The sequence below is a fragment of the Malaclemys terrapin genome, chromosome 7 (assembly GCF_027887155.1).
Source record: "Malaclemys terrapin pileata isolate rMalTer1 chromosome 7, rMalTer1.hap1, whole genome shotgun sequence".
Classification (NCBI taxonomy): domain Eukaryota; kingdom Metazoa; phylum Chordata; order Testudines; family Emydidae; genus Malaclemys; species Malaclemys terrapin.
Window position 1 is genome coordinate 94,350,115 of NC_071511.1, and position 144,179 is coordinate 94,494,293.

Genomic DNA, 144,179 nt, shown 5'->3' on the forward strand with positions numbered 1-144,179 from the left:
ATTTCATCTGCCATTTTGTTGCCCAGTCACCCAGTTTTAGACAGTTTATGTCAATCTAATTATGTCAGTATCTTATTACATGGGTGGTGGATGAAACTTCCCCTGGGGGAGGCTAACTCCTTGTCCCACGTCTTCTGCCACAGCCCCGCCCATACTCCACCCCTGGACCCACTGCTCACCTCTTCACCCCTCCCCCCCCGTGAGGTCCTCGCATTGCTTACCTCCTCCCCCACCCCCTTGCTGCTTGCTCATCTGCTGCTCGCCTCCTCACCACCTGCCAGACCTCCCGCCCGCCACAAGACCCCCTCCACATGCCATGCAGCTGGCTCACTGCTTGCCTCCTCCTCCTGCTGCTGTCCCCCCCCTCCCCATGAGACTCTCCCCCCTTTTCATCTTAAAGCACTAGTAATATTCCCCTACGGGAACTGAACAGCTATAGATCAATTGCCAGAAGGATTCTCCTCAGCGTGGCGGGGAGTTCGGTGTATACTGTCTAGAGAGAAACGAAAAGCCAGGCTACCTGCAGGAAATTGAAGCCTAATCTCTCCTTTTGAAAAGTGCTTGTCATTGACAGCCTGTATTAAGGCAGTAATTTAATAACCTTCCTTATACAGAATGCCCTGCCAGACTCGCTTACTTAAACTGCGTTTGAATAAAACGACTAGATCAAGAAATAAACTCACTGACTATGTGAGCTCCTCCTTGAGCGAACTTAGTTAAAAATACTTCTGCTGGGTACAGAGAATAACTGACGGGTCATTTGGAAACTGTTTTTAACCCCAATAATACAGTTTCCTACAGTATAAAAGCCAGCTGAATGGGGCCAAAGGCTTCCTGGGTATTGGCACAGGTGTGTTAAATGGCTTCATTACCACTTTAATGGCCCCTTAACAGTTTCAGTGATCTGCTACTAAGGGCTTGTCTACACTGGCACTGTACAGCGCTGCAACTTTCTCGCTCAGGGTGTGAAAAACACCCTCCTCCCCACCCCGAGTGCTGCAAGTTTCCAGCGCTGTAAAGTGCCAGTGTAGACAGTGCACCAGCACTGGGAGCCACACTCCCAGCGCTGGTAGCTATTCCCCTCTGGGAGGTGTTTTTTTTATAGCCGCGACTACACAAGCCATGTTAAAGTGCTGCCGCAGCAGTGCTTTAACATGGCTGTGTAGTCGCAGCACCAGCTCTGGGAGAGAGCTCTCCCAGCGCTGTAAAAAACCCACCCCGATGAGGGGAGTAGCTCCCAGTGCTGGTGCACTGTCTACACTGCCACCTTACAGCGCTGAAACTTGCATTGCTCAGGGGGGTGTTTTTTCACACCCCTGAGTGAGAAAGTTTCAGCGCTGTAACGTGGCAGTGTAGACAAGGCCTAGGTCTCTGGTCTGGACGACTTTTTCACTGTGTAAAGTTACTCAGGGATCCCCTCCCCTCCTCACTCCCCCCCCTGCCGCTCACATCCTCACACACACACACACATGCACATGCCCCGCCCCACAGGGATGAGGGGTGGGGATGTGCCGGCAGCTGCAGGGACCTCTGAAGGGAGAGGAGGCTGGAGTGGAGGAGAGGAGGAAGACTGACACCAGGCAGCAGCAGCAGGCTGTCGGCGCCTCCAGGAAGGGTCAGAGCAGGGAGGGGAAGAGGCAGGCAGTGGGGTGGGGGCACCACAGCCCAGGAGTCGGGCGGCAGGGACAGATGTGCTAGGGGAGGCACCATTGCCCCTTCCACCCACCGATGTAAGTGCCCTCCTACACCAACACCTCCACGAGAGGCATAAAACTTATGTCTGCATAGTTAGGGTGACACAATGTCTGTGGAGACTGTTGCCTCCCATACATCCGCTGACTTGTCAATTTCGTGGCAGGAACTGTGAAACTGACAAGAAAGCCCCACTCCCCTGGAAAGCTAAGCCACTGGATACAGCTCCTGGCTGGGAGCTGGGGCGAGAAGCCCGAGGGGCCCCCTGCCAGCTCCCTGCAGGCGGGGAACAGGGGGCGAGAAAGCCCTGGGCAACTTCCTCTGGGTGTCTTCCCCCCACTCCTTACAGGGAACGAGAGGGGAGGGGAAAGAAAGCCTTGGGTGACTTCCCCCCACTCCCAGCTGGGAACGGGTAGAAGAGAAGCCCCAGGGAGCTTCCCCTGCTCCCTGCTGGGAAGGCGGGAGGGAGGGAGGAGAGGAGCCTGCTGGGAGCTTGTGGGGTAGCCAGGCTCCTGGCAGGGAGCTGCCAGTCGAGTTGAGAGATGGGGCTCTCAGTTCTCCACACTGCCCCTTTTAGGTTGGTAGAAGCGCTCCTGGTGACTACTGACCCAAGGACGGTAGTGTAGACATGCAGCACCGCAGTAATTATATGGAGCAGGGAGAGAACCCTAACTACTGGCCTATGGGGGATGCTGGTGTGGGTCTCTTTCAGTCTCTCCTCTTGGAGCTGCTCCATTGTGTATAAATAATTAAATATGCATTGAAGCAAGGAGCTTGGACTCTGGGTCTCCCACCTTCGAGGGAGCCCACTAATCACTGGGCTCTGGAGTCATTCTCACACACCCTCTAGACCAGTGCACATTTAAGTATTTATACACCATCATCATCTGCAATCCCTTGATTTGAGGATGATCTCTACCACAGATTGACATATGGGTCCTGAGATAACGCAGGAGTCTGATCCTGGAACCATAGATCCGCCCGCAGTAGGTACAGACATTTCCTGGCAGGTCAGCTGCTTGCTGGGAGAAAGTTCTTTCTTTTTCCTTCCTTCCCTCTCTCTCTTTTCAGCTTTGAGGGCAAGGTGCTTAACATCCCCTGGAAGATAAGAGTGAAAGAGATGTGTCCCACTGCAAGTGGAACTAATCTGCCCTTCTTCAGTCGGCTATGTGGGCTGTAGCACAGGTTGGTCCATATGCTGAAGAAGGTTGGGCTGAGACATAGTAGTACTAAAACTGGGTCCTGACTGAGAACCATGTGATGAGTAGCCAGGGTATGCCTCCTCCTCAGGCATTTTCTGCTCACTCGGATAGAATTATCCACAACTTTTGTGGCTCCTGCCTGCCAGGAGTAACAAGTGCAACTCCTAATACAAGGAACATAATTTTGAAGGGGAGGAAGAAGTGTTTGGCGGTGCACTCCAGTCAGCAGGTCTTGTCTTACCTGATGAATAAAAATAGTTCCATAAGCTGTGGTGATTTGGAAAAAATAGGAAATCAAATTTCAGCCAATTATTTGCTTTCGTGATTGTGGCAGCAGTTCATTTCATTTTAAGGGGCTGCCTCTAAAACAAACCATTTAAGAGAAACATCTTGGTAAAAAGCTACAAAGATTATTTGAGTATGGAATTTTGTCACCTCTCACTCAGCAGGATGGTTTAATTCCAATGGCTTAATCTTTCCTTTTTCATCATTTCTAGTATGAAAACACTAGGAGCATTTGGTACACTTTTAGTTTGCTTTTAGGCATCTGTCCTTTGAGAGCACAGTACTTTCTATGACTGAACTTACTACTTCTATGCCCTTTATTTTTAACAAAGTTTGAGCTTTTGTTATGCCATAGTTGATCCCGATGCTGCCTGTTGTAAGTGAGAAAGGGTGTCAGTATTTTCCCTTAATTTCACAAGTATAATACCTTGCTCATACAAAAAACAATTTTATTTGAGACATAAGCTTGCTAGACCAGATCCCTGCCAGGCATAATTTTCTGCAAGATGTAAACTTCATCTTTTTTGACAACAGTCTGGAAAATAGTCTGAGGCCTCTTCAGCGCTTAAAATGTCGGTTGATATAGCTGTCTGTCAGGGGTGTGAAAAATCCACACCCCTGATCGACATAGTTATGCTGTCTGAATGGTCAGTGTAGGTGCAACTAGGCTGATGGAGGAATGCTTCTGTTGACATAGCTATCATTATTCAGGGAGGTAGTGTTCTTACAGTGACGGAAACACCCTTCTGTTGGCACAGACTGTGTCTGCACTGCAGGGTTATGCTGACATAGTACCCATAGTGTAAACATGCCCTGAGATGAACCTCAGAGTTTTCCTCCCCTCAGTGATGTTTCAATAGGAGGTGATTCCTTCCACTCTATGATAGGCTTTCTCTGACCATGTCTTGACATGCAAAAATGATGTAATTTTGAATTATTTTTGCAGGACTGAAAAGCCTTCTGAACCCTCAGTGAAACACTAGCTCACACGGCCAGATGTAACTGGCAGCTTCAGAATGTTAACCTGCATATTAATGAGCATTAAGAGGGTTTTTCAGTACTCTGAAGCAAATCCAATTCAAAACCACACCTTCTCTACCCATCGTAAGTGAGACCGTGTCTTGAAGTGGTCTGCATAAAACAAAATTTGCAGACCCACTGATCCCAAAATCTGAGAGATAACAGGTTACATTTCCTTATTGATGTGGTTTAACTTCTATTTTACTTTATTTAAGAGGGACATCTAAATTTTAAAGACACTTCTATTCAAGACAGCAAACACAAACAACTCTAAAATCTAGGATCTAGATCAGGGGTGGGCCAACTTTTTGGCCCGAGGGCCACATCGGGGAATAGAAATTCTATGGCGGGCCATGAAGGCTCATAAAATTGGGGTTGGGGTGCAGGAGGGTGCTCCAAGGTGAGATTGAGGGGTTTGGAGGGCAGAAGGGGGATCAGGGCTGGGGCAGGGGGCTGGGGCGTGGGGGAAGGCTCAGGGGTGCAGGTTTTGAGCAGCGCTTACCTCAAGCGGCTCCCAGAAGCAGTGGCATGTCCCTTCTCTGGCTCCTACATGGAGGCACAGCCAGGCGGCTCTGCACATTGCCCCATCTGCAAGCACCACCCCTGTAGCTCCCATTGGAGCACGTAGGAGCTGGAGCGGGGCTGAGCTGCTGGTGCGGCCCCCAACCCAGCGCCCCGGCTGGAGCGGGGCCGAGCCACCCACCTGTCACTAGAACACACACACACACACACCAGTTTCAAACACCAAACCAACAGTTTGCAACAAAATGCTTTTCAATAAACCCACATGCATTTAAAAGCCAATTGCAGAAAGTTACCTTCTACCACAGTATAAAGGATTGCAGGCACATGGTTATTCTGTTTCCCCCCATGTGTGTTTGGGCCTTTGGGTTAAAGAACAAGCAAAAATGTATTAGTATTACCCCCAAATCCCTATGCAACCTGTGTAATACCTGAAGTTTTTTTTTTTTTAATTTAACAGTATTAAGCACAACTATAGTTAAAAATGGTTTTTACCTTGGCCTAGTGGTGAAATGCATCTTAAAGTTATTGGTGCCATGCTAAACAGATCACACTGCAGTAAAGATAGGTACCATTATTTAGTAAGGACAGCATGGCCAACGAGTGACATTATATAATGTATATTTTCAGAGTTAAAAACACGGAGCATACCCATAGACGCCGACTCCGTGGGTGCTCCAGGGCTGGAGCACCCATGGAAAAAAATTGGTGGGTGCTCAGCACCCACTGGCAGCTCCCCACCCTGCCTCCCCACTCCTGCTTACCTCCGCCTCCTCCACGAGCACGCTGCCGCGTCCTGCTTCTCCCCCCCCCCTCCCAGCGCTTGTGCCGCAAAACAGCTGATTCGTGGGGCAGGGAGGGAGGGGAGAGGAGGAACGCGGCGTGCTGGGGAAAGAAGCAGGGCCGGGGTGGGGATTTGGGGAAGGGATCCAATAGGGGCAGGGAGGGGGCAGAGCTAAGGCGGGGACTTTGGGGATGGGGTTGGAATGGGGGCGGGGCTGGGGCGGGGAAAGGGTGGAGTCGGGGCAGGGCTAGGGGGCGTGGGCACCCACCAGTGCCGGAGAAAGTTGGCACCTATGAGCATACCTCCTCTTGCTGTACGGGGAGATTTTAGCAAACCAGTAAAGTGCCTTAAACCACTATGGCTTATTGTTAAAAGCAGCCTATTCAGCAGTCTCAGCTTGACCAAGGGAGGAGGGGAGGGGGTTTTTTGGATGTCACAGAAAGGGCAGCTTGACCCCGCATCCTTCCTGATAAGAATTGTGTTGAAGTTGCTGATACATGCATTTTAGGAGAGCAGGATGTGCCCCAGGAATGTCTATTGGGGTTTCAAGGCTACAAACTCTGGAAAAAGCCACACCTGGTTAATCAATAATCAGAAGGAACCTCTTGCTTGACCATTGAAACTGCTTACATAACAAGTTTTCTTTAAGGGATATGTCATTCTATTACTAATGTATAAATAAGGGGGGAAAGTTTGAGATAGTTGGACTCTTTTTAGACTCTCACTCTGGATACATCTTGCGGTCCCCACCGGCAGACGGAAGATTTGGCCATCGGAAGCCTGCCGCTGTGTCACTCAAGAGCCACACTCAGCTTTGGTAATTATCAAGGGTTGGGGGTGTTTTACTAATCTTGTTGCGGACGTGTGTAAGTGCTTGAGACTAAGTAAAGTTTAGCTTTAAGTGAAAGCACTCTTGTGTTGTCCTGTTTGTTCCAGCCATTTATCGGTCGGACGGCCTTGTCTCCCTTGATTTATTTCCTGACACCACCTCGCACAGAGAAAAAGTTACCAAAAGCTTTGGGTTAAAAGAACTCCAGGTAACATTGGAGTCCAGCAGCAATTTAAGACAGTTTCTGTTGAAAGAGGACAGTCTCCAAAATACATGAGGTTTTTATATCATCCTAACTCTTTGTTTCAAACAGACTTCAAAAGTCTGTAGTTAGCAGGTTGATTCGATCACAACTCTAAAATAATAGATACTTAAGGACTTTAGGCACCCCTCCCCTAACATTCCCTTTTCTGATTTGGGGTGGGGGAATTAAGTTGTCTGCACAACTGGGCTGCTTTTGGCTAATTTTTTTTTCTTTTAGTTAAAATACATTTTTCTGTAGGGCCTTCTTACAGTATTAAATGGTAAATCACCATTCCTTAATGTAACTGTACCCATTTCCAAGTGGGGGCCCTTTGCAGATATCAGTGAATGTATTGTGGCTTGTTTTTTAAACATGTTTCTTTCATGCTTAAAGTTTGGGGGTTGTTTTTGAAATAAAATGGGCAACCATAATAAGCACCCACAGCTTTTAAATGTTTGTCTTTAGAGCAAATGCTTGTTCTAAAGTATGGTGGAGGTTTGTGAACCCTTCAAACATTTCAGTTTTGGGTTAGACCCTTGTTTATTTTTCTGTAAATATATTATTTTAAACTTTTAATGACTTTGAGTTGCTAGAAAGAGTGACCCATAGCGTTCAACCAACTCCTGGATTATATTTAAACTGTCCAACAGTGTTCAACCAAATCCTGGGGTCATATTTAAACTGCCCAATAGAGTTCTATGAACTCCAGGGGTTATATTTAAACTGTACAATAGCATCTGTGAATTCCTGAGATTTTTATTTCATTTCATATTAATCAGAACTCACCATCCTCACCCACCCACCTCCCTTACTGTGGGTGCACACTCACCAAATTTAATAACTGATCAATAATACATTAACACTGATGGCAAAAAGAGTGAGTAATCTCAGTCACCCTGGCTATTCAGTGGGGGTGTGGTTAAAACCATTCAGTTCAACAGGATGAGTCAGCATTATTGTACTCAAACACGTCTGAACCATCCCTGGGTTTTTGTTTTTTAATTGTAAACACATTTTTAGGATTTTTCCCCTCCCACAAGATTCTACAACATACATTTCAGCTTTTTGCTGTAAATGGGTCTCTTTTACGCAAAGACACAAGAGCTAGGTTCTCACAAACATTTTTTATTTATTTAAAAGACATACAGCTCCTTGAAAACAAGCCAAGATGCTCCATTAAAACTTTTAGCTCACTTAAGGGCTACAGAAACACAGATAGTCACAAAGCCCTTTTCAATATATATTTTTTTATTTACAGCTATCAAGTTTTATATTGCTTGTTTGTCCCCTCACGATTCTCTAAATTAATTATTTTAGATTTCTTACAAATAGTCTTTTTCTTAAGCAGGGTTCTGTAACATTTTGTGCGGACCAGACGGCCACTATAACGCTGTAAACCGGCATCATCCGGTTGGGTCATTTTCTTTAAAACACGGTCAGGGTCTCCACTGAATTGCACAGCATTTATCAAGGTCACCCCTTGCGCTAAATGTTAGGCACAGACATTGCATAGCATAACCTATGGCAATAACAGTGTTTAATAAGCTTTCCAAACACAGTTCAGCACACGGGCCCTGGAGCTTGCAGTTTATATCCATTGAAGTCCAAGTCACATAGTCATGGTGCCGTTAGGCTGGTGCGTCTATGACACAGCCCTCACAATCTTCTAAAAGCTTTTCCCTAAGACAGTGATTAAGGACAGCATAAACAGCAACACATACAATTGTCTGCATTACTTTTTTATGCTCATGACGTGGCACTGGCTCAGTTAGTTCCATGCCAAGCCTCCTCCTAAACTCCTCATAGCTGTCACCCTCGGAGTCCTCTACAACAATTTGTATCCGCGTTGAGCAAAAACAAGGCAGGCCCGGTTCAGCTTCACTATCTGATGCAACACTGTGCAGGGCCTCCAGGTCTTCTGGAAAGGCATCGTTGAGCTGTTGAGAGAATTTCAGAAAAGAAAAAAGTAAGTTCCCACTGCTTATTTTTAGATTTATACAACCCTGGTTCCTAACCCCATTACACCCCATCATCGACCGTCACTTCTTAATCATTCATTTACCTGAACAATGTCTTTTCCATTCACCTTGTCCGCCGGTGACTCCCCCGAGCTGCGTTCGCCTTCCTCCTCCAGGGGGGTGGACGATGAGAGGCCACCATGCTCATCGGGGTGTCTCATGAGCAGTTGGGTTTCGGATTCGGGTTCTATCAACGACTGGGCCAAAGGGCTCCCCTTGGCCACTCCCCCCTCCTCCTCGGAACTGTCACGATGAAGCGCTTTCTCCGTGGATGGTCGAAGGCTCTTGGGGCTAAAACAAAGTTTGAAGTTCTCACAGAGGTGGTGAATGAGTCCATGTTTCCTCTCAGCCTTTCCACGATTTCTAAAACACCTGTTCTTGGTAAGAGATGGCCTCTTCTGTCTGGTGCTGGGACTTATGGGGTGATGGTGCTGTGCTCTGATTGGCAGAGGGCAGTGGGAGGAGTTCTAAGAGGGGTCACATGAACCTCTTCTGGGCAGTTCATCCCATCCCAGAATCTGCCCTATTTTGGTCAAATCTGCTCTCGGGTTGGTCCTCTGTGGCCGAAACCCATCGCGATTGGTAGAGGGCGGTGGGAGGAGTTCTTAGAGGTGTCACATGAATCACTTCCAGACGGGTCACCCCGCCCCAGAATTCCCCCCAATTGGTCAAATCTCCTCTTGGGTGGTCCTACGGGGGTTAAACCCATCCTGATTGGTAGAGGGCAGTGGGAGGAGTTCTTAGAGGGGTCATATGATACACCTTGTCATGTGTCTGGCTTGACCCTGGAAGTAATACTCCCATGGGACGGGACTTCTGGTGACAGGTGCGCGGTGCTTAAGGGGTCAAGGGGCAGGGTTAATGTTTGATTGATGGTAGGGCCCTTATACTACTTATGAGGCAAGATTGAAATTCTGAGTTCTAATACCAACTCAAGAACTGGACTCACTCTGTGGATGTGGGCAAGTCACTTAACCTCTTCCTCTTTTCACCATATGTATGTGATTAATCTCTGAGCAAAAGTATTGCCAAGCTTAAAATGAACAAAGATATTGTCAGTGTTAGGCCTCAAACTTCTGCTTTGCATAGGTGAAAAGGGCAAGCTTTGCAGAAGTAAGCTAAGACTTGTGGTCAAAACGCGCTGCAACCAGATAACACATTCTAAGCAAGATAAGTTGTGCCCCCAGGCATAGCTTGACTAACCCACAATGAAAACAACTGGCTACAAGAAAATCAGTAAGTATAAATTATACAGTCAAAGCGACACAAGAAGATAAGCAAGCATAAATTATACAGTCAAGGCAACAATGCTAACCACAATAAAGATTTGGCTGACCCTAACTGGTCGGTCTGTTTTAAAACATGGCTGACAGATCAGATAAAAAGTACAAAGGCACGGGATTGTGTGTGTGTTTTGGTCATAAGGGAAACCTGACCCACACCCCCTGAACCGAAGAGATGTGCACTTCGCGACCGTCTGTACCTGGCCAGTGCAGAAAACGGCTGACTGAAGGGTAACATTTTCGGGCAAATGCAGGGTAAGGTTATGGAGTAAAAAAGTCTGGTTGCTCTGGCAGAATTGATCTCAAGTTGTATTGATACTATAGTGTTAAGATCGTAGTAAATAGCTAATGAATAATAATTTTACATGTACTCTATAGGGTTAAGAATAGTAGTAAATAGCTAATTAATAATAACTTTATATGTACTTGTGCTTGTCTTCAGTATAACTTGCCATTTATATTAATCCTTATTCAGTGCTGGTCTTGCATTTCTTATTTTGTCTGTGTTGCCTTTATAGTCGAAAGTCATTAAAAACCTTTTTTGAGGAATAATTAGTCGTTTTAATTTTTCTTATACAGGCACTACTCAACCTCATTACATCTGTGTTGGGAAGTAGTGATCACCCAGGGCCCAATTAGGGTCCTAACTGTGCCTCCCTCTTCCTTTATCTCTGCAATGTAAACAGTGATTATAATCATATCTATCTCACAAGAATGTAGTTAATATTATTTTATTTATGCCCTGATTTTGCAAACATTTTTACATTTGCTTAACTGCAAACATGTGAGTAGTACCACTGAAGAACTCACAAATTAAGCATTATATACTTCAGGATTGGGGCCTTGATATTTATATGCTTTTCTAAATGTAAATATAACTAACATTTGAGCACCTCAGAAACATTCATAAGTTTTCCTCACAATATTCTATTGGGTTATTATGGCTATTATCCCAGTTTCACAGATGAGGAACTGAGGCAGAGAAAGAATAAATAACTTATATTTTTTCTACTCATCAAAACATGTAAGAAAGGAGGAGGAGGAGGATCACATTATAAAGATCTGCAAAATCTACAGTGACTAACAGCTCATTTTGGCACAACATGTGAACGGGCTAGAGAGAGCAATGCCACATCCCTTCTCAATCAAGAAAATCCAAGACCAAGGAGCTAAGTAGAGCCCACAGGTGTATTCAGACCCCCCAGAGGGTACAAGGAGCCTAGAAAACATGTGATCATATATGCCAGCAGTTCTCAAATTGTGGGTCAGGATCCCAAAGTGGTTAGAGACCCCCCTGTAATGGGGTCACCAGGGCTGACATTAGATTTGCTGGGGTCCAGGGACAAAGCCAAAGTTCCAATCCCACTGCCTGGGGCCAAAGCCCAAGGGCTCCAGCCCTGGGTGACGGGATCAGGTTTTGGCTTTGGTCCCCCTGCCTGGGGCAGAGGGGCTCAGGCAGACTCAGGCTTTGGTCCCCCCTCCTGGAGTATTTTTGTTGTCAGGAGGGGGTCGGGTGCAGTGAAGTTTGAGAACCCCGATATATGCTTAACATCTGTACAATCTACTGCGTAGCATCTCATGTGAGCAGAGCTTATTTTGTGGGTCAGCATTTGGAAGTGTACCACCACCACACTTTTTTCCCCTAATCTGACCCGTGTTCACAGTTTCATTTGAACTGCTTATTGACACTGCACAGGCTTATTTTAAGCCCTGATAAAGAACTGGCAGAAATAACCTGATCAGCAAATTAGCTGGTACATCCTGAGAAGCCAATGTAGCTTTGGGCTTGCCCTGTGGCGGCTGTTCTGTAGCAACATACCGCTTCCCACGTGTGGCTTGTAACGACACAAACAGCTCCCACTCCCAATTCCTGACTTTGGGTGGGTGCACTGAGCATTGGCCTAGGCCAGTGGTTCCCAAACTTTAACAGCCCGCGAACCCCTTTCACTAAATTGTGACATCTTGTGAACCCCCTCCTAAAAATGAATATTTCCAGGGATTTAAGTTTAAATTTCCTCAGTGTGATGGGATTCGCTTGCTTTGTTCTGCATAGCTCTTGGAAGTCTGAAACCATTGGAGAAAGATAAAGTCTCAGGTCTGGTTCGGCATCAAGTCTGTTTCTGTATTTGGTTTTCAGATGTGCATACAAGGAAAATGCTTTCTCGCATAAGTATGTTGTTGAAAATGGTAACAAAACTGCAGCAGCTTTTTCTGCCAGAAAGGGGTACTTGTTTCTTAAACTCAGCCAAACGTTGATCAATGATAGATTTCTGAAACTCCTTTTCAGTTCGTAATTACCCAGGAGATCTCAATCAATTTCTCTTTTTCCTGGTGTTTAATATCTGTGTTGAGAAAGTGGTATCATCAAAACGGTTGCGAATTCAGGCATTATTGCCTGACATAGCCGGAAAGTATTCCCTGAAACTTGTGCAAAGTCCTTTTAGGTGTGCAATTATATTGGTTTTAGTGCACTGATCCAACTGAAGTGTATGTTCTGCCAGGAAGTCATGAAGATTACTGAAACACTTAGTTTGATTGGTTTCAGAGTAGCAGCCGTGTTAGTCTGTATCCGCAAAAAGAAGAACAGGAGTACTTGTGGCACCTTAGAGACTAACAAATTTATTAGAGCATAAACTTTCGTGGACTACAGCCCACTTCTTCGGATGCATATAGAACAACTTCCCCAGAACTGCAACTTCTTTATCAGAGATTCAACTTGCTCTTGCACATTGAAAACTGTTATATTGAGGCCTTGAAGAGATAAATTTAGGTCATTAATTCTTGAGAAAATATCTGCTAAATAAGTTAGGCTCTGGAGCCAGACATTATTTTCCATACAGCTGGCAAGGTGGAAAGGGTGGCTGTTGAAAAAAACTAAGATTTCCGTTCTAACCTCAAACAAGCGCACAAGGATTTTACCCTTTGAGAGCCATCAAACTTCAGTATGGGTCAACACACAGTCATGTATACTACCCATTTCTTCACAAAGTACATGAAATATTCTGGAATTTGTTGGCCATGATTTTATGAAATTCACCATTTTCACTGCATTGTCCAGCACTTCCTTCAGTCCCTCTGGCATGCTGTTAGGGCTGTATTCCCACTTTGAACTTTAGGGTACAAATGTAGGGGCCTGCATGAAAACTTCTAAGCTTAACTACCAGCTTAGCTCTGGTCCGCTGCCACCATCCCAAGAATTCCCATGCCTGGGAAGCCTTGAGAAACCTTCACCAATTTCCTGGTGAATACAGATCCAACCCCCTTGGATCTTAAAACAAGGAGAAATTAATCATCCCCCCTCCTTCCTCCCACCAACTCCTGGTGAATACCGATCCAACCCCCTTGGATCTTAAGACAAGGAAAAATCAATCAGGTTCTTAAAAATAAGGCTTTTAATTAAAGAAAAAGGTAAAAATAATTTCTGTCAAATCAGTATGGAAATTAACCTTACAGGGTAATCAAACTTAAAGAGCTTAGAGGACTCCCCTCTAGGCTTAGGTTCAAAGTACAGCAAACAAAGATAAACACTCTAGTAAAAGGTACATTTACAAGTTGAGAAAACAAAGGACAACTAACACGCCTTGCCTGGCTATTTACTTACAAGTTTGAAATAGGAGAGACTTGTTTAGAAAGATGTGGAGAACCTGGATTGATGTGTGGTCCCTCTCAGTCCCGAGCGCGACCGCACTTCCAAACAAAGAACACAAACAAAAGCCTTCCCCCCCCGCAAGATTTGAAAGTATTTTGTCCCCTTATTGGTTCTTTGGTCAGATGCCAGCCAGGTTACCTGAGCTTCTTAACCCTTTACAGGGAAAAGGATTTTGGAGTCTTTGGCCAGGAGGGATTTTATAGTACTGTACACAGGACAGCTGTTACCTTTCCCTTTATAGTTATGACACATGCGTTTTGTTGCAAGGGCTTGTCTATGGATGCTGCAATGAGTCCAAGAGACTTTTGATGCAACCTTTTTTGTTTGAGCTGCAAATCCAGTATACTTCCCCATCATTGATGTGGCCCCATCAGTGCAAATGCCTAGGCAACGAGACCAATCTATTTCCTTTTCTTGAAAATCTGCATTAGTCAGATTGAAGATATCTTCTCCAGTTGTACGTTCTTCCAATGGTCGGCAAAACAATAAGTCTTCTTCAACCATACCTTCATTCACATAACGTACAAACAGTAGCAAAATAGCTAGATTAGCTACATCAGTTGATTCATCCAACTGTATAGCATAATATGGACTATTTTTCACTCTATGTACAATTGTGGTATCTATATTATTTGACATGTCATTAATTCGTGACAATGTATTATTGGACAAAGGTACCATGCTATGGTATGGGCTTCTGATGCTTTTGCTACTCGGTAGCTCACGCAGTATGACGCTTTAAGTGCATTTTCATTATCAGTACTTGCTTTGGATATAAAACTGGTAATGTCATTTTTCTTCTCAGCTAATTTTCGCTTGAAAAAATCAACAGGCTTGTCGAGTTGTGCAGGATGCCTAGTTTCTAAATGGCGCCAAAGTAGAGGTTTGAGGCTGCTGTTTGCTAGAACATCACCACAAATCACACACAGTGGTTTTGGATGTTCTTGATCACCAATGCATGTAAAGCCATATTTTATATAATCATCATCATATTTTCTTTTCTTTGTAAGTGACTTTCCAGGACCATCACGATCATTAGACTTAGATTTTCCACAGTTTGGACTTGAGGCAACACTAGCTGATTCCAGCGTCTTTACACTTTCCTTTTTCAGCCACTTATCCATTGAACTTGTGTACAAAAGTTCTAATAAAAATAACAGAGAGAGACTGCTAACAACCAACAAACTAGAAACTGAGAAGATTCACTCACTGAAGCAAATCAGCACTCCAGAGAGAAGGACAATTACTGAGACACCTTAACACTCCTACACTGGCCACAACGTGCTTCTGGCTGGTTTGGCTCGCAAACAGCTTTTCTTCCGCGGAGGAAGGTGCCCTGGGAGGGACAAATTAGCTTGGACCACCCCCCACATTCAGCGTGGCCCCCTGCTGACTGCCCTGGATGCAAACTTCCCCTGCCTGACAAGGACAGGGATCCGAGCTGCCACCTGCACCCGACATCGAGTGCTGGGGTTCGGGGCTGCTGGCTCCCCCGCTGACAGGGGAGGGCTGGGGCTGCCGGCTCAATCTGCCCAGCCCCACTCCCCACGAGGCTCGGGCTGTCTGCCCTGCAACTGGGTCCCAGCAGAGGCCGCTATTAATGAAATTTTTCTTGCGAACCCCCAAGGGTTTGCAAACCCCACTTTGGGAACCACTGGCCTAAGCGGTCCCAAGTCGCGAGCAGCAGCCAAGCGGGTCCCGTTTGCGTGTCGGACAGGGCAATGTTGCTATTTGTGTCGTCACACCGGCCCCGGCACATCACATCCAGGCCGCATGCGCCTCCCCACGCACCAGTCCCAGCCTGCGCTGGGTGGAGCCGTTCCGCTTCCCCTGGGCGTGACGTTGGCTCCCAGCCCGCCCCTCGCCTCCCATGGTGCTGTGCGGCACAGCGCGCCGCCATTGGCTGGATTTGAAAAGGGACCGCGGCGAGTCTGACGGTGTTGCCGGCAGAGAGGTGTCGCGTCCCCCGCAGGTGAGCGCGGGCTGAGGGGCTGCCGCTCTCCGGGCCAGAGCTGCGCTCCGAGAGGTCACTTCCTGGCTTCCCCTCCCCTCCCTCCTTCCCTGCCTGGAGGCTGCCTCGGCTTTCCCTGTCGGTGCGCTGGGGAGCGAGTCGTGCCCCGGCATAGGCAGCCTGGGGCCGCCTGCCCTGGCTCCCAGCGCCCTTGTGGCTCCGGCATGCCGGGCTCGGGAGCGGCCCGTCTGAGGCGCTGCGGTGTCCCGAGCCCAGGGGTGACTGCTCGGGCTGAGGCTGGGGGCGCTGCTCCTGCAGGAGGAATATAGGGAGTTGCGGCGGTGATAGCCCAGCTTAGCTACACGCGGCTCATCTAGGGCCGAGTTCTTGTTATTGGTTGAGCGAGTGACATAACCACGGTGATTTTTAAAATCTTCTGGTAAAGGATGGGTGACTTTGACGTCTCTTCGTGTGTGCCTGGGCTGGTTATTGCCATGGGAACTTAGGAAAGTGGTAGTAGGAAAACCCACTTGTCCATAGCAAGTGGGAATCTACAGGCTTAGTGCCATACCTTCTGCAGGCTTCAAGCTGGTATTTGCAAAAAGTAACCATCATAATTACTAAGGACAACTTCCAACTGAGTGTGACAAGGGAGAGGGAGAGAAAGCATAGGCCTCTTCTATAGTGGGGCTTAGGCCTGGTTTCAGTTATTAGTGAGGCTGCTCTGTTGGAAACCCTTGTGTCAATGAGAAAAATAGCAGTGCACCAGAGGTTATTACTAGGGTGAAATAGGGGGAAAGGTCACTGGTGCAAATTCTAAGTTTCCTTGTCTATGCAAGGGACTTGCACTTCATGGGTTGTTGTCATTGACTTCACATCTTTAACTGATTTGCCTTAAGTCTCTTGAGTGTCCCCTATAGCATCGGTTCTCAACTAGGGGTTTGTGGCTCCCTGGAGGGCCGTGAGGAGGTTTCAGAGGGGTCTGTGAAGCAGAGCTGGCATTAAACTCACTGGGGCCCAGGACAGAAAGCCAAAGCCTGAGGCTAGCTGTGGCAGGCTGAAGCCCAACCAACAGTTTTGCAGGGATCCCTGTGGCATGGGGCCACAGGCAATTGCCCTGCTTGCTACCCCGTAATGCTGGCCCTGGATTTTATATGCAGAAAAACAGCTGTTTGTTTGATGGGGGTTGGTGTGGAGTTTTTTCAGCCTGGGAAGGACTTTGAAAGAAAAAGGTTGAGAACCCCTGCTCTATGGTCATGCCCACAGAGAGTTCCTATCTTGACCTATTAATTTAATTTAAGGCACACTTGTTTGTGTCCTAATTAACAAATGTAGGGGATGTGAGAGCATATTCTGAGCCATCTAAAGCTCTTCTAAAATTTAACATTTAAATCAAATAAGATAACTGGTCAATAGGTATTACTGATGGATAACTACCAATTAAATAGAATACTTGAATAAAACACTTGTGCACTCTTTATCCTTATAATTGAAGTGGACCTGGCTTTGAGACTATCACAGCACAGGTATATTTCACTCCAATAGTACGTTTTAGTTTTCAGGTTAGTAGGTGTTGTGTATGTTGTTGAAGCACTGATAATACTTTGGGCCAAATTCTGCCCAGACTTTCATTCCATGCAACTCCATCCCCACATAGGTGGGACTGACTAGAGTAGAAATTGGGGCAGAAGTTGACTGTTACTCTTGCATAGCTCACCTCTGTAGCTCTTGAAATGCTTTATAAAGCTGGCCAAATATCTGTATTTTACAGGCTGGTGGATGCGGAAGACTGAGGCTTGGTCTACACTACAGAGTTAGGTCCATGTAAAGCAGCTTACATCAACCTGATTATGTCAATGTCTATGCTATAGCCTTGCTCTCGCTGATGTAGGTGCCCTACTACACCGACATAAAACATGAGAGGCGTAGCACTTATGTCCGTTTAGTTAGGGCAACGCAGTGTCCATGTAGACCAGTGGTACTCAACCGTTGAGCCGCATGGGGACCAATTAGAGCTGTGTGGTAAAGGCTGCTCAGCTCACCCGGTGGGGTCTGCTTCTGGCCTCACTGCGTGCTGGGCTTAGAGGGTCTGAGGAGGGTTGCGGGGCAGGGGGGAGAGGGGAATCTGTGGTTCTTTACCTGCGGCCCAGCTAATGACCCACGATGATAAATAGGTTGAGAACCACTGATGTAGACACTGCATTACTGACGTTGGCTGTCATTCTTGGCAGTTTCATAGCTCTGCTTTGCCAGGCTAGGCTCACAACTGGGCTGTGAAATTGATAAGAAAGACTGGTAGGCTCCCTACTATGAAATTGAGGCCAGCATCTGGCTCACAGCTGCACATCCCCTCCCTTCCCCCCCCCAGCTCTCATCTGGGCATAGGGCTCACAGCTGGAACTCCTGCTCCCCACTCTGGGGTGACAGCCCCAGCTCTGACCCCATGGCAGGGAGCCTACCAGCCTTTCTTGTCAATTTCACAGATTCAGCTGTGAGCCCTCTCTTGAGCCTGAAATTGACAAGAAAGGCTGGTAGACTCCATCCTGTGAACCCTGCACCAGGCTCACAGCTCAGGTTGTCAACCCAGGGCAGAGGGGGTCTCACATCTGGGCTCTCAGTTCCACGCTGGGAGCCCAGCTGCCGCCTGGGCTCTCAGCCCCTCACTCTGCCCTTCTTAAATCAGTGCAAGCACTCCTGGTAAGGATGTGCACCACTGACAGGAGGGTCATGTGAACATGAAATACCACAGTAAATACTGGAACAGTGCAGGGAAGGGTTGCTAGGATGATCTAAGGAATGGAGAACCTGCATTGCAAAAGGGAACTTAAGGAGCTTGACTTGTTTAGCCTGACCAAATGAAGGCTGAGGAGAGAGATGATTGCTCTCTATAAATACATCAGTGGGATAAACACCATTGAGGGAGAGGAATTGTTTAAGTGAAGCACCAGTGTTGGCATGAGAACAAATAGATACAAACTGGTCATCAACAAGTTTAGGCTTGAAATTAGATGAGTTTCTAACCATCAGAAGAGTGACGTTCTGGGACAGCCTTTCAAGGAGAGCAGTGTGGGCAAAAAACCTAGCTGGTTTCAAGACTGAGTTTGATAAGTTTATGAAGGGGGTGGTGTGATGAGAGGCCACCTACCATTGTAGGAAATACCTGTGACTGCTAATAGCAAATATCCCCAATGGATGGAGATGACACTAGATGGGGAGGGCTCTGAGTTACTACAGAGAATTCTTTCCCAGGTGTATGGTTGGTGGGTCTCAATCCTGATCATGTGGGTAACTTTTCATATTTGGGGCCAAGAGGGAATTTCCCCCTGGGTCAGATTGGTAGAGACTCTCTGGGTTTTTTGCTTTCCTCTGCGGAGTGAGACATGAAAATTTGAATTAGAGAAAATGGTGGATTTTCTGTAAGTTGAAGTCTTTAACTCAAGATCTGAGGACTTTAGTAACTCGGTCAGAGATTATGGGCCTATTGCAGAAGTGGGTGGGTGAGGTTCTGTGGCCTGTGATGTGCAGGAGGTCAGACTAAGTGATCATGATGGTTCCTTCCGGCCTTAAAGTCTGAGTCTCTTAGGTGAACAGACTGATGAATCACATGCTATGTCAATGCTACGAGCAATACAGTTGCAGTGCTGCAGCTATGCCACTGTAGTGCCATAATGCAGATGCTTCCTACGTGGATGGAAGGGTTTTTTCCTCTCAATGTAGATAATCCATCTCTCTGAAGTCACACCCTACACACTATTGTACAAAGATTATTACAGAATATGCCTTGTGAGGTATCATTTAAAAACGAACTCACTGATCATTAATATTTTTGTATGATTTATGTACATTGTAGGTATTGAGTTATGGATATGCTAGAATTATGACTAAAGTGTGTTTAAACCAGGCATGTCAGATGGAGTTGTTAAACAGGTTTAGCCTCAATAAAGTAGTTGTTTACCTTTATTTACATATAAGCTGTAAACAGGACCATCAAGACAGCAGTGGGAGGTGAAGGCAGGAAACAGAACAATTTGCATTTCAGCAAACACCAGATAAGGAAAAAAGAGCACATGGAGCTTCCTTCATACCCAGACTTCATGTTGCCTTTCTCTCAGGTTCAGTAAACTTAACCCTCAGAAGAACACATTTTAAAGGTTTACTGATCTACAAAGACAGGGGGATGAACCTTAAGTGATTTGAATCGGTATTCAATATTACTGTATCTTGAAAGTGCATAAAGTCAGGTCTTTTCTGAAAGCACACTGTTTTGGGGGAAAAATCAGGACTTGAAGTGTCGACTAGGCCAAAGTTGTGTCCACTTGATTCCACAATTGACTATAGAGTTTAGTGTACACCAGGGTTAAAACTGCTCTGATTTGAACTTGGTGGTTGACCTCTGAAGTGGCAGAAACATCTTGAAGGGACACTTGTCTGGATTTTCGGCAGTGTTATTCTGAGATTCTGGAAGTGTTAAAGGGCATATGTAGAAACTACTAAATATTCCACAATATTAGAACAGCTTTCTCACCGCTGCGTTCTCTAATCATTTCATTTGGGATACGATATAGAAGGGAAATTCCCAACATAGCTCGTTCCATTGCCCTTTCAGCTACCGACAGCCGCTGTTCTTCTCTCTTCGTCAGTGCCCGGGTTTCACTGCCTTACAGCATGGCTGGCAGCAATGTTGAATTGAAGATATTTGTACGTGTGGTCTTGTCGATTTTTGCCTTTGAGGATGTCCTTGATGGAATTAAATGCACACCATCCTGCCCGAATCCTTCGCGAGAGTCTGTTCATGTCTAGGCGCATATTAACTTCTTGGCCCAAATATATGTACTGTTCCACTTCTTCAATTTCTTCTCTGGTTACCGTTATTCTGGCTTTTCGTAAGATGTCTGATCGCAATTATTTCATTTTGCAATGGTTCATTTTCAGCCCAACCTGACTGCTTTTCTTGTCGAGTCTTCATAGCATGAAAGATATTGTGGAAAGCGGGCCACATAGCACAGTTCACGGACAATAGGTGGACTGCAATCATTACTGAGTGGTACCTGCGAGAACAGAAAAGACCATCTGGTCGGCCTCCAAGAAGATGGGAAGATGACATTGTTAAACATTTCGGATGAACGTGGAGAAGAAAGGCAGACGTGTTGTGATCGGCACAGTCTTAACGACAGCTGAAGACCGATCGATCCAGGTGATTAGAACAGCTATACTTTGTCAGACCAATAGTCCATCTAGCCCAGTATTCTGTCTTCTGACAGTGGCCAATATGAGGTTCTTCGGCAGAAATGAACAGAACAGGGCAATTATCAAGTGATCCATTCCCAGCTTCTGGCAGTTAGTGGCTTAAAACACCCAGAGCATGGGTTTGCATCTCTGATCATCTTGGCTAATAGCCATCAATGGACCTTTTTCTCCATGATTTTACCTAATTCTTCTTTTGAACCCAATTATACTTTTCGCCTTCACAGCATCCCTGGAAATGAGTTCTACAGGTTGACTGTATGTGTGAAGTACCTTTTTTGTGTTTTTAAACCTGCTGCCTGTTAATTTCATTGGGTGACCCCTGGTTCTTGTGTTATGTGAAGAATAAGGAAGTGTTATCTACCCCACTTTGTCCACACCATTCTGATTTCATAGACCTCTATATCCTTCTGATGCCATTCTGCGCCAAAAAAAATTCTGTGCACAATATTTTAAAATTCTGCAAATTGTATTTGTTAAATAAATGAGGCTCCAGCATGGCATTGGGGAGCACAGGCCACTGGCTGCATAAAAGTGGGAGATCACTGTGCAGCTCCCCCTGGGACATGGACTCAGCGGTGAGGTCGAGCCTGCCCCTCTCTGCCAGGTGTGTGCAGGCAGGCTCAGCAAGGATCCAAGTGTGGAGGGGCATAGTGTGGGGTGAAACAGGTGTAGGTTGAGAGGGTTCTGTGTGGGGCAGTCTGGATGCAGGTGGCTAAGTGGGGGATCTGGGTATGGGGGGAGATCTGGATGCACAGGGCTTGTTGGGGGGATTCTGGGTGCAACAGTAACTAGATTCTACAGGGGTGTCCAGATGAAGGTGGTTGAGGCTCAGCAGGGGGTGGGGGTCAGAACTCAGCAGGGGGGTATACAGGGGTGTGTGGGCTCAGTGGGGGTCCAGATGCATCTGGGTGGGGATCTGGGTGTGAGTGGCTTCTCAGGGTGGCTGAGGTGCAGGGGGAGTGCGGCTCATTGGGGGGAGGAGTTTCTGAGTGTGGGTGGGGGGGTTAGAGTGTCTGGATGCACAGGGATTGGGCAGATGGAGGAGCAGCTCCCTGTACAGGGATCCCTCCCCCTGCAGCTGCGATGGGTGCAGGAAGTGGGGGAGTGGGAGGGGGAGTTTGCAGAGCTTCCTTCAGCTGAAGGAGAAATCTGGAAGTGGGTCTGATCTGGCCCCAGATGCTGTGCAAGGGAAGAGGAAGTCCCAGCCTCCTCAGCCCACCCGGGACTAGCAGTTGAGCCCACTGCAGGGTAGGAGCCACCAGCCGGGTCTTCCCAGTCCCACCTCCTTGCCCACAGTGATTTACTTCTCTGCTGGCTGCCCTGAGCCTCCAAAACATACTGCTGAGGAGGGTCAGAAAGTCTTTTTTTTTTTTTTTTTTTTTTTTTTTTTTGCGAGGAAGCAAAGAAATCTGCAGGGGAAATAAATTCTGCGCATGCAGAGTAGCAAAAAATATCTTCCCTTGCAAATGTGATGACTAAGCTTAATAGTCCCAGTCTTTTTAATCTCTCCTCATCTGGAATCTGTTCCATACCCCTAATCATTTTTGTTGACCGTCTCTGTACCTTTTCCAATTGGGAATGGGAGACAGGGAATGGATCACTTGATTACCTGTTCATTCCCTTTGGGGCACTTGGCATTGGCCACTGTCAGAAGACAGGATTACTGGGCTAGATGGACCATTAGTCTGACGCAGTATGGCCGTTCTTATGTTCTAATTCTAATATCTTTTTTGAGATGGGGTAATCTGAACTGCACACCATATTAAAGGTGCTGGCATACCATGAATTTATATAGTGGCATTATGATATTTACTGTCTTTATATCTATCCCTTTCCTAATTGTTCCTAACATTAACTTTTTTCTTTTACTGCCACTGCACATTGAGCAGATGTTTTCAGAGAACTTGCCACGATGACTCCAAGATCTTTTTTGAGTGATAACAGCTCATTTAGACCCCATCATTTTGTATGTATAGTTGGGGTTATGTTTTCCAGTGTGCGTTACTTTGCATTTATCAACATTGAATTTAATCTGCCATTTGCCCAGTCACCAGTTTTATGAGATTTTTTTGGTAACTCTTCACCATCAGTTTTGGACTTAACTATCTTGAGTAATTTTGTGTCATCTGCAAATTTTGCCACCTCACTGTTTGCCCCTTTCTCCAGATCATTTATGAATATGTTGAACTGCACTGGTCCTACTATAGATCCCTGTGGGCCCCTGCTATTTACCTGTCTCCATCCTGAAAACTGACCATTTATTCCTTCCCTTTGTTTATTATTTTTTAACCAGTCACTAATCCAGCAGAGGATCTTCCTTCTTATCCCATGAGTGCTTACCTTGCTTAAGTGCCTTTTTTGAGGGACAAGTCAAAGGCTTTGTGAAAGTCCAGGTACACTATCCATTGGATCACCTTTGTCCACATGTTTGTTTGCCCCCTCCTCGAAGAATTCTGATTAGTGAGGCACGATTTTCCTTTACGAAAGCTATGTTGATTCTTTCCTCCCACAAATCGTGTTCATTTATGTGTCTGGTAATTCTGTTCTTTACTGTAGCTTCAGCCAATTTGCCTGGTACTGAAGTTAGGTTTACTGGCTTGTAATTGCAAGGATCACCTCTGGAGAGTGTTCTTGGTTGTTGGTTTTTGATTATTTAAATTGGTGTTACATTAGCTATTCTCCAGTCATCTGGTACAGAAGGTGATTTAAGTGATGGGTTACATACCATAGCTAGTAGTTCTGCAATCTTATTTTGAATTCCTTCAGAACTCTTGGATGAGTCCCATCTGGTACTGTGCCTTATTACTGTTTAATTTATCAATTTGTTCCAAAATCACCTCTATTGATGCCTCAGTCTGGGACAGTTCCTCAGATTTATCATCTAAAAAGAATGTCTCAGATGTGGGAATCTCCCTCATCCTCAGCAGTGAACAGTGATGCAAAGAATTAATTTAGCTTCTTCACAATAGCCTTATCTTCCTTGAGTGCTCCTTTAGATGTGTGTGTGTTTGGTTTTTTTTTTTTTTTTTTTTTCTTTTTCTCCTTTTGCCCCAGCCTGTTGTTGGAAACTGTATTTATGTGTAAGGTTTGAAAATAAATAAAACACATATAGAAATATAAACTTGTATTATGATGGCTTCTCATGACTTCAGGCATGCCATGCTACTTAAACAGTTGGCTTTATTTTTGCAGAATGGAACCAGTTTTGGATAAAGCAACAATTATAAGACCATCCTATATTGCTAGTATTGAGCTACCGCCAAGAATTGGGCCAGTAAATGTTGAGGACCTTAAAGCAGACCTCTCGGATGAATTTTCTCTGGTTTCTTCAAACTTGGATATAAGCCAGGTGAGAATGTTTAACAGTCTGCTTTGTTAATTTTAAAAAATGAAATTACTTAAATTGTGAAGCATTTATATATCCTGTTGCTTTTAATGATAAAGCAACAAGCATATCTATATTTCTGTATAAATAAAAGGGAAACATTTAAAATTAGATGCTATAGTAATGAATTCCTGTATTTGAGCCTTGATAGTCCTGTCGTTGTGTAGTTTGTGTTTTGTGTTAATCAAAAAAAGATACTCTAATTATAAGAGCTAACTTCTGTCATCAGAGGCAGAGAAATTCAGAGACATTATTTGTACATGTTTTCATTGTATTTTGAAGTTCATCTTTCTGCTGGGTACTTCTGATACCAACACAAAGTGATAATTATCAACAATAACTTGCAGGAAATGTTGGTAAAATCTATAGTTGCCTCCTGTTCTGCTCTAGTAATGCAGAAATTAATTACCAGATACAAAGGATAATATGGGGTATGCTCGTGGCTTTTATTTTCAATTACTACTTGGCCTAAACTGCATAGCATATCTTTGTAATCCACAAGAAGTCATTTTAAATATTTTATAAGGTTATTAAGGTGAATTTCTAGAAGGCCCAAAGTACTTTCATTTATTGCTGCATGAATTGTGGGGGGAGGTGGGGGGAAGGGACCTGAAATAACTAGTATTTAATATCTTGCCATGCTAATTGTCAAACTAGACATTCAAACTAAATAGCAATGCTATTAATTGAAGGTAATCTCTCTCTTTTTAGAGGAACAGTTTGGATTCCAAGGAACATATACAAGTTTGCCTTCGTATTAGGCCTTTCACAGCAACTGAAAAAGAAAATGAATCTCAGGTGTGGCTCTTTTTACATAACTTGTTCTTTTTTTACAAAACTTTTTTTTTAGCTAAGATGCAAATGTACAATTTTTCCCCTGAGCTTAAAAATCTATTTTTTTTTTTTTTTTTTTTCCTTTTACAGGACTGTGTTTCTATTCAAGACTCAACTAGCATTATATTGAAAGGCCCTAAGAATTCCATGATCTGTCGGCTGAGTGAAAAAAATGTAGGGCAGATGGTGCAGAAATTCACTTTTTCACAAGTAAGCAGATAATACTTGAGACAAACTTCATTTTGCAATGTGGAAACTTGTTGAATCTTGCCCTAAACAAGTTTTTATGTTGTAGTTTTAATTCTTTTAAAACTGGGAACATTTTATATACATTTAACTGATGAAAAGTGCCTAGATGTAAACTGCTTTTTCTTCCCCACCCCCTCCAAATGGTCCTTTTAAAACAACTGAAGGTCATAAATTGCCTCTTGCTAATGCTTAGGTATTTGGACCTGAAACAACTCAAGAAGAGTTCTTTGATGGTACTGTGAAACAACCAGTGCAAGACTTCTTGGAGGGACACAATCGTCTTATTTTCACTTATGGTGTGACAAATGCTGGAAAAACCTACACATTCCAAGGTACTATTAACATTTTCTTAAACCATGAAATTACAAAAATCTGTGTGTGCAGGCTTCTGAATTAGGCAAATATTATTCAAGTGCCTGAAGTTTTTTATTTATTTGGCCTGTATATAAGCTTACCTCCATTACACATTTATTTGGACTTTACAACTCTCCCTGAACGTACAATAAAACAACTAAAAACTGGTAATACCAACAAAAACACCTCTTTGTAATGGAGAAAGCACGTGTGTGTATATAATTCAAAATATAAACAGACTATACACAAGTTAAACTGTGAGTGGTGTACCTCCTCCTAAGGTCAAGTAGCAACTATCTATCTGCTGAAAGAGAACGTTGACTTCAAATAGAGAGTAGTTGAAATTGATCATAATGGGCAGAAAACCGACTTTTTCTGAAATTTGTTTGCACACCTGCTTTGGGTGTGTGTATAAAATTCAAATTGTCACAAGCTGCTAAGGTTATAATTGGCAATAATATCCTCCAAAACAGAATGGATGAAGGTAGATTTAAAAAAAAAAAATTAGATTGGATTTTTTTTTATTTTGTTCCTTCAATGATAGGTTTCTTTTTAGAAAGAAAAAGCTTCTTTAAAAATCTGAATTTGTAATAAATTTGAGCCTTTACATATTTTGTATTAATTTCTTAATGCATTTTAAATAAAAAAATAAATATGCTGAATCCATGAGACTATCAAAATTTTGAATTAAAGACTGCTTTTATATATATAATATATATAAGAGAGAGAGAGAGCAAAGACTTTCTCTCTTTTTTCCCTCTTGCCCCTCCCACTCCCCCCTTCGATTCTAACTTTTGAGGTGAATTTTTATAAATCTGGCGCAATACGGCATAGGTGCTGGAACTACGGTTGTTTGGAGGTGCTGCTGCACCCTGGCTTGAAGTAATTTCCATCGTATACATGGTTTGCAGTTTGGTTCAGCACCCCCACTATACAAATTGTTCCAGCACCCCTGCAGTATGTCAGCCTATGTATTAATGGCTTGATCCTGTGGGGTCCCAGGGCTACGGGGTGCAAGAGACTGGCAAAGTCATCACAAGCATTGGGACCAGGCTTCTGACTCCAAGAGACACCATCTATCTCATAAGGATCCTCCACTGAGCCCACCTGGGTGGTACTCCTACTTTATAGGAAGATCTCCTTACCTGAGCTCTGACTCGAATATGAATATTTATGATTTCAGCCCAACATGGAAACTTACTCTCCCGCTCATGAAAAACGTTGTTCTGCCAGTAACTACCAGCCCATGGTTCTGGGTACTTCAAGAAATGTCCTTGCTCTGTCTCTTTGCATGTGCTCTCAGACAGATACAAACAAACAGAAATCCATTAATTTTTCAAATGCCTGCCTCTGTTTCTAAAGAAATAAAATGCTGCAGTGCAAAAGTGGGTTATACCAGCTGAAGTCATGGATTGGGGCGGGGGGGGGGGGTGTCTTTTTTTTGGGGATGGGGTGGTGCAGGGAGTAATGTAACAAGGGAGAATGAGCAGTGTGTGCAACCAGAAAGGAGCAACACTAACGTCAAAGCAGGATATTGTGGGAAGAAGGGACAAGATTCTTCAGAGTGCAGCCTATAGTGTTGATTTCAGCACCCAGGAACTGGAGGAGGAAAAACTGCCATGGCTGCAGTTCATTAAAAAAGACGGTTTTCGGATTATTCTCAAGAAATTCCTGTACTGTTGGATTAAAAAAGGAACTTGTGCCAAATGTAAATAGTGCAGCAAAGAGATGCAGAGCCTGATTATCAGAATGAAACAACATTATGAAAATGCTCCTATGAAAGAAGGCAATGACTTTGAAGAGGATGGTGTAGATGTATCTGGATCAATTGGTTAGTAAACATATTTTTGCACCATTTTTATGAACTGTTTACCATGTCTTACTGTGCTAGTAAATGATAAGCACAAATGTATGAAAATGTAAATTTAGGTGGATTACTTATGAATGTCAAAATGTTTGTGTTCAAAATATAATGGGTGTGTCTATCAATTTAAAAAAAGGTAAACTGTTACTGCTGGACTCCTGAAACGATTTTTTTTAATTGCTCAATATAATCAAACATCCTAAGTAAAGATTTCCTATTTAAAAGTGAAGTTTTATTAGGCATTTATGAATTTTTAGCATTTAAAATAAAATTTTCAAGCAGTTTGGCATGTTACTACAGATAAGGTTTTAAATAGATTTAGATAATCCTTATTTATTTTGCTATAAAATTGGGTTTAAAATAAATTGTGATACAAACAGCTTTGAGGAGGAATCTTTCACTTACAATATTAATAAAGCAGTGCATTGAGTAGTACTCAGTGAGTGAGTAACTTTTTTCTTTATCATTTTGTTTCAGGGTCCAGTTTATTCATAAGGGGTTATGAACATCCATTATCTGTAATGACTACAACTTCAGAGTCCTCTACTGGTACCACCAGCAGTGCTGCAACTAAACATACACGAGACAGTAACTACCTGTATTTATTTATTTATTCTTTAAAAATAAATAAAAAAAGCTTTCTTCATCAAGTAAAACCATGGATGAGTATATAATAAAGACAGCAAGATTCCATAGATGAAAAGATTGCTTAGTTCATGTATACAACAAATTCTCCCTTTCATCTTGTTCAGAACAACTATTTCATTGACATGGTTCAATCACTACGACCAGGCTACACTCCACCCAGAAAACCAGACCTCTCTAAAAGGTTGCTGGATACAGTGTATGAGAAGGAAATCTGAACAGTGTGCAGAAAACATTGATGGAAGTTTAGCTAATCCGAGTCTTGACGGGTATAGCAATGTATACAATGATCCAGTAATATGTGATTGTGTGACAACAAGATGGGGTTGTCCATATTACAGAAATGATTAATACATCAGGAAATGCCCATACAGCAGAATACTTAGAAGAAGTAGCAGTAAAAGCTATAACAAAAACTGAAAATCTAGTGTGTAGCTTGGTTGCAGATAATGCTGCAAATGTAACAAAGATGAGGAAAAAAATCTAGGAAGAGACAATGAAGGGAACCTGAAATGTATTACATGAGTGCAGTGCTTATTTGATGAGGTGGTTTTCTTTGCCAAAGACTTCAGTACTACTCAGGAAAAAAGGAAAATGTTGTTATGGAAATATCGTGAGGTTTCAACAATCACTTTGCTTCAGCTTCTCTGACCAGAGAAGGAGAATCCAAACTAATTTTTTCCCCCAAGATGTATGATGGAATTCAGTGGCTGACTGTTTTGAGCTGCATATTAAGAACTGGCTTATTCTGACTACTATTTTGTCACGATTTTCTTCACAAATTGATGGAACTCTCATAGGCCTTGTCTTCACTTACCGGAGGGTCCGGTGGCACGCAGTCGATGTTCTGGGATCGATTTATCGCGTCTGGTTAAGACGCGATGGATCGATCCCGGAAGTGCTCGTCGTCGACGCCGGTACTCCAGCTTGCCGAGAGGAGTACGTGGCATCGACGGGGGAGCCTTCCTGCCGCGTCTGGACCGCGGTAAGTTCGGACTAAGGTACTTCGAATTCAGCTACGTTATTAACGTAGCTGAATTTGCGTACCTTAGTCCGAAGTAGGGACTTAGTGGGGACCAGGCCATAGTCAACATCAGACTAAAGAGAATTGTGGAAGATAGATTTCAGTATATTTCCTTAGCTTTGGGCAAACTGCAGAAAGACGACTGCTGTATCACTGATGCAGTTGAAATTTGGAAGGAACTAAAGGAGACCCTGAAGAAAGGAAATTGCAGGCAGTAAAGAAGCAGATGTATCAAGCACTTGCTCTACCTCATTTTCTTGCTAATAGTCTCAACCCAATATACTAGGGTAGAAGCCTAACTGCTGAAGAAGATGCTGCTGCTATGACATGGGTATCTAATAATCATGCATCGGTCATGCCAACCATAACAAATTTCAGGACTGGAGGTGAACCTTCAAGCAGTACATGCTTGCAAAGCCACACCACAGAATTGAAAGGAAGTCCCAGCTAAGCCCCTGGAACCAGAGTTTAATTGCTAATCCAGCTTTTGAAAACAGTAGCCTCTTCTGGAGGCACAGGGAATATGTTCATTATTTGGACTAATTTTATTCAAAGTTGAGTTATTGATGGGGAGCTGAAAAAGCAGGAAAACTTGTCTTGTTTTTCCAGTCCATGAATGAAAACAAGAAGGGAGGGGATGAGCTGTATTAGTTTTTAAAAATTTGAAAGATAGCCTCAGTAACTTAGATGGGTCATTTTCAAGAGACCTAGACCAGTAGGAACTTTAGCTCCAGTCACTGTCACTTAGGCATATTTGAAAAATTTCCCAGGCTGACCTGACACTCTAGTTTAGTTTAATTCACTGACTACAGTTAATCCCTGTACTGATTAAATCTTCAATACATCATTTAGTCATAAATGTAGAACATGTCTTGATAAGAGAAGTTTGTATGTAAAACATTTCAGGTTTTGTTTAATAAAAATGTATATGTTGTTTTGTTTGATTACTTAATTCTATTTGCCATCCTAATCTGGCTTGACACAAATGAGTAAAACATTAATTATTAGGTAAATAAGCAATATATCATTCACTATTTTCTAACATACTAAAATATACAATTAATAAGAATTTGAAAATATTAGGCTTTATAATTACTTAAATGTGTATATAGTTTACCAGCCTATGTAGCAAAAAGATGTACCAAATCTCATGTAAAGACATAATTTACTTGTGAATCAACATGTTTTAATGGTTATAATAACCAACAAGAGTGCACTTTTTTTTTTTAGAAAATAACTGAAGTACAAATGGAAAAGCTGATTACAATTGATTATTTAAATTGAGGCTTTCCACTTGATTTAAATCAATCTATGCTGCTCCAATGGTGCAATATTTTTGTGCTGTTAGCAATCATAATCATTGCAGACCAGCAGATGTCATCCTTCCTTTAGTTCCAGAAATTTTTCTGTAAAAGGAAGGAAAATAGGGCATACCTAGTCTTGTGTGAATTCAATCCTAGATCATAATTAACAAAAACAACTGTGGCTGCTGTATTAGGTGTTAATTATCCAGAAATACCAGGTAGAATGACAGCACTATTCTGATTGATCATCTTGTGCTATGTGAAATTGATTTTTATTGAAACAATTAACCAATTGCTTTATTAGCAGTAATAACCTTTTTACTGATAACTTATCATCTGTTCTTCAGGAAGTAATGGTTAATGAGCACTGGCAACTCTTCCAGATGGTCATTAATCTCAGGAATTGCTCTTGCTCAAACATGTAACAATTGATTTCAGGATTTCTGATCTCAAATGGATTACCTGAAAGTTGCAAAAAGTTTAGCAGTGTTAACTTCTGTAAAGTGTTATCTTGTGGTGTTTCCAAAAAGCTGCGGAATATAGCAAAGATCTCAATTCAAAGCAGTAAAGTGTATGAGACTGGCAGACAATATGAAAAGTACACCAAATTTAATTTATTTAAATCACTTTTTTTTAACTTTAGTTTTCTCCGATTCTTCTGTTACTTGTAATACTAGGAAGTAAAGCCTTTTTCATTTTGAACTGTGTACTTAATGCGTTTGATAGTACTTTCTGTATAGTCCACGTAATGGCTTCTCTCAATGTAGTTAGCCAGCTTCTAGTGGTGTTTGTGAGGGTCTTTCCAACAGCAACAGGGGACAATTGTATCTTTTTAAAAAAAAAAAAAAAACCTGTAAAAACACAATACTGGAGGTGGGGTGGAGAATGGGGGCAGGTATGACATTGAAATTCTTTTAAACTGGCTAGATTTCAAGTTAATGATATCCCTATAGGTAACAACTCGCTTACAATATTGCAATGAGCAGTAGCCCCCTTGGTATCCCCACTACTTCTTCATATTTAGTTTGACTGCCAGCATTAGAGACACAGTTGCTAGGGTAATGCTGCACTGTATGCTTTTTTTTAAAAAAAGTATATTTAAAATGGACAGTGTGATCTCCTATACCTTGGGGGAGCGTCTTGTAACCCCCATATTCCTCATTTTTATATAATCGTAATCTTACCTTACAAGGCCTGCTTTTATATGCATCCGGGGTAAGGTTATGATCTGCTGAAGGTAATTTCTCTATCCATATATGTATATTATTAATGCATATGAAGTTATGAGAATTGTGTTGTATGGCTGTCACTAAAACATGCTGTAAGTTGGGGAATCAGCCAGATATTGGCTCCCCAGAGGCAACAGCAAGGAAACTAACCAATACCCAGATGGGGGTTTCAAACAACTTATCAACAACAATTGTCCAGCAAGGGAGCTACAATTCAATGACTCCCCTGCATGAGGCCACACCAGGGGAGTTGCTCAACCTTGCCTGGAGACTCAGCAGTGCCCTCCCCTCCCCACAACATGCCTGGACTTGTATTTTTCCAAGCACAAAAAACACAGTAGACACCTATTGGGCCCTTCTCCTGCCCCTACCTATGCTGCAAACAACTAAGGACTTGTCTACACTGGCAATTTGCAGCGCTGCAACTTTCTCGCTCAGGGGTGTGAAAAAGCACCCCCGCACCCTCCCCCGAGCACAGCAAGTTTCAGTGCAGTAAAGTGGCAGTATAGACAGTGCACCAGCCACACCCCTTGTGGAGGTGTGGTTTTTTTAAATCTGCACTGCCCATCTTGAGCGGTGCAAGAAGGTATATTCCTGAAGTACAATGCTGGGAGCTGGGGGGATTTGGCTTTAGTGCCTTTCTCTGTGTGATTCCAGAGTGACTCTGGGAGCATTCATGCAATCTAGCTGGGTGTGTGGGGCTCCACATGCTGTTGCGCTGAGTGACCACAGCGCCTGGAAGGGCTTGCTGCTGGTCACTAGTAAGGCACTGTGAGAGACAGCCCAGGCTGGAGAGAGTTAAGCGATCCCACAGTCCCAGTCTGCACCCTGGAGATCCCGTCAGTTGGTTAAAAGAATTCTAACACTACAAAGTGTCTTTTAGTCACTGGTCATGAATGCAAGGTGCTCGTGGAAGAGAGGGTGCAAAAACCATAGTGCAGGTAAGTGGAGTAAAATGTCTTCCAGGTTGCTTTGCCCGCACACATGTATTCTTGCATTCTGCTCTAGTCAGACTCTCCTGAGCAAAGACTCCTTGTTAATAACACTGACACAGTGTTACGGTTTTGAGACTTAGGCAAATTGCCACCAGAGAGATAAATAAGATCACTTGTTTAAGTTATGTATCTTCCTGTTTGGAGGCAGGACACTCCATCTTTTACATGTTACACTTACCAAATGTATTTGGAGAGAGGTTGTAGTGGGTAAGCCTCCTTGGTCAAGTAAGAAAATAAAAGGTACTGTGACCTGAGCTGTCCTTCTGAGTTTGATAGTTAATGCCATGGTCTTATTTTCCCCCATCAAGTATTATCAATATAATTTCCCACTTTTGGTCTACGTCTGCTAATTGGCTTACATGAGCATTCCCTCTAATCACTGAATGCTCATTCCAAAGGGCATATGTGGAGAACAAGAGAAATCTGTATTGATATATAATTTGGTTTACCTGCTTGATTCTGTCTGACTAAACAGTGAATTAAAAGGCCTGGTTAGGAAGAGCAAGCAAGAAACAAAATAGTTAGAAGATCTCTCAGGGTAAACAATTTCTAGGGAATAATGGGTGGGCAACCAAGTGGGAAGAGGTTCTTTTCAGGCACCAACAAAAAGTCGCACAGTTGTATTATCTGTGCCAGAGTCTAGAGATCAAAAGGACCATAAACAGTTAATTCAGCTGTTGGAACTTAGGGCTTGTCTGTACTTACGCGCTGGTTCGGCAGCTGGCAATCGAACTTCTGGATTCGATTTATCGCATCTTGTCTGGACACGATAAATCGAACCCAGAAGTGCTCCCCGTCGACTCCGGTAATCCTGCTCACCGCGAGGAGTATGCAGAGTCGACGGGGGAGTCTGCCTGCCGCATCTGGACCACGGTAAGTTCGAACTAAGGTACGTCGACTTCAGCTATGTTATTCACGTAGCTGAAGTTGCATACCTTAGTTCGAATTGGGGGGTTAGTGTAGACCAGGCCTTAGATGCTGCTAGTGAGAGACACAGGCAGAGAATGCAGGAGGGCAGTCTGTCTCCGCCTGAGGCGAAGGATGGGATTGCAGGTAGGAGGGAGAGAATCTGGGTTAAGTGTAACCTTCATAAACTTGCAGGGAACGGATAAAGTGTAGGTAAGAGCAGATGTGTAATAGGTTTTGTTGTCTTAACCCATTTCTCTTTGGTTGGATAAACATACATGAAGCTGTTTGAGTTGTTTTAATCAGTCACCGGTCAGAGTCTACTGGACAGAAGTTGCTTGCAGGTGCCAAATACAATTGGACCTGTTGGGTTAACACAGTTGGAAACAAGGGGGGCAGCAACCCAGTCAGTCCAACCAAGATTGAACTGTGGGCTTCTACCCTTGAGAGAAGTGAAGCCTGTGCCTGAGGGGTGCACTTGAGGGACTACAAAGGTATTTAAGGTGCAGCTTGCCTTGTAACTATGATGGCATATGGGGGGGGGGGGAGAATGACCCCTACTTCCTTTTTACTGCCTGAAGAGAACGATGAATTCTAACTTCTTCACCAATGTCTTGCTTTCCAAGAGCATACAGGGCCTTGATATAGCTCTTGTATTTTGATTACAGGGACAGAAGCTGACATTGGTATTCTGCCAAGAACTATGGATATGTTGTTTAAAAGCATTCGTGGCAAACTGTATCCAGATATGGATTTCAAACCCCTTCGATGCAGAGATTATATAAGGCTGACTAAAGAACAAGTGAGAGAAGAAATTGCTGTTAAAAATTCAATACTTCGTCTAATGAAAGAGGTATGGCAGAATTTTTTGTATAGCGCGCGTGCACATAGAGCATATGTGTATACACACTTTAAAAAAAATACTGACTTACTGAGTTGGTAAGGTTGATCTTTTCATGAAAATAAGGTGAGGCAGCAGTCAAACATGGATGTGGCTAAATGTTTGTTTGGATGGATATGGAAACTTGTAGAAAGGAAAAGGAAGACTTGGAACAGGAAGATGGGATTTAGGTAAACTGGGGTAAAGTATAAGGAGTGGATTTAAATGGGTTTTCTGATGGAGCTTCATCTAATTATTCCTATCTTTGCTGCTGTTCTGCCCTGGAGTATAGTGACGCAGCACTAGATTCTTGGGTTGTGGTTTTAAAAAAAATAATAATAATAATAATAATTTATCTGGAATGCTGACGTTCCAAAGAGGCCTAGTCTTCTGTTAAATAAACATCAAATAGCTGAGTGACTTGAAATGTAAATGGCATCTATCGTGATCTAGAAACAAAATTCTAAAGTGCATGGAACATCACAAATAAAAATGAACAGGAGGTGGGAAGTTGGGACTACCCAGAGAGGGTTGCCCTTTCTTTATAAAGGCAGGTTGAAAATTAACCCAAATAAATGCCAGGCTGTCTCTGGATATTCTAGTGGTGGTACTTTTGGTGAGGTGGAGCACATTTATTGAGTGATATTTAACCTGCGTTAAAAGCAAAGTTTTCCAAAGGGAGGAAAGATGATAGTAAAATCTCTTAAACGTGATTACAAACTTGTGTAAAGAGAGCACAGAAAATAATCAAATATGTTTAAACTAAAACATTGATTAGGAGATTACAGGCAAGAATCTTAAGTTAAAAGAAAGTTCCAACATATGGATTTTCAGAAGCTTGTTTTGGTTACATGATTCTAATAGTACAAGGCTGCTACCCTGTTTTGGACAGCTCTTCGATGGAGAGTAGTTGGCAATTTACGTAGTGGCAGGCAGACTGGAGTCTCAACAACACTGCATTGACCGTTATGGCTACAGTTATCACATACTGGGACCAAAGGATTTACAGTCTCAGCGTTGGATCACCTTGATCCTGACAGATACCCTGGCCAAACCAGATACGGGGGAAAAGAGAATCAAACAATGATCCAGCTTCCATAAGTGTGTTCCAAGATGTGTAGAGCCTGCGCAGATACCAATTTTGTATCCGCATCTGATCCACAAACGTGTTCTCCTCATATCCGCAGATTTGCAGGGCTATAAAGATGTGAATGAAAGGTTCCTGTTCCCTCCATAATTCTTCTTATCTTAGGGCTTGTCTATACTTACGCGCTAGTTCGGCGGCTGGCAATCTAACTTCTGGGTTTGATTTATCGCGTCTTGTCTGGACGCGATAAATCGAACCCAGAAGTGCTCCCCGTCGACTCCGGTAATCCTGCTCGCCGCGAGGAGTACGCGGAGTCACCGGGGGAGCCTGCCTGCCGCGTCTGGACCGCGGTAAGTTCAAACTAAAGTACATCGACTTCAGCTACGTTATTCACGTAGCTGAAGTTGCGTACCTTAGTTCGAATTGGGGGGTTAGTGTAGACCAGGCCTTAGACAGGAGGCAAAAAGATCCACAAGAATTTGGTTTAGCGCAGGCAGGGCAAATCTAACCTTGCATCTTCTGCTATGACCAGCTTTGGCAAACCAACAAGCAGTACCATTTAGGTGCAGAGTTTTTCTCCTGCTGACAGCAATAAGTAAAACTTAGCCAGATATCTTTCCAAAGCCACAAAAGTAAAATCAGGAATGGCTAACTGAACTATGTGCCGTAAGTTGCAGTTTAATTCCTGAATCCACAGATGGAGCATTCCCGCTCCCTCGCCACCGCCGCCCCCCCCCTCCTTTCAGTGTGCCTTTCCCTTACGAGATTGGATTAGATTTTTAACAGGACCTAAAACTGACTTCCTCAGCCATGATATTTGAGACTGTCAAGCAAGCGTTTTCTCTTTGAAACTATACCACCCAAGGGATTCAGGGAGGAATCTTCTGAGGACTAGCAATCAAGGAAACTTGATGCAAATGTAGGGGGTGGGAAGGGGTTTCCTCCACTAGGCTTCTGGGTTGGCCAGTATGGTGTCTGTCTATGGATAGCAAACAGTTTGGCTCTGGCAGTGGATTTAATTTCCCAGGTTTAATTAAACAACTTTTTTTCCACCCCATGTATGATTACTGAGCCTTTGTGAAATGAGCAGCAATATCTGATATATTGTAAAGTTCCCGTGTAATAGCAGAGTAGAGGTAGACATAAAATTTCATCTATTAAGTTCTCTGGAGTGTAGCCATTACAATTTGAGACAGTATTTGTCTAGATCATAGAATCATAGAATATCAGAGTTGGAAGGGACCTCAAGAGGTCATCTAGTCCAACCCCCTGCTCAAAGCAGGACCAATTCCCAGCTAAATCATCCCAGCCAGGGCTTTGTCAAGCCGGGCCTTAAAAACCTCCAAGGAAGGAGACTCCTCCACCTCCCTAGGTAATGCATTCCAGTGTTTCACCACCCTCCTAGTGAAATAGTTTTTCCTGATATCTAACCTGGACCTCCCCCACTGCAACTTGAGACCATTGCTCCTTGTTCTGTCATCTGCCACCACTGAGAACAGCCGAGCTCCATCCTCTTTGGAACCCCCCTTCAGGTAGTTGAAGGCTGCTATCAAATCCCCCCCTCATTCTTCTCTTCTGGAGACTAAACAATCCCAGTTCCCTCAGTCTCTCCTCATAAGTCATGTGCTCCAGACCCCTAATCATTTTTGTTGCCCTCCGCTGGACTCTTTCCAATTTTTCCACATCCTTCTTGTAGTGTGGGGCCCAAAACTGGACACAGTATTCCAGATGAGGCCTCACCAATGTCGAATAAAGGGGAACGATCACGTTCCTCGATCTGCTGGGAATGCCCCTACTTATACAGCCCAAAATTCCGTAAGCCTTCTTGGCAACAAGAGCACACTGTTGACTCATATCTAGCTTCTCGTCCACTGTGACCCCTAGGTCCTTTTCTGCAGAACTGCTACCTAGCCATTCGGTCCCTAGTCTGTAGCAGTGCATGGGATTCTTCCGTCCTAAGTGCAGGACTCTGCACTTGTCCTTGTTGAACCTCATCAGGTTTTTTTCGGCCCAATCCTCTAATTTGTCTAGGTCCCTCTGTATCCGATCCCTACCCTCTAGTGTATCTACCACGCCTCCCAGTTTAGTGTCATCTGCAAACTTGCTGAGAGTGCAGTCCACACCATCCTCCAGATCATTAATAAAGATATTAAACAAAACCGGCCCCAGGACCGACCCTTGGGGCACTCCGCTTGAAACCGGCTTCCAACTAGACATGGAGCCATTGATCACTACCCGTTGAGCCCGACGATCTAGCCAGCTTTCTATCCACCTTACAGTCCATTCATCCAGCCCATACTTCTTTAACTTGGCGGCAAGAATACTGTGGGAGACCGTATCAAAAGCTTTGCTAAAGTCAAGGAATAACACATCCACTGCTTTCCCCTCATCCACAGAGCCAGTTATCTCATCATAGAAGGCAATTAGGTTAGTGAGGCATGACTTTCCCTTGGTGAATCCATGCTGACTGTTCCTGATCACTTCCCTCTCCTCTAAATGTTTCATAATTGATTCCTTGAGGACCTGCTCCATGATTTTTCCAGGGACTGAGGTGAGGCTGACTGGCCTGTAGTTCCCCGGATCCTCCTTCTTCCCTTTTTTAAAGATGGGCACTACATTAGCCTTTTTCCAGTCATCTGGGACCTCCCCCGATCGCCATGAGTTTTCAAAAATAATGGCTAATGGCTCTGCAATCTCAACCGCCAACTCCTTTAGCACCCTCGGATGCAGCGCATCTGGCCCCATGGACTTGTGCACGTCCAGTTTTTCTAAATAGTCCCGAACCACTTCTTTCTCCACAGAGGGCTGGTCACCTTCTCCCCATGCTGTACTGCCCAGTGCAGCAATCTGGGAGCTGACCTTGTGCGTGAAGACAGAGGCAAAAAAATCATTGAGTACATTAGCTTTTTCCACATCCTCGGTCACTAGGTTGCCTCCCTCATTCAGTAAGGGGCCCACACTTTCCTTGATTTTCTTCTTGTTGCTAACATACCTGAAGAAACCCTTCTTGTTACTCTTAACATCTCTTGCTAACTGCAACTCCAAGTGTGATTTGGCCTTCCTGATTTCACTCCTGCACGCCTGAGCAATATTTTTATACTCTTCCCTGGTCATTTGTCCAATCTTCCACTTCTTGTAAGCTTCTTTTTTGCGTTTAAGATCAGCAAGGATTTTACTGTTTAGCCAAGCTGGTCGCCTGCCATATTTACTATTCTTTCTACACATCGGGATGGTTTGTTCCTGCAACCTCAATAAGGATTCTTTAAAATACAGCCAGCTCTCCTGGACCCCTTTGCCCTACATGTTATTCTTCCAGGGGATCCTACCCATCTGTTCCCTGAGGGAGTCAAAGTCTGCTTTTCTGAAGTCCAGGGTCCATATTCTGCTGCTCTCCTTTCTTCCTTGTGTCAGGATCCTGAACTCGACCATCTCATGGTCACTGCCTCCCAGGTTCCCATCCACTTTTGCTTCCCCTACTAGTTCTTCCCTGTTTGTGAGTAGCAGGTCAAGAAAAGCTTGGCCCCTAGTTGGTTCCTCCAGCACTTGCATCAGGAAATTGTCCCCTACACTTTCCAAAAATTTCCTGGATTGCCTGTGCACTGCTGTATTGCTCTCCCAGCAGATATCAGGGTGATTAAAGTCTCCCATGAGAACCAGGGCCTGCGATCTAGCAACTTCTGCTAGTTGCCAGAAGAAAGCCTCATCCCCCTGGTCTGGTGGTCTATAGCAGACTCCAACCACGACATCACCCTTGTTGCTCACACTTCTCAACTTTATCCAGAGACTCTCAGGTTTTTCTGCAGTTTCATACCGGAGCTCTGAGCAGTCATACTCCTCTCTTACATACAACGCAACTCCCCCACCTTTTCTGCCCTGCCTGTCCTTCCTGAACAGTTTATATCCATCCATGACAGTACTCCAGTCATGTGAGTTATCCCACCAAGTCTCTGTTATTCCAATCACATCATAGTTCCCTGACTGTGCCAGGACTTCCAGTTCTCCCTGCTTGTTTCCCAGACTTCTTGCATTTGTGTATAGGCACTTAAGATAACTCATCGATCGTCCCTCTTTCTCAGCATGAGACAGGAGTCCTCCCCTCTTGCACTCTCCTGCTTGTGCTTCCTCCCAGGATCCCATTTCCCCACTTACCTCAGGGCTTTGGTCTCCTTCCCCCGGTGAACCTAGTTTAAAGCCCTCCTCACTAGGTTAGCCAGCCTGCTGGCGAAGATGCTCTTCCCTCTCTTCGTTAGGTGGAGCCCGTCTCTGCCTAGCACTCCTTCTTGGAACCCCATCCCATGGTCGAAGAATCCAAAGCCTTCTCTCCGACACCACCTGCGTAGCCATTCGTTGACTTCCACGATTCGACGGTCTCTACCTCGGCCTTTTCCTTGCACAGGGAGGATGGACAAGAACACCACTTGCGTCTCAAACTCCTTTATCCTTCTTCCAAGAGCCACGTAGTCTGCAGTGATCCGTTCAAGGTCATTCTTGGCAGTATCGTTAGTGCCCACGTGGAGAAGCAGGAAGGGGTAGCGATCCGAGAGCTTGATGAGTCTCGGCAGTCTCTCCGTCACATCGTGTATCCTAGCTCCTGGCAAGCAGCAGACCTCTCTGTTTTCCCGGTCGGGGCGGCAGATAGATGACTCAGTCCCCCTGAGGAGGGAGTCCCCGACCACCACCACCCTCCTCCTCCTCTTGGGAGTGGTGGTCGTGGAACCCCCATCTCTAGGACAGTGCATCTTTTGCCTTCCAATCGGTGGAGTCTCCTTCTTCTGCTCCCTTCCCTCAGATGGGTCATCTAGTCCACTCTCCGCATTAGTACCTGTAGAGAGAACATGGAAACGATTGCTCACCTGTATCTCCATTGCTGGTGCATGGACGCTCCTCTTTCTCCTTCTGGAGGTCACATGCTGCCAAACCTCCTCACAATCCTTCTGTCCCTGCTGCGCCTGCTCTGAATCTTCAGAACATTGTGGCTGTAGAAGCATCTCCTGACGTCTGTCTAGGAAATCTTCATTTTCCCTTATGCAACGCAGAGTCGACACTCGTTTCTCCAGCCCTCGAACCTTCTCTTCCCACATGGAGACCAGCTTGTACTTTGTACAGACAAAGTCGCTTCTGTCCTGTGGAAGAAAGACAAACATGGCACAACCTGTGCAGGTTATTTATTTCTAATAAACTAAGACAGTTTATACAATACACCATCTATAGAGTAAGTGAAAAATCTACATAATTTAAACAATCTACTGCTTCAGTGCTGTTAATGAGACAATGGGTACTCTCAAGATACCAGGTAAATTTATAATGCATAGAAGCCTGTAATTGAATTTTAAAGAAATAGGTGCTGACTGAAATATAAGCACCAACAAATTTTAAAGATGTCAGAAAAGTACATGTATGTCTTTGCTTACGTTTTTGAATCTGGGTGGGGGAGCAGTTAATAGGGTAGAGGAAAGTACCAGACACAGGCTGGTGAAGGAGAGAAAGTAGAATAGACTGGGGAGAGATGGCTTGTAACCCATGCTTGGTGGTTGAAATTGTGACTCCACTGAAGTCAGTGGAAAAACTGCCATTTATGTCAGTGGGGTTTTGCCTGTGTGTATAAAGTTAAAGATCCTCTTTGAGGTTTTAGTGATCTAACCACTTGGCTTTTGTGGCTGTTGCATGAATCAGTTGATGGGATCTCCGCTTATCATGGGCATATAAAGAACCTCACTTTTAATCCATGTTGTTTTCTTTTGAAGGTACGCTGTACTTGCATTTATAATTCTTGGTAGGAGAATTCAATTTCTGCTATTTGCAGCCATACTATGTGTTACCTCTACAAAACTGGATATTGGAGGTATACATAAACTTAAAAGTATTAGCAGTAGGAATTCCTCTTCCTTTGACTTACAAGTATAAGTTTAGCAAAAAATGGTACCCCATAGTCTTCGGAATCCTAAATTTTTTTTATTTCAGCTTGAAACAGACTTTAGCATGGTCTCTTAACAGCATATGTGGTGATACAATCATTTAGCTAAGCTCTTTAAGTGACCATTCTAGTTTTGTTGATGTTCTAAGCTTGTTAGTTTCACATGCAGCCCATTAGAAATTTGGAGATGCTGTTCTCTAGTCTTGTGACATTAATAGCCACTGGAAACTTCATGTGGCCAGTAAACTTATGTTGGCGTATTGTTGCAACAATTGATTGGCCTTTAGTGGAGCAGTAGTACTATGTTACAAAATTGATCCATTTCAATACCTAATATTATCTTGACCATGGCATAATAAGGACGATGCGTTTTAAAATCAAACTTTGTTCCTCCTTTTGTCCTTGTTTTATAGGTGGACTCTCAAAACAGCATAAACAACCACAGCAAAACTTCAGAATCATCTGAAGGTGTGTTCTATGTTAAAACCATTTAATCTCCCCACCCCCTTTCTTTTATTTAAGAGGTTTGAGGGCCATTCTCAAGATTAGTGACTCAGTTCAAGTCCAGTTTTCTAGTAGTTGAAAGTGTTGGTCATTTGACAGCAGTTGGGCTGTGTGAAACAAATTGGTTCGTATAGAATTTCTTGTGGATGGGTCTCATGACACAAAACGCTCCAATTGTTAGACTTGGCAGAGAGGCCAAAGATAAAGTTGGTATGAAGACTGCAGTACTCATCTAGGTCTGAATTAAGGCAGACTGCAGAGTAGGATGCTACTGTGGTAGGGGGAACTTGTCCTGCTGGTGATGGTGGTATTTCTAGTGCTATCATCCTAGCAACTCTTATGAGCACTTAGTTATAATTAAATAAACTTATTCTATTAGGGGGGAAATCCAAAATAAGCCCCATAGATATGTCAAATAATATTCTCAATTTTTTTTTAAAGGGAAGATTTAAAAGTAGTGTTAAATTGACAAGTATGTTCTAAAGATGTTAATCTTTGAGAGTTCAAGTATATAATAAAGCTTGTTTAAAACTTGGTTTTAAACCAATTATTGCCGCTGAATAAGAGCAGGTGAGCTTCAGTGATTCTCATGATAGATGTAATGTAGGTAGGTAGAGATTTCCAGTTGACCAAAAAATGTCATTTGATTATTGATCACAATAGCTTCTTACTGTTGTAAAGTAGTCTGATCTGAATCCAAGTTCATATTTTGTAATATCTAATTTGTCAATTCTGTGCTGAGATATGATAACTTGAGTTAATTATCATATTGCTTTAAAGGCTTCATTTGAGCAGGGCATTTGTGTAACTGAATAAATGTTTTGGCAGACTTAGAAGAACCCATAAAAGAACCTGAACAACCTACCATGAGCATGGCAAGCTACGTGAAATTTTCTGTTTGGGTTTCCTTTTGTGAGATTTACAATGAGTGCATTTATGACTTACTACTCCCAGTGTCAAATGACAAGAAAAGAAGGGTGCTACGTCTTGCTCAAGACATCAAAGGCTGCTCTTATGTAAAAGGTAACTAACATACCACTTATTATGCTGGTTATGATAACTTGTTTGAATTTCAAGTGTATTCATCCTGGTGCCAGCATTGAAGAATGTGAACTAACTTTGTAGTAGAATAAGGAATGTCTTTACCTTGTGTATCAAGTGTGAGTGCCATTTTCAGAATGGATTAATGTTTCCAAGTTTTCATTCACCCTAGCACTTTAAATTTGGGGATGTGTACATATATGCATGCACTTTATTAGGAGGTCTTCCACAATGTTCCCCTAATTTCCAGAGTGCACATCGTAGAGTCCTGTATCCCATTCCCTAATTTTCTCTGTAGAAAATTCTTTTCCCCAAGTCCTATTTTTTCCTAATACCATGAATGTTGGAAACAAAACTGAAGAAAGCTGTTTGGTTTTACGTAGTGTCTTTTGTTAAAAACAAAAGAATTCCAGAGACCGTTCTGCTTTTTGATAAGTATAGGAAGAGTCTCTTGCCATGTAATATCTCTCTATCTGGTGGAAGCTCAGCCTCACAATTATGATAGGCTTCTCTCAAGAAGGGAGCTATGTCTTCAGATCTCTCAGGCTACACTGGTCACAATTAGGCTGAATTATTAATGGAAATTCTATAAGGGCTGACTTGCCTGCTTCCACCCCAGCGTAAGTTTTGTGACCTCATACAGGCAAATAGACCTAACCAGGTCCAGTTTAGAAGGCCCAATAAGGTTTTATTTGTGGTTGTTGGGCATGGTGGTGGTGTGAGCTTTTTTCACCCCCTTTGCAAAGTGTAGTTTCAGACCCTAACAGTATGTCTATTCTGCAATTAAAAACCCATGGGTAGTCCATGTCAACTGACTCAGGCTAAGGGGCTGTTTAACTGCAGTGTAGATGTTTGGGCTTGGGCTGGAACCTGGGCTGTAGGTCCCTCCAAGGTAGGAGGGTCTGCCCAAACGTCTACACTGCAGTTAAACAGCCTCTTAGCCCAAGCCCAAATCAGCTGGCCTGTGCAAGCTGCAGGTGTCTTAATTGCAGTGTAGACCTACCCTAAAAAGTTAAACTGGTGTACATGCTACTTCCTATCTACAGAGATTCTAAACATGCATTTTCTACAGGATCAGAAAGTCTTACAGACATGTCTTAGTACATACCATTACACTGAGGACTACATAATCTCAAGAATACAAGGCTGCATAAACTAAACAAACAAAATTTGATCTAACTTTTGATTTTTGTCACAGTCCAGCATTACTTTGAGAGCTATTGCTGGGTAATTTTATTGTATTTTTTCCATGTTTTTAGTTAACAGAAGTTACCATCTTAACATTGCTTGAAGTTCTCTTGTGGTGATTTCACAAAGACTGTTGCATTTATCAATATGGGTTTCATTATTTTGTAGACTCAAAATACTGATCAATGACTCTTTTTCAGTAAGATTGATTCCATTGATTGCGAAGAGTTGTCAAGTGTGATTGCCATTTTCACAAGAGGGCCTGCTAAAGCAGAAACGCAGTCTAAATGAAAGTATTATTCTAGTGCTAATCAAAATATATGTATTAAATAATGTATGGCCCATTAAATATGAAGTCTTGGTATTTCCTTTCAAGATCTGCAGTGGATTCAGGTTTCTGATTCCAAAGAAGCTTTTAAACTTCTGAAGCTCGGGTTGAAGCACCAGAGTATTGCTTGCACAAAACTGAATACTTACTCCAGCAGAAGGTGAGAGAACTGTTATTGATATTGTTCAATATAGGGTAGTAGAACACAAAAACCACGCAGGCCAATTTTTTAAAATCTCTGTGGAGCTTGTGTTGATGGGAGAGTCCAGACTTTTAGCTTCTGGATTTGACCTACTTTAATAGTGAACAAAAACTGCAATTTTCGCTCAACTCTTGCAATAAGATTGACCTACGTAAGAATTAAACACCTTTTGCTGAAATGCCTTCCTTGAAGGTAAGGCATTTAGCTGTTAAGTTTGTTGGCCTTTATATTCCAGTCTCATTTGGGGTTTGAAAAGTCCTCGGGCTTCTAATAATAAATAGAATGTTAGGTGTGGGGATAGTCTGCTCCTTTGCCTGTTTGAACAATTAAAAAAAAGACTGCATTTAGGTCTCAAGTGTATTTTCTCATAAACACACATTCAGGGTGTTAAGGTAATTTTTCATGTTACAGTATATCTTCAATCATGAAATTCTCCCCACACAGGCATAGAGACTAAAAGTTTTTGAATTTAAGTAGCATTGAAATTAGTCCCGTTTTTTAAAAATTGTATCTATATCTTTTAGTCACAGCATATTCACTGTTAAAATGTTAAAGATTGAAGATTCCGAAGCACCTAATGTAACACGAGTCAGTGAGTAAGTGATTGTGTTTATTTCAAAGCTAACACTAATTTTGCTGACTTCAAAACGCCTGAAAAGCAAAATAACTATTAATCTGTATTTTCAGATTGGCGCTCTGTGATCTTGCTGGCTCAGAGAGATGTACCAAGACACGCAATGAAGGTGATAGATTGAAAGAGAGTGGAAATATTAACACCTCTTTACTGATTCTAGGCAAATGCATCAATGCACTCAAGAACAGTCAACAGTCAAAGTAGGTGCTACTATAACTGTTACCTTTAGCTGTTCTATAAAGCCACAAATTATCTATCTTTCTACATGTAGCACAAATGTTAACTGTAGTTATGGTAGAAAAAGCAGTTTGATAAATTTCCCACTCTTCAGCCCAAATGTGCAAGATTTCTGGGAAGTCTGATTAAACACACTAAGGATTAGTTTTTGAAAATGTACCAGTTAATACACTTTTCAGACATTTTGCTGTTCATTCTGATTATTCAAAATATGTAGGAATTTGAATAAACTTGCTTAGTCTTCCATGACTACTGACTGATTTTATTTGTAAACCAAGCTTTGTGGCAGGAAACCCCTGCACTCTTCCCGAGCTGTACACTTGTCTGCTGGTGCTTGGATATTGGAAGTTAGGACCAGCATTAAGGTACAGGCCAGGCTGGTGAAGCACCAGACATTCTCAGCAGAGAAAGTGGATTGGGGGGAGGACTGCATCTAGCAGTAGGTCAAATTCTAAATATAGAAAGGAATCTTCAACCTTAGGACAGTGCAGAGAGCAGCTGCCCTTGGACAACTGTGGCTATAATTAATAGATATCTCTGGACACCATACCACATCGCAGTGGTTTTACCTCAATCCATTACTCTTTATCTAAAGGGCTAGCATAAAGCTTGTGTACCACTTAAGTTCCTCATACGCCCTCAAACTAGGGAGTAAGTGGTGCATAGGCCTCATGTTGGCTCTGCACTAGGGAGACACCATCAATTAGAAATCTAGCCATTTTTTTAAATGACCCCCCCCCCCCAAAAAAAAAGCTTCAGATGATACACCTGCTCCTGAGCATCCTGCACTCTTGTGATTCTACAACCTTTTTTTTTTTTTTTTTTTTTTTTCTCCGCACGCTCCTCCTCATTACTGTGTGGGAGATCCACACAACCAGACTACACAGGAGAAACCGTGAAACTGGCTAAATACAAAGTGCTGTCCAGTACATGCAGCAAACCAAGTATCCTTCTCTAATTTTACAGTAATGAGAGAGGTACTAAAAATACCTGTATGAAGTAGAATCTTTAAAAGTGTGATAGCTTACTATCATTCTAACACCTTTTTAATGCTTAAAATTTCTAAGACCTAATGTGGTCTGTTTTATACTGTTAAAGAATCCAGGAATTACAGATTGAAATGTTATGACTGAGGCTTTTTTTTTCCCCTACTGAACTGGAATGTATTTAACTTTGGTATTATTTTTAGGCTGCAGCTGCACATACCATTTCGGGAAAGTAAACTAACTCACTTCCTTCAAGGCTTTTTCAGTGGAAAAGGGAAGGTATATATGATAGTAAACATCAGCCAGTGTGCTGGTGCATATGACGAAACCCTCAATGTGCTAAAGTTCTCAGCAATTGCCCAAAAAGTAAGTGCACTATAACTTTGTAGCTTTATTTTTAAAATCTTCAAAGTTACATTATGGAGATAATTTAGTAGTTCCATATCTGTACAATTTAGACTTGCAAGTCTCTAAAATCCGTCCCACATCATACTTCAGTGGGTTTTTTGAATTTTGTCTCTAAATTTGTCTTCTCATGATCAAATTAAATGTTCTGTAATCTTTCCTGGTTGAAATACTTCATAGTTTTGGGAAGGAAACACTTAAAAAAATGAATCTTTACAAAAAGCTGTTGTGATTATAATGCTTTCTTGGGCTCTGTCAGCTAGAGAACCATAATCCCTAGAAATTCCAAACTTCACACACATGGCTCGTCCTATCTCTGACCTGATACAGAAATTTTAAACATTCATATTTGTAATGCAAACCTCTCACCCTGTTCTTATTGATTATAAGCTATTTGTTCTCAGCAGGCATGTGGTGAGAAGTACATCAGGTTTTTTTCTCCCCCTCTAATTCCTCCAATCTCTGGGGGGAGTTACTTACTTACTCTCCAGCACTAACTGCAGTCTGACTCTGCAAAAGGGACAAGCTGCCTTTGGCTCCTGAGACAGTCTCCCACTGTTCTGGACAAAATAACATAGCAGCAGTTCTTCTATGTCAAAGGAATTAGCAACCCCACTCCTGAAGTAGTTTTGTCCTCTATCCAGTCTCCAGTGCTTCATTCTAGGAGAATCCTGGGTCTCAAAACAGTGCAGTTTCTGCATGATTCCTGCTCTTCTCTGCACTTCAAAAGTACTCCTGTTTTGTAGTGTGGCAGAAAATTTCAGGTGTGGTAACTGCAAGTGGGCCTTGCCAACAGAGTGAAGTACAGCCCCCAGTTGCATGCTAACTGATAGCCATGGCTGCAGGCTACCTCCATAAGTGCTTAGTATTCTCTAAACCAGTGTCTAACAAAGAATTGACAACTCTTTCCCTCAACAGATTTGTGTTCTAGACACTTCTAATGCTCCCCAAGAGCAGCCATTTGTCCAGAAGTCTGCAAGAGAAGTGTCTCTCATAAATAATGCTGACACTAAAATGCAAGTAGTAAGAAAAAGAGCCACTGTACTTTGGGACAGGAGCCTGGAAGACGTGATAGAAGATGACGATGATGATTTAACTGTGGATAACAATGAGACACATGAGGAGCATGATATGGTAAAAGAAATGCCGGAGGAGGAGGAGGAGAATGATATGGCAAAAGAGATGCCAAATGAGGAGGAGGAGGAAAATAAAGTAATTATTGGAAAAGAAGAGTATCTGGTATGTACCTGGAATGCTTTCAGAGTCATTACAATATAACTTTTGATGGGTAGGTGGCATCCTTAGTATAATATATTTGTGGGGGACTGAAGCATGCTGCCTGTTGCGGAAAACTGTGTAAAAATGGCTTTTTAAGTTCAGATTTGGGCATGATTTAGTTTGGTTGCACCCATTACTGAAAGTCTGTGTAAATGGACCTCATGTATTTACAGCATGGGCAAGCTGTGGACTTCAGTAATATAAAAAATCCTTTATGCCTATATTCTATGCATGCAAGATCTCTGGAAGCAAACTTTCTTCTATGCTTCAGCATGCTCATCAGTTTAATCTGGGACAATACTAGATTTGGAAACCACTCTTGCTTTGGGTTGTATTGTGCTGTGATATATTCTCCAACTAATGCTCCTTGAGAAACAATGTCTATTTTAAAAATCTACTGTTTAAAACTCTGGATTTTAATCTTGTTTTGAACAGATAAATCATTCCAATCTTTCTTAGAAAAATTTTCTAACAGTTGATATAATACATTATAATGTTCTTTGGATTCTTGAACATGCTTGTTCTGTGTACATACGTATACAATATTGATGGTTAGCACTGATACAGCAATTTACCAACATTTAATCTATCTATCAATCCTCCTGTTTTTCCGATAATGGGTAGCAGAATTGGACACAATAGTTGCTCACATTTCAAAAAGAAATCTGAACAAATATTCTCATCTTTGAAGAACCTTTTATTCTTGAAGCAGTGATTAAGAAATAATCTTTCTGAAAACTTTCCTTTATAAAAGCATTAAGAGTATTTGTGATCATTGTAGAGACTACTAAATATAATAGAAGACTTGAAAAGCAAGTTGATCAATGAGAGAAAAGATAAGTTACTCCTGGAATTAAAAATTCGTGAAGAAGTCACACAAGAATTTACTCAGTATTTTGCTCAACGGGAAACAGATTTCAGGTAAGTTATCAGTTGCTTAGGTTTCTTTATAGTCTTTTAGTTGTACATAGTTAACACTGGTTGTGTTAACTCAGTCTTTTAATCTTAGCCTGTAGGTTGTAAATATTTGTATCTTTTACAGTTGCAGGTAAAATGAAATAATAAAATAAAAGCCAAATACTTAGTGTTGGGGAAGTTTAACATAGCTGCCCCTTCCCGCATCTCCACCCTGTGCGGACACTCTTATTCCAGTGTCCAATATAAGTGACTCTTTGTTTTAGCTTAAACCCATTCTCAGAAAACATGTCAAACTGGATTTGCTCAAATAAAATTGAGTTCTCCTCCCCACACCTCCCTTAAAAATTACATTGGTTAAGATTCTTTGTAAAAGGAAAGAATTACAAATTCTTTTTGACTGCTCTGATCTTTCCCCTCCGCTTTCTTACTTTGAAGTCCTTTTACCTGCCAAAGCTAGGTAAAATCCCATACCCAAGTTGACATTAACCACTTGCTGTGAAAGCAACATGTATTGTATCTAAACTTTATATGAAACAAAAATAAAAAACCCAGTGTTCTGTATTGACTGATTTAAACCACTGAAAGGTGAGAACAATGAAAGACAAATGACAATTCTGAAGTCCTAAGATCTCTCACGCTATCTAGGCAAAAAATGAATGTCCTCTAACTGGGAAGATGATGAATGTTTTCAGTGGCTTTAGATGTAACGTTCTAGCTATATAGCTGCCTGTTGCACTGTCTGCTAAAATTACAAGAACTGTTTCTGAATGCAAGGCTAATATACACTTGTGATGTTTGTTAGAAAGAGCAGCTGTAACTTAAAATTAACCTAGCTCACAAAAATGAACAAGCATGGGAGAATACCCAGGTTCTGACAGTCAAAGTGTAGTGTCAGACTCATTAACATTCTTTGTTTATTATAATAATTAAAAAAGTAATTTCTAGTATTAGAACTCTTTAAATACAGGCAATGCCTTTCTCATGAACGAGAGTTGCTAGAAGAAGCTTCTGAACAACGCTTGGAAATCTACAAGGATTTGGTAAATGAATGTGCCAAAAACCTGGATGAAGAACAGGAGATAAAAGATTCCCATTGTAATGAAAGAGCTGGAATGCTGGTAATTCCCTCCCCCCACCCCCCCATATTGTTGAAGAATCTGGCTTTGTACTTGTACCTAACCTACTGTTAAGGGATGAGCACTTCTCATGGTTGGGTATTAATGTAAACTGACTCCAGTTGCCAAGGAATGGATGTAGTGGTGACTTGAAGAATTCTTGTTCCAAATAGGGTATACCTTATTTCTTATATTAGAGGTCGGTACCTTTTAGCTTGTCATTAAAGAACTCTCAGGATCTATTTTGGGGATTTTTCAAGGGATGAAAATTTAGAGATGTGCACTATAAGATGAAAAGTAAGGAGTTCAGGTTCTAAAATTTGGGCTTTCTGTGCTAAAAAGTTGGATGCATTTATAGCTTATAGTAGAAACTAATATGAATTTAACTTTGTTTAACTTCAGTCACATACCTATTTCAGGTGACTTTAGGCTACTCACACTGAATGTTTATGAAGAACCTAAAAATCTTTTCAAAAAAAATTTGTGTGCACATTTCAAGCAATGGGAGTAGCATATGTGTCTAAGGTATAATTAGGCCCCGGTGCTTGTTTTTTGGCACAAGACAGGATATTGAAGTTTTTTGTCATCCTATTATTCTAACCTCTACTTCCCCTTGTTTTTCACCTTAATTTTAAAAAAAGCTGTATCTTTAACTCTTCTATTTTTACCTGTTTACAAAAATATATTAAGATTTCCAGACACTAGTTAATAACAATTCAGAAATTGAAAGACTGTTCACTTGGTGTGTTATATTCCACATTCTCCCAACTCAAGATACAATACTTCTTTGTGATTTATGGGCAAAATTCTCCTGTTACTTGGATTTATATCAGTATAACAGAAAATTTTACCCTTGCTTTTAAGTGCTGTAAAAAGAGGAAGGCAGATATTATCCCCAAAGTGCAAGATGGCATCAGTCGGGATTAAAATCTGGGAATTCCTAGGTTTTATCTTTTTCCTTTCATGAACAACTTCATGAGTTTATCCAACTGTCCATAGGAAGGATGGCTATACTAAGACTTGCCCAAGAGAACCTAGGGTTCTATTATATCAGTTACAAGCTGATTTAGCAATTTTAGGCCATTGCTAAATAACCATAAAGCACTTTTCACTTCCTTTCTAGGAAGGAGGCAATAATGTAGCTCCTGAGAACTGCATTGATCTCGAGGGCATTATTAATTTTCTGCAAGATGATGTCACTGATATTAAGAAGCAGGCAGAAGAAGCTCACAGGTATATTCTATCCCTAGAAGACCCACAAGAAGCTATTGCTTGGCTTGAACAAAAACTGGGAAAAGTTACTGTAGAGCTAACTAAAATCAAAGAAGAGCTGACACAGAAAACTAAAGGTGAGTGGGGTAAAATAAGAGTGATTCTAAACTAATGCAGACTTGGAAAATATGTTAAGTCCTAACGAATTAAGTGGACTGGATATCTTAACCTGCTTAAGTTTAATATTTACACTTTAATACAAACTAGTTACCATCTGCTCATACTGTGATCTTTCTAGTTGATCAAATTTGATATTACCTTTATTTTTATTACATTAATTTAAGCTCAACCAAACCACCAAACTATTAGTTTTAAGAAAACAATTATTTAAAAATTATAGAACAGTTCAGTTATTACTTAATTTGAAAAGATGCAGCCTTATTCAAGTTAAAATGTCTTCTAACTGTAGGATGAATTTTTTAATACGACTTTTATTGATTTCACATTTTTAAGAGCATGCACAGCATACATTCTAATTACCTATAAAATACAGTAATATCTGTTACCTTTCAATGAGGAATAATCTCACGAGAGAACTATTACCTTGCAATATGAGTATAGTAGAATTCTCAGAGTATGAATCCAGTTTATGAAACTTTTTTTTTATTCCAGAAAATCTAGTGGCTTTAAAATTTTTTATCATGTTTAGTTTTTTCAACTTGTCATTGAAGTAATTACTTGACCACAATCTCTATTTGAGGGGATTTTTGTCTTATCTACTTTTAGCCTGAATGGAAAAAAATTAACGCCCCTCCCCCACTTCTCTTCTTCCCACAAAAAAAAAAAAAAAAAAAAAAAAAATTGAGTACATGCCTGCCATCGGGAAACAAAACTGTCTAAAGTTCTAGAGGAAAAATAGTAATGAGTGGAGTGACTGGCTAGTGGATGGAATCAACTCACTGAATGCTGAAGATGGGGAGTTTATAAACAGTTAGGGGGAATTGATTTGCTAAATTCTAGAAGCTTCTGGAATGTATGTAGGGCATATATTAATGATAAATCTAGTTAGCTTATCTTCTCAGTTCTTGGTGTGAATTCACTACTTCCTCATTCTAACTAGTAAATATGAAAGCTGTTGATTATATACTGGAAACCAATTATTAATATTTAATGATTACTAGTTATCAGTGTGTGAACTACTAATTCACCAGGTCTAAAGTTGAATGTGATTGGAAACACGTGATTACGTAGCCACAAACAATGCAAATAGAATTCTTCAAAATAAAACATTGAAACAAATAGTTGTTAGCCAAAAGGATACAAATCCTCTGAACAAAATACAGAAAAAGAGATTACTTTGGATTAAAGATCAATATGCCCTTTACTGAAACTTGGTAGAGATTTTCTCATTGCCACAATTTATCATTGAAACGTTGATGTAGTGTCTGATTTTTTTTCCGTCCCAATTCTGGGCTTTTCACCAGCATTCAACATAGCTCTGTTGAGAAGCAGTATCTGATTCTCTTTGCTCCCAAAATGGCAAGAGCAATCAAGAATTGCCAGAAAGTTGGGAAATTGTAATCTTTTTGTTTGTTTTTATGCTATCACCTGCAGTGTGGCACATCATGAGAAATTTAGAGCATTTCACCCCAAATATGCCAAAGCAGACATATTTGAGCTTGCAGGTCTATTGCTGACTGCTGCAAAGGGAAGCAATAAATGAAAATTTTAAAGGAAGAACGAAAATGAGGAATATAATTACTCCTGGGGGAATTCTATGCCAAAAAAATTAAATTCTGCGCATGATATTTGAAAATTCTGCATTTTTTTTTTTAAAGTTGTCGAAATAACATTTTTGGTCATTTATTTCAAAATACCTGTCAGCAAGTATGTCTGTAACAATACAGACAACAAAAAAGATTCAGGAAATTTTTTTTGACAAATAGATCCCTTACTAGGCATATTAATACAGAACTCATGAGTAGTAATTCCATTTAAACTAGAATACAGAACCGTATTTTCCCACACCCCTCAGAAGCAGGTCAAAGTCTTGGGGGGAGTCGGGGTTAATGGAGGAGCTGAAGGAGAGGGAAGTAAATTGCTGGGAAGGAGTCTGGGTGTGAACTTGATGGGTTGTTGGGTATGGGTGGGAAAAGTATGGAACGTGGTTTTTTGTTTGTTTGTTTGTTTTTTCCGGGGGGGGGAAAGGGGGAGGGCGGGGAGGGATTTTTAGGGAACGTCTCCATGCAGACTCCTAGCCTCTCCCATTCAGTCAGGCATATCTGCCCCTGTCCCCGTGTGTTCCTGTAACCCCATATGTCCTTGCACCCCCTGTCGATGTGTCCCTCCACCCCCACTCTCACACCCCTACCCATCCCTATGTGGCTCTGTATCCCATCCCGATGTGTCTCTGTGCCCTCACCCAGCCACTCCCCTGTCCCTATGTAGCTCTGCACCTCCTCCCCCATTACCATGTAGCCCTATACCTCCCTCCCCCCTGTGGCCCTGTGTCTGCACTCCCATTTCAGCAGAAAGATTTTTTTTTTTCTGCACAAAACATTAAAAGTATGCATGGCTCATTAATTATGCACGCGCAGTAGTGCAGAATTCTCCCAGGAGTACAATAATGGCTAGAAGCATAACACAAAAAGAACTAAGTACACTATACCTTATTAATTCTGTGTCTGAAAAGAAAACCATAGAATATTGTGTCCAAGTTGCTGAAGATGCTATCCATGATGAAGAGAAAGTACTTAGTACTCTGCCACTTGCTCAGACAGCTAAAATGAAAAATCAGAACAGGTGCAATCATCCTAAACTGATGACCGAGGACAGTTCAGCACCATATCTAAAACTTGCTAAAGTAACACTTAACACAGTCCTAAAGCATCTTGTGGAACTTCAGTTTTTTTCTTTTATGCAACGATCAGTTTCTTGGTTGGTTGGCTTGAGGTTGTTTACGTATGGACCCCCAGTCCAGCATCCTACCTGATGTAGTGGGGTTTCACTGAGCTTGCCCGCTCCACTAGCCTGGGCTCCCTCTCCCTGATTTGCTGAATCAGGCTCTTCGACCTCTAGCAGCACACACACAGGTAGGGACGCACCAGCTGTAGAATTGCACGCAGTCTTTGAGCAGCTCTCTAATGGGAAGATTTAGTTAGAAAATCGCTCAGCACTCTAGTGCAGCTCACCGCTAGAAAGTACACCCAAAAAATATTGTCTTGTGCTGTAGAGACAGCTATACAACATAAGCTCATAAATGTCCCCCCTCCCTCAATGTGAAGAAATATATGCACAACTTCTTGCATCCCCCCACGCTCCACCCATTATAAATTTCACAAACTGGATTTTATAACAAACAAAAACAAGTTTATTAATTATAAAAGGTAGATTTTAAGTGATTATAAGTGATAACAAACATAACAAAGCAGATTACTGAGCAAATAAAACAAAACAGGCAAACTAGGCTTAATACACTCAAGAAACCAGTTACAAAACATAATTTCTCACCCTAAATGTTTTTAGGCAAGTTGCAAAGTTTTTGTAGCTTAGAGTTCCAGTTACTTCTCTTTACAAACTACACTCCTGTCTTAGCCTGGACTCAGCCTTTGCCTTTCCCTCAGCTCAGTTCTTTTGTTTCTTCAGGTACTTTCAACTGTCTGTCTTCTTGGGCAGGAAGGCAATGGAGAAGAGTCCTGTTTGCCTTACTCTTCAGCCTTAAATAGAATTTACATAAGGCGGGAAGCCTTTGTTTCTAGTGGAAAAGTACAAGCAGTGTTCAAGGTGGTACTTTTTACCAGGTGACATTATCACCTGACCTTGCAGTGTTAAAGCAACCATGAAACCAGGTTTATTTGCAGTGTCCACAGGAAGTAAGTCCTGGAAGATGGGGGATCCACATCTTTGAAGACTCATTGTCTTTTTCCTAATGGCCTATTAAGGCTCTTTGCTTACTGTCTGGTGGGCGTCTCCAAGTATAACCACAGTTGTAATTGTTACATAGTCAATATTCCTAACTCCAGATACAGAAATGATACATGCAGACAAATAGGAGAATCACATCCAGTAAATCGTAACCTTTCCAACGATACCTTATATTTTATGGAAGACGGCTCATGTATCTTAATTATGCCATATTTATACAATCTGTATATGTCTATAAAGAATACGGAGCGTCACATCCGTTCTTACATATGACTCACCTTCCCGGTAACACTCAGCACTTTCAGGAGGACTTTCTACATTTACATCCAACTACTGTAAATTCTAAATCTTGCAATGAGCACCAAGAGGACTCTGATCAACACAGAATAGCATTTTTTTCCCAATAGGCTCACTCTGCAGAGGCACTAAACATTAAAAACCAAAAAGACAACGTTTTAAACTTAATAAAGAAATGGAACCACTCTAAGGAGGGAAGAGATTGGAGAAGTTTTATAAAAACCTTTCCATTGTTTAGTCAACCTGAATAATCAAGACAGAAAAGCTGAACTGTGAGGAAGAGGGTGAAAAGATGTTGGTTTTAATATTGAGGTGGTTCTTTCCTTACAACATTTTAAAATTGTGGATTCAGAGATCTACCCTAAAATCTCTGCTTTTGAAGGAGCTTGTGCTCCTGTTGGTTGCATCAAAATAGAGGAAATCTGTGGAAATTTATAACTTTGTCCTTTTTTTTTTTTTTTTTTTTAAAGGGGGGGGGGGGACAAAAACCTTCATTCCTGTCTAGCTTGCATCAGCATTAGTCATGTATTTTCAGCACACTTGGTATTATTGAAACTTTCCTAACAGGTTAGAGGCCGGAAAAACAAATAAGCAAGCGAATCAGTATCTCAGGACACAAGTGGGCTTATCTAAGCTGACTCCACACTCTATTATTGGGTCCTATTTCCAGAACTGAAAGGCGTGTGTGTGAGAGAGACACATACATCTGGATTTCATTCACTTACCCACTTGTGGGTTTTGTGGCCTTTTTCATGGCGGAGGGGTAGCTTTCCTATATTGGAGAGTGGAAAAAATTACAATCCTCATTAATGTATTAAGGTCTCTGATATTAAAGTTATTGCTTTGAGTAGGGCTCGGTGAGCAGGCTTACAGGAAGAAGCCACCCTTTTGCTTAAAGTGCAATTATTGGATCGTTTTGGTTGAAATATATGCATTTATTTTTCCAAACTATTTAAATTATTCATTTGAAAATCAAAAAATATTTTTGATTGCTAAATCAAACTGGGGGGAATAGTCTCAGTGTATCTCAATTATTGGCAAATGACTAAAACCTTATTATAGAAAGACTTTTCCAACTTACTGAATGAACTACTAGTTTGCAGTCTATGTAATGCAAACCAGTTTCTCTATTTGATTACAGAGCTTGAAATGCAAGTGATTAAATTAAGTGAATCTGCTCAACAACTTGAAGAAGCTACTGAGGTAACTTTTTTTTTTTTTTCTTTTAAGAGAAATAAATTCACTGAAACTAACATCTGCTTTAATTATTCATACAAAATTACAATAGCTTAATGTCTGATTTCAGTTAAGCACACTATGAATAGACCTAGCACTATTATGGTTTGTTTCTCATTGCATGTTTTGGGTGCAAAAGATTTGGAGTCATGTTACAATTAGGGCTATCAAGCAATTAAAAAAATTAATTGCACCGTAGACAATAGAATACTACTTATATAAATATTTTTGGATGTTTTCTATATTTTCAAATATATTGATTTCAATTACAATATAGAATACAAAGTGTACAGTGCTCACTTTATATTTTTGATTACAAGTATTTGCACTGTAAAAAACAAAGTTTTGTATTTTTCAATTCACCTAATACAAGTACTGTAGTGCAATCTCTTTATCATGAAAGTTGAACTTACAAATGTAGAATTATGTACAAAACTGCATAAAATTTTTTTAGAGTCTACAGGGCCACTCAGTCCTACTTTTTGTTCAGTCAATCGCTCAGACAAACAAATTTGTTTACGTTTTCAAGAGATAATGCTGCTCGCTTTTTGTTTATAATGTCACCTGAAAATGAGAGCAAGCGTTCTCATGGCACTATTGTAGCTAGCATCACAAGATATTGATGTGCCAGATGCGCTAAAGATTCATATGTCCCTTCAGTCTTCAACCACCATTCCGGGGGACATGCGTCCATGCTGATAACTGGTTCTGCTCAATAACAATCCAAAGCAATGCGGATTGACGCATGTTCTTCTTCGAGTGATTGCTCCTGTGTATTCCACAGTAGGTATACGAGCTGTATATCGCACTATAAGGGGATTCACAGGCTCCCCCCACACTCAGTTCCTTCTTGCCACCAATGAAGGTAGTCGGAACTTTGTGCTCCAGCTTTGCTGCAGCCCTTCTTCTTGATCTTGGTGGTACCGTTCGTGGATCATTCTTCAGTTGTTAGAGTGGGCTCGGGGCATGCCCCGTGCCCCAGGCTTCAAGTAGTGTGACTCTTGTCACCGTTCTATGCCCAGGAGCGACCCTCACGCTGAGTGTGTTCGCTGCCTGGGTGAGACTCGCATTAGTGACCGTTGCAGGAGCTGCAGGTCATTCAAGCCAAGGACCAAGGAGAGGAGAGACTTTAGACTTCGAGCTCTCCTGATGGAGTCGGTGCTGGCCCCAAGGCCGGTACGCAGATCGGACTCAGCACCGGCCGCTGCATTGTTGGTACGTAGCGAGGCCCCTTCGACCAGTCGGCGCCGCTCTCCCTCCAAAAAGCAAGGGAAGGGCCCGGCCTTGCAACGACACCACGATAAGGATAAGAGGGAGGTTGGTCCCGCGCTGGGCAGCCCTCGATCCCTGGGCTCAAGAGCTCTGACTCACGTGGAGCAGAGCAGCCCAGTACTGTCAGCCCAGGCATCCCCACCGGTATGGATGCCGTCGACGCCTTTGGGTGCCCACCAGACCTCTCCGGGCAGCTGCAGTTCCCGCTCCGAGGATCGCTCCCTGCGCTGCTTGGCGTGCAGCGGCCGCTCTTCTGACAGCTCCTGGCCATCCTTGATGCCAGACGGACCGTCCGAGCTGCCATCGGGACGGGAGTCGCGGGGACCCTCTACGCCGCCTGCCAGCGAGCTTAGGCACCGAGAGAGGCACCAGGAACACTCACCTGCGAGGCGTGGGTACGGAGCCGCTCTCAATGGGACAGATGTCGGTGTTCCCGTTCCAGTTCCCGCTCGACTAGACATCAGGCCAGAGGCTCCACGCGGGGTACCTCGGCATCAGGGCACCGGGCTTCGCGTTGCCGTCACAGGTACCAAAGCAGTTCGTCGCATGGATACCACTCCTCGACGTCGAGATCCCCGTCCCGAGGGAGACGACGTCACAGGCACTGCTCCTACCACTCTCGGGGCACCAAGCGTTCTTTGGCAACCTCGGCACCCGTCCACCCATCCTCGGTCCACACCGTTCTGGCGGGACACATACTGCTATCGCGCACTCAGCCGAGCCAATGGCAGGGGACCCCGTGGCAAGGACAGTGGTGCCAGTGGGCACCTCGGCCATCGGTGCCAGCCCAAATGGAGGCCCGTTCAAGTCGGCAGGTCACGAGTTGGCGGACCCACGCCAGGACTCCGATCTCTGTCTCGATGCCCTGGCACCAACCGAGGCGCCCGGCTCCGTGCGGGCCCTCTCCCTGGCACCAGACGACACCATAGTGGTGCCTCCGCCATCGATCCTGCAGGAGGACTTCAAGGCGCACCAGGACCTGCTAAAGCAGGTGGCATCCAACCTCCAGCTGCAGGCCGAAGAGATGGAGGGTCCTTCTGATTCCCTCTTTAATGTCCTGTCTCCCTCGGCACTGGGCCGCATGGCCCTGCCTCTGCACCAAGATATTGCCAACATTTCGAACTCACTGTGGCAAACTCCCGCCCCCTTGGCCCCAATCTCCAAGAAGGCCAAGAGGAAATACTTTGTGCCGGCGAAGGACCACGAATATCTTTATTCCCACCCAGCACCCAACTCGCTTGTAGTGGAATCGGTAAACCACAGAGAGCGTCAGGGCCAACCCACGCCCACCCCCAAAAACCGACACCGGGAGACTGGACTCCTTTGGCAGAAAATTTTATTCGTCTGCTAGTTTCCAGCTTCGGGTAGCCAACTATCAGGCCTTACTGAGCAGGTAAGACTTCAACCTGTGGGAGTCACTACCTAAATTTGAGCCACTCCTCCCAGGCCGGGACAGGAAGGACTTCAAGGCTTTGGTGGAAGAGAGGTCGTCGGCGGCTAAAGCGGCCCTGTAAGCGGTGTCAGATGCTGCTGACATGGCGGCTAGCTCCATGGCTTCCGCAATCGCCATGCGCAGGGCGTCGTGGCTCCTGTTGTCCGGGCTGTCGACGGAGGCCCAATCTCTGATGGAGGAACTCTCATTCAATGGCAAGGCACTCTTTGCGGCGCAGACTGACGTCAGGCTGCATGGGATGAAAGCTTCCCATACCACCTTGCAGACCTTGGGCCTCTGTCCTTCCGGCTAAGGACAAGGCCAAATCACTTCTGGCGGCTCAACCTGCGAGGAGCAGAGATGAGCCCCCGTACAAAAGACCCAGAGACCAGAAGCGTCTATCTCAGCGGCAGTCCGGCTCTGCCCCTCAGCCTGGACCCTCTAAGGGCAAGAGGCAGGGAAAGAGGCGGTTTTGACTATTTGCAGGGGGGCACCGGGCCTGTTGCCAGGGAGACCTCCCCCAATTAATAAAGTTTTGTGTTCTGCAACCGATTGTCTGCCTTCCTCAGGGCGTGGTCCCACATAACTTTGGACCAGTGGTTCCTCAGTACCATTTCCAAGGGCTACGTGTTGCAGTTCACCTCACCCCCGCCAAATCACTCGCCCTCCGTGATGGCCCTGGGGAACCCGGACGATGTCCGCCTCCTGTGTCCTGAGGGCGGTGGAAAGGGTACCAGTTCAGTTCCAGGGCAAAGGGTTCTACTCCTGATACTTCCTGATCCCGAAGGCGAAAGGGGGTCTCGGGGCCATTCTGGACCTACGCAACCTGATCAGGTTCCTAACCCGTTCCAAGTTCCACATGGTGTCCCTGGCTCCTATTATCCCCTCCCTGGACCCGGGGGACTGGTACGTGGCCCTAGACCTTCAGGATGTGTATTTTCAAGTCCATATTTTCGAGGGGCACAGTTGCTTCCTCCGATTCATGGTAGGGATGGACCATTACCAATTTGCGGTCCTCCCCTTTTGGCCTATCTACGGCTCCCAGAGTTTTCACAAAATGTATGTCCGTGGTGGCGGCCTACCTCAGGCGGGAGGGGGTACAAATCTTCCCGTACCCGGATGACTGGCTCCTCAAGGGAGAGTCTCGTTTCAAAATGGAGTCCCACATGGAGCTGCTCCTGTTGACATGCACTGATCTAGGCCTTGTCGTGAACGAGACCAAATCAATATTGGTGCCCATTCAGTGCATAGAGTTCATTGCGGCCCTGCTGGACTCCTCGAGGGCCACAGCTTCTCTTCCCTGGACAGATTCAAGACCCTAAGGGATCTCATCGCCTCGGTCACGGCCTTCCCAGTGACCATGGTGAGGGCGTGTCTTCGGATTCTGGGACACATGGCGGTGTGCACTTACGTGATCTGCCATACCAGACTCCATATGAGGCCTCTCCAGATATGGCTGGCCTCCCAATTCTCCCAAGGTCCTCATGGTTCTGTCCCCGATACCGGGTTCCCTCCTATGGTCGTCCTGCCCGAGCAATATGCTGCAAAGGGTTCCCTTCAGGGAAGCCAACCCGTCCATAGACCTGATGGCTGATGCTTCGGCCCTCAGCTGGGGAGCCCACACAGGGGACTCGCAAACCCAGGGAACGTGGTGGACCCTGGACTTGATCCTTCACATAAATGTCAAGGAGCTCAGGGCAGTACCATTGGCATGCATGGCTTTCCTCACGCACTTCCGCGGCAGGGTGGTCAGAGTCCTCACAGACAACTCCGCTGCCATGTACTAGATCAACAGGCAAGGCGGGACTTGCTCCCTAGCCCTCTTCAGGGCTTCCTGGCACCTATGGGAGTTCTGTATAGCCCACAATATCTCCCTGAGGGCGGCTCCCCTCCCAGGCATCCGCAATATGCAAGCGGATTGCCTCCGCAGGGTCTTCTCCCCTGAGTATGAGTGGTCGCTCCACTCGGAGTTCACTCACCGGCTCTTCCAAGAGTGGGGAGCTCCCCAGATCGACCTGTTTGCAACCCGCCAGAACTGGCATTGCCCCCGGTTCTGCTCCAGGGGAGGGGTGGGGGAATGCGCGATCTCCTACGTGTTCCTCCTGAGCTGGTTGGGCCAGCTCCTCTATGCCTTTTCCCCCGTTCCCCCTCATCGCCAAGGTCCTTTAGAAAGAGAAAGCAGACAAGGCAAGAGTCATTCTCATAGCCCTGGCGTGGGCCCGCCAGCACTGGTACAGGCTCCTCCTATGCCTCTTGGCAGCCCCCCCGAGGGCGCTACTGCTCCGCCCAGACCTTCTCTCCCAAGACAGGGGGCGCCTCCACTATCCCAATCTGGCCGCACTTCACCTAACCATGGCTGCTCCGTGGCTGAATGAGGAGAATAGGTGTTCGGAGCAGGTAAGGCGAGTCCTCCTGGAAAGCAGGAAGCCGTCCACGCGTCAGACGTACGTGGCAAAGTGGTCCAGGTTCACCAGGTAGGTGAGTGAGCGGGGAGTCTCCCCCTCCGCCACACCTCTCCAGTTTATCCTGGACTACCTCTTATCCCTTAGGGCCCAGGGACTGGCACCTGCCTCAGTCAGGGGGCACCTGGCGGCAATATCGTCCTTTCACCCGCCGGGTGCAAGGCCACTCGGTCTTCTCCCACTAGATGACTTCCCGTTTCCTGAAGGGCCTTGACCGTTTGTTCCCATACACTAGGCTCCCCGTGCCGCAATGGGACCTCAACCTGCTCTTGTCCCTTCTCAGGGCCCCCCCCCCTTTGAATCCCTGGCCATGTGTTCCTGGTTGCACCTCTCGTAGAAGGTGGCCTTCCTCGTGGCGATCACATCGGCCCAACGTGTCTCGGAGCTCAGGGCCTTAACCTTAGAACCTCCCTATATGGTTTTTTATAGGGGTAAAGTCCAGCTCCGCCCACACCCGGCATTCCTCCCGAAGGTGGTCTCCTGCTTCCATATGGAGCAGAGCATCTTTCTCCCCATGCTCTGCCCTAAGCCCCACTTCTCCTCTAATGAGGAACGCCGCCTCCACACACTCGCTGTGCGTAGGGCGTTGGCTTTTTAAGTGGATCAGACTAAAGCAGTTTTGGAAATCCTCAACTCTTTATTGCCTCGGCCGAGCGGGCAAAGGGGCAGCTTATCTCCATCCAGCGACTTTCCCGCTAGGTCACCTCGTGCATACGCACGTGCTATGATCTGGCAGGGATTTCCCCGCCACTGATAGTCAGGGCACACTCTACGAGAGCTCAGATCTCATCAGCTGCCTACGTCGCCCATGTCCCCACTCAGGACATTTTGTGGGGCGGCCACTTGGGCCTCAGTTCTCACATTTACTTCGCATTACGCGATCATCTCCCAGTCTAGGGATGACACCGGGTTCGGCAGGGCGGTACTTCGTCCAGAATCATCGTGAACTCCTACCCACCTCCAACAGATATTGCTTGGAATTACCTACTGTAGAATACACAGGAGCAATCACTCGAAGAAAGGACAGTTACTTGTTCCGTAACTGGCGTGCTTAGAGATGTGTTGCTCCTGTCTATTCCACACCCTGCCCTCCTTCTCTTCTGTCGGAGTTGTCCGGCAAGAAGGAACCGAGGGTGGCGGGAGCCCGTGGCTCCCCTTATAGCGCAATATACAGGTGCCACTCCAGGGGTCGCCGTGGTGCTCCCCAGTATGGGTACTGCTAAGGGAAAAACTTCTGGCACCAGTGCATGTGGTGAGCACGCACACCTACTGTGGAATAGACAGGAGCAACACATCTCGAAGAATGCCAGTTACGGAACAGGAAACTGTCCTTTAATTTTCATTATTTGAGTCAGATGCCACCAGCAGAATGTTGATTTTCTTTTTTGGTGGTTCAGGTTCTGTAGTTTCCACATCAGAGTGTTGCTCTTTTAAGACTTCTGAAAGCATGCTTTACACCTCGTCCCTCTCAGATTTTGGAAGGCAGTTCAGATTCTTAAACCTTGGGTCAAGTACTCTAGCTATCCTTTAGAAATCATACATTGGTACCTTCTTTGCATTTTTGTCAAATCTGCAGTGAAAGAGTTCTTAAACTGAACAACATGTTCTGGGTCATTCTCCGAGACTGCGAGAACATGAAATATATGGCAGAAGGCGGGAAAAACAGAGCTGGAGACCTATAATTCTCCCCCAAGGAGTTGTCACAAATTTAATTAATGCATTATATTTTTAACGAGCATCAGGAAGCATGTCCTCTGGAATGGTGGCTGAAGCATGAAGGAGCATATGAATGTTTAGCGTATCTGACACACAAATACCTTGCAATACCAGCTACAAAAGTGCCATGTAAATGCCTGTTCTCAGTTTCTGGCGACATTGTAAATAAGAAGAGGGCAGCATTATCTCCTGTAAATTTTAAACAAACTTGTTTGTCTTAGCAATTGGCTGAAGAAGTAGGGCTGAGTGAACTTGTAGGCTCTGAAGTTTTACATTGTATAGTTTTAGAGTGCAGTTATGTAACACAAATCTACATTTGTAAGTTGCACTTTCACGACAAAGATGGTACTTGTTTGAAGTGAATTGAAAAATGCTATCTAACAGAGCAAATATTTGTAATATATACTTTGTATTCTGCGTAGTAACTGAAATCAATATATATGAAAACGTAGAAAAACATCCAAAATCTTTAATAAATTTCAATTGGTATTCTATTGTTTAATGGTGTGATTAAAAAAACTGCAATTAATCACAATTAATTTTGAATTAATCACGTGAGTTAACTGTGATTAATCAATAGCCCTAGTTGCAATGGATTCCTGTTATCTAAAACCTAGTAAAAAAATGTAACTTTTCTCTTGAAGAAAATGACGACACAGAATAAACGGATTCAAGAGCTAATGCACATTGTGGAGCAAAAAGATGATGTTATAAGTAGACTACAGGACTTAATATCCCATTTAGAAACTACAGTAAAGGACTATGTAAGTTTTCGGCTCTTCATTTCTTAAAATGTACAAAACTTAATTTGACTTTTTAATGCTTGTAATAACTGGTTAAAAGATGGGAAACTGTGTAGGAATAAATGATTAGCTCTCAGAATGGAGAGGGATATGATAGAGGTCTATAAAATCACACATGGTTTGGAGAAAGTGCATAGTGAAGTTATTTACCCCTTCACATCACACACAAACCAATGAAAGTGATAAGTTTAGAACAAAAGGAAGTACTTCTTCACACAACGTACAGTTAACTTGTGGAACTTGTTGCCAGGGGATGTTATGAAGGCTAAAAGTATAACTGGCTTCAAAAAAGAATGACACAAATTCATGGAGGTTAGGTCCATCGATGGCTATTAACCAAGATGGCCGAGGGATAGGTCTGCGGAGTGGCCATTTTGTTTAGGAGAATGAATCTACAGTTGAAGATGGAAAGAAGCGGTGGGCAGGAAGCTAGAGTTATGACCTCATCAAAGTCAGACTAAATAGGAGACTGAAATGAAGAAGAAATAAAGCTTTGGGAGGAGGGGGAGCAATAGATGATTTAAAGGAGACTTTTTGGTGAGTAATTCAGAGGAAAAAGCACATAGCAAGAAATGAGTTAGAGATGGAGGGAAAGCAGCAGCCCCCAGCACCATCACTGTCGTTCTTTTTTGATTACGGTGTGGGAGAGAAGGAGCAGTAATAGAGACATTGTTGCACTGAGAGCCAAGCTTCAGTGGGGGCATGTAGGTAGAGGAAGCAGGAGAAGAGGTCAGAAATGTTTGGAGATGAAGCAGATATTCCAGAGGTATCCTGATCACCATCCCTCCACTCAGATACAGAATGAGATTGGTCCTGGCTACCCATTCTACACCACCATTCTTTTCTTCCCTGCCTTTGAAATGGTTGACTGACTTAGTAGTGATGTACAATGGCTGTAACCACTGAATACCTTTGGGATGGTATGGGCCTATAAGTACATTGGTGGTAGTGACTTACTGGACTTTGATGCACACACTAATTGTCAACTAGCCTGAAACAATCTTCCAGAGAAATACAATGTGCATGTTAAAATGAGCTTATGTTTGCAGCTATATTATGTATAAGCATCCACTTTTTCTACAAGTTCCACACTTTGATTTATTCCATAAAGTACATTAGGGGATGCGAATTAACACTGACTCATCTTATTCCTGCACTTCAGCTTTTCAGTAGTGAGACCACTTTTGAGGGTTATACCTAAACTTCAAAACTTCTTAGGATTACAAAAGATATGGCTCCTGTCATTTTCTCATTCTGCAATTAATTTCCCCAAAGCGAACTGTCCATACCATGCTTTCACACCCGACCGATCTACAGGTATAGAATTATTTAAAAAAAAAAAAAAAAAAAACCCTTAACTCTGTCCACTAGTCTTATTTAATGACATGATAGTGTGAAGATGAAGTGCTATAACCACATGGAGTTTTTAGATAAGACTGCAACATATCTACTCTCTGGCCAGCCTGGTCTTAATATTTGGTCAAATTTATAGTACATAGCAGAAATCAAAGCATTTGCCAAACTATCCTTTGGACTTAATATTTATCATGGGCACTTCTAACCTAATTAGAAAGTACATAGAGTACTGTTGATTGGAGGACGGGTTAAGACTGTTGCTAAGAACTTTCACTTTTGAGAAGATGACAGAAAGTGTAAATTTTTTGTAAAAGTCACCCAAATGCTTTCTGAAGGAATAAACGGTTTCTGTAGCTTTTGACACATATTACTGTTCTCTTAATGGAATACATAATCCCTCTGATTCATGTGTATTATCTGTTAGTGCTTTTTCTTTTCTTCCCCTTTGTGCTGTGTTCTGTACTCCAAAACATTGTACACCTCTTTATTGCCCACAGAAAAGGCAACCCATAGCTGACTTTTTTTCAACAAAAATCCTTATAGGAAGATGTTCTATGGCTTTGTCTCATTTTTTGTTTTCATATTGAGATTATTTATTGCTTGTAACATGGCTGCTTGTTTTGTATAATGGCAGGTGGTAACTAATTTTATTTAAACATAGGACAACACTGTAACTACCATTAAAAGACAAATGGCAAAGGACAACAGCAATGGGACAATAGAAGGCACTCAGTCTAGTGAAAGTGTGAAGCATGTGTTGGATGTAGGAAGAAAACGCTGTTTTGAAAGTAAGCCTACCCAAGAGGAAGAGCCACCTACAAAGAAAGGTACCATTTCTACCACAGCCGAACAGGGAGCCTTCCGAAAAAATCTGATTCCAATGCCAGAACAAAAGCAAAAATTTGCAATTCGTAAACTTTATCGTCTGAGGAGAAGAAAGTCAGCAACAGTAAATGCTAAATGGAAGTAACTGTTTATTTTCATTGTCTTGTGTGTTGCTTCTAAAATCTTAAAATAAAAACTGCTTTTAGATGTCTTGCTTCCCCTTTGCTATGTCTGCTAATACATTTGCAAATTCTGATGTAGTCAAGATATTTCTGTTAGAGTGGACTTTACCTACAACTGGCATGTTTACCTGTTGTTTTTCTGCCAAGCTTGCTGTTAACCTTCTTAAACCTTAGCATTTTCCTGCCTAAGCTCTTTTTAAAACTGTCTGAAGTGTCAATGCGGTCTATGATCTATTCTGTCATATAGTATGTAGGTGCTGTACACACTTCTGTGCAAGGTGTTTCATTAGGTCAGTGTATAGAGACATGTAAAAATCTATATACAATATGTAAAGCTGATAACAGTAAAACTCAAATTCATTTTGGGATCTGGTGTTTATGAGAAACATCTCTTTACTGCTGGAAACTGCATTAAGTAGGCATTCAACTCATGTATGGCAAATATCTACATAGCTGTTCAGTAGCTGCAGCTTTAAAGTCCCCCTGTTCCCTAAGCTTGCTTGGACTCTGACTGTCAAGAATCATGTAGATGCCTCTCTACAAGCTAAGGGGCCTCAAATAATCGGTGCAGCATCTACGCAGCCTGAGTGGGGATTGCAGATAGGAATATGTTGACCCCAAACAAGAATCAAGGAAAAGAGGCAATGGGGTAGCCTAGAGGCTTTTCCTCTTTCCTTCCCTCAAGTAAGGATCTAAAGGCTTCCCCAGTTAACATGTGGAGATAGATTTAGAGCTACCTAGCCTCTGCTATCTGGTGGTAAAATGGGAAGCAAAACATGGAGGTGCAGGTAGCCCCGCCCCACCATGGGATTGAGAAGTAACAGCTGTTGAAGGACACTCCCTTCAGGGCCATGTTGAACAAAGGAGGAGTGGTAATAGCAAGTTCCATAGGTCTAGTGCATAGGAGGTGAGCAAGCTGCTGATCTGCTTTCTCTGACAAGAGAAGGAACTGATATGCCTGTGAAGACCTTCACACATGTTGGTTAGGGCCAACCTTGGCTCTGCATGGAACCACCTTATGGAGCAACCCATGTAAATGCCAAGAGGGGAGAAGGTGATGACAAAATTAAGTGAACATTAAGCCCCTTGCTATAGCAAACTGTATCTGATACCTGCTTTAATCTTGGTATTCATGCCTGATGACAGTTTTATAAATACTAATTTTTAGCACTGAACAGGAAACCAGATAGAATGCAAAGTGGTACATTAATGCTACTGTTACAGTTGTACAGTCAGGAAATGCAAACTTTTCAAAACACAAAACTTAGTCTTGGGTACTCTCTTTAAAGAGCATTCAGTCAAATCTTAAAGGTCAGTTCACGGACTGTCTCAAAAAAGTGTTTGGAGCATTTTTGCTTCTCCTTAAGTACATAACTCAAAAATGGCCAACTGTATCTTCCTCAAACTTTGCTTAAAAAATCACCTTTTCACAGAGAGAGAATGTAAATTTTAGCAATAAAGACTTAAGGTGAAAAACAAATTTTAGTTTTAACTATCCTGCAGCCTTTCCTATAATAAATGAGAAATTCTTAAGAAATTCTCTTCATGCAGGTTGGCTGTCTAGGTTGGAAGTCATGTACCCTGTTACAGCAATATAAACAAAGTTCCCCCAAATGATCTTAGCTGTCAATTATAAAGCACCTAAAATATTTGAAATTGATTCTAGGGTTTTCTCTAACATACAAAGCGGTCACAGTAATACTGTGGGTGTCGGACTATGCCTTTTCTTTTATCCATTCCATTCAGAGAACATAAGCCACATACACCTTTCTCTGTGTCAGTAGTATAATTTTATTACATAACTTAATATAGAGAATACATGATGGTTTTTATATAAAAGTCTGATTCGTGGGCCCAGTCAAGGAAAGAGTTCTGGGTCTCAACAGGAAACTGGCCATTTCCCTTTCCAGTGTTTCTAATGCTGGTTTCTATCCACTGCTGGCTTGCGAGGTCTGACTCCAAAGCCATGACACTTCTGTTAGTAAAGCTATTGCTTGCTTATCCTGTCTGTCCTGCGGGAGTAATGCTTGGTGGGGTAGAGGAAATAGACCTCTAAAAGCTTTTTTTTTTTTTTAAGGTGGCCGACTAAAGTTAAGGCTTCTATAATAAATCAGTCTTGGGTCAATGAATTATTTGCCATAGATATGCATAATAGTCATCACTTTATCAATGCTGCTTCAACTTAGCACATGAAAGTTACTTCCACATGTGTGTGTCTACACAGACTGATGCTAGTTCAGAAGTATCTCCTCAAGGTGTACTGTTGTAAATTTACAAAGTACACTAATGGTAGTTGTGTAGTCTACCTCCAACTTACTGTGTTTGCACACTGCACTATTTTCTACACTGATTTTATATTCTGTAAAAACACTTTTCCCTGCCAATTTCTAAATATAAATTAACATTTGCAATAAGCATATGTATTTGACCAGGGGACTACACCCCAACACTGCATTATGTGTGGTTGCACTAGAAAATTTTCCCAATTTTTTCAGAAGTGATTCTAACTGATATCAATGGGAGTAGCAGTTGCTCATTGTTAGAGTTAATCAGCCTTAGTGTAATACAAACAAAAATATTTTCAAGGTGGAGCTTAGTCTGTGTGTGTGTTTTGAGAGCTGGAATATTTCCTCATACATGTGTGAGGAAGGCAGTGCAGAAATCTGTTTTACTATTTTGGCCTCCTTTCTCTACTTCCATCTGCACACAAATTTGAGTTTCTAAGATACCTTCTCTACTAACCCTTAAGCTGCCATTGTGTTAAATCAGAAGCAGATTTGGGAAAGCAAACCTTCAGGACATGGTGGAAAGGCATTAGATGCCATTTACTTAAAGATTCAGCAGACAGTTGTTGCTTGTGGCAGAGCTGTGGACAGTTTACACAATCCAGCAAACTCCTAGTTTCTCTCTGCATCTGGCAGATGGGCATATCTATAGGATGTAAGATTGTTGGACCAGCTAAGGTGGAAAATGGGGGATGGTTGACTGGCAGGTAGGTATTTTTGCGCAGTAGACATCACAAAGTTTTACCATCACTGCAGCAGATTGGGAACCTGAACAGAGCACAAATCCGTGTCAAGCCATTCATATTCTGGCTTACTGAAAATCTAGATAACGCACACCCTGTCTGGAAGTCTAAGGCAGATACTATCTGTAGTACTGTTCAAACAAGTAGCTTCAAGGTTTTGGGATCACTTTTAAAGGCCAAACTTCAAAGTATTGCATAATGTGAGTATTTAAGGTTTACTAAACCAGCCAAAATCTCCCACAAAGTTTTGAAAATTACTTCTTGATATGTATAATTTATTAATATCATTTTTGCTTTCAAGAGCAATAAAGTGATACTTATTTTTCTTTTTATAGGGTCCATTAGAAGTGCATGTAAAGGTGATGCAATAGAGCAAAAGAAAATTGAAGAAATGCAACAAAACATTTTAGAAAAAGAGGCAGAAATACTAGCATTACAGGAAAGAAGTGAATACCTTGACTGTCAATTAGCTATACTTAAAGAAGAACTTACAAATGAAAAAAGGGAAAAAGAAGGGTTCAGTAGACAGGTGGCAAACTTGTGCCTGGAGCTATCTTCTTCAAAAGAAAGGGCTTCTGGTTTAAGTGAGGAACTCCAGCAGTGTCAGGCTAGTTATAGGAAAATAGCTTCTGAATTAGACACACAAAAAGCTATAAATAAAGAGCAAGAGGAGAAGATTAAACAACTGACTAAAGAGGTAGAAGTCTCTAGTCAAAATATCTTAGTCAAAGTATCACAAATAAAAGCAATGCAGACAAAGATAGACGAGTTGCATAAACTTGATTTAGAATCTTGTACTGTAGATGTTGATCTGGTCAATCTAAAGGATTTTTTGGAAGATTCTCAAAAAGATAAACCAGGGAAAATTCAGATGCATTCCTTAAACACACAGTGCCAAACATCTAATATTGCAGATGTCAGGCGAGAGAGCTCTTTCTATTGCAGTATTGAAGGCATTTGGAAAGAGTGCAAGCAAATTATTAAGGCCTCTTCCCAAAAAAGTAATCAGATCCAAGAGCTCCTTCAACAAGTTGAAAATTTACAAAAGAGCATCAGTGAGGCTGAGTGTGAGAACAAACAACTAAAAGTACAATTGGATGACATTACAAATCAGAGTAATTTGTCCATAAAGGAAAAGGAGAACCTTGTTAATCAGTTACAAGAACAATTACAGGAAAAAAATTGTGAGTCTGAAAAACGTGGGGCTGAAGATAGAACAGCAATTACCCAACTTGAGAAACAAAGTGCCAGTCAGAAGGAGAAAATAAAAGAACTTGAATGCCTCTTGGAGTCTCATAGGGCTAAAGATGACAATGCAGCCAGGTTAGAACAAATACTTAAGGAAAAAGACTCTATCATTTTAAAGATGGAAAGCGATGTAAAAGACCTTGAAAAGAAATGTATGAATTCAGAACTAAAAATCCAAGATTTAAATGATCAAGAAACAGAACTGAAGGAGGAAGTCATACAATTGAAGAATAACTTGAAAACTATTGAACATTCACTTCAGGAAAAGGAGAGAGAAGAAGAAGAATCAAAAAAAGTTACAGAACAGTAAGTACAGCATTGAATAGACACTTGATATGAAACCTAGTTTGAATGTGCACCCACTCAGTTCCAAATAACACTCAGGTACTCATCCAGATTAAACTGCTAAGAAGTGGTTTAGATACTAAAATTTCTCATTGAAAATCATTTGTACACATTACTGGCCATTTTTTCACTTGTTTAATTGTATGTCTTGATAGTGTATAAAACCCAGTAAGTAAATTCCTGCCTGTAGCACCAATACATGGAAGGAAACATGAGTACAAATGTAAACATTGCAATTAAACTTGTAATTAGCAGTAAAAGCAATCCATTTTACAAGGTAATACTCATACCAAGTGTACTAACTTGTTTTCAATAGGGAACTATTTCTAACTTCTCCACATTTTCTACAATGTTCCTACCTTGTGTAGTAAATTAGGTTTTGGGGGTTGGTGGTTTTTATTGGGTTGCATTTTGGGTTGGTTCCCCTCTAAAAGTCACAGTAGAATATCTTGTCAGGTGGAGATTGTCTGATCAGGTTTTTTGCACGTTATGATAACGCATCTTTTTGCCCTTATTATAACAATTATTTCTAACTATAAATTATATCTCCACTAGTGAAATGGACATAGCCTGAAAAATCATTAAGCATCTAAGTAAATATGGTACAATCATGAGTATTTATTCTATTCACTTTATCCACTGGATTCAAGTGTCTTCTAGAAAAGAGCTTGTGTTTAAGGCACTCTCAGAATGTGAATAAGGAGAGCCTGGTATGTTTAGGGTCTCCTGCATCAGTTTAATACCGTACAGTGGAGTATATCTAATTAGTGTAGACTACGCTTGTGTGCAGTCTTTCTGTAAACTAAAGTAGTTCCTGTATTAAAATGGTCTCTGCAGTTGGAGCTCTGTTAATATTCATCTACTTCTTGTATGGAAACCACAGGCAAGAAAAAATTTTATATAAGCCTACCTGTTAGAAATCCTGATACTAAATAAGCTTTTTGGAGTAGAAGGTGCAAATGTTGGAGCAGAAGCTTCATATAAGGCAATTTTTTTAAAGCCGGTAACTCTTGACCTAGGTCCAAAATGTAAATAATTGTTATATGATAACAGCAATTTTTGGTAAACACTTGGATAACTTGGTGATGGATGTAATATGAAAACTTAAACAGGAAATGAGTGTAGGAGAGTGGAACCAGCCTGAGGCATAATTGCACCCCCTTTACCTGACCCTGGAGGAGGAGGAGAACGAAGGTAAAACAAGATTATGATGATCCTCAGATGGCTATGACAGTGGTGCTATAAGGAAGGCTTCAGAATGTTTGACCACTGGGAGGCCTTCACGGATAAAGGACAGTTCTTTCCCACCTGAGTAGGGAGGGAAATAGACTTCAGGGATGGAGGTCAGCACAACTGATTAAAAGAGCTTTAAACTAGGAATCTGGGGGAAGTGGTTGGGAGATGCTCATGTAATCTCCACGCCTGATTCTAATATTGACTGGAAGGAAAATCAAGAAAGAGAATATAGCAATGGAGAAAAGAACAGCAGTGTGTAGGAGAAAGTTCCAATGAAGCTAACAGGTAGGCGATACTGGCAGTAGAATGACTACCTAATCGGATGAGGAATCTGGGTAAAGCCAAGCACACAAAACTAAGATGTTTGTACACCAATTCAAGGAGCCTGGGTAACAGAATGGAGGAACTAGAACTACTGGTGTAGAAAGTGAATCCAAATATTATAAAGATAATAGAAACATAGTGAAATAGTAGTCATGCCAGGAGTACAGGTATTGAAGGGTAGGTGCTATTCAGGAAAGAAATAATGTTAAAGATGGTGGAGTAGCATTGTATATTAATGATGAAGTACACTAAAAAAATCAGAAGTGATGGAATGCATAAAACAGTCTGTTTGGATCAAAATGACTTTGGGGAAGAAGGCTACCAGAGGCTCACCTGGGATAGTTTTTGGAGTATAGTACAGAAAACTGGAGTAATAGAAATGGAATTAAATTTAATAGTGAAAAAGGCTAATGCAATCCTAGGACACATCAGGTCAGGTATTTCCAATGGAGCCAGGGAAGTGTTAGTACCATTATACAAAGCGCTGATGAGACCTCATCTGGAATAGTGTGTGCAATTATCTCCCATGTTTAAGAAGGTTTAATTCAAATTGGAACAGGTGCAGAAAAGGGCTACTAGAATGACTCGAGGAATGGAAAACCTACCTTATGAGAGGAGACTCAAAGAGCTTGGCTTGTTTAGCCTCACCAAAAGAAGGCTGAAGTGAGATATGAGTGCTCTCTATAAATACATTAGAGAGAGAAATACCAGGGAGGGAGAGATGTTATTTAAGTGAAGCACCAATGTGGACCCCAGAACAAATAGATATAAATTGTCCATCAACAAGTTTAGGCTTGAAATTAAATGAAAGTTTCTAACTATCAGATGAGTGAAGTTCTGGAACAGCCTTCCAAGGGGAGCAGTGGGGGCAAAAACCTAACTGGCTTCAAGACTTGAATTTGATAAATTTATGGAGGGAATGGAATGATGAGACTGCCGATAGTGGCATGTAGCTGATCTGTGACAGCTAATAGCAAATATCCCCAAAGGCTGGTGATGAGACACTGGATGGGGAGGGCTCTGAGTTATTGCAGAGAATTCTTTCCCAGGTGTTTGGCCATTCGTTTTTGCTGAAATGCTCATGGTCCAACTGACTGCCATATTTGGGGCTGGGAAGGAATTTCCTTTTGGTCAGATTGGCAGAGACCCTGGGGATTTTTCGCCTTCCACTGCACTTGGGACACTGGTCACTTGCAGGTTTAAACTAGAGTAAATGGTGGATTCTCTGTAACTTGATGTCTTTAGATCGTGATTTGAGGACTTCAGTAACTCAGCCAGCAGTTAGGGGTCTATTAAAGGAGACGGTGTGTGAAGTTCTGTGACCTACAAGGTACTGAAAGTCAGACTATATGATCATGATGGTCCTATCTGGCCTTCAAATCTGAGTCTACTCATGTTGAGTAAGTAGCACCTTACTGATCAAGTAGTCCCATTTAAATCAAAGGGGCTTATGAAGTATAAAGTACTACTTAATGTAAGGATGACAGAATTGGGCCCTAAGTTTGTAAAATGCTGAAAGGCCTCTTCCCTAATTAAATCACAGGGTAGAAGTTCCATTTTATATGTTTTTGTTTGCATTTATATTTATGGAACATTAAAGGAACTCTCTAAGGTAGCTTTTGTTCCAAAGTTCAGGGTTTTTTGAGTTTAAAAAAAGGTGTAAAATCTAATAGAAATGTGTCCTTTAAAAAATAAACAAAAAACAAGACACACTGAAGATTTTCAATTAAACATTACTTTGCAGCTTACAACTCCTTCCTCTATAATAGTTTCTTTTAACTTCCTTAATGATATTTAATCCTTCCTTCTCTTTCCCACCTTCCACCCCCAGGTTAAATAAAGAACTCTCTGAGAGTTCTGCCTTCATACAGCGTCTGGAAATGGATTGTCAGAAGAAAGATGAGGAGTATACAGATCTGAAAGAAAAGCTTGCTGATGCTAAGAAACAAATTGAGCAAGTACAGAAAGAGGTTTGTAATCATAAGAGGAAACCTGTTTCTTTTGCAGATTACATGTAGGGCTCTGCTAATCAAATATTTGCTCTCAAATATCTTTGGTTATATGAATTGTTAAAGCATTTAATATTAAAATAATATTTTTAACGTCTTTAGATTTAGAATTCTGAACTAGAGTAAAAGTGAACCTGAAAATGAAAAGGTAAAAATGAATTCCAAATTCCATTGATCTGTGAAAGGAAATGAAAGAGAAGAACTTCTAGTTGTATTAGTGACTAATATGTAACTACCAAGCAGTAGCATAATTAAAATGGAATGCTCACTGCAAGCAAATAGCCATTTTGCATTTTAAATAGAGGCTAAAGTGTGGAGTCTTGCATTAGTGGTTAATTACATGTATTGCTATCTGCCCAGGATAATAGCATTTTTTATCCTTCATCTAACCAGCATCCTAAATATTTAATGCTGAACCACTTGTGAAGTGTCAGGAAAGGCCTGAGATCAAATGTCAACCAAAATTTCTTTTTTTAAAACTCTACCGTTTAAAATTAAAAGATTAGCGTCTTAGTTTTATACATATAGTTGAAATTTTTATTTGACAAAGCTACCTGCATTGATATCTGTGGAATACAGTAAATCTTCCCATGCAGTGATCAGACCTCTTTCTTAATTAAGATGAAAATGTAGTATATTGCACCTGCATTTTTCAGAATAATGGAGAATCGTCTAATTATCTGAAAGATTGTCATTAGTAAATACAATCCATTTATGCCATCTAAATCTAAAAACCAAACAAACATAGGACAATTAATTGTAGACTTTTGTTTATCCTTTTACGACATGGACTGCTTTGCAGGTGTGCACAATGCGTTCAGAGGAGAAATTACTGAGAAACAAAGTTAATGAACATGAGAAAACTAAAAACCAGTTTGCTGAGGAACTAGATATGAAACAGCGGACAATCCAGCAACTTAAAAAGGTATTTTAAAAATTTCTTAAGTTTTATAAATGACTTGATATGCCCTCCACTTGTCATTTGCTAATTATCCGTTTCTAGTGATATAAGAAGGTTTCTAAGCAGTAAGGCAGTCACCAGAAATAGGGTAAAATAGAACTAACCATGCTAAAATTAACTTAATGGACAAGAACATTTTAAAAGACCTTCTCATAATAGTGCCTCATCAAATTGCCTTTTATAGAACTAAGTGTCCAGTTTATATATAGATGAATGGGCAAGGACCTGATCTGCAAATGTTCTTATTCTGACTTGAAGCATCTGGATAAATAGTTGAAGTGCCTCAGTTTACACCTTCTCTTTTTCACCAGTAGACTGGCTGTGAGAATGCCCCTCTTTGGTAGATGGAAAAGCTACATATTCCAGATTTCTTCACTCTTAAGTATCAGCTCATTACTTTAATAAAGCTCTGAGTGAGACTTTCCAGACTCTTACCAAATGCCAATGTGCATCTTTGTTTTCAAATGTTTTAATACTAATTTCCTTTTGATGTACTATTTAGGAACTGTTGCGTAATGAGCAGATAGAAGAAATCTCAAAACAATACCAGAATGTATGTAAAGGTAAGCAATAGCCACTTTTGTTCATATCCTGTCATGAAATGGCAGCATAATGGGTTCTTGTTGTGTAAATAATTTGCTTAAAGGGTTTTAATATATTCACATTTTAAAAATATTGTTTGGATAGAACAAATTCCAAATCTAGTATTTAAAACATTCAAGTAATGAGCTACAGTTTTGTTTAGCCCATGTCAGTTGGTCTATTAGAAAGCAAGAAGATGATGCAAAGGATATAAATCCCAAACTCCTTTTTCATTTTATTTTTGGAGACAGATTGTGGGTTTGCTATAGTCACACTTACAATATTTTAAAAGTCTGAGAAGGTATGACAGCTGCCATTTTAATAAAATCTCAAAGATTAAAATGCTGACTGGTTAATGATTGTTAAGGCTGCGATTTAGTCACGGAGGTCATGGCAGTCACAGAATCCGTGTCTTCCAAAGACCTCAGTGACTTCATCCAGTGCGGTCTGGTAGCTGCAGGGTCCCCTGCTGCCTGCGGAGGCAGGGAGCTGTGGGGTATCCCTGCAGCTCCGAGCCACTGTGGGTGGCAGGGAGGAGCCCCGCAGCTCCCCCGCCGCTCCTGGCCACCACGGGCAGCGGGAGGACCTGCGCCGCTCCCCACCGCCACAGGCAGCATGGGGGACACCGTAGCAGGGGGACTCTCCGCAGCTCCCATGCACCGTGGGTGGTAGATCCACAGAGCTCCCAGCCGCCACAGGTGGCAAGAGGGCCCCACCATTCCCAGCCACCGCCAGCTGCAGGGGGGATCCCCGCCACCAAGGGAGGCAAGAGGGACCCCCGAAGCTCCCAGTTGCTGTGGGTGGTAGGAGGACCCCGGCAGCTCCCAGCTGCAGCGGGAGACCCTGGAGCTCCTAGTCTCCCTACCCCCCAGCTGCCCAGCCTACCCATTTTGTCTTGGGTTTTTTTAGTGAAAGTCACGGACAGGTCATGGCTTCTGTGAATTTTTCATTATTGCCCGTGACCTGTCCCTGACTTTTACTAAAAATATCCGTGACAAAAACTTAGCCTTAATGATAGTTACGTGTTGCGGCCTTGATGAATGTACCTCAGTTGAACAGTGGTTCCCCTCTCATGTAGTATTGGAAAAAGACACTCACAAGGAAACTTTCAAATGACTAAATGCTTTTCCTCCAAATCTCCTTTTGGGATAAGCCCTTTGCTGGTGGATTGGATTTTAGTTTTTGTTACTCTTGTGGGTGGGGATACCCAAGTTTGAGAACGCTGGCCAGCAGAGTGTAAATGTGTTCTTGAACTTTGTAACAGAGCTTTAGATCCAGAGCTTTTAATGGGCCCCCTAAATTGGGGGAGAATGGCGGGGAGAAAAAGGAGCCTCCTTTTTAAATCTATTTTTAAATCTTCAGATCTGCGTGCAAAAGAGAAAATAATTGAAGACATGCGACTGACATTAGAGGAACAGGAACAGACTCAGCTGGAACAAGATCAAGTGCTAGAGGCCAAATTAGAAGAGACTGAGAGATTAGTTTCTGGTAAACTACCTATCTAGAAGAGGAGCAAAAACATACTTTTTAGATGCTTAGGAACAATTCTCCATTTTTATCATTGAGTTTGTAACTATTATATTGGACCAAATCCATAACATCATTGGAGTTTTGTTTAAAGACTGCAGGATTTGGCCTAGTGATGGCATTTCTGCCATATCTTTGCTCCGGCAGTAGTTGTGTCTGATAAACGTGGGAGCTGTACTACAAGAAGGGTGTGAATGTGATAAGAAGTTTGAAATTGATGCAAACCATGTTATTTCTTCTTCTTGTATTCTGACTAGAATTGGAAGAATGGAAGAAGAAATATAAAGAGCTGGAGAAGAGTAATAGAGAGTGGCAACAAAAAATAAACAAACATGAGGACAAAAACATAGATGCAGTTAGTGGAGAACTAATCAGTCTGCAAGAAAGACTTAAGGTAAAATTTGGTGACTTAACTTGAAACACAGAGCATTCGGTTTAAAGCAGGCAAGTAGCTATATCACCTTTTTCTTGTTACACCAAAGAAGTAGGGCATGTTATAAAAGCGTGTGAGCGAACTGAGTTATACTAGTAAAGGAACTTCCTTCTGAAAGATGAAGTTCCATTCCATAACTGCTAAGTACTGTGCAGCATATATGACATGTCTAACCAGTCCTTATCCTTTCTCCACAAAAAAGTCAGTTTCTCTTTGGGCTCTGGTCAAACACTAAATCATTTGAACACTTTCTTTACCTTTCTGCCTGCCATTTTCTTCCATCAGTTTGCCCGCATCCTATTCATAATGTTTCTAATAACCACAACTATTTAGAAAATACAAAATCCAGCCTCTTAATAGATGGTAACATTTAACACTTCATATGTGAAATGTTCACAATGTGCAGTTCTAACAGGGATGCAAGTGTAAAAAGGCTTAAGGCCATGGAAGGTGTCTATGCCAAACCTGCAGTTAGAACCTCTGCTCTGTCCCATGCTTAGTCCATCAGATAATGAACTTTGCCTTCTGACCCTTAACTCCACCCCCTTATGGTGGTGACCTATGTTTGACTCCTTGGGCAAAGGAGCTGGTTCTGCACCAGGCAGCTCTCTGTGAAGGGAGTTTGAGGAAGATCAGGCAGCATGACCTCCCACAGCTGTAAATTGGTCTGGGCATGTCTGCAAAAATGGGAGTTCCCATTTCAGAGGTTCTTTAAGGCCAGACCATGGGACCACAAATCTGTGACATAAGAAAAGATCAGTAATAGACTTCCAGCCCATGTGTTACATCTTCAGTGCTGTCTTCACAAGGAGCCAGGAGTGGAAACTTCTGTTAAAAAATAATTTACAGCAGAGAGGAATGGATTGCCAAAACCAGGTGGGTGATGAGGAAAGAGCCAGGGCCTTGGGCTTCCCATGCCTCAAAGGCTAGCTGTGCTGTGACAGCCAGGTAACCATATTGCATACTTGAGAAATGCAACCAGTTGCCTTGCTCTAGGATTCAACTTGCACCCTGGCTTCTACAGATACCTTAGTTCTGAGGAAAATTATATCTGGCAGGGAAGATAGAAATAGCATTATGTGACTTTCTGAGAAATTAGTGGACCTGGGTTTCTGTAGTTACCTGGGTTGCTGGTTCAGTCCTGTCAGAAGCTGACCAGTTATATGGGAGAATGTCCTGCAAAGAGGTTTGTGGACAGTCATTTTGGTTCTTAGGGTAAAGGAGGCAAAGTTTGTTGGCTGAAGTGATATTCTTCAAGTGAAACATGTTCATCACTTTCCCTCAATGCCTCTGCCTTTGTAGTCATATGGGGTAGTGTTCTTTGCCCTTCTGCCCTGGGGAAGCAGTAGTATGCATCCGCAGTTCACTCTGCGGCAGAGCAGGGAATTCAAGGGGTAGGGACAGGAGAGGACAGGAACAAGGGTTCTTGTTGGCAAAATTTTTAGCACAAATTGATTGGTATCTGGGATTAAATAAAACCATTTTCCTCAGCCTCTCCTCGTAAACTGAGGGAACTGGGCTTATTTAGTCTGCAGAAGAGAAGAATGAGGGGGGATTTGATAGCAGCCTTCCCCTACCTGAAGGGGGGTTCCAAAGAGGATGGAGCTAGGCTGTTCTCAGTGGTGGCAGATGACAGAACAAAGAGCAATGGTCTCAAGTTGCAATGGGGGAGGTCTAGGTTGGATATTAGGAAAAACTATTTCACTAGGAGGATAGTGAAACACTGGAAGGGCTACTTAGGGAGGTGATGGAATCTCCATCCTTAAGAGGTTTTTAAGGTCCAGCTTGACAAAGCCCTGGCTGGGATGATATAGTTGGGGTTGGTCCTGCTTTGAGCAGGGGGTTGGACTAGATGACCTCCTGAGGTCTCTTCCAATCCTAGTCTTTTATGATTCTATGATTAGCCAAAGTTATGTGCACTGCTGTAGATCAAAACACAAATGTTTATCCCATAATTCCATTCCAAAAGTCTTTTTTAGAAACTTTGTGCTATTTTTATAAATAAAAGAAAAAGTTTATTTCAGGAATATGCTGGTATCCTGTTGGTTGGTTGATATTTTTTTGTTTTACTGTTACTTTTTTTTTTTTTTTTTTTTGGAGAAGACAGACAAACCTAACTGGATGTCCTCCCTACAATACGCAAAGATTGTCAATTTAACATCAGCCTAACCTTGGAGAGCCTTCTCCCTGGCTAAGAAAAGATTTATACCTGACTCTCTAAATTTTTGATTACTTAACACAGGAAATTGAAGAAAAGTGTAGAACTGATAGAAAAAAATGGGTGGAAGAAAAAATGGGGCTTATAACTCAAGTAAAAGAAGCTGAGAATCACCGAAACAGAGAGATGAGAAAATTTGCTGAAGATAGAGAACGTCACGTAAAGCAACAAACAGAAGTGGTGAGTAATAGACCATCCATTCTAATTTTCATGATGTTTTAAACATCTTTAAATTCAAAGAAAATTTAAAGGGCTTGATCCTGCAGCGTGCTTCCTGTGCGGTATCCTAACTCCTCTTGGAAGTTGAGGGTATTTGGAACTTCAGAGGACTGAGTTCTTCTTTCTTAATTTGTCATTTTACAGGAAAGTCATGATGGGAGGTGCTCAGTTTGCAGTGTTCTTTATCATACATAGGGTGGATTTGATTTAAATCATTAGTCAGAAAGACTCGATTTAATCATGGTTTTCTACAGAAAAGTGCATTCTTGTTGGTTTTTATAACCTTAATACATATTCTTCACAACTCAGAGATAGATGTAGGTTTCATTTTTAGAAGGTACACACTATACATTTTTAAACAATGATTTATTTTGAAAACTTTTCAGATTAGTTTTATAGCTATATCAGAAAATGAATGATTGTTTGTTTGGTTATTTCATTTACCAAAGGTAATTGAAGCAGATATTTATTAAGTCATTGGGAGGTGAACTATCTCCAATTCAACAGGTTAATCATTAATATTTGGAGGATTTTCTTGCCATGCTGTATTAGGAGGAGAACATCACCAGACAGACATTTAAATTGTTTTATTTAACTAAAACAACAACGTTAAGTAGTCTGGATTTTTTTCTTCAACCACAAACATATAATATTTTAACAAAACAAGCATATGTTCCTCGCTTCTAAGATTTATCTCCAGACTTCTTCTCCATGTCCAGATCTATTCCGCCCCCAACAATCTTCTATTCATTGAACTTTTTGAAACTTTGCACTTTTAGAGAGAAGTAAGGGGTTAACCATGTGTATACAAATTTGCAGAGGGACAATAGAGTTGAGGTCTGTTATTTCTCACCTCTATATATTATTTATTTATTTAAAACATTTTTGCTGTTAACAAATATGTTACATCTGGAGAGACAAATCCACAGTTTGAGAACTGCAAAACTAAGCATCTCTGATGGTATCTTCTAGACTGAACACTGAGTCTGATGGGTAGATAGGAAGATTAACCTATATAATCTATACAGAAGCCTGTGGAACCCCATAAGATTGGGTCCCTAATCCATGAACTATTGGAACTCATTTACAAAACTTTTCTTAAACATTACATGAATATATTGTCTCATACTATAGAATTTATAATCTCTATTCCATGATGAGATATCTTTGAGCTATAATGTATCTTAATTAAAACTATCTTTAGATAGGTGTTTTCTTCAAAAAGCATTTTATCAAAAAAAATCCAATTTAAATAAAAAAAATCAGATTTTTATTTATTTATTTATTTATTTATTTTAAATCATTGATTTTTATCCACCCTGATCACACACTTACCATAACTATTAAGAAACATTTTAGGCATAACAGGAAATGAATCTATGTTGGTTCCTCCTATATTATTACCTCCCCAGTTACATATCTGAGAACAAGGAACACAAAGACTCAGAGCCACACCTCTTGAGTTAAGTCCTAAAAGGAGTCATTACTAAGAAAATGTACTGATTCCTCAACAGGGCTGAGGAGAACTCCCATTTAGGAAACAACTTTTCTAAAAGAAAATCAGTTATAAAGGGCATGGTGGGAGAGAGACACTGGAAGGTTGAAGATAAGCTAATTTTTCAGCCTAGATTTGTAGCAAAATCTATATTATTTGGTTTTAAATGCAGTTTGTGATAGTGAGGGGGGAAAATCACGGTTTTCTCCATCCATACCACTTTCACAGCAGGGCTGTGGTACCCATTGTATAAATAAGCTCTAGTGATAAGGCTGATACTATTCCACAACTTGGGTGGCCACTCAGGCTAGCCACCTGACTATGTACTTAGGGGGTCGGATGCAATAGTACTCAGGCAGCAGCCTGGGCTGCCATGGACACACCTGCTATTTTTAGATGATAGCTCAAGCAAAGTTGGGAATCGCATCTCCCAGCTCAAATATAGATGAGCCCTTAGTTTACTGTTCAACTTTATGTTGGCTAGCTTGTAAAATACTCATGAGAAACAGTCAGGTTAGTTACACCAATAGTTGGAGGGGCTTTTTTTTTTACTGAAATGCTGCTCTTGAAAAGAGAATGCGAGAACAAGATTTATTATTTTTTTATACACTGTTTTTTATAGTGTTTTTATACACTGTCAAATATTGCAAATGAAACTAAATTACTTGTCTCCCTTTGTGAAAATAGAATACTTACGTTGGCTTAATTTCCAGGATTACTAGGGTCTTCCTTTTTGAGCATAAATATAATAATTAATCATTTGAAACCCACGTAGTCGGGATAGTTCAAATAGAAGGTGTTTCAGGGCTTTTCTAATCACTTTCCATTTTCTGTTTAGGAGAGGCTTACTGCACAGCTGGCAGAAAAGGATAATGACCTGCAAAAGTGGCGTAAAGAAAGAGATGAGCTAGTAGCAGCTTTGGAAGTACAGCTCAGTACTTTGGTTTCTAGCAACACTGAGAAAGAGAAAGAAATAGAGGAACTGAAACATACCACATTAACGGGTTCAGGAAAGGTCAGCCTAATCCTCCTCCTGTGCATTTTGATTTGTTATTTATTAGTTCTGCATAGCATTATCATATTGTTGCAGTTCTGGTTTCAGAGCTGTGCAAGCTTCAAATATTTTCAACATTTCAGTGTTTTAAAAGCAAATTTAAAAAATAAAAACAGCCCCATAGCTTGCTTTGGACATTAACTGGCATTAATGGTGGGTGAACTTCCAAAAGGTTCAGTGGTTCAGAAAAGCATTTGAAGTTTATTTGAACTCTGTGATAAAGAAACTGGACTGGAAATTTCAAAACAGACTTTCTTATGAAACTTCTAGTATTTTCTTGGACTAGCCATCCTGAAAATTCCTTGAGAAATAGCCTTTGTTGACTTTTCATTTCCATCTCTAGTCCAGGCCAAGACCAGGAGGCACAGTAGCATGACAAGGGGGGGGAAGCAAAAAACAAACGAAAGAGTTAACCTGAATTTCAAATTAAACTCAAAATAAAATTTTCAAACATTTTTGTTATTTCCTTCACTTTCCCAACTTCCTGTTTTGGCCAGTGTCGGAAACAGAACAAACCCTGTTACAATGCATTTGTAAGTCTTAAAAATTAATTGTGGAAACTAAATTAGTTGACATTTGATGGCTGTTTGGTGATTTATTAAATCAATTGATGGGGTCTCAGTCCAGTTTCTTGAGGACAGGTATTCATGTCACAAACCACCAACACAATTATTACCTATATTGGCAGTCCTGGCAGAGAGGTTATGAATGAATGGGTATGGGGACTGAACTCATTATACCTCAAGGGGGGAAACCTCTATCAATATTGAAGTGCATAGGGAGAATAGCATGAGAAAGATTAGGCTGCTTCTTTCCATGCTGTATGTGTTTTCTGGTACTGTGACAGATCTCGAGTGCCCAGGACTGAATCACCTTGTTAACCCCCCCTGTCTCTAGCAAGAGGAAGACTTGCTTGTGCTTTGGAGGTGTGTCGGGGAGCAGACACCCAATTATCTGTTAGCCACCCAAACAATTTCCTCTGGGCTATGCCGGCCCTTACTTTGCCTTGCAGGTTAACAATAGGTGCACCCCAGTTCCTGAGCCCCTTTGAAGTATCCCCTCATTGTGTTCATCCCTTTATCCTCTGAACACTCACAGTACTACCAGGTCTGCAGTTCCCAAAGGAACAGGGTATTCACCAGCTTGTTTGATTCAATTCAGGATCAGCTCCTTATAACACTGAGTTATATTTGTAGTTAAAACAGTCATAAGTTTCTTGATTTTTGATATTTAACAGATACTGAGTAAGGATAATGGAAACAGAAGGGTTACATATAAAACAAAATCAACACTTGCTTTCTGGAGACTAAACTTAATTTAGCAGCTAACCTCCTGTCTAAAGCAGTCTTATCTTGCCCAAAGCCTTTTTTGCAGCACTTCCAACCAAGGCTGGTTGTAATACTGTTTTCATGAATGTAATCACATGACCCGATTACTTCCTAGGTGCAGGATAACAGGGTGCTTTCCTTGCCCCCCCCACTATAGCCCAGTAAATGTTTTGAAGTGTACTCCCAGATAACTCTTTTCCCTGTGCTGTTTCTCTCTTCCTGTTAATTCTTACAGTCCTTCATCTGTGTCAAGTTGTCTAGAGCAGTTCACAAGCACGAGTGCTAACCCAGGGTAGACTGTCAAGGAACAAGGCACAAACCCCAAACTGATTGTATATTCTATAATTAGATTTCACAGACCAAGTAAGAAGTGTGAACTCCTAAATAACTATAACAGCCTTAACATGAAGTCCAACAGTCCTCTTTGGCACTCAGGTCTATCTTGCCACCCAGGCAAGCCTGCCTTTGTGTTAGATCGTCTCTTATGCCAAAAAAGATAGTAGTATTCAGGTTACTCTCAGTACAGCAGGTCAGTTGCACCTTAAATCTCTTATCAAAGACAACCCTTGAAAAAAACTAAAGCTTTATTAACTAGGAAAAAGAAATAAGAGTTATTTACAAGATTAAAGCAGGTAAACATACACACACAGATGAGTTAGTCTTAGGTTAAAAAAGTACTCCTGAGGGGATTCTGCGCCAAAATATTCAAAATTTTGCATATTTTATTTGTCAAACTAATGCAATATAATCACACCAGTTTCAATGGTAGTTTAAAGAAATTAGCAAAACAATACAATAGAGTAAAGTCACAATAACTATTCAGCATTTCCTAAACACATGAAAGTTAAGTTACGAAAACCTGGTAACTAATACCCTGCATTCCAATTATAATCCTGGATTTTAATTTAAATTACATTATAGAACACCAAACAGCAATAAATAAATAAATAAAGAATGTCATTTTAAATTGCTCAGACTTTCACACATGAAAGTCGTACAGTTTTCCTAACCATTGTCCTAAACCTGGCTGGATACTTTGGGAAGTGCTTGGTTCTGATTGTCCTAACATTTTATTGACTGCTTGGTAAATGTTTTATTTGCCCTCAAAGTCTTTTAATTAAAAAAAAAAAAAAAAAGGGTAAGTAAAACAAATCCTGAGCTGTAATCCAACCCCATTGTGCCATTTTTGGCACAGGAAAAAAGTGAGAAAGCACATTGATCTTCCTAGCTGAGGATTCCCTTACTGTCATTTATAATAAGGCTCCTTTACATCACTCTGGCAATGTAGGGGCCTTAAAACTTTTACAGGTTTTATGTTCCTGGGGGAATTGACTGAGGATAGGAACAGTTAACTAACAGGAACATTAACAATGTTCCTACGGAGGCAGGATGCTACATTTCTGCCTCAGTGAATGAGATCAATTAACTAGCAGACAGGCTGCTACATTTCTGCCTCCATGCCTGCCTTGTGTATAATAAAAAGCCCTACCCTTCCATGCCAGCAAGCTGCAGTAGCAAGCGAGAGGGACAGAGTCAGTCTCTCTCTCTCTCTCTCCCTCCTCACCCCCCCCCCCCAGCTTTTTTGGCATGCACGTACGCCCAGTGCCCCCCACCCCCCTGACAGTGATCAGGCACGCATGCTCAGCTCCCCTCCCCTGTCTCTGGCTGCTCCAGACACTGGAACAGACGTGCTGCCTGGACTGCTGGGGAAGAGGCGCATGTCCCCCACCAGATTTTTTGCATTTTTCTGCATGGAGGGCACAGAAATATGTGGGCCATATGAATTCTGTGCCCCCGCAGGGGCGCAGAATTCTGTCAGGAGTAAAAAAGGTAACAGGCGCTGCTGTAATATGCAATAGGTTCTTTAGGGCTAACCCAAGCTAAGCAGCTTGGGGATCCTTTGCTTATGCTTAGAAATATTGCCCTCTCGCATTCCAAGCAGCATAGTGATCACAGTTACTCCTTGATAGGGATATTTATGCTCTTCCCCAGGCATTCAAGATGTGATGGGACAAGGGCTTGTGCACATACCCTCTTCATGGGTGAGGGGGAAGCAATCTGTCTTTTGTCCTCTGATGTTCCACAATGGTTTGTCTGGTGTTCATAGGTCTTCTTTTGTTGGGGAGGAGAGAAACCTCTCTGTTGTAAACTGGTAATGCTTCTTTCCTGTTTGTGGGGTTTTACAGTTTTAGCAAACACTTTATAGTTACAGAGCAAACAAATATTACCTTTATAATGTGGGATACAGATATTATAACTAATATTAATACATGCCACATCCTACAAGCATTTCATAAGTATAACCACTATACACTTTCTTATAACTCTATCTATTTTGACAACACTAACGCACAGGTGAGTCAGACTGGTTTCCAGCTATGCATTTGTCAGTGTTCAGTGAGGCCCATGGGCTTTGGCATGAGCTGGCACCTGATCTGCCATGTCACAATTCGTATTGAGCTCAGACTGGTGATTGTTAATGAGACAATACTCAATTTACATTTCAACCGATGGATAAACATTTCTGGTCTGACAGGAAACCAGTTTTTCACCTCTTCATTGCAAACTATAAGAACATATTTTCATTATATATACACATAACTCTTTACATAGTAGCAGTACATACATATGATTATGATATTCATAATTAGTATCACGTGAGCTGTTAGAGACCTTACATGACACTCTTTGGTGAACTAGAATGTATATACCAAGCGTGGGAGATCCCTGTAACCTCTATGTATGCCCTTTGTGCCCCTGTGTCAGCTGGCATTGGTCACAGGTACTTTCTATGATTATCAAGTTAATACAGAGAATTAAGTTGCCTTTTAAAAAAAAATCATTTAATTGTTAAACATGTGAGTCCAGCCCATTTCTTTACTGTGATGTTCTTTTTTTTTGTTTGTTTTTTGTTTTTTTGTAAGTATGCCTGTCAAATTTGTATTTTTCCAGTGTATATAGTTAGATTTGTAACATGTTAAACAGGATTGTGGAACTGCAATAGAAGAACTAAGGAGGCAGTTGGCTGAAAAAGATGACACTATAAAGAAGCTAAAACACCTTTGTCATGAAAATCCTAAAACTTTAAGGGTAACTGCATTAGCTGAAGGAGAAAATAAAGGGAATGAATACCTCCATAGTAAACAGGTAACTTTATGTTTAGCAAACACTTTCTATAAATATCAGAAACTACTTACAAATAGTTTATTTTCTAATTTCACTGGCAACCATCCCAGTGGCTCTCAGTACCTCCCTAAATTTAACATGGGTAGAAAATCTTTTTTTTTTTTTTTCTTTCAAATATACTTTAATTAACCAAATTTCTAAGTACAAATTCTTTTACTTCATAGATTTTCCCACTAACATCAAAGACACTCTCTAGCCAATAAAATATCAACTTCTCCACTTATGAAAACCCTATCTCTGTAAATGCCTCTGAGAAAAGTGGTGCTTCAGAACCTACCTAGATAGTTAACTAATAGAAACTCTGGAGGACCAAAAAAGGGAACCATACTCAAGAGCTGAGGAGACCAAATTCCCTCTCTACCAGTTTCTGTAGGTCTGTGTCAATGGAATTCCAACTCAAGCACCTCTGTCAGTCTGAACTCTAACAGTGTGGTGCAGGGAGAGGCATGGTCCTACAGATCACTAGGTTCCAAAGCATACAGAATTTATAGGATAAAACCAGTACTTTAAATTCCACCTGGAAATTTACTGGACGAGTGTGCAACTTGCAGAGCATTAGTGTTGCATGACAACCTTGGGATTATGGACCCCCATCTGGAAAATGGAAAGTATCTCTAGCTCATACCCTGTGCTGTACAATTTTTCAGAGTCTGAGTGCATGCTCCTTTAGTTTACTTTGACACCTGTATCATTGGCATGGCTATAAAAGACCAGACCAGTGGTCCATCAAGTCCAGTATTCTCTCTTTGATGATGGCCAGCACCAGCTGCTTCAGAAGGAAGTGCAAGAAATGCAGTAGTGGGAATTTCGAAATAACTTGGCCACAGGGGAAGTTTCCTCTTACATCTACGTAACAGGTTTAGCAGCCACCCAAGAGCACACTTGTGGCCTCGGTGCCTCTGCAGTGCTCTGCTAATAATTTCTCCCTCAAAGAGCTCCTTATACAGACTCGCTTTTTCTAAGGTCAAAATACCTCTCCAGAGCTGGGCCAACTGGGTATCTAAAGAAGTGTAGTTCCGCAGGGATTCTCTCTGTCTTGTTGATACATTTTGGTATCCAGACAGAACTCAGCCAATAAATTTTCATTCATTGAACTGGTCAAATTTCTGGTGTGAAGGAAAGCTGTCAACTCTTTGTGTCAGAGAATGCCTCAAATGTTTGTACAGTGTGCAGCAAAATGGGGCCTGGGCCACAAGGTACCACGATAATACAAATAATTTACAATAATCACAAAATATCTTTGCTACGCTAGAGTTTCTCCAGGATGGCTGACTGGAACCCTACAACCAAGCACCTTTAGAAAAGTGGGTTGCATCCCTAGCAGCTTTCTTTTATGCAGGCACATTGGACTTCCCAACTGAGTACCCTCGGGTACCAAGATTTATCAGAACTCTCAGATTAGATAAGCCTGGGGTCAGCTTTTCTAGTTGCCATTACTTCTAAAAGACAAATTTTGAAATTAGTTCCTCAGTCTATATAAGAACCACTCTATTAAGGAAAAGCTTATTCTGATAACTTCAGAAACCTTTGGCCCAGGGCAAGTTCTTCTTCCCACAATTCATAGGAAATATGAGTTCTTCTTCGAGTGCTTGCTCATATCCATTCCATTAGGTGTGCGCGCGCCGCGTGCACGATCGTCAGAGAATTTTCTACCCTAGCAACACCGGCGGGTCGGCTGTGGAGCCCCCTAGAGTGGCGCCTTCATGGCGCTGAATATATACCCCAGCCGACCCGGTGCCCCCTCAGTTCCTTCTTACCGCCCCTGACGGTCGTTGGAACTGTGGAGCGCGGCGTAGCTGTTCTCCACTCTCCCTAGCTTATCCAGTTATTCACAGTTATAGTTATAGTTTATAGTTGTTATATAGTTAAAGGGGATTAAGGGGGTTGTCTCCCCCTTTTTCCCCGGCCGCGTGGCCGGGCTCATGCCCAAGGCTCCCGGCTTCAAACAGTGCGCCTCCTGCGCTAAGCCTATGCCAACAAGCGATCCGCACGACTCGTGTCTGAAGTGCCTGGGAGAGTCCCATCAAACAGATAAGTGCAAGATCTGTAAGGCCTTCAAACCGAGGACCAAGAAGGAGCGGGACTTTCGACTCCGGCAACTCCTTATGGAGGCGGCACTTAGCCCGGACGCTCCATCGGCGCGTCAGGCCCCGGCACCTAGCACCTCGGTGCGCAGTGCCCCGGCGGCACCGACCATGCCGACCACGTCGGACAAGCCTCCACGGCACTGGACCTCATCGGCACCGCACTCACAGCAAGTGCCTCGGCGCCGTTCATTATCCCCGGGACATAAAAAATCCCATAAGGCGGGGACCTCAGTGCCGAAGACGCCGGCTCCCCCGGTGCCGGGGGTAGAGCCGCGTCCACCTGTGGAGCACCAAAAACAGGTGCCTCCAGCACCGTCGACTCCGGCTCCGAGGCCGTTGAGTCCGGTGCAGACAGAATCACCACCGAGACCGGCGGTGATACAGTGCCTCCCGTCGACACCGGAGACCTTCGCGACGGCGAGAGACTTGATCGCCCTCACGGAGCCGGCACCGCCCCAACCACCAGCACCGTCGGCACCGTTGACTCGCCCGTTCCAATCTAGGGGAAAACCTGCCTTGATGCGCCCTCCGTCGCAAGGGCTGGAACCACGGCACCGGTCCAGGTCCCGAAGCAGGTCCCCACGCCGCTCGCAGTCCCGGCGCCGGATATCACCTCGGCACCGGTCGTACTCGCGGCCAAGATCATCGCGGCACCGCTCTACATCTCAGCACCGTTATGATCGTCGGCACCGATCAACGTCGAGACGTAGCTCTCGGCACCGGTACGATCGACGTTCGACGTCGAGAGGCCGCTCCCGGCACCAGGTCATCGTCTCGATCCAGGTCCGACTCCCGGCACCGGTGAGGTCATCGGCACCGATCGCGATCTCGGCACCGATCGCCGGCACCGCGTAGAGATAGAACATCTCTAGACCGGCACCGTACGGCACCGTATCCCACGGGATTCGTCTCGGCGCAGTCGGCACCGCCATGGCCATCGAGATCGGTGTCTCGCTCCTCTGAGGACTTGTCAAGATCGGCATACTCCCCTCAGGGGCAAACCGGGGAGCAAGATTTAGGCCATTGGCAAGAGGGAGCAGAGGACCCTGACCATGGCCCATCTCACTGGTCGTTCTGGACCCCGTGGGCATACCACCAGGCGCAAGGGGCTCCAACAACCTCTCGCTCGGGTCACTCTGATACAAGGGCCCCAGAGTCCACCATCTCTCGCCCTCCTCCAGGGGGCATGGAGGCCTCTGTATCTGCACCACCTGACGTCCCGGACCCAAGGACAGGTGATGCTCCGACCCAGGAACAGGGAGACCAGGATCCTCCCCTGGATCCCTTACCACCAGAGGCATCTTCCTCTTCCTCTCCGGATGAGGCAGTGGCGGGCACGTCGTGCACAGGTCCACCCCCAATAGATCTTCGGGCTCATCAGGACCTGTTACGTAGGATGGCCCGTAACATGGACCTACAGACGGAGGAGATAGTGGAGGTGCAGGACCCCATTGTAAATATCCTCGCGGCGGATGTCCCATCAAGAGTGGCGTTGCCCCTGATCCGCACGATCCAGGCGAACGCAACTACGATATGGCAAACCCCTGCCTCTATCCCACCTACAGCGAGAGGGGTGGAAAGAAAGTACTTTGTCCCTTCCAAAGACTACGAGTACTTGTATACCCATCCCCAGCCGTGTTCACTGGTGGTGTCATCAGTGAATGCAAGGGAGCGCCACGGTCAACAAGCTGCAGCGCCCAAATCAAAGGAGGCTAAGCGACTCGATTTGTTTGGCCGTAAAGTTTATTCAGCTGGAGGGCTGCAACTTAGAGCGGCTAACCAGCAGGCGCTCCTGAGCCGCTACAACTTTAATTCCTGGAACTCTATGGGGAAGTTCAAGGAATTGGTTCCCCAAGAGTCCAGGGAAGAGTTTGGGGCCTTGGTTGAGGAGGGTAAGAAGGTGGCTCGGACCTCCTTACAGGCCTCCCTGGACATAGCGGACTCGGCCGCGAGAACCCTGGCCGCAGGTATCGCTATGCGAAGGACCTCCTGGCTCCAACTTTCGGGTTTGCCCCCTGAATTACAGCAAACCCTACAGGATTTGCCCTTTGAAGGACAGGGGTTGTTCTCGGAGAAGACGGACTCTCGATTGCAGAGCCTCAAGGACTCCAGGACAATCATGTGCTCCCTGGGGATGCATGTTGCGGGTCCCCAGCGCAGACCATTTAGGCCCCAGCCTCAATGTTTTTACCCCCCTCCACCTCGTCAGAGACAGGACCCTGCCAGAAGGCGAGGGCGAGGTGGTAGGAGAAGATGGGCTGGCCCTCAACCCGGTCAGAACCAGGGGCCACCAAGACCACCTTCAGGTCCTAGACAGAACTTTTGAAGGTGCGGTCGAGGACGGCGCCCCAGGATCCAGCCCCCTCCTTTCGGGATCGCCTCTCCCACTTCCACCGTGCTTGGTCCCTTATAACTTCGGACCGTTGGGTCCTCCGCACGGTGGAGAGGGGATACGCTATCCAGTTTTCTTCTATCCCCCCCTCCAACCCCCCTTCCCCGTCCCTCTTCAGGGACCCTTCTCACGAGCAACTTCTTATACAGGAGGTTTCTACGCTCCTTGCCATGGGGGCCATAGAGGAGGTTCCGATAGAGTTAAGGGGCAGGGGATTTTATTCCCGTTACTTCCTGATCCCCAAGTCCAAAGGAGGTCTGCGGCCCATCTTGGACTTGCGCGGACTCAACAAATTCGTAGTAAAGTTGAAGTTCCGCATGGTCTCTTTGGGGGCCATTATCCCTTCCCTCGATCCTGGAGACTGGTTCGCCGCCCTCGACATGAAAGACGCTTACTTTCATATCGCAATTTACCCGCCTCACAGACGCTTCCTGCGATTCGTGGTAAGCAGAGTGCACTATCAATTTGCAGTCCTTCCCTTCGGCCTATCCTCGGCCCCAAGAGTGTTCACGAAATGTATGGCTGTCGTGGCAGCGTACCTTCGTCGACAAGGGATACAGGTGTTCCCGTACCTAGACGACTGGCTGGTACGCGGTCGCACCAAAGAGCAAGTTCGAGATCATGTCCACATAATAGTGCACACATTCAACAAGTTGGGCATCCTTCTCAACAAGGACAAATCCACTCTAGAACCTACCCAGAGAATAGAATTCATCGGCGCAGTCCTAGACTCCAGACGTGCACAAGCCATCCTGCCAGACAACCGCTTTTGTACCATCACGAGCCTCATTCAAGGGCTCAGGGCCTTCCCAACTACCACGGTGAGGTCGTGCCTCACCCTACTGGGTCACATGGCTTCCTGCACGTACGTAACCAGGCATGCCAGACTTCGGCTTCGCCCACTCCAGACCTGGGTGTCATCGATATACCGCCCACATCGGGACAGCCTGAACATGGTGGTCACGATCCCGAACTCGATCCTGACCTCCCTCACCTGGTGGCTAGATCACAATGTGGTTTGCGAGGGGATGCCATTTCACGCACCACAACCCTCTCTGCAACTGGTTACAGATGCTTCATCTCTGGGTTGGGGCGCCCACCTCAACGAACACCATACTCAGGGCCTGTGGACTGCATCTCAGTTAGCCCTGCACATCAATGTTCGGGAACTGATGGCGGTGCGCCTGGCGTGCCAGGCATTTCTCAATCTCCTACGTGGCCGTTGTGTGTTAGTTCTCATCGACAACACCACGGCCATGTTTTACATCAACAAGCAAGGAGGAGCACGTTCGTCAATTCTATGCCAAGAGGCCATTCACCTGTGGGACTTCTGCATCGCCCACTCAATCCATCTTACGGCATCGTTCCTCCCTGGAGTCCAGAATACTTTAGCGGACCGACTCAGCAGGTCTTTTCAGACGCACGAGTGGTCCATCCGTCCGGACATCATACATTCCATCTTCCAAAAGTGGGGGTATCCCCAGATAGACCTGTTTGCATCTCGAGACAACAGGAAGTGCCACGTGTTCTGCTCCCTACAAGGTCGAGCTCCGGGCTCCCTCTCGGATGCGTTTCTCCTTCCCTGGAAAGACCACCTGTTTTATGCCTTCCCTCCGTTTCCTCTGGTCCACAAGGTACTGCTCAAATTGCGCAGAGACCAGGCACAGGTAATTCTGATCGCTCCAGCGTGGCCGAGACAACATTGGTACACCACACTGTTGGAACTCTCGATTCGGACACCGATCCCGCTTCCATTATGTCCGGATCTCATCTCTCAGGACCACGACCGACTGCGTCACCCCGACCTGCATTCTCTTCACCTCACGGCGTGGCTGCTCCATGGTTCTCCCAGACAGAACAACAATGCTCGCTATCGGTCCAACAGATTCTGTTGAGCAGTAGGAAGCCCTCAACACGAGCCACGTATTTGGCCAAGTGGAAGCGGTTCTCCTGTTGGTGCGAACAACGAGCCACGTCCCCGTTACAGGCACCTATTCCTCTCATATTGGAATATCTCCTCTCCCTAAAACAGCAGGGGTTGGCGATATCTTCAGTTAGAGTTCACCTGGCCGCTATATCAGCCTTTCACCCAGGGGAACTCGCGTCCTCGGTATTCTCGAACCCGATGGTCGTTAGATTCCTCAAGGGCTTAGACCGGATGTACCCACAACAACGTCAGCCCGTCCCGACGTGGGACCTTAACCTGGTTCTCTCCAAGCTCACAGGTCCTCCATTTGAGCCACTGGCCACCTGTTCACTTTTGTACCTATCCTGGAAGACAGCCTTCCTCGTAGCCATCACCTCAGCAAGGCGCGTTTCTGAACTCAGGGCGCTTACATCCGAGCCCCCTTATACAGTTTTCCATAAGGATAAAGTGCAGCTTCGTCCACATCCTGCCTTTCTCCCTAAGGTGGTTTCTCCATTTCATATCAACCAGGATATATTTCTCCCGGTCTTTCATCCTAAACCACATGCTACTCGCCAGGATCAACGTTTGCATTCTCTGGACGTACGCAGGGCCCTGGCTTTCTATATTGACCGCACAAGGCACTTTAGGAAGACGACGCAACTCTTCGTTGCAGTGGCCGACCGAATGAAAGGCTCACCGGTCTCCTCACAACGCCTATCCTCCTGGATTACGTCTTGCATCCGGACTTGCTATGACCTGGCAGGTGTCTCAGCACCGCACCTCACCGCTCACTCCACGAGGGCCTAAGCTTCCTCGACTGCTTTCCTGGCACAAGTTCCGATCCAGGATATTTGTAGAGCGGCGGTTTGGTCATCAGTCCACACGTTTACAGCTCACTATGCACTAGTGCAGCAGTCCAGGGACGATGCTGCATTCGGATCAGCGGTTTTGCACACAGCAATGTCTCACTCCGACCCCACCACCTAAGTTGGGCTTGGGAGTCACCTAATGGAATGGATATGAGCAAGCACTCGAAGAAGAAAAGACGGTTACTCACCGTTGTAACTGTTGTTCTTCGAGATGTGTTGCTCATATCCATTCCAAACCCGCTCCCCTTCCCCACTGTCGGAGTAGCCGGCAAGAAGGAACTGAGGGGGCGCCGGGTCGGCTGGGGTATATATTCAGCGCCATGAAGGCGCCACTCTAGGGGGCTCCACAGCCGACCCGCCGGTGTTGCTAGGGTAGAAAATTCTCCGACGATCGTGCACGCGGCGCGCGCACACCTAATGGAATGGATATGAGCAACACATCTCGAAGAACAACAGTTACAACGGTGAGTAACCGTCTTTTCACCCATCATTTTGTTCTAATCTTGAACACCCCTTTTGAAGATTGTATCATAAGAAGGTATTCTTAGAGCTCTAAAGATGATATATCTCAGGCATGCAGGTACATATGCCAGTTGTACCGTTTTCATGATTATATCCAAAATGCCTTAGGACCTCAAAGTTGCCACAGGCAAAATGGTAAAATCCTGCACCAGGATTGGCACGCTACTCATCTGGGAAACCATTCACTGAGGGAATCAAGGTTCCCTCCAGTTGCACTATGGGAAGAAAGTGTCTGAGCCTCATCTGAGGGAGACTTGCAAAGCAGGTTTCCATACCTCTGCAGAGGCATCCTTTGATATGAAGGTGTTACTGGTTTGTTCCAAAATAATTCTTTGTTACAAAGCTTTCACTTTATATCATGGAAACTTCCTGTTCCTTCCTACCATAACAATAGTTTAAATTCTGCTTTATCCTTCCACTCACTAACCCTCTCTACTTCTGTGCATTGCTGCTTGCTACGGTCCATTTGGTTTAAATGAGGAGTGAAGCTCGGCAGCAGAATGAGAAATTTCTTACCTGATTATTTTCTTTTTGTTAGCAGCTTCTAGTTCATTGAACCCAATCTGTTCGGTAAATGATTGTAAAACAACTTGTAAAAATAATATTATTTTTCCTCTGAAGGGAGACTCTCATGTACAGTTGCTCTAAAGTTGGTTTCAGTAATTTCAAGTTCTTGTCTTATTGCTATTAATTGGTTGCTGGCGTGAATCTACACCTTTGGAAGAACTTTTCTAGTAGCATGAGCTGAAAAGCAGGACTCAGTCCTGGACCTTCCAGCAACAACATAAAACCACCTCCAAATTCCCCAGGTGCCAGTCCCATTTGTTATGAATGAGGGGAGAAGCTGCTAACAGAAAATTATCAGGTCTGAATATTTTCATGGTATAGTAATAGTGAAATGTTTCTTACAAAAATAAGTATCTTTGGATATTAACTGCATGGGTCTTTTGAAATGGTTTAATATTGTCTTCCTGCACAACATTCATGAACTTAAATGTATTGAGCTTTTATATTGGAACATGTAGGTAGCTCAAACATAATTTTGAAGCTTCCACTCTAGCATTGTTTTGACTGATTCTAAATCTTTTACAGTTTAAGGAAAAACAGAGAGAGAATAATCCTATATCTGGACAAAGTATCCCAATAAGATGCAATGAAGTTAAAGACAATCTATTATCAAAATGTCCAAGCAGTGTGTCTTCATTAGATGAAACTGAGGTTGGTATATAACTTTCTTTTAGGTGATAATGTGATGATAAAGCTTTTGTCTAATGGACACAGTAAAGCTAAAGAAATTATCTGTACAGTTCTCAAACTGTAGTCCGCAGGCCTCTTCCTGGTGGCTTGCGGAGAACTGAAAGGTCACTTGGTGCTGGTTCTTCGTTTCTAGCTGCTTCAGAGGTATCCAGGCTTTTCACTAATGTTTGTTGCTGTACTGGAAAAAGCAATAAAAAGAGCCATGCTAGAGGGAGGGAGAGATGTGGTGGTGGGCAGTCTCCCGCCTCTGCCACTTACTTAGTGAATCCCGTTACCCCTTTGCATGTCTATAAAAGAAGATCCTACTTCATGGGATCTAATTAAAGACCAACTGTGTTTGCAAAATGAGTGAGTCTTAGATGAGACTTTTTATTTATTTATTTAGTTATTTATTAAAGGCACTTTAAATGGGCTACCCTTAAGGCAAGTTTGATATGCCTTCTTCAGATCAGAGCTCCCTGTGAAGGTCTATAAGCTGGGCAAAGTCCCAACTCTCATTTAACTTGACCCTTTAAACTGCGAACTCTTTACTAACATGACATCTACATAATGAGTGATATCATTATAGATCCACCCCTAGCTTTGGAAATGAGAAGGTGCAGGGATTCTCACTAGACTACTGTTTCTGGATGTGTGCTCCATTTTCTAGGGGGAGCTGTTAGAAAGAAGGAGTTTTAACTGTCTTCCTTCTTTTCCTCAACCTCTGGGCTTTCTTGCTGCTGGAGTGGGAGCAAGGTCTCAGTACCCTACACCTCTACCATCTTTGCTAATATAGAGGTGTGGAAGGGTCTGCTACTCTATCCCTTCTCTAGCCTGTTTTCAGCTTGTCCTATCCCTAAATAGCTCCTGTCCTTGGCTAATTTCCAAGTAGCAGTAGAGTGAAATTGATGTGATTCCAATGAGCTTTGCTGCTGCCCGCAGGATTCTGAGCAACAGCAGCACAAACTTTCCAATGATATTACTTGCTCTCACTGCTGCTTCAGAAAGCAGTAAGCAGCTATAGAGCAAAGCTGGAGTTGTCTGTATCCCCGAGGAGATGACTCAGTAAGAAAGCACTGCATTGGATTCACATTCGGAAATATATTCACAACCATGAAGGCTAGAAACTTAATTTTTTTGTTTAAAAAAAAAAAAAAAAAAACTTACAATTTACAACAGTTGAAGATGTAGGCTCCCTCACATGCCATGGCAAGTTTCCCAAATGCCAATAGCTACTGAGTGTGTAGATTTTTTTCAAGAGCTATGTTAATTTTTTAATTTTCATATCAAAGTTATTTTAAAGCTTGTTCAACAATATTTTTGTTCTCTTTAATTCACCCCATGTGTCTTCAGGACCATTCAGACACTGTTCTGGACTCTTCTGAAGTATCTACAGAAAATGGGAGAGGTAGCAGGTTTCCTAAACCTGAGATGGAGATTCAGTTCACACCTCTGCATCCCAATAAAATGGAAGTGAAACACCAGGGCAGTGCCTTACCAGTGACCGTTAAAATGCCCAAGACAAGAAGGAAAAGGAAGAGTAATGAGCTAGATGAGGTAAGTCCTAAACTGAACACAAGCTTTTTAAAATTTACAGTACACAATTTGACCTATTACCGTGATCGATTTTTGTGTACCTTACTGTACTGGCAGTGGAATCCTATCTTAAAACTGAAACACATTGTCCCTTGTGTATCTGATTCGTATTAGAGCCAGCTAAAAATATTCTTAATTGTATGTTTTGATATATTTAGCCCAAAACATGACTTTAAATGCATGTAACATGGTGTTAAAAATCTTTGTTTACTGTATAACTCCTATTAGCTATGCTGAGGCAGTTGAGGGTGGGATTTCTGTCTGGTGGGGAAGTGCAGTGGTGATTTAAAACTGTATGGTACACACGACTGGTGATTAAATGTGTGGTAAGGAGAGGTGTTACTGCTTTGGATTGTGATTTTTGTTTGTTTTTTTGTAGCTCCGATACTGTGTTTTTAAAAATATGTCAACGGTATCTAGTGCTCTGGATGAGCATCCTTTGTGGCGGCTTATCTTCTAGGATGGAACAAAAAATAAAAATGGTCTCTAGCTATGCAGATCAGCTACACAAAAATGTCCTTTGTTTTGTATAAGTATTTGACTCTGTCCTTCATTTACTTAAGGCCTGAGAGTTGTGGCTTGACCCGACTTTCATTTCCTGAAACCAACCTGCCTTTTTCCTTTCTGACTTGAGTCAGAAGCAATTGTGAAATAATGCCAAAATGGAAGAGTCCGTCTGTTAAAGCTAGTGCCAGATTGTAATATGAGAGCCAGGCCACACACCCTTGGGGCAACATCCTGGTACCCGTCAGCCAGTGGCAGCCCTTTCTTGTGAGTTTGATGTATGTAGGTCTATCTCAGCACTTCTAAAGAGTCCTGGGATTGACTGGTGGGCAGGAGGGGCACCACTCATAAAATATGGCTGTGGGTGGAAGCAGGCTTTTTTCCCCTGAAAAAAGAGAACTTTGTGCTTCATTAGAACCTTTTATCCAAGAATCTCAAAATGCTTGTTTCAGCACACTGAGAAGTAGGTAAGGAAAGTAGAGACTTCAGTTCAGCGACCTTGGAAATGGTATTAAAATCACAATTTCTATATTTTGTTGTTTTCAAAACCTAAGTGCAAAAAGTAACTGTTGAAGACTGTATAACTGAACATTGAACAGTAATTCTGCATTATAAAGTGTTTTGGGAAAGAGAACATCCACAATTGTCTATTAAAATGACTTCTGTTTCTTCAACCAATTTTCTTCAAGAGCAATATGCTTTCAAGCTGCTGGAAAAGCAGATGTAGAAATAAGCATACTTCTGAAGGCCTTGGTCAGGTATTGAACCTCTTTGTCTGGTATAGATGAGCAGGTTTCATCTAACAGAGTTGTTTGTGCTGTAGATGAGTACTTCAGAGATACTTTTATACTGAAATACTCCCCCTTCATACCCCATTTAGCGTTTAGATAAGTCACAATAACATTGCAACGCCACTGAACTAAAATTAGTACCTTCGAGGACTATTTTCTTATCTGAATTTTATTACCACCTATTTTCTATTCTCATATACTTCCATTTTTTTTCTAAATTGGACACAGACCAAAGAAGTCTTCAACAAACCTGAATATCAGAGTTAAAAGTACTGAATTATTTTGTTTATATTTTTCTGAAACTTCCAAACTATGACTTTCAAGACACAAGGTTGAAATTAGTGGATAAATGTCAGGCATAACTGGTGGTAACATATTTTCAGCACTAAGACTAGAGGAGGAGAAGGAAAAAACTCCTTAGATACCTAACAAGTGCATGTGTGAGGGTTGGTTTTAGTTGAGACTTATTTAGTAGGTTTAACATTTCAGATTTAACAGTTTAATAGAGGCTTCCATGTTTAATTCAGCAACTTCATTCTTCACCTTATTAGCCCTTCGTTCCCTGCACAATTAGGTTTGCTTGACAGTGTACCTGAAATCACTCCTATGTGTTCTCTCTTTCTAAAAGAACTCAGCCGCAAGTAAGTGTTATCAAAATCCCATGCCAGGATTTTCAACTAATATATATCTTTTGGTTGAACTGTCAGCGTGCAATCTTGCTTTACACAGATCTTGAAAGAAAAGTTTATTATACATGGAAGTGACATCACATCCCAAAATAGAAGATGCCTTACACTGACAGCTCAACAATGGTAAAATGCTGAATTTACATCAGAAAGCTAAATTTACATTCATTTATTGAGTGACTTCCAACTTTAGTTTTAAGATATTTGACAAAAGAGCACCCATACAGATGAAATGGGGGAGAAGAAAAATAGCAAATGTCAGAATGGGATAACTACCATTATTTCCAGTTGCCTTTAATTCAGAAGATTTAGACTTTGATTTAGGTGTGAATAAATATCTCTATTATGTACCACTCAGGAAATGCTGGCTAGTAGCTCATTAATATCTGACTATAGCACTTCAGATGTTGGTTGCTTCTTTAATATGCATAACACTGCTACTTCTCCCAGAAGAAATATTATAACCTAGATACAAATTGCAGTTGAAGTTTACATATACTTCATTTTCTTAGGACTTTGTCAAGAGTGAAAACAAGAAAAATGCCACACCCACAGCTGATGTTAGTTCACCTATAAAGTCCGGTTCTGCTAAAATCAACAAGAAGAAAATGGTTTGTTTTATTCTGTTCTTCAAGTTGGTTTGGACATTTTTATGTGAATATATAGATATATGCAAATAATTAAGGGGCTTTGAAAAGGAACTTTTTGGTTTTACTAAGCAGTATTTTCACTTTATGTATATACTTGTCTGGCCTCCCCATACCATCTTATGGTGCCATCCCATTAGATTCTGCAAGTTAGTCAAAGATGGTAAATCTGTATTAAGCAGGGAGATCTTTAAGGAATACCTGGATGCTACAGGTAGTGGTGTAGGTGATTCTGTTGCACAGCTTCTCTCCTCATTCATTACTCGTGGGCTAATGCCCCTCACCTGTGGAACTTGGAGGTGGTCCGGTCTTGTTGCTAGAGGCTCCAGGACTAGGCTCTGCCCTTCAGCTCAGGCCCCTCCAGATTTTCTGTCTCTACTGGTGGCACAAGTTGGTGGTTCAGTTTCTCCCAACCACTTGGTTTTAAAACCTTTGTTTTTAATTCATTTTTGTGCAGGTGTGATTTTTAATCCTCCTCCTCCTCCTCCTTTCCTGGATTGGGTAAATAGCAGCATAATGATTTAAAACACCTGGATCTGCAGCTGGAGCACCACCTTTTCAGACTCCTCTGCCCTTTGCAGGACAGCTCTGCCATGCCTGAGTAACATCTGACTTAAATTTAAGCAGTGCCACTGACATGAGGCAGCACTTACAGGCTTTACAGAGGGTGAATTTGCCCTGCCTGTGGCCAGCCAGCTGACACATGCCCCTGATGACCTCTGACAATTTTTGTGATTCTCCTATCAATTTTTTCTATTTATAAAATGAGTTTCTCTCCACTGTTGCTGTGCTAAGAACTTTCATAAACAGAGGAAACTGGTTGGCTAAATTAGTAATGGTATTTGTAATGAAGTATCATCTACAGGCCCAAATCATGTCAAGCTAGGAGCGTTTGAGGTAGGTGCTGTGCAAAGGCATAGTTATACACTGTCACACCTAGTCCTGGATTTGTGTAGACCAACCTTTGTAGCTACGTAGCAAGAGCCCCACTGATTTTAAAAGGGATCCCATGGACACAAAGGTGTGCCTAAATGATCCTATAGAAGAATCCGGGCCTAAATTAAGTCAAGAAACAACAAATGGGAAGACAGGGGAATGTTCTGTTCCGGGGAAACCCTGAAACTAACTAGGCACAATGTTGCCTAATACCCAATAACAGTAAAATAGCAGACAAATAACTTCCTTGAATCTTTCAGTCATAGTTGAGCAGGTAATTCCAGACAAGTGTGATTTATTTATTTTAAGTTCTGCCTTACAATTGTTTAATGTTGCTGAGTGCTATTAAACTGCCACCATTTCCCACCATATATAAGGGTGAAACAATCCATGTATGTCCCAAAAATTGTTTGGAAGATAATTTTGTTGCATTTCAGAGGATTTCAAAGTGTGTAGTTTTAAAGCTTTCACAGAGTAAGTATCAACATGCACACAATACATGGAGTGAAATCCTGGCCCCTTTGAAGTCAATGGGAATTTTGCCACTGATTTCAGTGAGGCCAGGACCCCTGGTTTTTGTAATGTTTATACTTTGGTGGATTTTTGTGTTGCAAAACATTGTTTTGTTAAACGCTGTTGCAGCCTGAATATTCAGATTGACTTTGCTATGCATATTAGTACATACACGAGTGTCCTTAGTCCTCAAAGAAAGGGTACAGAGTTAGGTATAAATTAATAACTGCAGTCCATATGTAATGTTAAAGTAAAAATGAGCCATCTGATTATCAAACTTAATTTGTGGACTAAAAGATAAGTGAAATTGTGGTTCTCTACTTAAAATATTAACTAGTATTTCTGTTTAGATGGCCACTACACAATCATTTAGAAAGGAATACCCCTTAAGAAAACAAGTATCAACTTCAAGTACAAAGTCAACTCAGAAAAAAGATGGAACCCTACAAAAGCTTGGAGATTTCTTTCAAAGTTCTCCTACAATTATTCACTCCAAAGGTTTGTATAGAGCAAACTAGAAGACCTCTCTTTTTCTGTGATTCCTGTTAGAAAAATGTAGAAAGAGGCCAAGTGGCTAAAGTAATATATTGGCTTGCAAATGTGGCATAGTAACTGCTTCACAAATGCAATGTATAGCTGTTTGTTTTGCAGCCCAGGTTCTTCCACAATTCTGGACATCTGGGCCACGTTCCTCTCTCTCTGCAGCTCACAAAGGTTGAGCAACATTTTGGGCATGGTCTGGCCATACCCTCTCTGCTCCTGCTTGCTGCCAGATTCTCTGCCGCCGCAGCAGTGGACAGTGACAGTTTCTTTTGCTCTTGCCCTTCTTCTAATTTAACTTTTCTGTCCAGATTTTTGGGCAGTGGGGAGCAGTTGTTCTCCCTCCTTGATATTCCTCCTTCTCCCTGGGTCAGTTAACCCTTCAGGGGTTTAACCCTCCCTGAGCCTCTGCTGCAGTGTCTCCCTTCTGGCTTCTCTGCCCCTCACAGGCATGGCAGAGCAGCCAAGAAAGTACTGAGTTAAATCCTAGCGGTGCTCTATATGTGAAGAACCCTTCCCAGGCTTGGCAGAAACCAAATTGTGCCCAGCCTGCACTCAACCTTCCGTCCCTAACTCCGCTAGGTCCCAGGGCTGTGAGGCAGGCAGGCGGGCGGAGTCCCCTACACACCGAGGCAGCCGCCGTATACAGTCTTTCATAAGGACAAGTCCAGCTCCGCCCACATCCTGCATTCCTCCCAAAGGTGGTCTCCGCCTACCACATGGGTCAGGACACTTTTCTACCAATCCTCTGCACCAAGCTTCATGCGACTAGTGAGGAGCGCCATCTCCACACACTCGATGTGAGGCGGGCTCTGGCTTTCTACCTCGTGCGGACCAAGCTGTTCAGAAAGTCCTCGCAACTGTTCGTCGCCTCGGCTGAGCGCATGAGAGGCCAGTAGATTTCCACTCAGCGGCTTTCCAACTGGATCACTTCGTGCATCTGCTCCTGTTATGAGCTGGCAGATGTCCCCTCACCGCCCATTGTGAGGGCGCACTTGACCCTGGGCGCAGGCTTCGTCGGCTGCCTTAGTCACCCACATCCCTATACAGGACATCTGTAGGGCTGCCACATGGTCTTCAGTTCACACGTTCACCTCGCACTATACGATAGTCTCCCAAATCAGAGATGATGCCAGGTTCGGCAGGGCAGTACTTCGTCCCGAGAACTTGTGAACTCCTACCCACCTCCAGACGGTAGCGCTTGCAGTCACCTATTGTGGAATACACATGAGCAATCACTCGAAGAAGAAAAGACAGTTACCTTTTTGTAACTGGTGTTCTTCGAGATGTGTTGCTCATGTCTATTCCACATCCTGCCCTCCTTCCTCTCTATTGGAGTTGTCTGGCAAGAAGGAACTGAGGGTGGGGGGACCGCACAGTTCCCCTTATACCATGGCAGGCAGGCGCCACTCCAGGGGATGCGGGGGACACTCCTCCCACCCCCCCCCACGGGTACTGCTAGGGAAAAAACTTCTGGCACCAGTGCATGTGGTGAGCACGCACACCTATTGTGGCATAGACATGAGCAACACATCTCAAAGAACACCAGTTATGAAAAGGTAACTGTCTTATCTCAGGAAGTACGTCCCAGGGGACCCCTGCAGAATAAAGAGGGGAGGCTTGTGGGGCCACAACTCCCTCCCACCTCAAGTCTTAAAGTGGGTCCTGAGTATTCTGGGGAAAAAACACAGGTCTTTTAATCAACCTCCCTCCCAAGTCAGCCAGGATGGCTTGGATAATGAATTCCCACTCCTCTCCCAGCAGGGGAGGATTCTGAGACAGACCTCTTGAGAGGACTCTAGGCCCTAGAGAAGGTAAAGCCACAAGAGGCCTCACCAAAGCCACAGAGACCTTCTGCATTCCCAAAGCACGCAAATAAGATTATTAAAAACTAAAAAGGGAAAGCAAAAACCCAAATAATCCAGAGCTAAGAGTCCTTTGACTCCTCCCTCTCCTCTACTGAGGAAGGCAAGTTACCTGGTTCAGAAACCTGAACAGCCTTCTATAAGCCTCAGTGTAAATTTCTCCTCTCAAAATCCTCCCCTTAGGCTGCAGTATCCCTTCACTCCTCCTTCAAAGAACCAGACGGATAAAGGCAAGCCTATTAACAAGAGCAATCTCAGGGTCTATAAAATTCAAGAACCGAAGAGCTCTATTGCTGAGACACCAAAGGTTGATGCTCCTATAGCATTCCTGACCAGGGACATTATTATTCCCTCCGAAGGGGAGTTCTACCCTAAGGAACCCATGGATAGAAAGATGAAGCCCACTCTTGAAAAGGGCTCTGAAGCCACCTTCACCACCCTCCTGTGTGTCCCTGGCAGCAACCTGCTTTGCAGAAGTTTCTCATTTCTGGCTAGAAGATCTCAAAGCCTTAGGGTGATCTTTCTCCTTAACTTCAGCTCCACTTTAAAGAGTCTTTCTAGCAACCACAGCATTTGTAGCTGAAGCCTCAATGGATGCAATGAAGTTCTCCGCCTGAGCCATGGCTTCCACCTCGGAGTGTGGATATTCACTCTAAGCAGGTCCCAAGCTTGGCCAAGTTTACAGGCTCCCTCCTTTAGGAAAAAAGCTGGGATACAGTGGTGGTTAACAATGCAGCAAATCCAGACAATCTCTCTCCTCCCCACTAAGCATCCTCGGGAGACACTATAGTCCAGCCTTCAAACAGAGGAGATCCTTCCCTTGTCAGCACAGAAGTGCCAGCAAAGGGGCAACAGATTTCCAAAGGAACAACAGTGGAATCACAGTCCAGGGGGAAAGTCATACATAAAATCCACTTTGACAGATCACATAGCTTCAGCTCTGGGAGGAAGCCTAAGGGGACTGATTTCCCATTTCCTAGCGGAATGGTTTTCATACATCACTGACAAGTGGGTCAGGGAGATAGTGAGCCAGGGATACTCCATCGAGCTGCAGGCTCTGCTCCATCTTTTCCTTCTTGCAGTCACCCAGCTTCAACGACCATGTAAAACACAATCTGATCCAGAACAAAATATATCCGCTTCTGGATATGGGAGTTATATAGTGTTCCCTCAGAAGAAAGATTCCCCAGGTTCTACTCCATCTTCTTCATTGTACAGAAGTACAGGGGGTGGGGAGGTGTCAGAGCCATTCTCAACCTCAAAAGTCTCAAGTGGAGGAACAAAATAAAGTTTCAGATGGAGACCCTGGCTATGGTCTCATCCTTGTCCCAGGAGCACTTCTTGATTTCAGTAGATGTAACTGACACATATCTCCATATCCCAATCAGACTGTCACCACAGATTTGAGGTTCGCCTGCAGCAGGAAATATTAACAGTACCGAGTACAGGCCAAGTAGGAGTGTTCGTCCCCCAGGGTTTTTAAAAAGGTGGGAGTGGTGGTGGCAATAGCGAGACTCAGGTTGCAGGGAATTCACCAGTACCCTCGATGACTACATGATCTGAGCTCCATCACAGTCAGCAGTGCACAGGATTTTCCAAGAGCATGGCTTCGTCAGTGCCAACAGAAGTTCTCTGGTTCCACACAGGAATTTGTTTTCTTACTCCCGAGCTGCAGGAGGCCTACTAGAGCACTATTCCTCCAACTGCTATGATTCCTGGTGTCGTGCATAGGGACGCTCCATGGGCACAATCACGCATTAGTATGAATGCTTGAAAACTTCTAAAGATGTGGGACCATAGAACCTGTACTTGATGTTCTGGGGTAACACAGATGTTTGACTTCTTATAATGTTGGTCGCCCTATAACAGTGACTGTAAAAGCATGCCCGTCTGCCTTCCAGATCCTTTAATCCTTGGAACCAATGCCAGCCTGGAGGGCTCGGGTGCTCATTTGGAGACCCAAACAGCCCAGGGCATCTAGAGTGAGGAGGAAAAGGCTCACAACATAAAGTTCCTAGAGCTGAGAGTAATTAAGCTAATTCTGCAGACGTTCCAGCCCACCTTAATGGGGAACCATTTCCTGATTCAATCAGACAATATGACTATGGTCACCTATTTAAATACCCAAGGAGGAACAAGGAGTCCAGCATTACACGCAGAAGCAATGGAAATTAATAGGGTGGGTGGAACAATTCCCCCTTTCCCTTAGAGTGATTCACATCAAAGAAACCTGAACCAAAAGGCAGACTGGCTCTGCCAGCCCAGGATTAACAACTTCAAGTGGTGCCTGAATCAGGAGGTTTTCAATTTCATCGTTCAGATGTTCGGCCTCCCCAACCTGTTCGCAAACTGTATGAAATGCAAACAGGCCAAAATACTTCACAAGTGAGGCAGACCCCAGATCCATGGGGACAGATGCCTTATGACACAGTTGGCCACAGGTCATACTTTACACATTTTCACTCTTTTCCACTACTAGGAAAGGAAGTCCAAATATTAAAAGAAGAACAGGCAACGGTAATACTGATAACTCCTCATTGGTCAAAGATCTTGGTTCTCAGACCTGATGGAGCTGAAAGTCCACCTTCTGTGGAGATCAGATGTCCTCTCATAAGGTCCTCTTCTTCATCCAAACTCAAAATGATTTCAACTAATAGCCTGGCTATTGAGAGGGAATCACTAGAAGGTCTCAGTCTGTCCTCCAGTGTCATTAAAATATTGCTTTAGTCTAGGAGAGTATCCACACTAAAAACACACTCTTCTCTCTGGTCCAGATTCAACAACTGGTGCCAAGAGCACAATGCAAATCCCAGAAATCCAGGAATTCCAACCATTCTGGACATTCTCCAAGAAGGAAGAGACAGAGGCCTTCAGCTCAGGACCATTGCGCATGAGATGTCTGCTCTTAGTAGTGTGTTTTCAGGATCCTTTGGCTCCCTGGCAAACAGTCCACAGGTAACCAGATTCCTTCAAGCAAAGTAGCCAGATCTGCAATGGGATCTTCTGCTAGCTTTGAGGGCCCTGACAAGCCATCCCTTCACACTTCTGACTTCAGTGTAGGCCTTTAATTTATCCATTAAGGCTGGTTTCTTAGTAGCTGTCCTGTCTGCCAGGCAAGCATTGGAGATGGCAGCCGTATCTATACAAGAATCGTACACATGTTCTATGAGTAGAAGTGGTGCTTTTGACACCAGAATCCTTTCTTCTGAAGGTAAATTCCTCCATCCACACTTCAAGAAGTTGTGCTTCCGTTGTTCTGCCCAAAACCACAACTGAAAAAGGCATGGCACACCTTAGATGTCAGAAGTCTATCTGAAGTAAACAGAATCCATGAGAAAAATCAGGTTCCCTATTTGTGTCTTTCGATCCGAAATGCCAGGGACTCAGATTCTAAGTCCTATTGTGGAAGCCTACAAATCACCAGAGGCTTCTGTCCTAGCAAGGATCAAGGCACACTCCACAAGATCCTTAACAACCTCAAGAGCAGAAGGAGCAAGTGTGTCACTTCAGAAATTTGAAAACTGCCACTTCGTCTCCAGCATTAAGAACTACAAGGTGGACCTTCTGTCTTCTACAGAGGCCTCCTTTGGCAGGATGGTGCTGCAGGTGGGGCCCAGAAATAATACAGACTCTTGAACAAGCTGACAAAAAGGGGAGTATTTCTTTCCTACCAACTTTTGTTTCATAACCCTCCCTACCTCTGTTTTACTGCTTGCGACTCCCCAAACATCCAGAAGTGTGGGAGATGCTGGGAAGCAAAATAAAAAAATTCTTCTTGATGATTTTCCATTCTGCTAGCAGCATCTTCCACAATACTGCCAACGCTGGACGGCTCATGAGTCAAGGGTGAGGTATTGGAAGGGTTACCATATGACCATTTTCTTTGGTCTAATGTACATAGTAGTTTTATCTCTGGAATATTTGTTAATGTTATGCAAATTTTATATTTGGGAATAACTCATCTGGCAGCAAACAGGAGCAGAGAAGGCATGGCCAGACCATGTAGTGCCAGAATGCTGATCTGCCTCTGTAAATTGCAGAGAAAGGAGAGCAGCCCAGACATTCAGAATTGTGGAGACGCTGCTTGCAGAAAGGAAACTTTTGGTAGGAAATTTTCTGTTCTCTTGAGCATACTTTATCAGCCTATCCTAAGTTTGGCTGTGTTGGATGTAAATGAAAAGCACAACTATTGTTTTATTTTAGCTTTTCTAGTTTAAAAACAGAATTACTGCCCAATAAAGCATCGTAAGATGAATAAAGTATTTGCCATTCTTTGTTGTTTGTTTCTTATAGTAGTTGTGATCAGCGCTTATTTTATTAGGCAATGTACAAACAAAAAAGACAGTCTGTGCCCCAGGGAACTCTCAATCTAAGATTCAGTAAAAATGTAACAGATAAACAGTGGGGTGGGAGGACAAGATTATAACTAGGCTTGGAAGTATTAGATTTGTATCGATAAATGTTAGTAAACATTGATTTCACCGAAAAATGCAGCTTGAGAACTTATTAGGGTTTGATTTTAAGGCTATTTACTTGGTTTATATTTTGATGTGTGATTTTGACAACTTGTGTTTGAGCAGTTATAAACTTCTAACTTTTTGTACTCTACTCTAATGTCATTACATTATTCTCTGAGTCCTCTAAGGGATGATTTTTTTTAAGTGCTTTAAAAATTGATAGTCTACATTGGAAAAAAAAATTCTGCATGTGCATAAATTTTTCAGAACAATAATGAATTAAGTTTATAATAGGGCATGATTCTGAAATTTATTTCACCTGGATAGATAAGAGTAATTTCAAGGAAGTCAATGGGATTGCTGTACAATTGACAGCGGAATCAAACTCCGAATCTGTCCCTTCCTAGGAAGTGAAAAAATTACTTAATTTCTTAATTTGGCTTAATTTATTTGGCACAAGCAGGTATGCTGTAATCCATATTTTCTAAATCTCTTAAAAATCAAATGTGTCTATATAGTAAAGCAAGGTTTTATTCAAACTATTTCCTCTTTAAAAACCTTTTCAGCTGTGATTAGAGGAATATATTATAGCTTTTTAAATATTCCCTTGATTCCTTCTAATAAATGCTTTTTGTTTAAAAATAATATTGATCAAAATAAAATGTCTTGTAGCAAAGAAGCTGATTGCAACAATAAGCTCCCCCAAAACTACAGAAGTGGAAACTCACAAAGCAAAGGAGCTCAAGCCGAAACGAACTAAGCGAAAGCTGTACTCAACTGACATTTCCTTTCCTTTAGACATTCCTGGTGATATGGTAAGTGACATACTTTCCACACACACTGCAGTGAGATAAGTTAAGTCAACCTAAGATATAGTCAATTTACAAAAATGAGTTAAAAATAGTGACATGTACTTCAGTTCCCCCAACTCCACTTTGCCAATCTTCATGGTTTTACAGACTCATCTTTTTTCTCCTCTTGACTCTCCTCTCTTTGCAGCTGTTTGTAAGATCTATATAAATGGGAGAAGCTGAGTTGCTCTACAGGGGATATAGTGAAAGTGCTGCCAAATGCACAAACTGACCCATTCCTTTCTCTAATCATAATTGTTTTGGTGTGGGGCAACAGAAATGTTTTCAGCTATTGTAGTTAACAAGAAGATATTTTTGTTTTCAATTGACTCTATCAATTTAAATGTAAAAGGAAAATGATAAATGGAAATGATACCTATAACTAATTAATGAATAAGGAAAATGCTTGATTTAAACCCTGAGGATAAGATTCTGTGCTGCATCACTAAGACCACAGGCCTGTCCAAGCTATGGAAGTCTCCTGGAGCTGCCCTGTGATTTGGAGCAATACCTAGAAGCTCCACAGCCTTGCATGCTGGGCACCACACGGACACATCCCTCCTAGTGCAGTCCCTGACATGTCCCATATGCCAAGGCTTGCAAGAGGGTCCTTGGAGGATAGCCATATGGCTCTCTGAAGTTCTTGCACTAGAAGAATGCTCCACCAGCTGGAAGCAGGGCTTTTAAGACCCCTTTATTCTGCTCTGGTCCTTTTCCCCATTGTGAAGGGGCCACAGCAGGGAGTGAGGATCTCATTCTTATGTCTCAATCCTACAAATTCCGATGCAAATGAGTAATCCCATTAACTTTAGTGAGAGCAGTTTGAAGGGGGGAGAGGGGCGCAGAAACTAGACTGCATAGGATCCAAGACACTGGACAACCCAGGGAAGGTCAAGGGAAGATTAAACTTTTTTGTTTTACATATTGTATGCAGTGGTGGTATAGCCAAGTCAGTCCCAGGGTATTAGAGAGACAAGGAGGTTGGTAATACTTCACTCACCGCGTCTCACTTTTTTTTTTTTGGTGAGTTAGTACTCAAAGTTTCCAATCAGAATGGTTTCACAACTTATTCTCACATTAATTTCTATGCAAACATAGTCTGACATCCTAGTCTTTGCTGGGATTTCCCCCCCCCATGAAATTTATGGGGAGTTCTATATATTGACCTAAGACTACAATGGATCCTTTAAAAAACATTTAGTAGCAATATTGTGCAATTTATTATGAATACAGCTCAGGGACACTAGAAAAATGGGTGGGTGTTTTATGCAGCTAACTGCATGAATGACATTGACATGATTCCATATTAAACATTTATCTGAGGAAAAGCAAAAATAACTTTCAAAATGTCTTTTTTTAGATTGTTATGGATCAAAAGGAAAAGGAAAGTGATCATCTAATCATCAAGCGACGACTGCGGTCAAAAACAGCAAGATAAATGGTCATGTAGAAGCATGTTTATATAATTCTTAATCAGGTCATATTTCTATTGTATTATTTTCAGTTGATTGTATATAATAAATTGTAGCTCCTTTTATTATACTCGTATTCCCTCTGTATAGTTTCTTTTGTTTTAAACCTTCAGAAGTACTGTATAAAATCACAAATCCATTAAAGCTGAAATGTAGTTCAAAAAAGTTTACACATCTGTGACTTGTTTTATAACTTGATGTCTTTTTAAAAGGGTCCAGGAATGCCACTCTTAAGTGAACATAAGAACGGCCACACTGGGTCAGACCAATGGTCCATCTAGCCCAATATGCCATTTTATGACAGTCACCAATGCCAGGTGTTTCAGAGAGAATGAACAGGCAATCAAGTAATCCTTCCCCAATCACCCATTCCCAGCTTCTGGGAAAGACAAGTTATATAGGGAGTATATCTGGTACTCAACCATGTAATCCCTGTGTGTGTGTGTAATAAATAAATAAATATATATATATAAATAAATAAAAAAAATAAACACACACACATACAACCTCTATAAGGCATAAGCACAATACACTGAAGAATTGTTACTCTTGTCAGTCACTTAAGCAATTTTCAAAGTTTTACTGTTTGTGCCAAGATAGTGCTCAGTATGCTACAAATTAATGTTGCATACACCCAGCTCCATATGCCTTACTATTCACTAATTCATAACACATTTTCTCCTTATTCTGTTTTTCCCCTGCATTCTTAGCACATGCCAGAAGCCAGTAGAAGGTATTCTCAGACTTGGATGATAACCTTTTCCCTGACTCCTAAACCAAACTAGAGGAATCTCCTGGTGTAGAGGAGCGGACTCACCCCTGCGGCAGCGCCTCCTGCTGGTCACTTCTGGGAATTAACTCACCAGCCTCTGGAGCACCCTCTGCAGGCTGGTGATCTGCCTTGTCCCTACTTCTGGCCCCTGTGTCCCTCTCAGGACCCCAGTGCCCCTTGCTCTGGGTGCTCCCCCCTGGCAGTACCCACACACATGCTAGGTCTCCCCTCCCAGGGGAACCCCCACCTCACAATAAGGCTACTGCCAGTCACCAACTAGCCCCCACTCTCTGGGGCAGACTGCAGTATAGGCCACTCATCATCAGCAAGGTTGGGTTTGAACCTGCTGTCCTCTGCAACCCTCATACCCCTTGGTCTCCATAGGCTGGAGCTCCTCAGCCTTTCCCCAGCCCTGCTCCACTACAGGTACCATGTCTCAAGCTTGCTGCAGCCAGGCCCTTCTCCCTCTGAAAGCAGAGAGAGACTGCTGACCTCTTGACTCCCAGCCTTCTTATACAGGCCAGCTGGGGCCTGATTGGGGCGTGGCCCAGCTGGGGCTACTTCCCCAATCAGCCCAGTAGCTTTTCCCTTTGCCCCAGCCCTCTGCCAGGGCTGTTTTAAACCCCTCAGGCAGGAGTGGGGTAACTACCCCGCTACACCTGGTCACATTGTGCCCATCCCAGAGCAACCACCTTCTTCACCACTCATCAGGACTAGGCTAGTATATGGGGAGGAAGAGGTTGTTGGAAACTGGCTAGCAGCTACTATGTATCCTAATTATTTCCATGACTACATGTTACAGTGATATTACAAACACAGATTTATGGAGCAGGATCAAAGAGAATGGCCAAGTAAAATTGAAAACCAAATTTGAAAATCCCTTGAGAAACATCAGAGATGTGGGGAAAATTCCTATAGCTCTTTCAAAAATTCCACATGGTCTGTTGTTCCTGGTCAAGGAGAAACCGGTCTGCATGATAAATGAAGCAAGAAAGGTTAGTTTTTGAAAGACACTCTGACCTTTTTAGTACTCCATCTATAACCAACTGTATTAGCGGTGGCTCAACAAGAGAAAATTTGTTAATTACTGGTAAGTTCAGTGCTGCAGAAGACACTAGTTTGACTTCCAAACTTGGGGTCTTATTGCTACTATGCTCATCCTTAGGTGAGGGACCTGGGATTCAACAGATGCTGACCCGGGGATGTATGTGGGAGGAAATACCACAGAAGTGGCATTCTCCATCTCCTGTTCCCCGAATTCTTGAAAATCCTTCTGACTGATCCACAACATGGAGGAAAATCCTGCTCCCTCACCACAGTACCTCTAGGGTTGGGAGCTGGAGGAGTCAAGCTTACCATAGGGCTGATGGTTTACAGAATGCGAGGGTGGAGGAGACTGTGACACTGCACTAGGTGAGAGAGAGAGAGAGAGAACAGTTTATTGGGGGCTAGAGGTTCCTGAGACCATGGGAAAGAAAGGACTAAGCCTGTTGTCCAAGAAGAGGAACCTGCTGGTACTTACTGGGTCTCAACCAGACCTTAAGCAGGGGATGTTATTTAAACCAGGTGGGTGGGGGTACATTCATCATGGAGCCAAGAAGGGGAAATTTAGACAAGAGACATGACCCGGTGAAGTAAGATAATTAGTGCAGTGCCCTTGTGGTCTAAGCCTTCTACTTTAATCAGGAGATCTTGCTCCTCAGCTTTTACCCTAGCACCAAGGCCAGACTTAAGGCTCACTTTTCTTTCCTGTATATCTGCTTATAATCTACCTACCCCAGACTAAACCCTTCCAAGTCTAGCCTCCTTGTGAGTTATTTTAAGGGCCTTGCAATGGGAAGAATGTGTCCGTATACATGTGTCCCCCCTGTTCCCTGCCTTCTGATCGCCCTGACCCCTATCCACATCCCTGACCACCACCCCGAACTCCCCTGCTCCCTCACCACAGTACCTGGAGCACCAGTGGTGGACAGCACTACAGCCACGTCGTCCAGAGCACCAGGACAGGCAGCTGCACCGCCCGGCTGGAGCCAGCCACGCCACCATGCAGCACAGAGATCAAGTCAGGCCGCGGCTCTGCAGCTGCACTACCCAGCAAAGCTCGCAGCCCTGACACCCAGAGCATTGCACCAGCGGCACAGTGAGCTGAGGCTGCGGGGGAGGGAGAACAGCAGGGGAGGGGCCGGGGGCTAGCTGCCAGAGGCTCAGGGGCCGGGCAGGAGGGCCCCGCGGGCCAGCTGTAGCTCGTGGGCCATGGTTTGCCCACCTCTGCCCTAAGCTGTTCTCCTCTTCCTGTTCTTCAGCTTCACTCATCTTAGTTTTATCATAGTTACTACACCTCTACCTCGATATAACGCTGTCCTCGGGAGCCAAAAAATCTTACCGCGTTATAGGTGAAACCGCATTATATCGAACTCGCAGTGCGCAGCCCCCCGCCCCCCCGGAGCACCGCTTTACCACATTATATCCGAATTCGTGTTATATCGGGTCGTGTTTTATTGGGGTAGAGGTGTATTTCACTTCTTGGATGTGGTAATTGCTAGTCAGCCATTTGTTCATGCTAATTGTAAGAGAGGCAGGAAATTATGAGCAAGGTGACTAGAGAGGCAGGTTTAGGGCACAAGCCTAGCACTTGAGAGACCAGTGTTCCATTCCCTGCTCTGCCATAGACTTCATTTGTGAGCTTGGGCAAGTCACTTAGTCCACTCTGTGCCTCAGTTTTCTATCTGCAAAGAGGGGATAATAGCCCTGCCCTTCCTCTTGGGTGTTGAGAATAAAAATACATGATTGAGGTGCTACAGTGCCAGGGGCCGTATAAATACCTTAGATAGATGCTAGTGGCAGCCATATCACAGAAAATCTAATTTGTCTTAACTCCCTCTCAATATGGGCACTTTGGATACTCTTCCAACACACCCAGTGGACAATCAGGCCTAGCCCAGTGACCAGCTAGTGTAGACTACATCTAACTTTTTCCAACTCTGAAAAAGTTCTAAACTGGGGAAGTCTCCCCTGTGTGCTGTGAGGAAGAGAAACTCGGCGCAAAAACCCTGTTTCTAGATTGGCTACTCCCTGACTGACTGAGGAGGACTTACCATTTAGCCATACTAGTGTTGTTACATCATACAGTCAGGAAACAATTAGCAAGGTGAGAGACACTTATTTTACTGCATGACTTCTTTAATTCTGTCCTTTTTTTTCTCATTTAGAAATCTAGTGCAAGGACATAGTGCAGGAGAAGGTATTTTTCAAACATAAATCAAACCTCTTAAGAGCTTTTAATCTGTTTCATAATATTTCCAGATCCGATAGATATCGTGACACATTCTCAGCATGTATGACTTAAGTGTTTTAGGGTATAGTGTGCATGTATGTACCACACTGTGGAGTCCTGCCACACAGGGCTGTGACTCTCAAACTAAAGGTTCAACTGACTACAGCATTCACCCATACATTCCTCTTGCAAACCTTGCCTGCATTGGGATGGTTTCTTTCCCTTTTAATTAGCTTCACATCTTTTGCCTTTTAATTTTATTGGATAGCTCTTTTCTATTATGAGAGTGAAATTAGGGCAAAATGACCTTTTCTCTCACTTTTCATTTTATAACTGAGATAAATCTTTCCCGTCACCTCTTATTTTTGTCTCTGTTGTAAATCAAATAATCCTAATCATTCTAATTCCTCTTCATAAAATCTGTCCTTACCTCTAAACATCTTCATCTTCATTCTCTAGACTTTTTCTGTTTCTGCTATATACTTTGCAAGATGGGATAACCACAAGTGAACTTAGTGGGCTTCATCAGCTGATGTAAGTGAAGTAAATGGCCCTACACAGATAATGCCATTCAAAGATCTGACCTCAGACACCAGGAGAGGGGGTACTATATATATAGTATAGTGTTTTCAGTATCATTTTCTATCCATCTCTTAATACAGCCTAACATCTTGTTTGCTTTTTCACACCTCTTTTGCACGTTCAGCAGGTATTTTCATTCAGATGTCCACAATGACCCCTATGGGGTTTTTTTTTTTTTTTTGAGTGCTTTCAGTTAATTTTTAGAATCAAGCACTGCATATGCTTAGTTCAAATTGTTCCTTCCATTGTGCATAATCTTGCACTTGACTACATTGAATTTCATATGCCATCATGCTGCTGTGAATGACAGTTTGATTGCTTATCATTAAATCATCAAATGGGCCTATGGCTCTTCTTCAAAATCATTTGCAAGGTAAATGCAGTATTGAAAAGATGCTGGATTACTTGATTGTTCTAGGCTTGATTTCTTTGTGGATTCAAATATATAGAAAATGATAGAAATGTCTCATACTTCAGCCATGTGACATTTTTGTTAAACTGCTGATTGATCAAGACCATTTAATCCACTCTCCCTCTTTAATATAAAATTTCAAAGTGAGTAACTAATGATACCATGAAAGAGTATTCGACTAAAGGGACAGCAACATGTGTGTGTTAAAGATTTTAATTTAATTCGTTGCTCAGTGGGGGCAAAATGACAATTTAGTTTTAGGTCAGTGCAAACCTGTATACAGTCAAGCTACTCAGCTGTATGTTATTCCATATTCCCAGCCTCTGACTTGAATAGTTAAAGCCTTTTCATATTTATGGCTAGAGTTCATCAGTTTTGTTCAATATATTTGGGACAGTATATGAAAAACGGTTCTTTCTGGAAATTGTTACTGTGGGTATTGCTGCTATCAGTACAACTCTCGAGAGGGGATTGCACACATCAGCAGTTGTACAGACTATATTTTTCATTGACATTTGTTTTTCAAAGAAAAAATTCTAAACAATTTTTTTTTAAATTTTTCCATTGTGTTGTGGTGGGGAAAAGATCCTGTCTTTTTATTTTAAAAAGGATGAGGAATTTTTTTTTAAGTGAAAGAAAATGGTTCTCCTCCCACCCCCATTTGAAACAAAAAAGAAGAATTTTTTTGTAGACATTTTGTTGCAAAATTTTATCAACAAATGAAAAATGTTTAAGAAAATGAAAATTTTCTGTAAAAAGTCATTAAAACCTCAGTTTTTGATGAAAGTGTTTTCATGAAAAAATCTTCAGCCAACTCTACTTCCAATATAAGAATAAAAATACAATAATTATCTTTTAAAAATTATATATATTATATATTGTTTGAAAAATAAATAGAAAAATATACTAAGTAAAGCGATAAGGCTTGTTGGTGTTTAAACTAATTTTGTTTTGTTCCTCTATGCTTCAGAGGCTTTACAAAATGAAAGAGACTCCAGAGCTCTTCCAGCTGCTCTTGGACTGCTGTAAGACAGTGTGTGAGAGTATCTAGCAACCCCACATGCTTGGTTTCTCTTCATGACAGACTATGATAATACAATTTGAATGTAATACTTTCCTTTGTGGAAAAAGGTCTGCTGGGTTTGTTTTGATAAAATGTGAGCAGTGATAATTTTACTGTTAGAATTTAACTAATGTTTTACGTATCTGTTAAAGGCAGACAGTGAAATAATTATCTACTTCCAAACATCCACTCTCACCTCACTTCTTTGTGGGAATGCTCTTAAATCAGACCAAAATCCAAGCTGGAGGCAGCTTGCTGCTATCCCTGCTGCTCTTCTCCAGCAGGACCCTAAGCATTTTATCTGAATAATATACCACTCTGATACTTCTACTGCTTTAAAACACTCCAAGGTTGAGAAGTTGAGAATATAAAATCTCAAGTCTTCCATGGAAGTGAACACATTAGAGCCAAGAAGACTACTCCTGCTGGCTTCTACTGAACTTGACATCTTGGTAAGTCTTAGTCTAGAGCTTTTTAGCCTTAATTTATTAGAGGCATGTGTGTAGGATGTCTCATTTAGGGAGTTCTAATATTTGCCATTTAAAAATACTTGCCTATACTTGATCAGACCAATAGTCCATCTAGCTCACTGTTTTTGACAGTGGTCAGTGCCAGATGCTTCAGAAGGAATGAACAGAATAGAGCAATTACCAAGTGATCCATCACCTGTAGTCCAGTCCCAGCTTCTGGCAGTGAGAGGTTTAGAGACACTCAGAGCATAGGGTTGTGCACCTGACTATCTTGGCTAATAGCCATTGATGGATCTATCCTCCATGAGCTTATCTAATACTTTTTTGAACCCAGTTATACTTTTGACTTTCACAACATCCCTTGGCCACAAGTTCCACGATTGGGCATTGTGTCAAGAACTTCCTTTTGTTTGTTTTAAACCTGCTGCCTATTAATTTCATTGGGTGACCTCTAATTTTGTAAAAAGAATGAGGAGTACTTGTGGCACCTTAGAGACTAACACATTTATTTGGGCATAAGCTTTCGTGGGCTAAAACCCACTTCATCAGATACATGCAGTGGAAAATACAGTAGGAAGATGTGTGTGTGTATGTGTATATATATATATATATACAGAGAACATTCTGTACATATATATCTTCCCACCGTATTTTCCACTGTGTGCATCTGAGGAAGTGAGTTTTAGCCCACAAAAGCTTATGCCCAAATAAATGTGTTAGTCTCTAAGGCTTGGTCTACACTAAACCCCCAAATCGAACTAAAGTACGCAACTTCAGCTACGTGAATAACGTAGCTGAAGTCGACGTACCTTAGTTCGAACTTACCGCGGTCCAGACCCGGCAGGCAGGCTCCCCCGTCGACTCCGCGTACTCCTCGCGGCGAGCAGGATTACCGGAGTCGACGGGGAGCACTTCTGAGTTCGATTTATCGCATCCAGACAAGACGCGATAAATCGAACCCAGAAGTTCGATTGCCTGCCGCCGAACCAGCGCGTAAGTATAGACAAGCCCTAAGGTACCACAAGTACTCCTCGTTCTTTTTGTTGGTACAGACTAAAATGGCTACCACTCTGAAACCTGTCACTCTAATTTAGTGTTTATGTGAAATGGTAAATAACACTGCCTTATTCACTTTCTCCTCACTATTCATGATTTTATAGACTTCTATCATATTCTCTCTTTTCTAAGATGAACTGTCCCAGTCTTTTTAATGTCCCTGTTCCATACCCCTAATATTTTTTGTTGCCCTTCTCTTCACCTTTTTGAAGTTTAAAGTAACTTTTTTTGTCTGATGAGGTGACCAGAACTAAACACAGTATTCAAGGTGTGGATGTACCATGGATTTATATAGCAGCATTATGATATTTTCTGGCTTATTATCTATCCTTTTCCTAACAGTTCCTAACATTGTTAGTATTTTTGACTGCCCTTGCACATTGAGCTGATGTTTTCAGAGAATTATCCACAATGACTCAAAGATCTCTGTCTTGAGTGATAATAGCTAATTTAGACCCCATCATTTTATCTGTATAGTTGGGATTATGTTTTTCAATGTGCATTACTGTGATAGGGTGTTCACCCCACACTAGCCTAGACAGGGTTAATGAGGCTGAGAAGGAGCCAATTAACCCGATAGGCCATAGCTGAGTGGAATTATCCTCTTATCCTATGACTGCTTAATTAGTATCTCACCCCACTGTGACTGGGTTCTGTGCAGTGGTGACTAGGGCTAATCTGGTACTCAATTACCTTGTGAGACCTCCATTCAAACCAATGGAACCATGTTCTCTGTTGCATTTATTTATGGTGATAGCTGTTTAGTATCCATTACATCAACCCATCCCCTAAATGATGATGGAGCCAAGCTGAGAAGGAATGGTGGGAGGGGATGGGGAGGAAGCCAGGAAGCTGGCAGCAGAAAGAGACTGCAGCGAGGGAGCCTGTAGCCTCTCTCAGACATCAGAGAGGGAAGGAAGGAAATCTGTGGGGAGAGGGTGGAGGAAAAGACTCAGGGAAATGGCAGCAAGGTTTAAGATGGTGCAGATGTTTAGCTGCTAATTAGGATCCCTGAGCTGGAACTCAGAGTAGAGGGTGAGCCCAGGTTCCCTACCAGCCACTGGGAAAGTGTCCCCATCTGGACAGTGACACAGTTTCTAGAGAATGTCTTTGATACCCTGGAAGGAGGAAAACTCGTAGTGACCTGGCCAGAGGGTCAACCCAGAAGGTCAACCCATGAAGAGAGAGAGAGGTGGCAAGGCATGTGAATGAGTGGCAGAAGGGGGTATCAGATCTGGAAAGAGCTAATCCCCAGGGCAGCCAGGAGGATGTGCCCTAGCAGTGACTGGACCCTGTGACAATTACTTTACGCTTATCGATGTTGTATTTCATCTGCCATTTTGTTGTCCTGTCACCCAGTTTTGTGAGATCCCTTGGTAACTCTTCGCAATCAGCTTTGGACTTAACTATCTTGAGTAATTTTGTATCATCTGCAAATTCTGCCACCTCACAGTTCACCCCCTTTTCTAGAACATTAATGGATATGTTGAACAGCATAGGTTCCAGTACAGATCCTTGGGGAACCTTGTTATGTATCTCTCTCCATTATGAAAACTGACCAGTTATTCATACCCTTTGTTTCCTATCTTTTAACCAGTTATTGATTCATGAGAGGACCTTCCCTCTTATCCTATGACTGCTTAACTAGTATCTCACTCTACTGTGACTGGGTTCTGTGCATTGGTGACTATGGCTAATCTAGTACTCAATTACCTTGTGAGACCTCCATTCAAACCAATGGAACCATGTACTCTGTTGCATTTATCTATGGCGATCACTGTTTAGTATCCATTATGTCAACGCATAGAGTCTGGGAGATTGGAGCCTTGATGGTCGATCACCCCTTTATGGTGTTTTTTAAAGACAAGGTCTCTTTATGTCTACACCCTAAATACTTACGTAAGGTTCCTTCAGAGTTCCATCTTAATCAATCCATTCATCTACCAGTGTTTTTCCTGAAGCCACACAGTTCTCTACAGGAGTCCTGTTTACATACCCTGGATGTTAGAAGGGCTTTGGCCTTCTATTTAGATAGGACTAATCAATTTAGGAAATCCCCTAGGCTCTTCATTTCTTTTGTGGATAGATCCTCAGGATCCTCAATCTCTACTCAGAGACCATTGTGATGCATATCTGGATGTATTAATCAATTTATGATGCTGTCGGCATTCATTACCACTCAAAGGGTGAAAGCTCTTTCAACCAGATCACAGCCACCATCTGTGGCATTACTGAAGAGTGTGGCAGTATGTGAAATGTGTAGGGCTGCTACATGGACTTTAATACACACGTTTTCATAGAATTGTAGAACCTCAAGATGTTATCTAGTCCAGTCCCCTGCACTCAAGGCAGGACTAAGTGTTATCTAGACCATCCCTGACAGGTGTTTGTCTAACCTGCTCTTAAAAATCTCCCAACGATGGAGATTTCACAATCTCCCTGGGCAATTTATTCCAGTGTTTAACCACTCTGACAGGAAGTTTTTCCTAATGTCCAGCCTACACCGCCCTTGTTGCAATTTAAACCCATTGCTTCTTGTCCTATCCTCAGATGTAAGGAGAATAATTTTTCTCCCTCTTCCTTGTAACAACCTTTTATGTAGTTGAAAACTGTTCTCATGTCTCCTCTCAGTCTTTCTTCTCCAGACTAAACAAACCCAATTTTTTCAGTCTTCCCTGATAGGTCATGTTTTCTAGACATTTAATCATTTTTGTTGTTCTTCTCTGGACTTTCTGCAATTTCTCCACATCTTTCCTGAAATGTGGCACTCAGAATTGGACACAATACTCCAGTTGAGGCCTAATCAGCGTGGAGTAGAGCAGAAGAATTAATTTTCATGTTTTGCTTTCAACACTGCTACTAATACATCCAAGAATGTTTGCTTTTTTGCAAGTATTATACCATTGACTCATATTTAGCTTGTGATCCACTATGACCCCAGATTCCTTTCCGCAAACTCCTTCTTAGACAGTCATTTCCCATTTTGTATGTATGCAACTGATTGCTCCTTCCTAAGTGGAATACTTTGCATTTGTCCTTATTGAATTTCTTCCTATTTTCTTCAGACCATTTCTTTAGTTTGTCCAGATCATTTTGAATTTTAATCCTATCCTTCAAAGCACTTGCAGTCCCTCCCAGCTTGGTATCATCTGCAAACTTTACAAGTTTACTCTCTATGCCATTATCAAAATCATTGATGAAGATATTGAAGAAAACCAGCCCCAGAACTGATCCCTGCGAGACCACACTTGCTATGTCCTTCCAGCATGACTGTGAATCACTGATAACTATTCTCTGGGAGTGGTTTTCCAACCAGTTATGCCCTTACCTTATAGTCACTCCATCTAGGTTGTATTTCCCCAGTTGTTTATGAGAAGGTCAAGCCAAGATATACCACATCTACCTCTTCCACCCTATCCACAAGGCTTGTTACCATGGGCGGCGGGTGAACCCCTGCTTTGGGGAAGCAAGCTCACTGGCCCTGCCCCTTCCACCCAAGGCTCCACCCCCCATATGCCAGAGCCCCGAACCCCCCCTCCCATGCTGTAAAAGGAGAAGCCCTGACTTTGAGGGGCCTCCGTGACGGGAGGAGCCCTGACCTGCCCGCCTCAGCCACATCAGGCCAAGCCGCTGCTGATGGCCCCCTGACCCACTGCTCCCCCCGACTGCCAGGCCGAGCTACCAACCCCCCGCCCCCCGACTGCCCTTGCACCTGCCAGAGTCGGGCCAAGCTTCAGGCCTCCCCAAGCACTGGGCTGAGCTGCCAGCCTCTCCCAGCACTGGGTAAGGCTGAGTCGCCGTCCTCCCTGAGCACCGAACCGAGTCACTGCCCACCCCCCCCCCCAGCACCGGCCGAACCGAGACACTGCCCCCCCCAACAGCGCCGGGCCGGCCCCAGCGCTGGGCTGCGCTGAGCCACCATCCTCCCCCAGTGCCAGACTGAGCCGCCAACCTCCCTGGCCCGTGAATGCCTGCCAGGCCAAGCTGCTAGCCCCCTAGCACCAGCCCATCCTCCAGCGCCAGCCCTCCCACCCCTGAAGGCCCCAACACCCGAGGAGAAGGGATGTGGCAAGCAGCGGGGATGGGGGTGTGTGGAGTGGAGGAGGTGGTGGGCGTCTTGGGGAAGGGCTGGGGCCACCATGGCCCAGGTGTCCTGAAGCGGTTCGGCGGCAGCACCAGGTCAGGCAAGGCTTTTCCTGGCCTATTATACCTGCCGCCCATGCTTGTTACTCTGTCAAAGAAAGCTATTAGTTTGGTTTGACATGATTTGTTCTTGACAAGTCCATGCTGTTACTTATCACTTTAATATCTTTTAGGTGTCACCAATTGATTGCTTATTTATTTGCTCCATTATTTTTCTGGGTACTGAAATTAAACTGACTGGTCTGTAATTCTCCGGATTGTTCTTATTTCCCTTTTTATAGATGGGCATTATATTTGCCCTTTTCCAGTCGAAATGTTACAATTACCTGATCCATGCTGTCACATCCAATGTGGCACTTGGTTCTGCATTACTATACTCAGTTCCAGACTCTATTCCAAAGCTCCCTCCTTCATCTGGAGATACTGCTTGGGTGCTCCTCTTTGGGAGACTTCCATAGGGATGCTACTCAAAGAAGAAGAGATTATTCACTTTGTGCAGTACCTGCAGTTCTTTGAGATGTGTCCTCCTTCCCCTCTGCTTCAGACTGTTCCTTACAGGACGTTTGTGTGGTGAAAGAACTGAGGTCAGTTCATTTGTACACCCCTATATAGCCTTGGTATTGAGCACAAGGAGGCACGAGGCGCATGCACAGGCCAAACAGACACTGCTAATGGAAAAATCTCCAATCAAGGGCTTGAGAGGTACATGCGCACCTGAAGTGGACACTCATAGGGACACACATCTTGAAGAACCAGTTACTGTACACAGTGAGTAACCTCTTCTTCTTTTAAGGCACTTTAGTAAGTGGAAACAGGGAGGCGAATTAGGATCATGTGACCAGCTACCTCACTACAGACCACAAGGTACTCCATAACTACAGTTTGAGAACTTCTGAGGGGGACAATGAGAGATGGGAGCAGAGCATTTAGGGGCATTTTTCACCAAAGGGAAAGTACAGAATTTTTTTTTTTACTGATGAGAGCCATGTACATGCACTCTGGTCTTTCTGAAACCTGCTAGTTAAACCCATTCAATTTTTCTTCTTTCATGGGCTTAATGAAATGTACTTACTCAGGCTAATATGAATATTGCTAGCCCTCCAGACAACCTAGTCTATGTATGATCTTTTCAGGTGTCAGTAAAGCCCCACAAGATGGCGCCTAAACACTTCTCCTTAACCACCAAATTATTCTGAGAGACGAGTATCTTTTTTTTGGATGATATTACAAGTTTGGTTGATAAAGGCAATACTATTGATGTGGTATACTTAAACTTCTGTAAGGTATTTGACTTGGCACTGCATGACATTTTGATTAAAATCTAAAACAATATAAAATTAACATGTTGTTTGCAGTGTTGTAGTGATGTTGGACCCAGGATATTAGAGAGACAAGCTGTGTGAGGTAATATCATCGTTTGTTGGACCAACTTCTGTTAGAGAAAGAGACAAGGGTCAACAGTTCTTAAAAATGGTAACTCTGCTTTAGCATCTGTTAGTGCCTTGAAGCAGCAATATATCCAATTAGATAGGGTCTACATAAAACCAAATGATATTCAATTAACACCCTGACCCCAGCTCTTAAAACCATTCCACAATCCATAGCCAGCAAAGCAAATTGGATGATTGACATCTGGCAATGTGCTCCAACATAACATCTTGTCCAGCATCTCATATAGACGTAAACAATTGCTGAAAGGATGAAAACTTATAAAAAGCTAATCAAGTGAGTGTGGCTACATTAAAAATAGCCAGGTAGGACAGTTACAATTATACTTACTGGAGGAAGGCAAAGTATGGCGTTCATTGTAATACAAATACCTTTCACCCATCTAGTTACCAAAGACTCATGTCTCTGGACAAATTATTTGGGAAAAATATCAAAAGAAACACGTGTCTAATTAAGTTTACATCTATTTTGTTAATTGTTTAGAATCTTAGACTTTAAAAAAAACTTCACAAATGCTTTCTATTCATCTTCAAGGAGCTCTCGCAAAACTCTGGCCATCCTTTGGAAGTTTAAGTGCCTAAAATTAGCCAGCCCAATCCATATTTAGACATCTAAATGTGTGGACTTATTTTCAGAAGTGCTGAGCATTTGTAGCTCCCACCAAGGTCAGGCCACTTCTAAATATACAAGTTAGAGGTCTGACTTCCAGCCACCTGTGTTTGACCATGTAGTCCTTAGTGCTGGTTAGTCCCCTTCATACAAACTGTATGAACATACATTGTATGAACTAATTATTTTCAGAAATCAGTATTAGGCACTGCATCCATGATCTCCCCAGTTATGTTTCTGCAAAAATATTACAAAAAACAAGTGCTTAAATGCAGCTCTCCTACAGTATTAATGATAACTAGCATTCAGGTACCTTTTTGGGGAAGGAGTGGGGCATGTAACTGACAAGGAAAGCGGTATGGATGTTCATGGTGGAGATGGCTGTATAAAGAGAGAGAAGAATCCAATCTAATAAGGTCTGCTCTCCCCTTCCAATGTCAATGGTGCATGCATCAAAAATAGAGCAGAATCCCTTGTGAACAGATTGTATGACTGCAAAAATAAAACAGAAAATAGTTTAAAATGTTGAGTGCATAAGTTGAAGCTGACCTTGAATAACTATAATTTGCAGAGGAGATATTGCCGTGCTAGAAGACTTGGCGATATTGACCCTTGTGCCATTAGAGGCAAGCGCGCATAGGAGGGAGGATGTTGCACAATTTGTCCAAGCAGGCATAAATGCAGTTTTCATCAAGCAAAAATACATTTTCACAACACAAATGTTGTTACCTCTTGAAGTTACTCTTTTTAAAAGTAACTTGTCTTTTCATGACACTTATCTAATCATTGACTTTTTCTGTGAAGAAAAATGTACCAGTATGTTTACTATAACAATCTTAATATGGTTTACTGCTGCTGCAACACTGACATTTGGAAATGTCACATGCAATGTTTGGATGGTCTTAGATTTGACTTATGTGTTTGCAGTTTCATAGTTCAGAATGTAATGTCAAGGAAAAAAAGATTCACTTCAAAAAAAGTAATTGAAACTTGTTAACATACACGACTTTTCAGTTTTTACAGCCTTTTTTTTTTTTTTTTTTTTACCAGTTGTGACTTACGGGACTTCTGACAAAGTTATTGAGAATTCTTAAAGGTTGACGTACAGATTTTAAAAAATACACAAAATTGTTCCTTTACTACAATTATTGCTTTTTTTATCTTAAGACATTTTGAACAAAAATTCTGAAGTAAACACTCTGAATAATATCTACCTAATCTTTTTAAGAACATAGTGCCAAATTAAGGGCTCAACATGCAAGATACTGCGTAGCCTCAGTTCCCACTGACTTCAGTTAAAGTTGCTTAGCACCTTGCAAGACCCCACCTTAAGACTGGAAAAATGGCCTTGGAAACACTGACTGTTGAGCTTCTTGGTTATGAAGAGGCAATTGACAATGTGCTTGAATCTATGGACCATCACTCAGGCACAACTATTGTTGAAGTCCAGTGAATTCTCCTTGAGTAAAAACTGAAGGATGGGGCCCAGTGTGTGTATGTGTTGGCACACAGTATTTCATGTGAGAGTTCTCTGTTAACAGCATATAAATGGTCAAAGAGGAAAGTTATCCTTCTCATCTTAGCAAATTAAATTTCATAAACTTAGCCACAACTTAAATGAAGCAGATTACTTTCTAGCAGCCTGTCCAAAGTAGGGTTTTTTGACTATTCCACTAAGTAGAGCTTGTTGGGAAAACTTCAGCAGAACAATTTTTCATCAGAGGCAATTTCATCAAAATTGAAATGCTTTGCAAAATCATGTTTGATTCCAATTTTGTTTCTGGGGGAGGGAGAGAGGGGGAAGACCATTTCAGTGTTTTTGGAATAAGATGTTTAGATGTCTCTTTGAAAAAACTTTTCATTACAATTATTTTTTAAAATTGTATAATATTCTATCATATACAATTTTAAAAAAGTTGAAATAAGAATGGAACAACCCAAGAGGCCTAGGTGCACTTTTGATTTTGTCTAAACTTTTCAACTGATTTGAAATGAATTTTTTCAGAATTTTTGATCATAGAGAATTTCAAAATTTTCAGGTTTCATTTAGAATCAGAATGAAAACAAATGTACAAATCTCAAAACCCTCCTCAAAACAGAATTTCTGTTCTCCACATAGCTCTAACACATAAAGCACAAGATAGAGTACTGTACTAGTTTTTGCCTGCTACAGGCCATCAAACCATAATAGGAACCAGAATGACTGTCTCCTTAAGCACCAATCATGTGTAGGAATAAAAGTGCAATATCAGAGTGAGGGGAAAAAATATCACGGGGTTAATGTAATTCGGTCTGTGTTGCATATAATGGAGGTCTCGTGCTGCCAGTACTGAAACATCCTTTGAATTTTTAAAAATTATAGATGTCAATTTCCTATCTAAACAAGTGTTGTATCCAACATGGTGGGAATTCTGCATTCTGCCAACATGGTGGGAATTCTGCATTCTGGTCTCCTTAGATCAAGACGAATAGATCACAAAACTAAAAATTAGCGGTTGCTTAGGTGAAAGTAATCATTCTTGTCTACATTTATTATGAGCAAACTGAATAAAGTCCAAACTAATAATATATACAATTAGTGTTTTAAAAGGGCCAACTTTACAAAGCTCTACAACTATAAGACAAATCAGCTGGAAGAAAGAATTTAAACAGACTATGAATGATGACTGAGAACTATTAAGAACATTTTACTACATGTGTAAAAATCCTTGTGGAGAAAAGCACAACTGAAAAAGCAAGCAACTCTAGTTTGTTTTTGTTTGTTTTTAAACAGCATGAGTTAGAGGGGAAGTGAAAGCAGCTATTAAATGTATATAACAATTGGGGGAGGAGGGAGAAAGGGATGTTGATAGCAATAGATGTAAATTAGAAGCTAGGAATTGTAGAAAGTTGATATGGGAAGCAAAACGGCAACTGGACACTGAGGAATCTCTGGCCAGAAACTTAAGCACAATAAGGAGTTTTAAAGTATATTAAAAACAAAAGAAACCTTTACAATGATCCATTAGTCCGTTAGTGGATGGAAATGATAGAATGGTCAGTAATAATGCAGAAAAGGCAAAAATGTTCAATAAATATTTCTAATCTGTATTTGGGAAAAAGACAAATCAGGTAACCATATCATACAATGATGATGACGAAATACTTTCCATTCCAACAGTAACTCAGAAAGATATTAAACAGCAGTTACTAAAGTTAGATATTTTAAATCAGCAGGTCCAGAGAACTAGTAGCCAACAATTTTAAAAGAGCTGACCAATCTGTCTAGATTGATAATGTTGGTTTTAAATAAATTTTGGATCACTGGGGAAGTTCCAAAGAACTGGAAGAAAACTAATGTTGTATCAATATTTAACAAGGTTAAATGAGATGACCGTGGAAATTATAAGTCTCTCAGTCTGACATCAATCCTGGGCAAAACAGTGGAATGGCTGACTAAGGACATTTAAAATAAACAATGTAAGGAGGGTAATGTAATTAATGCTAATCAACATAGGTTTATGAAAAATAAATCTTGTAAAACTAACTTGATACACATTTTTTATGATATTACAAATGATATTCGGTTGATAATGGTAATAGTGCTAATATAATATACTTGGACTTCCATAAGGCATTTGATTTGTACTGCATGGTATTTTGATTAAGAAACTAGAACAATACAAAATCAACATGGCACACGTGCTTTTTTATCTGACAACATTCCCTGATTTAGTCCTTGCATTTCCAAATCAAATACAAATTTAATAGGAAAAGAGAATAGTGCAGAATTATCCGAAATAAACTAATTTCACAATACTTTTGGTTTAGAGAGAAAACACTTAAACACAGATCTTCTAAATAAAATTATTTAGGGATAAATTATGTTGGTAAAAGTTATAGGGATAAATGATGGCAAAAGTATGTGTGTGGTGGGGGGGAGGGGAATGCAAAAGTCCCCACCTTTCTTCCACTAGGCTGGTGGAAAGTAGAAGGCATGATCTCCCATGCATATTCTTGTCCAGTGCTGGTCATATGTGCCTAGTCGGCTGTGGTCTCTAGTTGACTTGTGGGTCATACGAGATTTTTTTTCCTAGTTTTGCCTTCATCCTCCTGTCTCTCTCCCTCACTTGGGCTCCTCCAGCTGAGCATCTGTCTTCCTGACAAATGAGGGCTGAGGTGACCCTAGACCTTTTACATTTCCCCACTGAAATGATTTTCCTAGTACACTGGCTTGGGGGGTGGAGGGGATATCATCCTCTCCCTGTGCTCTTGCTCTGTTCTATACATAGATACATGCTCCTGTCTCTTACATAAATTGATAAATGTGTGTGTTACACACTACTGGAAATGAGAGAGAGAGAGAGAAGCTCTAGCTTGGTGTATTTGCATTGAAGCAGCATTTAAATGTTAAAATGTCCTCAGTTTGTCTTGAAGGAGACTTGGTTTCTTGGAATTAAAAGTTGCTGTTAACAAACGTCTATAGATAACAATTCACTCTCATGATAATAATGAGGTAGCTTAGCTAACCAGTATTAATTTAATATATCTCATATTTTTTAAACTCAAATTTGGTCATTTGAACTCTTTCAGCTCTTTTGTTTGTCAGCAGGGCTTGCCTAGCTTCGATCAGGGTTATATTTATAGGTTTAAATTTTGTGTCGGCAGTTTTGCCTGTGTTGGCAGAGGCTTGCGTGAAGCTGAGGGCCTATCTCAGGCGTGGGCAAACTATGGCCTGTGAGCCGGATCCGGCCCCTCGGGGCTTTGGATCCAGCCTGCGGGATTGCCCCCCATGGCGCCGTGGGCCCCACGCTGCTTTCAGAAGCATCCGGCACCGGATGTGGTGCGTTGGCCTTGCCTCCAGGCACCACACTCTGCAGCTCCCATTGGCCAGGAACAGGGAGCCGCGGCCAATGGGAGCTTTGGGGGAGGTACCTGGAGGCGCGGCAAGGGCAGTGAACACAGAGCCCTCCGCCCCTCCTCCCCCAGGGGCCGCAGCGCTTCCTGGAGTGGTGCGGGGCCGGGGACAGGGCATGCAGGGAGGTGCGTGCCACTGCCACCCTGGAGCCACTTAAAGCGGCTCCAGGACCCAAATCCCTCCTGCACCTCTCCCCCCAACTCCCTGCCCTAAGCCCCCTGCCTGCACCCCGCACCCTTCCTGCACCCCAACCCCCTGCCCTGAGCTCCCTGCTGCACCCTGCACCCCTCCTGCACCCCAACCCCCTGCCCTGAGCCCCCTCCCACAGGTCGCAACCCTCCTGCACCCCGACCCCCTGCCCTGAGCTCCCTGCTGCACCCTGCATCCCTGTACACCCCAACCCCCTGCCCTGAGCCCCCTGCCGCACCTTGTACCCCTCCTGCACCCTAACCCCCTGCCCTGAGCTCCCTGCTGCACGCTGCATCCCTGTACACCCCAACCCCCTGCCCTGAGCCCCTGCCGCACCTTGTACCCCTCCTGCACCCCAACCCCTTGCCCTGAGCTCCCTGCCGCACCCCGCACATCTCCTGCACCCATGTTCTGAGCCACCTCCTGTACTTCGCACCCCTCCTGCACCCCAACCTCTTTCCCTGAGCCCCCTCATACACCTTGCACCCCTCCTCTGCTCCAATCCCTTTCCCTGAGCCCCTTCCTGCACACCGCACCTCCTCCCACACCGCGCACTCCCTCCCGCACCCCAACCCCCTGCCCCGGCCCTGCATACAATTTCCCCACCCAGATGTGGCTCTCGGCCCAAAAAGTTTGGCCTATCTGCCAGGTCGATCCTTTCAGCGGAAGTGGATTCTTTACTCTGCTCCTCTCAATAGAGGCTCCTTTAAAGCAGGTATGTTGTAAAGAGCCAATTTCTTGCACACTGCTTAAAAAAACCACATTTTTAAGTAATTCTCAAAATAAAGATTTAAATAAAGCTGGTGGAACTAATGTTTAAAACAATATTCATTAATCGCTTGTCTCCTTCACCAACAGAAGTTGATCCAATAAAAGATATTCCCTCACCCACCTTGTCTCTCTAATATATTTAATTGATCAATAGTATTGATGAATAATTTTCAGGCTTTGGGCTGTTTGCAAACTGCTCATGTTGATTATTCATTTTTCATATTTTTTTCTGATTAGTTACCTGAATCATATGGTATTGTTTCTCTATCCCAATTGGATGGCAAACATTTTGAACAGAAATATCACAAAGAACTTGAGAATTGCTGGTGCAATTTTTTGGATGAATACATATTTAATGTTTAAATTCATAACAAATTCCATAACCCATGAATGTTTTCCCTGGCACACAGCACACATTCAAATAGTTGGGAGTTATGTGACTGCACGAATTGTAGTGCAACTAACTCAATACTTTTATTACCGAGAAGAGCTGAGTGTTTGTTTTTCTTCAGCCAGCTTTAATTTTTAACAACTGAAAGGTTAGACATTCAGCCATCCTAATCTTCTAGTGACTTAAGCCCAGATCCTCAAAGATATTTAGGCATTCAACTCTGACCCTGTTGAAATCAGTGGGAGCTGGGCACCTAAATACCTTTGAGGATTTGGGCCTTAGTGTCATTGAACTGCACTCAAAGTTCACACGTGCTCTTTATGTAAATGCACTCTGCTTTTAAAGGAGTTGGATAAGTGTGAATACTTACAGTAGTTGAAAGCTGCAAAACAGCCCCCTTCCTATTTTTTTCAACGCTTCAGCAGACTTTGAAGTTTTTTCCCCACTTTGCTAATAAAAAATGTTTAATGTTCATTATCCCAGAAATCTTTATTTATCTATATATTTGGACCAAAATAAGACTTGGAAAAAATCCCCTGATCCTGCTCACGGAGCGAAATGTTTTGTAGTTCACTAGCTAAGGAGAGAGTGCTCCATTGTAGCGATAAACAAAAAGCGCTGTTATTTAAGGACCAGAATGTTGCTCCCAGGTGCCTGAAGCTGATGATAGTCTGACCCACTTTTCTGCCATACAATGTGAATTATATAGCAAATGCAGGAGAAAGAAATAGGCCTGTTCCTCCATAGTGAAAGGAGCAAAACGGCACAAATCAATCAGAACAAGAGAGAGGGTTTGTGGAGGAAGAAGAGGAGCCATAGCAAAGGGAAATGGCACCATGTGAGAATAAAAGCTAAATGAGGTGGAGGGTAATGCTTTTGGAAGGGGACTTCAGAGACCTAGCAGAATAAATAGTATATATTAAATTGAAGCTGCAATATGACTTGAATTTGATAGGTTAATTTGGGAAAGGTTATGTCACAGATATAAAAGTCTTAGGGAACAGGATTTACACAAACATTTCCCCCCCCCAACCATGGAAAAGATGAGACAATTTAAAAAAACAATGCATTCAAACCCACATGCAGTTACATTACTGTGAGGCATTTTGAAGTAGCTTAGTTGCTTATTTTTTTTTCTAACTAGTTAAATTGCCGTTCTTGATTATCTGGGTCAGTGTGATATAAATAATGGATGAAAACTCCAACTGGGATAGCACCACATTTAACAATGTTACATATAACTTTAAAATGCCTTCATTTTTGTGGGAAAATGTGGCTGCAGTTTTAAAGTGGATTTAAGTAAAATTAGTGGCTCAAGATCAGCCCTGAGATTTACTATTTTATTTCCTTAAGACTTCTAAGGTCAGATCCTCAGCTGGTGTAATCAAAGTCAATGATACTGCACCAGTTTACACCACATCAGACAGATTTACACATCTGGCCTATAGCATTTGATCTCTTGGCTGTGTTTCAGTCTCCAAGACGTCAGTCCACTGGTCAAATACTGTTTGCAGCACTGTCTTGAGTAACCAGGCTATGACTTGTGCTCAGAAATTCTGTCCACTTGCAGCAAGCAATAGCTTCTATGGACTAAGGGCTGAAGTAGTCTCCATAACTGCTATGTCCCTTCTCCAAGTCAGGAAAAAGTCTGATTGAGCTGAATAACCATATATTCACTAGTCCTCCCCTGCCTAAATCTTCTCTGCACACTAATGAGCAGGGAGACCTCACCAAGCAAAAGCTCTAAGGGAGGTGTGTATTTGTATTTGTGTGTGTGTGTGTGTGTGTGTTTGAGGGGGGTGGGTTACAGACCTTTTTATGGGTATCCCAAATCCTGCCTCTCTCTACCCATGCAGTAGGACCACTGGATTCACTCTGTTCAGGGCCCTTTACACCTGTTGATGGGGAGGAGGAATGGGAACATGCTGTATATACAATGTTATTTCCTGCTGTCGTAGAAAGAGGGAGTGAGTGAGTAACCTCTGAAAAAAGAATAACTGGCAAATATTGGGAATTAATGTTAGTTGTCAGTTAGGCTAATTAACAATGAACAGTAAATGGAGAGAAACTATTTAGAATGAATATTGGTGTGATAGAGGCCCATTAATCCAGCCACACCCAAGACAACAATACATCTGCCCTACCTGTGGCTGGTTATTGAGGCACAAATCTGACCCTGCAACCTATCAACAGAACCACCAGTCAAGAAACCTGCATTCTTCAAAGTGATAACCATCAACAAGCAGAAAGGAGGGATGGGGAAGAACAGAAAACTCCATAATATCCAGTAGGGACCTTACCATGTAGAGCTATTTTTCTGAAGAGAACTTAAGTGTAACGATGCTGCCTTTGGTGGGACACAACTGAGAGTATTCAGGACAAATTGCTTAGAGCAGGGCAGTCACAGCCCCAGGCTGGTGGTTCTCCAACTCTGAGGCACATCAAACTAGCCAAACAGAGAGGACTTTGGTCTCACCCCACTGGCTAACCATAAGTCATACAAGCAATTCCCTTAGACACTCCAATTTCCCAGTATCACCACCAGTGCCACTCGTTATGGGGATGACTGGTTATGAAAACCGATACCCCAGTGAAAGAAAACAGTTTCTCCTGATCCCAAAGGACCAAGCCCCAGACCCAGGTCAAATGATAACTTAGATCTTACCCAAAATACATGCTTATAGCCAATTCTTAGTAACTAAATTAAAATGTATTAGAAAATAAAATAGATCAATATACATACATACTTGAATTCAATTTCTTGAGGTTCAGTTACATAGCAGAGATGGTGCGTTTGTAGTTGCCAAAAGTTTTTAGAAATAGTCCATAGGTTATAGTTCAATGTACATATTCAGGGTGACTCCAGTCAGTGACTGGAGATCTCAATTCTTATGGCTTAGAGTTTCTCCTTCTTGAAACCCAAAGCAGATCTGAGATGAAGAAGGATTGTGTACCAAGGTTTTTATACATTTCCAGCAGCCTCTTGGCCTGAGAAAACAATAAGCTTAACTTTCTGTCTCCCAAACATTGTGGCAATTAGCATAGGGTAATTTATCTATTAAACAGTTCAGATACATGTTACCACAACCTTCAAAGAGATATATAGACAATAATACTATTTCACTCAAGCGTCTTCCTAAATGTTAATACTCCTTTTTTGATCTTTGAATCAAAGCCATAGTAATAGACAAGAATTGTTTGCTTACATCACAAGACCCGAGCAAACATCTACCCTTCTATCTCTAACAATGCAGGCTTGCATTTCAAAGCTCTATTTATTTACATATCTTCCTAACAAGTCTTTAAAGTTCGGCCATAGGTCATGTTAGTCTGTGAGTTAATTAACTCTTTCTGGCCCTGTGTCACCTTTCAATGAAAAAAGAACAGGAGTACTTGTGGCACCTTAGAGACTAACAAATTTATTAGAGCATAAGCTTTCATGGACTATGCATCCGAAGAAGTGGGCTGTAGTCCACGAAAGCTTATGCTCTAATAAATTTGTTAGTCTCTAAGGTGCCACAAGTATCCTGTTCTTTTTGCAGATACAGACTAACACGGCTGCTACTCTGAAACCTTTCAATGAAACTCATTATTAAACTCATAATGTCACACTTAGGTATTGCAGTGATTTGCTCAATAGAAAATCCTAAGAGAGATCAATATTTATGTTCGATTCAAAAAGCTACAAAAGTCTTTCAGCACTCTCACAAGAACCTTAATTTTGTTAATTCATCATAGCTTTCGATAAAGAGGCAATATCTTCTATAGGACATTCCCTATTTGCACTCTCATTGTGGGCTATACTATTCACCAGTATTTCAGTTTTACAGTCTAAGAAAGCATGGTCTTGCATCAAAACACTAGAGAGAGCCGTAACATTTTATCTACCTCTCTTTGAATAGTATGAAGACTGTCAGTTATCCTTTTGCACTTCAGGGTTCTTGCCCCAGCCTATTCGGTGGGAGACCAGAAGAACCAGCCTTGATAATTTTAACTTTATCTACAGAAATCTTATTGCACAAAGGCAGTTCTCTCTTCTTTTGTTTTGAACACCTCTTTTCAAATTTTGTTGAATGCAATGGGTGTAAAACAAGATCATTCTTAAAAGATCAAATTGAAATCAAACACACACAAAAATCTACATGCATCAGATACAATGACCCACTAAGTATGATTTTTTTAAAATCTCAATCTTCAACAGAATGAAAACCAATTAACTATTATTTTCTGGAAGATGTATTTACTATGGACATAGAATTTTGAAACTGCCTTTTACAATATTCTCTTAAAGGCAGATATTCTTGATGTATATATGATTCATTGTCAAAATCAGGGCTGGCTCCAGGCACCAGCTAAAGAAGCAGGTGCTTGGGGCAGCCAATACCAAGGGGCGGCACTCTGGCCGCTATTGGGGCGGTACATCTGGGTCTTCGGCAGTTCGGTGGCGGGTCCCTCACTCGCTCTCGGAATGAAGGACCTGCAGCCGAATTGCCACCGAAGAGTGGAGCAGCGCAATCGCACTGCTGCAGCTTTTTTTTTTTTTGCCGCCTGGGGCAGCAGAAAACCTGGAGCCAGCCCTGGTCAAAATGTTGTTTATATAAACTGTAGATGCTTGTTAATGAGAGCCTACATAATAGTAAGACTAATTACAGCAAATTTGGAACAGTTCATGATACAATCAAACGTACTGAGAATCAAAAATATGTTTAAAAATAAGACATGCCGTAGAACATTGTGTACTTGGATCATTATACTGGAACATTAGAATTGCAGAAAGAATGCTGATTACAGGGTGTAACAATTATTAGTTCTGTACAACATAGTTATTTTTCATGACTTGAGCTTTGGCTTTCTAATACTGTGAATCATATATATATATACTAAAGACTTGAAGTGGAAAGAGAAGGTTACATCACTTTGATGTGAGTGCTAACTTATTGACAAAGAATTGTATTACAGCCTGAAGACAGATTTAGTTTGTAAACTGAATTGGAATAAACAGTGTTTGTATGATAAACAGAATGTGTTCCCTGCAGCTTTATGTATATTAGCTGCCAAATTACTCAAGTTGCACTAACAACTGCTATAATGATCAACACACAATAGACCAAAGTCTGTCCTCAAATGGAATTGCACAAGCTTGGTTTTCTTCAGTGGGAGTTGCATGTAGGGCAGAATTGGACCCTACAATTTCATAATTATTTGCATTCATAAGCAAAGTGATACTTCTTGGACTACTGAAGGAGATGTGAACTACAGAAAGTTCTGTGTTGAAATTTAAGAAATTATATGTGAATTTTGTGTTCTCTATCAGTAAAAATGTAAAGGTTAAACGCGCCACAAACATTTAAATGTCTGTATTTCTTTATTCCCCTCCGAACAGATATATAGGTATGAAAACCAAAATGAATTAAGCAAAACCATGACACAAAAGGAAAATAACCTCCTCCCTCATCTTCAGTATCCAAATAATGTACAACACAGTTCCACGATCTTGCGTCAACAAACTAGTGTTAACTTCATCTTATTCAAGGTTGTAGCATCGACCTATTTGGAAACAGAAGCCCAGAGCCACAAAAGTATTTAGCCACCTATCTCCCATTGAAATCAATGGGAATTAGGCACCTAAATACTTTTGAGGATCTGGACCCAAGAAACCACACAAAGCACCCAAACTACCTTATCTCTGCCTCTTCATTTATGTTACTATTCTAGGGCCTAAAGTTACTTCTGTTAATGGTAGCCTTTGACCCAGCTTAACAATGTGGCCCTGAGGTTGAACAAAGGAAAGTGGGGAAGGTTTGGTGCAGAGGGGAATGATCCAAGTCCCAGGCAGCGATTGGCTGAGCTAGCCCATCATCGAGAAGAATTTCTCATTTTTATTTAACTTCATATTTTTCTTAAAATAGCGATGGGAAATAATTTCCTCATTACAGCCTCTGCAGTCTCCCGCAGAGCACTTAGGTGTGACCCTCAATAGGAGTAAGATTACTGGAGCACAAAGAATAGTGTATCATAGCTTAGGCTGGAGCTAACTTCCCTCTGTTAGCCTGCCTTTCAACCCATTTTCCTTCCTGCCCCCACAAATTCTCCCCCCAAAACAACCAACCTTTCCTATGTTGTGTTTCAAACCAGGGTAGATATTTTTCTGTGACGCTTTGTACAAATCAGGAAACAACTTGGCTTAGAAACTCCACACTTGTTTTGGTGTTTGGGAAATGCCTCTTAGGGTATGTCTATACTGCAATTAAAAATCCATGGCTGCCCCATGCCAGGTGACTTGGTTTGGGCTAAGGGGTTGTTAAATTGCAGTGTAGATGTTTGGGCTCAGGCTGCAGCCTGGGCTCTGGGAGCCACCTCCCTAGTGACATCCCAGAGCTCAGGCTCCAGCCCATGCCCAAACGATTACACTGCACTTAAACAGCCCTTTAGCCCGAGCCCCATGAAACCAAGTCAGCAGGCATTGGCCAGCCACGAGTGCAATGTAGACATACTCTTAGAGAGCATGTGGGTGGGTAGGTGCATTAAGAAGCTGCAATTAGAATTAGAAATTAGAGCTATATAATGAAAAGACCAAACAGCTTGTGACACACCACAATAAGGTAGGCAGGGAAGGGGCTAACTAGGGGTGTAATTAAAGCAGGGTTATAAAAAGGAGCCAGTGGCATACAGAGGGAGGAGTCTTGATGGGAAAGGAAAGAGATTGCCTAGCCCAGGTAGAAGGGTATACATTTCCCTTTCCCTATTCAAGGATTCGCCTGCTCAGTTTTTATTCTAATCTTTGCATATATTTTTTGCAAACTTCAAGGACCAAAATTGTCTTTGCTGGGGTAATGTAAATTGGAATGGTAAGGCAGCATGAGGAGGAGATTGGATACCTTATAGCAGTTCATTTCCAAATGTTCTTCTGCTTGGAGCTTTAAAAAGTGTAGAAACTAGTATAAAGAGTTTAATATAAAGAGTTTGGGGTGATAGCTGGACCCTACTGAAACTGAAATGCACTTTCAACCTTATCTCTTCTATAGCAAAGCTGCCTGCAAATTATTGCTTGTAAGTGATCCTTTCTACTCTGAGATTCATGGAGGACCTTGGTGTATTTTCCAGTTCTACATTAAACTGATTGAAAACAGAGGTTTTAATATTAATGTGAGTTTAACCTGCTATGTTTCCCCCTTCAAACTTAAATGAGTTCAAAAAGACTGAAAATATCTTGGCATTAAGGTGTGATGTTTATTAGGGATAATTAAACAAAATGGCACTCTTCCAAACTATTGAGGCTTTAGATGTGATCCGTTAAGTTTTACGTCTTTGCGGAAGAAACTGTTAAAATGGGCTCTGCATCAGAAATTGATTTCTTCTCTCACAAACTCCTTTTGGGGTGAGTGGTTGCTTACCTTTTCTACTGTGGAAAGATGTATCTTTACCTGAGGTGGCAAAAGGCCATGTTCATTTGCAAAAGAATACATGCTAAATTGAATCATGTAGGTGTTAAGCATCCTGAAAAAAATAAATGTCAAACAACTTTTAATTTTGTGCATGGTATCTCAATGAATCCCTAATAGAAATGCAATGGGAAAGGTGGAGATCAGATGACTGAAGCTGTCTTGCAAGATCATGGAGTTTCTTTGCTTTGTCCTTTGAGAGATATATGGCTCTAGTAATTCTGTCATAGTAGGAGATTCTGGAAGAGGGTGTAGTATTCTCGCAGCACAGCATATATTAGGAATGTTTTATATGCCTGTCTAAATTGGCTTTTGGAGAAAATTATTTTAATTGTGGAATAGATGAGGCTTCTTTAACAATAGGAGGCCCTATACCAAGAGTGTCTTCTCCCTAAAAGGTGTGAGGAAGCTAGAACAAGCTAATGAAGGCATGAGGAGAATCATATGATCTGAGGGTTGCCAGGCCTGGCTAACATGATTTTTTAAAGTTGGATAAGGTAACTTTTCTGCTTAATCAAAGCCTTTGATCTTTCAGTAGAAGTTTAAAAGTATTTCTCTGAGAGAAGTATTTCTCCTATGTAGTCTGAGTTTTATGTACTTATGAGGAAAAGTTCAGGGAAATAATGTTGATTCCAAATTCCCCTGTGATGTATAAAACACTACACATAATTTGTAAATGAGCATAAACAATCACTTGATCATGAGGTGAATTTCTCATTCTGTGTAAAACTAAATATAACTGTATATAAAAATCATTGCAAACTGTTTTAGTCAGTTGTCTAATGCTAGCAGATAAAACTTAAGATGAATGTTCATTTTAACAGAAAGTGATAAACATTCAGCAAACAGTGTACCCACATGTTTTCTGACAACACATTGAACTTCCACTTCATTAACAGCAGTTCTGGCTAGTAGTGTTACTCACTTGAAAAATCTCAGTCAACAGCCTATGTACCATGTATATAAAGAACAGCTTCTGATAAGAACTCAGATGCCTTCTTAATGGTGAATATCTCACAGATTTATGTCCTGTCTTTGCTGTGGTATTCCAAAAGGAAGATATTTTGGAATAAAGATCTCATGGTGCCCTGACACTGCAATCTCTGAGTTCTGAATCTGAATTGCCCCATGATCCTGTGATGGGGCACCTGCCCCACACCTGGCTCTAAGGGGTTAATAGAGCCTATGGAGGCAGCCAATCAGAGAAGGGCTGAGGGGAGCAGCCAATCGGGGCCCAGCAGGCTCCTATAAGAGGAGCTGCAGGGGAAAGTAGCTTTAGTCACTCTCTGGAGCTTGAGGAAGGATGAGGATGGGCGGGTGGGCTGGCTGGCTGTCTGTTTTACAGGCTGAAGATAGCTAGCACCCTGGATAGAGCAGTGCTGCAGGCAAAGACCTAGGGAGCTAATAGCAGTTCCTGGTGGGCTGCAGGGATCTGTAGACTGAGGCAAGGGCAAAGAGGGTGTGGGGAAGTGGCCCAGGGAAATCTACTGAGAAGTCAGAGGGGGTGCAGCAAGCAGTGGCTTTCTACATGGTTTCTCTCTTGCCACTAGGGAAGTGGCTAGACAGTAGATTGCAGTTGCCACTGAGAGAAGTGGCTGGACAGGGATTGCAGAGATGTCTCCTGGAAGTGGGGAGAGCACAGAGTGTGGCATAGCTGGAGGGCTGTGCCACTGAAGTGGATACCGTGCTCCTTAGAGGGAGGTGGGTCCAGGAGTAGAAGTGATAGGCGGCGCTCCACCAGAGCAGGGCGCACTGGCTGCCAGAGCTAATTCCTGTATTGGCCATGGTGAGGTACTGGAGTGGTGAGTGAATCCAATTACAGACCCCTTCTTCCTGCCCTCTATCCTCTCTTTGTTGGGTTTGAAGCTAGCAGAGTGATACAGCTTTCCCATCCCCCCTCCTCTTGTTTCAGGACTAAATTTTCTCAATGGCAGGTCTCTTCCCCATTCCCTTGCTGGAACATTCAGAGGGGACTTAATGCAATTTCACAGCAGCTTACAGCGAACCCCCTACTCTGTGGATCTTGAGATCCCCCAAATGGAATTCTCCACCTCCCTGTGGGCTTGTCCTCAGTGGAAGAGAGGCTGATTAACAGGAGTTGGCAGAGCAAAAATGTCATACTTCAGCTGGGTAAAATGAGGGTCAAGACATGTAGAATCTTGTGCTCATTATAAAGCAGGCTTTGGGAGTTATGTGCTAGCTTATTCTTTAAAAGGATAAACCTTTCACTATTCTCCTGTCATTGAGAATTGAGAGTAATATTGCTGAATGTCAGTGAACAATCCAGAGAACCAACATGGCCTAGTGGGTAGAACACTGGACTTAGACATGGGTGATGTGGCTTCTGTCCTCAGTTCTGTCACTGGATTGTTGAGTGACCTTGCAAAAGTGACTTCACCTCTCTATGCCTCAACTTTCTACTCTGTGAAAATGGGGATAATGATGCTTATCTTCTTTTGTAAAGTGCCATACAATCTAGGGATGAAAAGTGGCATAGAAGAGCTAGGTTAAAAAATGCCACTCAGAACTGGTTTAAGAGTCTCTATCTGGCAGATGACCTCTGCCAATGGCCAGCACCAGATGTTGTAGAGGAAGACTCTAAAAAAGCAATAGGCTGCCCATAGGCAGGGCCCCCATCTAATCTGTGGCCAACTGTCCCTGGATTTCTTTTCTGTCTTTGTACCTCTCTATCTTGGCATCTGAGATGACCTGGCACAGCAGTTTCTTTTAAAATGGAAAAAGAGACTAATGTAACCAATTTGAATATGGAAATGCCAAGTACAATGAGTGCAGTAGCCCCAGTGTTACATATTCTGATATTAATCTATTTTTTTGCTGTCCTAGCAGGTTCAGTTTTCTGTATGCCTCAGATTTTTGTATAAATCAAACTGTATCATGGGGTTGGCAGAGCAGAAACTGAGTGTTTTGCTGCTGTGAAATGGACAGTTGTGTCTGTGGCGCTTTGGGAACCAGTGGGAGCAATTTGGGACTGTGGAACAAGAACATTAGCAGGATGTTTCTGCTAAACGGAGCAGTAGTGAAATAGCTACAGTGTTGCTACTTGAACCGTTTTCTTTGAAACCTAAAGAGATAAATGGGGCAAGTCACATCTCTTAGAGCTGTTGCAGGCTGTCTGCACACTCATGTAGACAACATAGCCTCAGTTTATCTTAAAATGTAAATTGAGTGTAATCTTCATAATAGGGACCAGAAGCTTCATTATGAGGGGAGGTAGGTTCTGGAGCACAGACCTGTGGAAAGGGATAACTTTTACAATAAATTCCATGGCTGTGCAGTTGCAGAATACATAGGTCCTATGCATAGTTGGAAGAGTCTTTCTGAACCCAGGCAGTAGGTGGCTGGCTTATGCCCTGAAGAATGCAGATTTAAATAGTTTCTCTCTGGTCCCTGACAAGGTGAAAGTTGATATAAACAATGTTGTGGAAACCGAATGAGCATGGAGGCCATGTCAACACCACCAGTGATGTCAGTATAACTTACGTCGCTCAGGGGTGTGAATAAGCCACCCCCCTGAACAACATAAGTCACACTGACCTAAGCACCAGTGTGGACAAGCCTATGTTAACGGGAGAGCTTCTCCCACCAACAGCTGCTGCCACTCATTGAGAGTGGATACATTAAATGAACGGGAGAGCTCTCTCCTGTCAGCTTAAAGCAGCTACACTAGAGAGCTTACAGCGACACAGCTGCTTATGTTGCCACTGTAAGCTCTCTGGAGTAGCCATGTACTCTCTAGAATACTCATGTCTGAGTAACTAATAGTCTCTGACTAGTTACAGACACCCAAGGGACATTCTTCTTGATACAGTAAGTGGCAATTGCCTGTTTTCTAGTGTCTGGCTGACTGTGTATTTGGAATCTGACAAATGTGATTATGTGCAGCATATTGGGGTTGAGTGGGGGTGGCTTTTGCTTGATTTACATTGTCCACAGCTTAAGAATGGTCTCTTGAGCCATCAAACTTGTGTGTGGGAAGAGGTGGATATCCTGTTGAGTTCTGCAAAGGATAAGTCTTCAAGCTATTTTAAAATAACAGAACACAGTAGTGATATTGCTGACATCCTATGCAATAAAGGTCATGAGTGTGGTCATTTAATCAGTGTTTGGGGTTAGAAATACAAAATAACAATCTCTGCCCACTTACATTGGAGCACATCCCATTGGTTAAATGAAGTTGTATGAGTATACTGTAATCTAAGTCTGAATCTGGCCCACTTTCTCAAGTAATACTCCGCCAGAGATCATATGACACTTCCTTTATCTTAACTAGCTTGATTTCCCTTTTCCTGCACTGGCTGGTATAAAATAGGGTAATGGTACAAACAATTTTACCTGTCAATGTCTACTTTCTCTGCCTTACAGCAAGATGGAGTCTGAGCCTTTTAGCTTCACTTTAACTCTAACTCAGTGCATACAAGCAGGGCCGCTGAGAGCAGGTTCAGGCCCCGGTGAAATTTTTTTTCGAGCCCCCCAGCAAGGGTGGACCGGCTAAACAGGGCCAACGAGGGGGTTGGGGGTGAAGCCGGGCCTTGGGCCCTCTTCTGGATGGACAGGCCCTGGTAATTTGTACCGGCTTACCGCGCCCTCCCCCCCCCTCCAATGTACAACTTGTATGTCAGCCCT

The 144,179-nt window shown here is 42.7% G+C and overlaps 1 protein-coding gene across 4 annotated transcripts; it reads left to right on the forward strand.

Annotated features, from left to right (window-relative positions):
- The first annotated feature begins 15,431 nt into the window (after positions 1-15,431).
- On the forward strand, positions 15,432-112,154 carry KIF20B (kinesin family member 20B). 4 transcript variants are annotated; one of them, XM_054035254.1, is made up of 34 exons: positions 15,432-15,500; positions 23,919-24,075; positions 24,823-24,909; positions 25,036-25,155; positions 25,388-25,526; positions 34,184-34,368; positions 41,810-41,864; positions 42,729-42,923; positions 44,506-44,617; positions 45,184-45,255; positions 45,347-45,493; positions 46,720-46,882; positions 47,840-48,160; positions 48,981-49,120; positions 50,085-50,235; positions 51,356-51,581; positions 56,807-56,868; positions 64,428-64,547; positions 66,604-66,769; positions 70,313-71,531; positions 74,962-75,100; positions 75,942-76,064; positions 76,603-76,663; positions 78,045-78,170; positions 78,467-78,603; positions 80,885-81,040; positions 83,413-83,589; positions 87,942-88,103; positions 97,014-97,139; positions 98,511-98,714; positions 101,247-101,345; positions 103,181-103,328; positions 110,365-110,507; positions 111,904-112,154. In XM_054035254.1, the coding sequence occupies exons 2-34, from the start codon at positions 23,920-23,922 to the stop codon at positions 111,979-111,981; spliced, it is 5,715 nt and encodes a 1,904-aa protein (XP_053891229.1). In that variant the 5' UTR covers positions 15,432-15,500; position 23,919; the 3' UTR covers positions 111,982-112,154. The 4 variants fall into 4 exon arrangements, with proteins under 4 accessions (XP_053891229.1, XP_053891232.1, XP_053891230.1 ...); XM_054035255.1 differs by lacking the exon at positions 15,432-15,500 and adding an exon at positions 20,498-20,673; XM_054035256.1 differs by lacking the exon at positions 15,432-15,500 and adding an exon at positions 23,071-23,119.
- Positions 112,155-144,179: the final 32,025 nt, after the last annotated feature.

Bases quoted from the DNA above. Each gene is read 5' to 3' on its own strand.
- KIF20B (XM_054035254.1), top strand. From the start codon at position 23,920: ATGGAACCAGTTTTGGATAAAGCAACAATTATAAGACCATCCTATATT. The intron at 24,910-25,035 runs GTGTGGCTCTTT...TTCCTTTTACAG, and splicing joins AAAAAGAAAATGAATCTCAG to GACTGTGTTTCTATTCAAGA. The intron at 75,101-75,941 runs GTTTGTAATCAT...ACTGCTTTGCAG, and splicing joins TTGAGCAAGTACAGAAAGAG to GTGTGCACAATGCGTTCAGA.